This window comes from Pseudophryne corroboree, chromosome 5, assembly GCF_028390025.1.
Source record: "Pseudophryne corroboree isolate aPseCor3 chromosome 5, aPseCor3.hap2, whole genome shotgun sequence".
NCBI classification, from domain to species: domain Eukaryota; kingdom Metazoa; phylum Chordata; class Amphibia; order Anura; family Myobatrachidae; genus Pseudophryne; species Pseudophryne corroboree.
In genome coordinates this window covers 768,845,392-768,989,570 of record NC_086448.1, presented here as the reverse complement: position 1 = coordinate 768,989,570, position 144,179 = coordinate 768,845,392, and the positions used below count along the sequence as shown (strand labels likewise).

The following is a 144,179-nucleotide window of genomic DNA, read 5'->3' as shown; positions in this document are numbered from 1 at the left end:
AGTGCTGTTTACTCTTTCCACTTTCGCACTCGCCTGGGGGCGGTACGGAGTATGCAGCTTACTATTAATTCCCATTAACTTACACATTGCTTGAAAGACGTCACCTGTAAAATGGGTACCCCTATCACTTTCAATGATTCTAGGGATACCATACCTGCACACAAATTCCTGCACAATTTTCTTTGCAGTAAACACAGCGGTATTTGTGGCCGCGGGAAATGCTTCAACCCAATTTGAGAACATGTCAATACAGACCAATACATACTTTAAATTTCTACAGGGTGGTAATTGTATGAAATCAATTTGTATTACCTGGAAAGGATCATCTGTAGGAGGGATATGGGATGGCTCTGTTGATATTGCTTTTCCAATATTCTTCCTCAGGCAGGTGAGACATGTCATTGCTCTTTTACCCGCATGGGAAGAAAATCCTGGGGCGCACCAATAAGCTCTTACCAACTTACACATCCCTTCTTTGCCTAGATGAGTCAGCCCATGTGCCGCTTCCGCTAGACTTGGAAGGTATGCTCTGGGTGCCACTGGCTTACCCTGTCCATCTGTCCAGAGTCCTGAGGACTCCTGGCCATATCCTTTTGACCTCCAGACTGCCTTCTCTTGTGGTGAACACAAATGTTGCATTTCACACAATTTCTGTGTGTTGACAGTATTGAATACCATCAGTTGTGTGATGTCTGTCTGTATGGGGGTACTGGCTGCTGATTTAGCAGCTTCGTCTGCTCGGCTGTTACCAAGTGATATCGGGTCTTGGCTATGCGTGTGAGCTTTACACTTGATAACAGCCACTCTGTCGGGTTCCTGTATCGCTGTTAGGAGTCTTTTGATGTGGGCTGCATGCGCTACGGGTGTGCCAGCTGCCGTCATGAAATTTCTGAGGCGCCATAAGGTCCCGAAATCATGGACTACTCTAAAGGCATACCTAGAATCCGTGTAGATATTGGCCGCTTTACCTTTAGCCAATTCGCATGCTCTGGTTAGGGCCACCAGCTCAGCAACTTGTGCTGAGTGTGGTGGGCCTAGGGGTTCCACTTCTATGATACCTTGGTCATCTACAACTGCGAATCCAGTACACAAGTCTCCGTCTGTCTGTGACAACTACCGTCAGTGTAGAAAGTAAAATCTACATCTTCCAGTGGGTTGTCACTGATGTCAGGCCTTGCCGTGAAATTTTGGGTCAAATATTCCATACAATCATGTGAGTCAGTGTCTATACTAAATCCTCCTTCGCCATCACTCTCATCCCCCACCCTTTGTGCCTGTCCAGGCACACCTGGGAGATATGTTGCAGGATTTAGTGCGCTGCATCTCCTTATGGTGATGTTTACCGGGGCCATTAGTGCTAATTCCCACCTTGTAAACCGTGCGGATGAGACGTGTCTGGTTTGGGCCGAATTCAGTAAGGCTGACACTGCATGAGGTGTATGAATTGTGAGGTTGTGTCCTAGCACTACATCTTCGCTTTTACTTACTAGCAATGCTATCGCTGCAACACTTCGCAAGCATGTGGGGAGGGATCGCGCTACCGTGTCTAGCTGAGCACTATAGTAGGCTACCGGCCTGCTGGCATCACCATGCTTCTGGGTTAAGACACCTGCCGCGCACCCAGCACTCTCTGTTCCGTACAGCTCAAAGGGTTTCCCATAATCTGGCATACCTAATGCTGGTGCCTGCGTTAGGCACTGTTTAAGTCTTTCAAATGCCATTTCAGACTCGTCTGTGTGCGAAATCCGATCTGGTTTGTTTGATGAGACCATCTCCTGCAAAGGTAGGGCTAGTATGGAAAACCCTGGGATCCAGTTACGGCAATACCCACACATTCCTAAGAATGTTCTAATCTGTTGCTGGGTTTATGGCAGAGTCATGTCATGAATTGCTTGAATTCTATCAGCGGTGAGGTGTCTCAGTCCTTGTCAGACAGTGTCCCAAATATTTTACCTTGGTCTGGCATAATTGTAACTTATCTTTGGAAACCTTGTGTCCTGTGTCTGAAAGATGAAACAGAAGCTGTTTCGTATCTCTCAAGGACGATTCGAGTGAATCAGAACACAGCAGTAAGTCATCTACATACTGTATTAATACTGATCCGCTCTCAGGTTGAAAAGACTGTAAACAATCATGCAAGGCCTGCGAGAAAATACTTGGACTGTCAATGAAACCTTGTGGTAAACGAGTCCAGGTGTACTGAACTCCTCTGTATGTGAATGCGAATAAGTATTGACTGTCAGGGTGCAGAGGTACCGAGAAGAAAGCGGAGCAGAGGTCAATTACAGTGAAAAATTTGGCAGTGGGAGGGATTTGCATAAGGATGACAGCTGGATTTGGCACTACGGGGAATTGACTCAACTATTTTGTTGATCCCCCTTAGATCCTGCACTAGTCTGTAACCCCTCCCCCCACTCTTTTTAACAGGGAAGATGGGGCTATTGGCAGTGCTGGACGTCCTTACCAGAATGCCCTGTTGTAGCAAGCGTTCTATTACAGGGTAAACTCCTAACTCCTCCTCTGGCTTCAGAGGATATTGTGGGATTTTTGGAGCTATCCTACCATCTTTTACTTGAACTACTACAGGACCTACATTTGCCATCAATCCAGTGTCTTGTCCATCCTTGGTCCAAAGTGATTCCGGTATCTGGGAAATCATTTCCTCTACCTTGGACGGACATCTATCTGTAACAGCAGTATGCGTCATTAACCTTTGTGGGGTATCTAACATATCCTGCACTTCCTGAGCGTGATTTTCAGGTATATCTAAAAACACACCTTCAGGAGTACAATATATGACACATCCCATTTTGCACAGTAAATCTCTCCCAAGTAGATTAGTCGGAGCCGATGCAGCCAGCAAAAAGGAATGCTTGGTATGCAAAGGCCCTATCGTAATCTCTGCAGGTTTGCTTAAAGGATAGTGCTGTACTACTCCTGTTACTCCCATGGCTGGAATTGTTTTACCAGTGGTTCTCATGCCCACGGTCGAATTTATCACTGACTTGGCCGCCCCCGTATCTACAAGGAAAGGTAGAGATCTACCAGCTACATCAATTGTGACCTCTGGTTCACTTCCAAGGTTCGCAATCAATTTCACTGGCTGCAAACTACAGGTGTGGCCCCACCCCTATGGTGTGTGGTGACCTCCCTGCATTGCGCTGGCAGCTATTACCTGTGGAGGGGGTAAATGGGAATTGTCAGAGACTTGCCAGTCTCTTCTTGGGGGATACCTTCTTGTTTCCCCTGCGTGTGGCTCATAACTCCGTCTCTGCGGTCCTTGATCCCAATTTCGTGTGTCATGCCGTTGTCTAGGGGTTTGATATGATTTTTGTGTATTTTTCAATCTACAGTCTCGTGCAAAATGTCCCTCTTTGTGACAGTAATAACAAGTTACCACATTTGACTTACCCACAGGGGTCTGGGGCTTATGCTGAGGTGGCCTTGTTGTAAGGGCTTGTATGCTTACTGCCATCAGCTTATCGCCCTGTGACTCCCTGTGCCTCGTGATGTTCCGATCATGATCAATAGCGGCCTCTCTCAAAGTAGCCACCGACAAACCTCGCCAACATGGTTGGGTGGTCTGTACCCTCGTCCTCAATACTTCCTTTAAACCATCCATTAACACAGAAACTGCTACTTCTCTATGATTCACATTTGTCTTAATGTCTTCTATCCCTGTATACTTAGCCATTTCCTGCAGTGCCCGATGGAAATAATCAGCAGCTATTTCTCCCTCCTTTTGTCTTATGGAGAAAATTTTGTTCCACTTGACAACAGCTGGGAAATATGCTCCTAACTGCAGGTTTATGCGTCTTACATTCTCCTGATTGTACTCATCAGTGAGGGGCATTTCTTCATCTAACCCACAATCTGTGACAAATCTCACAGAGTCAATGTTGGGGGGCAAACATGCCCTCAACACTGTTCGCCAATCTTTGTTATTGGGTTCTGAGGAGTTACCCAGTTCTCTAATGAACTTTTGATATGCAACTAGATCTTTCCTCGGATCACGGTATTCAGACATAATTGCTCTTAATTCTGTCCGGGAAAAGGGGCAGTGCATCGCAATGTTTCTGACGGGAGTGACTCCCGAAGCGTCAGTTTTCCCATTTGGGACCGCAATTACCCTGACAGGATTAAGTTCAATAACATCCCTCTGGGTTGATTCTACAATATGTGGTGTAACTGTTTCTGCGTAGTGTATTGTGCCGTACTTACCTGCCGACACGACCTCACCTGTCCCTCCACTAGGGGCCTTTACTACTCCTCTTACTGGTTGGGCTGTGCCCACTGTAGTCTCTGCTATGGTGGCTGCTAGAGAGAGTGCCGATATTGTGGTAGGTTCATCTTCCTGCTCGCAATCCTGAGGGAAGTTTAAAACAGGGTACAACTTGCATGAGTTAGTATTAGTATCGATACAATTGTCTACATTACTCTTAACATTTATACATTTATTAAGTGCACGTTTATCATATACCAGTGTGCTATTCTCTGCAGCCATTTTCTCTCCTGTTATGTATGGTGGGGGTGCGGTGGCTATCAGTTTCCTGGTAGAATTTGTACCAGCCGCTTGAGCCAATCCTCTTTGTATATCTCCTTCTTGTTGCCATAATTGTAAATAATCATAATGTCTGATCCGCTGCTTGCCAGATTTAATTAGACATATTCTTCTCCTTAAATTTTGTAACACCTCAGGACTAAAACTGCCTACTCGTGGGAACTTTTCCCCATCATGCACAGTCATTCGTTCCCACTCATTGCATAATACCTCTGCGTGTGATCCATATTTCTCACACATTATGTACCTCGCTGACCCAGCTGGGCGCGGAATATCATCAACCTGAACCTTGGTTGATCGCCCCTTACTTGAGCAACTGGCCCCCATTATTTGCAGGCGTTGCCTTCTCAGCGAAATCCTTACAAAAAAACCAAGTTCCCAGAGGTAAGGCGACGGTGAAAGTTTACCGAGTACCTTCACACACTCTCGCCCACGTCGACCAATATGCCCACACGCTGCCTTAGCGCTGGCGTACTCAACCCAGGGCCCCTGCAACCTGAACCTCTATTTACTGGGACGTGTGGGTGTGATCCGCAGAGCACTTACCCTTCCCAGTAAATATCAGTTGCTGGAGAATTCCTGAGTGATCAGCGAACCTCCCTTAAAATAAAATAAAAAAACCTACACAAATCACGTTAGAATGTACAAGTAGCGTTTATGATCCCACAGTAAATCTTAGTGGGTATCAAGATAACAAACTAATGCACACACTTACGTGCGGTACTGTCGCACTGTGTATAAATAACTATTATTTATACGCCTTACGACCAGCGGAATCGATAATTGCGGCTGCGAATTCCTTTCAGCCAGAGCGTAATGGCCTATATGGGTATTGCACCAACCCTCCCGGGGTTGTGCCTCTTGACTCGATCTCTAGCGGACTTCCTAGTCTGCTGTACCTGGACCTCCTGGTCTGTATCTACAGTAGACTTCCTAGTCTGCTGTACTTCTAATGCTCTTATTTCAATATTAACAAGGGATGCCTCCCAAGCCACCACGTGCTATCACTTTCACGGCTGTACCTCACGAGAACTCGACTTCCGGGGGTTCCAACCAAAATGAGAAACTTATATATATATATATATATACACACACACTCTTTCACCTCATATACTCTTTACTTTTTCTGTACAGAAAATTCCTTTCACTCAGGTAACACAGGCTAGTCCCAGAGGAGTTGCAACTAGAGAAGGATTAAAATTTTGGACACTGAGATTAACTTGCGCTATTATCGCGTTGCTTCCGTATCGCCTTACTAAAACAATGCTATCGTGTGATTTGTATTAAGTGGGCGTACCTGTACGCTCCGTTGCGTAATATACGCTACGTGTGTAGGCCTTTGCGTCGCGTACGCTTGTCCCGCCTTTTGTTAGGGACACGTGTACGCAGGCCAGACACGTCCGCAGTAACACAAATAACACGCTTCTATAAATGTAAACGATATTTAACTATAATCGCTTACTGCACATCACACAGTATTCCACTGTAGCAACCTTTTAATTAGGCCAGGCTATGTGTGTGCCTTACAATTACTCCCTTTAAGTATTTAATCTTGCGTTTAACTAAAATAGCAACACATTTTTCTCAGCACGTTATCAAATGCAAATGGCAAACAGGAAGGAGATATGTGAAAAATACACAAATGAAAAGTATGCAATTTGTATCAGTACAGAAATTTAAACCAGGTTTAAAATACAATAGCTTACCGTTCTTACCTTCCGGTTCCGGATTCCACCAGCATCCCTACAAACCAAGAGAATCAGACGCAGACGCTCATCTGATCAGCACTACGAGATACTACCTATTCGCCCTTTGCTGATCGATAAAGTCTGCGTGTCTTCGCCTGACTGCGGATATGAGGTGGACCGTACTAGCCCCCAATTGATAAAGCTAATTATTTATCTTGAACCTAAGCAGTATACTTATTAAAGACAACATACGCAATAGGCGCACGAGGTGCTGTAATGGTACGCACTTAGCGTAGCAGACGCTAGGCCGTGGTCGAGACGCACGAGCGGCACGTTCGCTCACGGCTTACGCTTGGTATCGAACACGCTATAGACGGCCCGAGTACCGTAATGCTACGCTAATAGCGTAGCAGACGCTGTACCGCGAGAGCGGGATACGAGCGGCGCTGACGCTCACTGATTTACACACAGACAACCTTGTAACAACACACTATAAGGGTATGCTTATACTGTAAACCTTAGTACTGTAATATTATCACAATGTAACGCTGATTAACCTTTATGAAATGAAAGCTTTTTGAGCGACTGAGACGCTCAAAAACCCTTTATACTAACTAGTGAAACACACACTCCTTGCTAAGGTTCCAACACCTTTACTGACGATATTTAGTACGTAAAAAGGGGAAAACAGATACGTTCATACACTACAGACCTGACATAAATACCTAAACACAATAACTAAGCAGAAATACAAACACTAGCAAACGATTGCAAATACAAATAAACAGAAAGATGATAAATGGCAAACACTTATAGGTTAGCTACAAAAGAACAATTGCATACATACAGAGTAACGAAATGGCCACAGAGAAAAACTTACACACGTGGGAATGAATCGCATGCGTTATCTGGAAACCAGCTCTCAGTCATCACGGGGAAAACCTTGTGGAGAGAAGTGAGGCTGGTCTGGCTATGGGGGTCTTTATATACACAACATACTGTACAATACAATGGGCCCTACAATCTCATTGTTCATTGGACACAGGAATGTCTCTCTGCACTATGACAAAAGGCATAGGTGGATTTGAACAGGTGGGCTGTGACTATTTCAAACTGCTCAGATGGGAGGTATCTTCAAGATTCCCGCCGCATGGATAATGAACCGCAAATACAGTAAATGTCCATAACCTACTCATAGACATAACTATACGCAGGAGCGAATAATCTCTCCCTAACCAGCACCGGATTGTTTCTAATAAAATACTCTTCAGTTAGGTACCAGACACCACTGTTCAACCTTTGTCAGACCCTTTGTATCGTGAAAAGAGGAATTCCCAGGTCCCTGAACCATTTACACTAAACATACTTGCAGACATTATTAAGGGGATTAATATCTACAAAACACATTATATTGGTTAAATATGTAGCGATCGAGTCGCTCGCTAGTCGCACACAAACTCTACCGTAAATGCACATCCCCACGCGCAGGCGACGTGGGAGCGTCCCTTACGCAACCTGAGGGGATGCGTACGCACGGGGGAGTGGGTGCACGAGCAGCGGGCATGTGCATTGGGGTTAGTACATGGCGATGAGAATAACGATATTTTTCGACTTTGACATACGTGTAACAGAAACATGTTGTTAGCAGCAAATATGTGTATTTTTTTCTAACCACCATGAAATACTTTGTGGTTCTTTCTTTGGCATTAATCAATGTTTCCACCTTTTTTTATGTGTGTGAATGAAACCCACAAAATGTGGGCAGTACGGATGGTGTAATGGTTAGCAATACTGCCTCACAGGTCATGGGTTCAATTCCCATCATGACCCTAACTGTGTGGAGTTTGTATATTCTCCCCGTACTTGTGTGGGTTTCCTCCCACAATCCAAAAATATACTGGTAGGTTAATTGGCTCCCAACAAATTTAACCCTAGTGTGAATGTGTGTGTGTACGTGTGATAGGGAATATAGAGTGTAAGCTCCACTGGGGCAGGGACGGATGTGATTGGCCAAATATTCTCTGTAAAGCGCAGCGGAATATGTGTGCGCTATATAAATAACTGGTAATAAATAAAATGCGTATGAAAATGATGGTAGCCAAACAAGACATACTAATCATCAAATGAGGGGAACTCTGTGTTTATTGATGTCGTTTCTGTCATCTTTCTTTTCTTAGAAAGAGATACATAATAGCACTGCTGCTGCCGCAATAGCACCGGCCATCTGATAAGTATTGTAATTGAGACACTAATTTAAGTGTCATTTTTCAGAAGCTTTACAAAATATACACGGACTAAAGCTATATAGCTTACTTATAGCCGGTACGGTCTGATTGTATCCACGCAGAGAACTTGATTGAGTTTTGTCACAGAGAGAGGTTGTCCATATTTCTTTGTATTACTATTTTATATTTTTTGCATATACTCTGTTCATTACTCTTTTATCTTAACTACTATACAATCTGAGGGACTACTCGGTTTTACTCGGTTCTCAAAACGGCATCTTATTGGCTATCCAAAACACGTGACATCCGTGAGCCAATAAGATGCCGTTTTGAGAACCGAGTAAAACCGAGTAAAACCGAATCCGCTCACCTCTAGTCTCCACTCCGTCTCTGCGCTGGTATACACACCAGAAGGGGAGGGGAGGTGCCAAACAAAAGCCGATTCATCTCTTTTTCTTTAAATCCCTCATCTCTGACCTTCGCCAGTGCACCCTCACACCCCTGGCTCCTGCTGCCGGGATCCGGATTGAAAGTCGACAGTAACTAGGTCGACAATGTCTAGGTCGACCACTATTGGTCGACAGTTACTAGGTCGACAGGGTGTCTAGGTCGACAGGGTCTTTAGGTCGACATGTTCTAGGTCGACAGGTCAAAAGGTCGACATGAGTTTTTAATGTTATTTTGGTGTCGTTTTCTTCGTAGAGTGACCGGGAACCCCAATTAGTGCACCGCGTCCTCCTCGCATGGTGCCTTCGCTCCGCTACCGCTTCGCTCAGCACAGCACAGATTACCGTTCCAATCGTAGTCCACGTGGATCGTTACGTATGAAAAGGTTCAAAAAAAGAAAAAAAATGTGAAAAATTCATGTCGACCTTTTGACCTGTCGACCTAGTTACTGTCGACCAATAGTGGTCGACCTAGTTACTGTCGACTTTCAATCCGGTTCCCGGCAGCAGGAGCCAGGGAAGGCCATATGAGCTCTGTTTCTTGTATGTAAAAAAAAAAAAAAAAGCATAAATACTACCTTAATACACAGCATTGAAGAAAAAACTGAGGCCCTTTGGGTGACCATAGAACACAGGGGAGAAGTCTATTATTCATATTGGTGTGCTATACAGGCCACCAGGTCAGGAAGAGGAACTGGACAAGAACCTATTGCAGAACATAACTAAAATAGCAATAAATGGAGAGGTAATAAGCATGGGAGACTTTAATCTTCCTGATGAAAACTGGGAGGTGTCTGTTGCTAGTTCCACTAGAAGTAGGGACATTTTAAATTCCCTTCAGGGAGCATCCCTCCACCAATTGGTGAGGGAGCCCACTTGGAAAGACACAATATTAGACCTAATACTTACAAATGGAGACAGAATATCGGACGTAAAAGTGGGTGAAAACCTGGGATCCAGTGATCATCAAGCAGTATGGTTTAGCATAAAGACAGAGACTGACTCATCCCATACAAAAACAAAGGTGTTGGATTTTAGGAAGGCTGATTTTGTAGGGATGGGAAAATGGGGTGTAGTATGGTATGCTGGTGGTCGGGCTCCCGGCAACCAGCATACCGGCGCCGGGAGCCCGACCGCCGGCATACCGTCAGTGTGGCGAGCGCAAATGTGCCCCTTGCGGGCTCGCTGTGCTCGCCACGCTGCGGGCACGGTGGCACGCGTGATTCTCCCTCCAGGGGGGTCGTGGACCCCCACGAGGGAGAATAAGTGTCGGTATGGCGGTTGTCGGGATTCCGGCGCCGGTATACTGTGCGCCGGGATCCCGACATCCGGCATACTGAAGACCACCCGGGAAAATGTGTAAGCGATTCTTTGGCAGAGTGGAGGAACTTGGAAGCAGTGCAGGAGAGGTGGGAAACATTAAAAAGTGCAATATTAAAGGCAACAGACCTTTGCATCAAAAGTGTTGGGAAAAACACAAGGAAAAGGAAGCCAGTGTGGTTTGCAAAAGAAGTAGCAAATATTGTGAAAGAAAAAAAGATGGCTTTTAGGAAATTTAAGCAGACACAAAATAATGAAGACAGAGATATATCTTGTTAGATAGAAGGAGACTAAGAAGGTAATCAGATGTGCAAAGGCACAAGCTGAGGAGAAAATTGCCTAGTCAGTAGGTAAAGGAAGCAAAACTTTTTTTTAGGTATATAAGCGAAAGGAGAAAAACAAAAGGCGGAATAATAATAATAATAATACAGAGGGGTAAATTTACTAAGAATCGTATTTTCCCGTTTGAGGTCAAAGTTCAATCACGAATGACATCGAAAGTGTAAATATGCAACTTTTTGAATTGATTACGACTAATTTACTAAGCTGCCGTATTCTGCATTTTCGGTTTTTCCGATGTCGATGTCATTCGTTTTTTTAGGCAGTGTTTTACGTGAGTGACTTGTAAAACACTGCCGACTTTAATACAATGAATCTCGGCCGGATCTGAGAGATTCGTGCAGGGCTTCATTGTGCACCTTGTAAAAAAAAAAAAAAATGTTTAAACTTAAAAAAAAAATTGCGTGGGGTCCCCCCTCCTAAGCCAAACCAGCCTCGGGCTCTTTGAGCCGGCCCTGGTTGCAAAAATATGGGAAAAAAATTGACAGGGGTTCCCCCATATTTAAGCAACCAGCACTGGGCTCTGCGCCTGGTCCTGGTTCCAAAAATACGGGGGACAAAAAGCGTAGGGGTCCCCCGTATTTTTGAAACCAGCACCGGGCTCCACTAGCTGGACAGATAATGCCACAGCCGGGGGTCACTTTTATACAGTGCCTTGCGGCCGTGGCATCAAATATCCAACTAGTCACCCCTGGCCGGGGTACCCTGGGGGAGTGGGGACCCCTTCAATCAAGGGGTCCCCCCCCCAGCCACCCAAGGGCCAGGGGTGAAGCCCGAGGCTGTCACCCCCATCCAATGGGCTGCGGATGGGGGGCTGATAGCCTTTGTTGAAAGTAATGAATATTGTTTTTAGTAGCAGTACTACAAGTCCCAGCAAGCCTCCCCCGCAAGCTGGTACTTGGAGAACCACAAGTATCAGCATGCGGCGGAAAACCGGGCCCGCTGGTACCTGTAGTACTACTACTAAAAAAATACCACAATAAAGACATTACACACACACCTTGAAAGTATAACTTTAATGCATACATACACACCACCATATACACATACTTACCTTATGTTCACACGAGGGTCGGTCCCCTTCTCCAGTATAATCCATGGTGTACCTGTTGAAAAAATCCTACTCACCAAATCCAGTGTAGAGGGCTCCTCGGATAATCCATTTGTAATCCACGTACTTGTAAAAATAAAAAAACGGGACACCCGACCACGAACTGAAAGGGGACCCATGTTTTCACATGGGACCCCTTTCCCCGAATGCCAGAAACCCCCTCTGACTGATGTCTAAGTGGGTTTCTTCAGCCAATCAGGGATCGCCACGTTGTGGCACCCTCCTGATCGGCTGTCTGCTCCTGTACTGTCTGACAGGCGGCACACGGCAGTGTTACAATGTAGCGCCTATGCGCTCCATTATAACCAATGGTGGGAACTTTGTGGTCAGCGGTGAGGTTACTTTCGGTCAACCGCTGACTACAAAGTTCCCCCCCCCCCCCCCCGTCTTCCCTGCACGCTCAGCACACATCTCTCCAGCATCGGCCCGTCTATATGGGCCTTAAGGATTTGTTTGCAAAGTTATTGACAGTCAGGGAACATTTCTGGGTGGTTACTGGGAGTGGCGGTGAAATGCAGATGTGTAGCAACTGTTTTTGAGGTGTATCTCAGGCTTCGATCCTGTACGCAGATTAAATGGCCACGGCATCTTATTTGCATCACCCATTCTGAGACCATAGACTTACTCAGCTAGTCAATGCTTCCATGATTTCTGTCCGATGCTGTATGTATACGATGGCTCCAGCGGGTGTCTCAATACAAGTTCTGGCGGCTGTTCCATTAGCAAATTTTTGCACAGCCACAGCTGTAGCAGCAAGAGCTATGAATCAAGCCCAAAAAGAGGCACATTGTCTGGACGAAGGGAATCCCCTCGGCGTTACCGTGCCAGGATGGGTGTGATAGATAGTACACATTAAAGTGCCCTCCCCAGAGGCAGAACTCTGGGAGGCAACGGAGTCATCTGCCGCTGGGCTGCTGCTCTGAAGGGGGGCACCTCTCCTCCCATTCTGTGACACCATTGAATTAAGTTAATTGATAGCTGCCGCTGTCTTTTCAGTGGCCGACTTCCTCACTGGACCCTGCACCTTACAAATCACACCCTCTTTATTATACTGAATATACACATTTTACAAGTGTCATACCCAGGATTAGAAACCACAACCTATTACACTGGAAGCAGACCCCTTACTGATGAAGCTGTTTGCTCCTGTATAGGAAATATGAGAATTTTAACTATATGAAGATACTTCTCTGACAATTACACGTAACTTCGTATAGTTAGAATTCTCATGCTTCCTCTACAGGAGCAAATAACTCCATCAGTAAAGTGTCTGCTGTCATTGTACCAGGTCATGGGTTCTAATCCTGGGTATAACTGGTAAGAAATGTGTGATTTAAAATAAAAGACAATCAAATGTATAAATACAGTATATACATTCTTTTCAGAACACTCCATATACACACACACTCACGTACACATACATACATACATACATACATACATACATATATTTATCTTGATATAGGAAATAGGGGGGCACCAATATTTATCTTGCATCTGTGACGAACTTACGCCACTGGCCCTCCCCCAATTGCAGGCTCTACTAGTATTTCTGCAGTGTAGATTAATATTGTTTGTTGACCATCAGACAATAACCAGTATGTGACAGCATTATTTGACAGAGGGGACTCTCCAATTTTAATTGAGGATGTCTCTTGAGTTAATTGAATCCAACATAGAAGACATATTCTTCATCCCTGGACTGCATAATGATTTCTACAATTCAGGGGTGTTCTGTTGTGATCACACATACTACTTAGGGAAAGTAGCTGCGAAATAGTCAGATTTACCAAACTCCATAATGCTAAGGCTCAGTAACTAGCGCCATCTTCAGATCCCTCTGTGCTTCGCCAATACTGGCGCATGCACAGCCTGATAGCCGCATAAACACATTTAGGCTCGCTGGGCCCGATCCTGGAAGCAAGTGGTAGCATCAAGCATTTAACTGGGATGGCTCTCATCACTGGAATGTCCTGGCAAGAGAACCTGCTACGTTGGAGTGTAAATTTTCATTTAGCTTTGCAAATTTAGTTGTTTTTACATAACAATCGTGTTAATGATACAAATTTGGGTGAGCGTGGCTTGCGAGGCTAAGATGGTGGATGTGTTTTCTTAGTTGTAGCTGCTCACAGCTACAACTAATGCACCAGATTAAAGATGTTCTCTCCTATTTTTATAATCCATAATCCATAATCTACAGAGGATTCATAATTTCGCTCTCTACCCACAGAGCATCCCGCTCCTTCCCCCGGCAGCGTCTAGGTCCTGTCGGCACCCCAGCCGTTCTGCCTTTCTTTTGCCGTGTCGCTCGATTGCATAGGGCATTATGGTGCCTGCCTCTGAGACCCAGCAGCTCCACATCACCTGATTTCTGCCTCCATTGTAGCCTTGGCCACATGGTCTACATGCTTGTGATTACTCCCGTGGCACCCGGTGTCATTTTCCAGATCCCTTCCGCCCAGCGTCACTACCCAGCTTGTCTTTGGGTGCACCATGCGGTCTCCAGACTCTCTCCTGCAGGAGGAGTTCCTACCTAGCATTCCTTCAGGTGCCGGTTAGCTCCCAAGATTGGAATGATGCCTCCTGCACTCCCTGATCACCATCACCTCAGGGACACAGGACTGTGCAGGAATTATTGACCTCTCAAGTGCTAGAGTTGCACCTTGTGCTTGGTGTTTTCAACTCTTGTCTGGAGCCTACCTGACAGTGACCACACACAACACCTTGGTTACTGTGCACTGCAACATAAGGATCACATCACTGGTCTCTAGACAACAGCACCGCTGTCTCCATTGACATCAAATGATTGATTATTCTACCTCTAGCTTTCACTTGCTGACCATTATCTCAGTTCTGGGGATTGGCTCTGTGATCCAAATTGCCCACATCTATTCTTTCGTACATTACTGCCCATCAAAATGGCAGCCTCTGTGTGTGATCTACATTCATTTTCCAGTGAACATCCACTTTGTATTTTGAGATCTGAAATGTCTTTGATTCACCACTAGAGGCCCTCTTTTATCATACTGCAGCTATCTACAGTATGTTATCTAGATCACCATGGTGATTCTGCTATTGGTGCTACCATTGGTGATCTTATGCCCTTTTGTTTGTAAGTTAGTTTTGTCCATCACCCAACCTTCTTCCTCCTCCTTATTTTTTTGGGGATTTTCTGAGCTCTTGATATGTGGGTCAAACTTGATCCTGACTCACTTATTGGTTTACCCCGATCATATTGGGTTCAGCTAAGGCCATCAGGCTTCTGATAATACAAGATGTACAATTGATCTCGTACATTCCATCCATGCCCAGAAGACACCTGCCTGAGTTCTCACACTTGATGCTGAAAAAGCATTTGACTATGGGGGACATGTACTAAGCAGTGATAAAAGTGGAGAAGTGAGCCAGTGGAGAAGTTGCCCATGGCAACCAATTAGCTACTCTGTATACTTTTATAGTATGTAAATTATAAATGTTACGTCAATGCTGATTGGTTGCCATGTGCAACTTCTCCACTGGCTCACTTCTCCACTTTTATCACTGCTTAGTACATGTCCCCTAAATCTCCTGACCCTTCATGTTTAGAGTACTTAGATCAGTGGGCTTCAACGGTAAATTCTGTGAGGGAACACTGTTAGCCAAAAGGGTTTACTCTTTCCTCACTTACCATCTGTAATTGCAATTGACTCAATTGCTCCCTCTCCCCTCTTATATTTGCTTAATTATTAAACCTGTAGCTGCTAAAATAGGGGTTAACCCAAATATTCATGGGATCTCTACCAGTAAACACCCATGAAATAGCCCCACTGTAAAGGCGGATGTCTTTTTGATGTCTCCAATCCAATTCACTCCTCCTTCTTCATGACACTATCAAATTATATAAAAGTTTATAAAATGAACTCCCAGAAAACTGAGGTCCTGGAGTTTCAACACTCGATTCCTTTCCTGTGACAGCGATCTAAGATTAAATAGGCACTGAAATCACCAAACCACCCATTGGCTTAATTCAGCCACAAATGTGCACAAATCGCTAAGAAGTGATTTCTGCCCATCAGTGCATGCATGTACGCGCATGCGCAAGGTCTTAAACTGCGTTCTATTCAGTAGACCTGTAGAAACGGGACATCGACGCTGCGTTTTGTGGGCGTTGACGCTCCATTTAAAGTGTGCAGCCTGGACAGCTCTGTGCTGGGTGGCCCCCCACATAATTAAGAAAAGAGTTGTAGTTTTGTGATTTTTCGCAAAACTACAACTGAAGCTGAATTAGGCCGATTATCACTAATTATATCAGGCAAATTACCCCCACTTACAGTACTGTTGCAAATTAAATCTGACCTGGATAGCTGGTCCTCTTATTATATCTGTTGGATTGGCCGGATCAATGCTGTCAAAATGAATGTCCTCTCCAGAATCTTATATATAACGTTCCTGATTCATGTCCCTCCCCATAAGTTTACATTTTTTAAACATAGTAATCAGCAATTCATGGGGAATAAAACGCCCTAGAGTTGGCCTTACGACCTGTAATCGAGGCTGACTCAATTATAGACTAAATTTGTCCCTCTCACACCCAGTCACACATCCAATCACTGTATGGAAATTTGGAATCATGCTAATCATCGTTATTGATAATCCAAACTTTCCTCTGTAGCAGCCATCGTTTGTACCATGGGAATTCTCATGAATGGGCCTGGGAAGTGGACCTGGTGGAGATATTAGAAGGAAATCAGTACTAATGCTACCTCCAGCTCGATATGTGTATGAATCAAAAAGAATGTTCTTAAACTAATACAGTATATATAAGGTATTATGTCCCAAGTAGACTTAATATAATATATCCATCCGTGTCCCGGATCTACTGGGGATCTTGGGGTCGGACGGCTCTTTCCTCCACGTATGGAAGCTCCACACTTCTGGACAGATCTAAGGAATTTAAATTCCTTAGTTAATTTTGTCATCACGTTCTCTCCCAGGTTCTCCATCCTACTAGAGTGTATGGAGAGAAGTAGTCTTCCACCTGCGCCAACCAAAGACTGCAGCTAGATTATGTTTCTGAGCTCACCTAGCCCATATACAAATAGATAAAAACAACAATGAAACAAAACCACAGCGCTGTCAATATAGATCGTGATTCTTCTTGTCTGCAGCGGCTATCCAAAAGGTAATCAAACAACCCTGGGGTATCTTCACTCCACAAAATAGAGAGGTTGAACCCAAAAAGAGGAAGACACGAGGTTAGTGGAAGACAACCGTTACCACCAGTATATGGTGGGATAAAGGTATTCTCTTTGGGCACTGACCTTAGAAAAGTGCCCTATATGCACAAAAAGGTTTCTTTTACAGGTTTGTCGCACACACCTCCTCCTCTCATATAGTTTCAACAAGGCAAAGATAACCTGTCAAGCACTGACCTTCAATGAGTGCCCTATATGCATTGAAAGGTATCTTTGTCCACCGTTTTCAACGCATTTCCTTTAGCTCCAAATGTGTAGCCAATATACGATCACCCACAATGAACTGACCTTTTAGGCTATTGACAGCGCTGTGGTTTTGTTTCATTGTTGTTTTTTTCTCCATCCTACTGATTGGGATCCTGCCATCAATCTATATTAATTCGTCACTTTACTTCCACTACCAAGGGTCAAATCGCTGGGTAATGAAGCACCTGCGCAATGCGGCTGCCGCGCCTGCGCTGTCCAGACCCGATCGCACGGCTGCGAGGAAGTGCAGCGTGCGATCGGGTACGAATGACCCCCTAAGTACCAACCAATCATCTCCTGTCTTTTTTCAAACACAGCCCATAACATGGCAGCTGGGAGATGATTAGTTGGTACTTTATCTCTCTCCAAGATTTAGTACATCTTCCCCTTTATAACTCTGCAAGCTTTGATACGGGTGTGGATCATAGGGTCGACAGTAACTAGGTTGACAGTCATTAGGTCGACCACTATTGGTGGAAAGTAACTAGGTCGACCCCTGAAATAGGTTGACTCAGTCATTAGGTCAACATTGAAAAGTTCGACATGGAAAAAGGTTGACATGAGTTTTTTTTTTTTTTAGTCTCGTTTTCTTCGTAAAGTGACTGGCAACCCCAATTAGTGCACCGTGTCCCCTCGCGGCTTCGGGCAAGGTGCCTCGCTCTGCTACCGCTGCGCTCGGCACAGGTTACTATTCCCAATTGTAGTCCACGTGGATCGTAAAAAAAAAAAAGGTGAAAAACTCCTGTCGACCTTTGTCAGGTTGACCTAGTGACCATGTCGACCTAATGCATGTTGAACAATAGGGTCGACCTAGTGAGTGTCGACATAAGTGCTGTCGACCTAAAGACCGGATACCCTTTGATACATATGCCCCATTGTTTGAAACCTGTGGCGTTGACAGTTGGGGGAGCATCATGACCCATCAGTGGCTGTATTGGGGCACAGGTGCTGCGAGATATCATGGAAGAGTCCTCCATTAGGCAGAGGGTAGCCATCTTGACCCTGTGGTATGTGATGGCCCTGCTTTAATATTTTTGTACTTCTTCAGGACCCATTCGGCCCTGAGGGGAAAAGATCGGACGGCAGGATGAATTAATAAAAGCAAGTCTGAATATTTACTGCACTGCATCCCCATATTTGGCCTCTTTACAAATAGATTCATATGCTTTTTTATTGTACTCTGTTTTGATCTGTCTATATTTCTTATACAGTATACTGTGTATTGTACTCTGTTTTGATCTGTCTATATTTCTTATACAGTATACTGTGTATTGTACTCTGTTTTGATCTGTCTATATTTCTTATACAGTATACTGTGTATTGTACTCTGTTTTGATCTGTCTATATTTCTTATACAGTATGCTGTGTATTGTACTCTGTTTTGATCTGTCTATATTTCTTATACAGTATACTGTGTATTGTACTCTGTTTTGATCTGTCTATATTTCTTATACAGTATACTGTGTATTGTACTCTGGTTTGATCTGTCTATATCTCTTATACGGGTGTGGTTCGTTTTATCGACATTGTCTAGGTCGACAATGTTTAGGTCGACCACTATAGGTCGACAGTCACTATGTCGACATGGATGGAAGGTCGGCAGGGTTTCTAGGTCGACGTGTGCTAGGTCGACAGGTCTAAAGGTCGACATGAGGATTTTTTTTTTGTGTGTCGTTTTCTTCGTAAAGTGACCGGGATCCCAAATTAGTGCACCGCGTCCCCTCGCATGGCTCGCTTCGCTCGCCATGCTTCGGGCATGGTGCCTTCGCTCCGCTACCGCTTCGCTCGGCACACTTTACCGTTCCAATCGTAGTCCACGTGGATCGTTAAGTATGAAAAAATCCCCCCCCCCCAAAAAAATGTGAAAAACTCATGTCGACCTTTAGACCTGTCGACCTAGCACATGTCGACCTAGAAACCCTGTCGACCTTCCATCCATGTCGACCTAGTGCCTGTCGACCTATAGTGGTCGACCTAAACATTGTCGACCTAGACACTGTCGATCTTCAGACCGGATCCCCTCTTAGACAGTATACTGTGTATTGTACTCTGTTTTGATCTGTCTATATCTCTTATACAGTATACTGTGTATTGTACTCTGTTTTGATCTGTCTATATCTCTTATACAGTATACTGTGTATTGTACTCTGTTTTGATCTGTCTATATCTCTTATACAGTATACTGTGTATTGTACTCTGTTTTGATCTGTCCATATCTCTTATACAGTATACTGTGTATTGTACTCTGTTTTGATCTGTCCATATCTCTTATACAGTATACTGTGTATTGTACTCTGTTTTGATCTGTCTATTTCTCTTATACAGTATACTGTGTATTGTACTCTGTTTTGATCTGTCTATATCTCTTATACAGTATACTGTGTATTGTACTCTGTTTTGATCTGTCCATATCTCTTATACAGTATACTGTGTATTGTACTCTGTTTTGATCTGTCCATATCTCTTATACAGTATACTGTGTATTGTACTCTGTTTTGATCTGTCTATATCTCTTATACAGTATACTGTGTATTGTACTCTGTTTTGATCTGTCTATATCTCTTATACAGTATACTGTGTATTGTACTCTGTTTTGATCTGTCTATAGCTCTTATACAGTATACTGTGTATTGTACTCTGTTTTGATCTGTCTATATCTCTTATACAGTATACTGTGTACTGTACTCTGTTTTGATCTGTCTATATCTCTTATACAGTATAATGTGTACTGTACTCTGTTTTGATCTGTCTATGGCCCTCATTCCGAGTTGATCGGTCGCAAGGCGAATTTAGCAGAGTTACACACGCTAAGCCGCCGCCTACTGGGAGTGAATCTTAGCTTCTTAAAATTGCGACCGATGTATTCGCAATATTGCGATTACTAACTACTTAGCAGTTTCAGAGTAGCTCCAGACTTACTCTGCCTGTGCGATCATTTCAGTGCTTGTCGTTCCTGGTTGACGTCACAAACACACCCAGCGTTCGCCCAGGCACTCCCACCGTTTCCCCGGCCACTCCTGCGTTTTTTCCGGAAACGGTAGCGTTTTCAGCCACACGCCCCTGAAACGCCGTGTTTCCGCCCAGTAACACCCATTTCCTGTCAATCACATTACGATCGCCGGAGCGAAGAAAAAGCCGTGAGTAAAAATACTATCTTCATAGTAAAGTTACTTGGCGCAGTCGCAGTGCGAACATTGCGCATGCGTACTAAGCGGATTTTCACTGCGATGCGATGAAAAATACCGAGCGAACAACTCGGAATGAGGGCCAATATCTCTTATACAGTATACTGTGTATTGGGGGTCATTCCGAGTTGTTCGCTCGCAAGCTGCTTTTAGCAGCTTTGCACACGCTAAGCCGCCGCCTACTGGGAGTGAATCTTAGCTTATCAAAATTGCGAACGAAAGATTAGCAGAGTTGCGAATAGACACTTCTTAGCAGTTTCTGAGTAGCTCCAGACTTACTCGGCATCTGCGATCAGTTCAGTCAGTTTCGTTCCTGGTTTGACGTCACAAACACACCCAGCGTTCGCCCAGACACTCCTCCGTTTCTCCAGCCACTCCCGCGTTTTTCCCAGAAACGGTAGCGTTTTTTCGCACACACCCATAAAACGGCCAGTTTCCGCCCAGAAACACCCACTTCCTGTCAATAACATTACGATCACCAGAACGAAGAAAAAACCTTGTAATGCCGTGAGTAAAATACCTAACTGCATAGCAAATTTACTTGGCGCAGTCGCACTGCGGACATTGCGAATGTGCATTAGCGACTAATCGCTCCGTTGCGCGAAAAAAATAACGAGCGAACAACTCGGAATGACCCCAATACAGTATACCGTGTATTGTACTCTGTTTTGATCTGTCTATATTTCTTATACAGTATACTGTGTATTGTACTCTGTTTTGATCTGTCTATATCTCTTATACAGTATACTGTGTATTGTACTCTGTTTTGATCTGTCTATATCTCTTATACAGTATACTGTGTATTGTACTCTGTTTTGATCTGTCTATATCTCTTATACAGTATACTGTGTATTGTACTCTGTTTTGATCTGTCTATATCTCTTATACAGTATACTGTGTATTGTACTCTGTTTTGATCTGTCTATATCTCTTATACAGTATACTGTGTATTGTACTCTGTTTTGATCTGTCTATATCTCTTATACAGTATACTGTGTATTGTACTCTATTTTGATCTGTCTATATTTCTTATACAGTATACTGTGTATTGTACTCTGTTTTGATCTGTCTATATCTCTTATACAGTATACTGTGTATTGTACTCTGTTTTGATCTGTCTATATCTCTTATACAGTATACTGTGTATTGTACTCTGTTTTGATCTGTCTATATTTCTTATACAGTATACAGTGTATTGTACTCTGTTTTGATCTGTCTATATTTCTTATACGGTATACTGTGTTCTCTCCACAGTTAACACTTCCTATTTGATTATTTTCTTTGGTTTTTCACTTGACCTATCAATTTTCACTAAAATATTTTCTCATTTGACTGAAGTCAGCCATTGTAAAATCCTTTCGTTGGTGCAGGTCCGCTCAGCTGCGGCCTGTATAGTAAACCACACTGACGGACAGTACAGACAGACACAACTGATACTATCAGACAACCTCTCTCTCACCAGTTCCTAGAGTTACCCATACTCTTTCAGTCCTGTCTTCTGTGCCTTGCATTATGCTGCTTTTATCTTATTCTTTATAGATAGGTAAAAAAAAAAGTAACTTCCAAATCTCGTTTTCCAGCTCAGTCTTTTGTAATTAGGTTATAAGCAGGATCAGCTGTGTCCCAAGCATGGTTGTCATTGTACAAAGACACAGCAATAGTTCCGAGACCCGAATTACAGTATTCCATAACATGAGTGAAATCAGCTGAAAGAGCCTATTTCCTAAACAATGAGCCTTTCTCAGCACAGCAGGTCCTGGGCCACTTGTCCGCACAAAGCATCTTTTGCGTTAAAAATGTGCGTCTTATTTGTACAGTATAAGTACACAACTGGAATCTCACAACTGTATTCCTAGTGTGCTTTGAGCACTAGGGCTCGTGACATTTGTACATCAGTACAAGTCCGAATCTGTGTAAAAAGGTTTCCAATGCGAGCGGCCACGGCTTTTCCTCACACCAAGGTCTGTGGTACTTCATCTGCGACTTTGTACGTGTGTATATTCCTGTACGGTTAAAGTATAAAGTACAGTCTCTAGTACACTGTCAGTGGCTTTTCACTGTGTCAGCAATGTGACTAAGATGTAATATTTGAAGAAAATACAGTCATGGGCCTCTTAGTCGCACCAGGTGCCTTGTGCTCTATGGCGTATAGAGACATCTGTATGCAAAGCTTTTTTTGTCTTATGATGTGTCTGTCTCCTGTTCTGCAGCACATGTGCCTAGGGTATGACAAGTCATCATCATTATGCGTTCTTGCACCTGTTGAAGGCCATTAGTATGAGTGTTCAACCAGTGACACCCGTCTCTGGTATGTGGCCTGCTGCCTGGAAAGGTGTCTGGCACATATTTAAAATGCACCCAGCTTTTTGCTTCTGGCAGCCTCTTCTGTGATGTCATGACGCCACGTGCTGCAGGGGGTGGAGGCTGGACTAGGGCTTGGAAATGACCTGCTGTGGTGCTGCCCATAGCAGGTACTAAAGAGCTGCCTCCTAACATGCGCAAACGCACATAACAGCTGGTCTGCAGGAGCTATCCTTACTTGACTATAGGTCAGAGCACCCCATACCACCCCCACTCCGCTTCTCTGGTCATAGATTTTGATACAGACAATTATAGCAATTAAAAACTGTATTGTCTTTCCTTAGCTTGTCAGTATTACTATCCCTCACTATCACAATTTAACATTATAACGATCCAACATCATCATGATCCAACACCATCATGATCTAGCACCATAATGATTCAATACAATCACGGTCCAACATCATTGTGAACCACACCATTATCCAACACCATCCTGATTTAACACCATCAAGATCCAATATTATCATGATCCAACATCATGACCCAACAACATCATGACTCAAAACCATCATAATCCCACACCATTATAACCCAACAACATCAAAACCAATTTTATCATGATCCAACATCATGATCTAACACCATCATTATTCAACACAATCATGGTCCAACATCATCATGAACCACACCATAACAATCCAACATCATCATTACCCAACACCATCAAGATCCAATATTATCATGATCCAACATCATGAACCAACAACATCATTACTCAAAACCTGTCACAACTGAGGGCCTGAGCTGACGGGAGGCAGCCTCAGTTGTAGGGGCTGAGATGTACCGGAACCTGGGAGGTTGTATCAGACCCCTGGACATGTAAGTAACATGAATAATAACTGCCCGAAGGCGTGACCACGACAACTTGGATAAAAGTCAATGATGTTTATTATGACAACTCCGCAACACAGCAGCAGTAAAAGAAAACGAAAAAGTCAGCAAAGAATAAATACAGTTCCTGGGTACTACAGGATGGCAGGAGCCACAGGGCACTGGTAGTGTGAGATAGTTCTTATGATCTTCTAGATGGAAAGTCCTTACCAGGCCCGACTGTAGCAATGGAGATAACCCAGGATTGTGCCAGCTGGTGTTCCAGGAAAAGCTGGGTTGCTGAAGATAAAACAGCTGCTGTGGATACTGGCTGGAACCAGACTGTTGTTAGCACGGAGTGGATACTGGCTGGAACCAGTTAAATAATAAATGAACTTGGGAGCGATGAAATATGAACTGAAATGTAGAACTTGAGAGCGGAGAAATAATAATACCGGTGGAGAGTGGTAAAGTGTAGAAAGGACACCGGCCCTTCAAGGGAAGCTGTACTCTGCTGGAAGCTGAGCTGGAAGCAGGCAATGTTGTAGCTGGAAACAGATGAATCCACAATGGATTGGAGAGTCAGGCTACACCGCAGGTGGAATGCTGGTGCGGGTCTCTATGGTGGAAGTCTTGAGACAGGAGCTGGAACCTGGAAGACAATCACAGGAGAGAGACAAACAGGAACTAGGTTTGACAACCAAAGCACTGACGCCTTCCTTGCTCAGGCACAGTGTATTTATACCTGCAGCAAGGAAGGGATTGGCTAGGCAATTATGCAGATTATCAATACTGAGAACAGATTGGTGGAAAGGATCAGCTGACAGAATCCAAGATGGCTGCGCCCATGCAGACACTTGGAGGGAAGTTTGGTTTGTAATCCATGTGGTAATGAAAACAGTAATGGCGGCGCCGGCCACCGGAGACAGGAGGCGCCAGGCTGACAGATGCACATCCAACCACGCGGACACAGCGGAGGCCGCGGCTGACGTAATCGCCACTCAGACACTCTGCATGCAGAAGTTCAGGGACGGCGGCGGAGGCCGCGGGAGACGCCATGCCAGGTGTAATATGGCGTTTACTGTGACAGCGTCCCAGAGTGACAGGAGAGGATACAGGAATGTACACATCAGGATAACAGATGGGATCCGGTCCTGGAGCGCTGAGCCAGCCTTAGGAGGCATCTGATGGGTAAGAAATGGCGTCCAGATACCCGGATCGTGACAGCACCCCCCCCTTTAGGAGTGGCCCGGGACACTTCTTTGGCTTTTGAGGAAACTTGGAATGGAATCTCCGGACCAAGGCAGGAGCATGGACATCAGAAGCATTGGTCCATGAACGTTCCTCAGGACCATAACCCTTCCAGTCAATAAGATATTGTAGTTGACCGTAACGGTGACGTGAGTCCAGGATCTTGGCCACTTCATACTCAACGCCTCGTTGAGTTTGGACTTTCGGAGTTGGAGGAAGTGAGGAATGAAACCGATTCAAGATCAGCGGTTTCAACAGGGAAACATGGAATGTCCTGGGTATTTTTAAGAAGGGAGGCAACTGGAGTCTGTAAGCAACAGGATTGATGACTTGTTCAATCTTGAAAGGACCGATATAGCGAGGTGCAAACTTCATACTGGGAACTCTTAACCTCAAATTCTTCGTGGATAACCATACCCGATCACCCACCTTGAGAGCAGGAACTGCTCGACGCTTCTTATCCGCAAACTTCTTGTACCTGAACGATGCCTTGAGCAGAGCTGATCGTACGCTCTTCCAGATATTGGCAAACTGATGCAAGGTGATATCCACTGCGGGAACAGAAGTTGCTGGAAGCGGTTGGAACTCAGGGACTTTAGGGTGGAATCCAAAGTTAGTGAAGAATGGTGTTGAAGCAGATGAAGAATGATACTGGTTGTTATGACAGAACTCGGCCCAGGGAAGTAATTGAACCCAGTCATCTTGAGAGGAGGACACATAGATGCGGAGGAAGGCCTCCAAGTCCTGATTCACCCTCTCGGTTTGACCATTGGTCTGAGGATGGTAAGCCGTGGAAAACTTTAGCTTGACTTGGAGGACTTGACATAAACTTTGCCAGAATTTGGCTGTGAATTGAACTCCTCGATCTGAGATAATTTCTTCAGGAAGACCGTGGAGTCGGAAGATCTCTTGTATGAATACTTGAGCCAACTTGGAAGCTGACGGAAGACCGGTGAGAGGAATGAAGTGTGCCATCTTGGTGAACCGGTCAACTACCACCCAGATGGTATTGAACTTGTTGCACATGGGTAAGTCAGTAATGAAATCCATCGACAAGTGGGTCCATGGTCGACGGGGAACGGATAGTGGAACCAGTTGCCCCGCAGGCGACTGGCGGGATACTTTATGTTGGGCACACTTTGGGCAAGATGCAATAAACTCCAAGACGTCCTTTTTCAGAGTTGGCCACCAATAGGACCTAGAGATAAACTCCAGGGTTTTTTGGATACCTGTATGTCCGGCAAAACGGGAAGCATGGGCCCAATGCATGAGCTTCTTCCTTAGCATCGGCTTCACAAAACTTTTCCCTGATGGGAGCGTAGAGTCCATCCCTACCGTGGAGAATGCCAACGGATTTATAATAGGATGCTTGTCTGAAGACTCTGACTCATTTTCTTGCTCCCATGAGCGGGAAAGGGCATCGGCCTTGCGATTCTGAGAGCCCGGACAGAACTGGAGTTTAAAGTCGAACCTGGAAAAGAAAAGTGCCCATCTGGCCTGACGAGGGTTGAGACATTGTGCGCCCTTCAGGTATAAAAGGTTCTTGTGGTCTGTAAGTATGGTGATTGAATGAGAAGCTCCCTCCAACAGATACCTCCACTCTTCTAGAGCGAGCTTGATGGCTAGCAACTCCTGGTCGCCAATGGCATAGTTGCGCTCAGCTGGGGAGAACTTCCGGGAGAAGAAACTGCAAGGGTGTAAATGGCCATCTTTAGCCCTCTGAGATAACACCGCTCCTACTCCAACGGAGGAGGCATCCACCTCTAAGATGAAAGGAGAGTCGATGTCAGGCTGTTTCAGAACAGGCGCAGAGATGAACCTTTGTTTTAAAAGATGAAATGCTTGCATGGCTTCTTCAGACCACTTGGACGGGTTAGCACCCTTCTTAGTGAAAGCAGTAATAGGCGCCACAATGGTGGAAAAGTCTCGTATAAACTTTCGGTAATAGTTGGCGAACCCTAAGAACCTCTGGACCCCTTTGAGGGTTAAGGGTACCGGCCAATTTTGGATTGCTTGTAGTTTCTCAGGATCCATCTCTAGTCCGGAACCGGACACAATGTACCCTAGAAACGGAATGGACTTGACTTCAAAGACGCATTTTTCTAATTTGCAATAGAGATGATTGACACGGAGACGGGACAGAACCTCTTTAACCCAAAAACGATGTTCCTCTAAATCGTTGGCAAAAATGAGGATATCGTCTAGATAGACCACGACATGACGGTATAGAATGTCTCTGAAGATCTCATTGACAAAATGCTGGAAGACAGCTGGAGCATTGCTCAATCCGAAGGGCATGACGAGGTACTCATAATGTCCGTCACGGGTGTTAAAGGCGGTCTTCCACTCGTCACCCTCACGGATCCGGATGAGATTGTATGCACCTCGCAAGTCCAGCTTTGTAAAGATGGTAGCTCCGCTAACTCTGTCAAAGAGCTCAGTAATCAGGGGTAAAGGATAACGGTTCTTGATGGTAATGTCGTTCAAACCTCTGTAGTCGATGCACGGCCGCAGACCACCATCTTTCTTTTTTACAAAAAAGAAGCCTGCGCCGGCTGGAGAAGAAGAAGGTCGAATGAACCCCTTTGCTAGGTTCTCTTTAATATATTCCTCCATAGAATGCGTCTCAGGCAGAGACAACGGATAAGTTCGGCCTCGAGGTGGAACCTTCCCTGGAACGAGATCAATCGGACAGTCCCATTCTCTATGAGGAGGAAGGATATCAGCAGAAGCTTTACTGAACACATCCGTGAAATCTTGATATGGAGGAGGTGGAACATCAGACGACCTGGCGGAGGATGAACAGACAGGCAATACTTTAAACAAACATGTCTCAGCACAGGAGGAACCCCATGCCAGGATTTGCGTAGTCGTCCAATCAATTGAAGGATTGTGAAGACGGAGCCATGGAAGGCCCAGGACCACAGGATGTGTGGCTCTTGGAATCACTAAAAAAGAAATAAGTTCGGAATGAAGAACTCCCACTCTCAGACGAACTGGTAGAGTCCTTAAAGAAATAACTGCATCAAAAATGTTGCTGCCATCCACGGCAGTTAAAGAAATGGACGAAGGAAGTCTCTCGGTGGGTAGGGACCACCGTTTAACATAGGCTTCGGTAATAAAGTTCCCAGCTGCTCCGGAATCAAGGAGGGCAATGACGTTCCGATAACGTTGAGCAACTTGAAGCGAGACTGGGAGATTACAATCTTGAGGAGATGGAGAGGAGATCATTACTCCTAGCCGGCCCTCTCCTTGGCGAGCTAGGATTTGGAGTTTCCCGGACGTTTGGGACAGGCATTAATGGTGTGAGACGGAGCTGCACAATAGAGACAGAGAAACTCGGAGAGGCGTCTTCGGCGCTCAGCAGGAGTTAAACGGGAACGGCCAAGTTGCATGGGCTCATCTTTAGATGGTGACAGTTGACGAGGAGGAGGAGCAGAAGATTTTGGAGCAGATGATCTTCCACGCTCAGTTGCTCTCTCTCTGAAACGTAAATCAACTTTCGTGCAGAGTGAGATTAGCTCATCTAACTTAGAAGGTAAGTCTCTGGTAGCTAACTCATCTTTAATACGCTCAGATAAGCCATGCCAGAATGCAGCATACAGGGCCTCGTCGTTCCATGCCAGTTCGGATGCCAGGATCTGGAACTGTATCAGATATTGTCCTACAGTACGTGACCCCTGGCGTAAACGGAGAATCTCGGATGAAGCTGAGGTTACCCGGCCTGGCTCGTCGAAGATGCGCCTGAATGTTGACACGAAGGCAGTGTAGGAAGATAGCAGGGTGTCGGACCTCTCCCATAACGGTGATGCCCAATCAAGGGCTGAGCCACTGAGAAGAGAAATAATGTAGGCAATTTTTGTACGGTCACTGGGAAAATTGCCAGGTTGTAGCTCAAACTGAATCTCACACTGGTTGAGAAATCCCCTGCAGAATCTTGGAGATCCGTCAAAATTTGCTGGCGTTGGAAGATGAAGACGTGGAGCAGAAATGGGTAAGGTGGGTGGGGTTATAGCTGGAGTCACTGTGGTTGACGCACCAGACGCGCCTGATCCACGGAGAGTTGTCTGAATCCCATCCAGCCGAGTAGAGAGATCCTGGAGACAGCGGATGATGTGGCCCTGTGCAGCCTCCTGATGTTCTAGTCGGGCTGCCAGTTCTTGCATCGGCCTGGCCGCTTGATCCTGGTCTCCGGCTGGATTCATTAGGTCAGTGCTTACTGTCACAACTGAGGGCCTGAGCTGACGGGAGGCAGCCTCAGTTGTAGGGGCTGAGATGTACCGGAACCTGGGAGGTTGTATCAGACCCCTGGACATGTAAGTAACATGAATAATAACTGCCCGAAGGCGTGACCACGACAACTTGGATAAAAGTCAATGATGTTTATTATGACAACTCCGCAACACAGCAGCAGTAAAAGAAAACGAAAAAGTCAGCAAAGAATAAATACAGTTCCTGGGTACTACAGGATGGCAGGAGCCACAGGGCACTGGTAGTGTGAGATAGTTCTTATGATCTTCTAGATGGAAAGTCCTTACCAGGCCCGACTGTAGCAATGGAGATAACCCAGGATTGTGCCAGCTGGTGTTCCAGGAAAAGCTGGGTTGCTGAAGATAAAACAGCTGCTGTGGATACTGGCTGGAACCAGACTGTTGTTAGCACGGAGTGGATACTGGCTGGAACCAGTTAAATAATAAATGAACTTGGGAGCGATGAAATATGAACTGAAATGTAGAACTTGAGAGCGGAGAAATAATAATACCGGTGGAGAGTGGTAAAGTGTAGAAAGGACACCGGCCCTTCAAGGGAAGCTGTACTCTGCTGGAAGCTGAGCTGGAAGCAGGCAATGTTGTAGCTGGAAACAGATGAATCCACAATGGATTGGAGAGTCAGGCTACACCGCAGGTGGAATGCTGGTGCGGGTCTCTATGGTGGAAGTCTTGAGACAGGAGCTGGAACCTGGAAGACAATCACAGGAGAGAGACAAACAGGAACTAGGTTTGACAACCAAAGCACTGACGCCTTCCTTGCTCAGGCACAGTGTATTTATACCTGCAGCAAGGAAGGGATTGGCTAGGCAATTATGCAGATTATCAATACTGAGAACAGATTGGTGGAAAGGATCAGCTGACAGAATCCAAGATGGCTGCGCCCATGCAGACACTTGGAGGGAAGTTTGGTTTGTAATCCATGTGGTAATGAAAACAGTAATGGCGGCGCCGGCCACCGGAGACAGGAGGCGCCAGGCTGACAGATGCACATCCAACCACGCGGACACAGCGGAGGCCGCGGCTGACGTAATCGCCACTCAGACACTCTGCATGCAGAAGTTCAGGGACGGCGGCGGAGGCCGCGGGAGACGCCATGCCAGGTGTAATATGGCGTTTACTGTGACAGCGTCCCAGAGTGACAGGAGAGGATACAGGAATGTACACATCAGGATAACAGATGGGATCCGGTCCTGGAGCGCTGAGCCAGCCTTAGGAGGCATCTGATGGGTAAGAAATGGCGTCCAGATACCCGGATCGTGACAGCACCCCCCCCTTTAGGAGTGGCCCAGGACACTTCTTTGGCTTTTGAGGAAACTTGGAATGGAATCTCCGGACCAAGGCAGGAGCATGGACATCAGAAGCATTGGTCCATGAACGTTCCTCAGGACCATAACCCTTCCAGTCAATAAGATATTGTAGTTGACCGTAACGGTGACGTGAGTCCAGGATCTTGGCCACTTCATACTCAACGCCTCGTTGAGTTTGGACTTTCGGAGTTGGAGGAAGTGAGGAATGAAACCGATTCAAGATCAGCGGTTTCAACAGGGAAACATGGAATGTCCTGGGTATTTTTAAGAAGGGAGGCAACTGGAGTCTGTAAGCAACAGGATTGATGACTTGTTCAATCTTGAAAGGACCGATATAGCGAGGTGCAAACTTCATACTGGGAACTCTTAACCTCAAATTCTTCGTGGATAACCATACCCGATCACCCACCTTGAGAGCAGGAACTGCTCGACGCTTCTTATCCGCAAACTTCTTGTACCTGAACGATGCCTTGAGCAGAGCTGATCGTACGCTCTTCCAGATATTGGCAAACTGATGCAAGGTGATATCCACTGCGGGAACAGAAGTTGCTGGAAGCGGTTGGAACTCAGGGACTTTAGGGTGGAATCCAAAGTTAGTGAAGAATGGTGTTGAAGCAGATGAAGAATGATACTGGTTGTTATGACAGAACTCGGCCCAGGGAAGTAATTGAACCCAGTCATCTTGAGAGGAGGACACATAGATGCGGAGGAAGGCCTCCAAGTCCTGATTCACCCTCTCGGTTTGACCATTGGTCTGAGGATGGTAAGCCGTGGAAAACTTTAGCTTGACTTGGAGGACTTGACATAAACTTTGCCAGAATTTGGCTGTGAATTGAACTCCTCGATCTGAGATAATTTCTTCAGGAAGACCGTGGAGTCGGAAGATCTCTTGTATGAATACTTGAGCCAACTTGGAAGCTGACGGAAGACCGGTGAGAGGAATGAAGTGTGCCATCTTGGTGAACCGGTCAACTACCACCCAGATGGTATTGAACTTGTTGCACATGGGTAAGTCAGTAATGAAATCCATCGACAAGTGGGTCCATGGTCGACGGGGAACGGATAGTGGAACCAGTTGCCCCGCAGGCGACTGGCGGGATACTTTATGTTGGGCACACTTTGGGCAAGATGCAATAAACTCCAAGACGTCCTTTTTCAGAGTTGGCCACCAATAGGACCTAGAGATAAACTCCAGGGTTTTTTGGATACCTGTATGTCCGGCAAAACGGGAAGCATGGGCCCAATGCATGAGCTTCTTCCTTAGCATCGGCTTCACAAAACTTTTCCCTGATGGGAGCGTAGAGTCCATCCCTACCGTGGAGAATGCCAACGGATTTATAATAGGATGCTTGTCTGAAGACTCTGACTCATTTTCTTGCTCCCATGAGCGGGAAAGGGCATCGGCCTTGCGATTCTGAGAGCCCGGACAGAACTGGAGTTTAAAGTCGAACCTGGAAAAGAAAAGTGCCCATCTGGCCTGACGAGGGTTGAGACATTGTGCGCCCTTCAGGTATAAAAGGTTCTTGTGGTCTGTAAGTATGGTGATTGAATGAGAAGCTCCCTCCAACAGATACCTCCACTCTTCTAGAGCGAGCTTGATGGCTAGCAACTCCTGGTCGCCAATGGCATAGTTGCGCTCAGCTGGGGAGAACTTCCGGGAGAAGAAACTGCAAGGGTGTAAATGGCCATCTTTAGCCCTCTGAGATAACACCGCTCCTACTCCAACGGAGGAGGCATCCACCTCTAAGATGAAAGGAGAGTCGATGTCAGGCTGTTTCAGAACAGGCGCAGAGATGAACCTTTGTTTTAAAAGATGAAATGCTTGCATGGCTTCTTCAGACCACTTGGACGGGTTAGCACCCTTCTTAGTGAAAGCAGTAATAGGCGCCACAATGGTGGAAAAGTCTCGTATAAACTTTCGGTAATAGTTGGCGAACCCTAAGAACCTCTGGACCCCTTTGAGGGTTAAGGGTACCGGCCAATTTTGGATTGCTTGTAGTTTCTCAGGATCCATCTCTAGTCCGGAACCGGACACAATGTACCCTAGAAACGGAATGGACTTGACTTCAAAGACGCATTTTTCTAATTTGCAATAGAGATGATTGACACGGAGACGGGACAGAACCTCTTTAACCCAAAAACGATGTTCCTCTAAATCGTTGGCAAAAATGAGGATATCGTCTAGATAGACCACGACATGACGGTATAGAATGTCTCTGAAGATCTCATTGACAAAATGCTGGAAGACAGCTGGAGCATTGCTCAATCCGAAGGGCATGACGAGGTACTCATAATGTCCGTCACGGGTGTTAAAGGCGGTCTTCCACTCGTCACCCTCACGGATCCGGATGAGATTGTATGCACCTCGCAAGTCCAGCTTTGTAAAGATGGTAGCTCCGCTAACTCTGTCAAAGAGCTCAGTAATCAGGGGTAAAGGATAACGGTTCTTGATGGTAATGTCGTTCAAACCTCTGTAGTCGATGCACGGCCGCAGACCACCATCTTTCTTTTTTACAAAAAAGAAGCCTGCGCCGGCTGGAGAAGAAGAAGGTCGAATGAACCCCTTTGCTAGGTTCTCTTTAATATATTCCTCCATAGAATGCGTCTCAGGCAGAGACAACGGATAAGTTCGGCCTCGAGGTGGAACCTTCCCTGGAACGAGATCAATCGGACAGTCCCATTCTCTATGAGGAGGAAGGATATCAGCAGAAGCTTTACTGAACACATCCGTGAAATCTTGATATGGAGGAGGTGGAACATCAGACGACCTGGGGGAGGAAGAACAGACAGGCAATACTTTAAACAAACATGTCTCAGCACAGGAGGAACCCCATGCCAGGATTTGCGTAGTCGTCCAATCAATTGAAGGATTGTGAAGACGGAGCCATGGAAGGCCCAGGACCACAGGATGTGTGGCTCTTGGAATCACTAAAAAAGAAATAAGTTCGGAATGAAGAACTCCCACTCTCAGACGAACTGGTAGAGTCCTTAAAGAAATAACTGCATCAAAAATGTTGCTGCCATCCACGGCAGTTAAAGAAATGGACGAAGGAAGTCTCTCGGTGGGTAGGGACCACCGTTTAACATAGGCTTCGGTAATAAAGTTCCCAGCTGCTCCGGAATCAAGGAGGGCAATGACGTTCCGATAACGTTGAGCAACTTGAAGCGAGACTGGGAGATTACAATCTTGAGGAGATGGAGAGGAGATCATTACTCCTAGCCGGCCCTCTCCTTGGCGAGCTAGGATTTGGAGTTTCCCGGACGTTTGGGACAGGCATTAATGGTGTGAGACGGAGCTGCACAATAGAGACAGAGAAACTCGGAGAGGCGTCTTCGGCGCTCAGCAGGAGTTAAACGGGAACGGCCAAGTTGCATGGGCTCATCTTTAGATGGTGACAGTTGACGAGGAGGAGGAGCAGAAGATTTTGGAGCAGATGATCTTCCACGCTCAGTTGCTCTCTCTCTGAAACGTAAATCAACTTTCGTGCAGAGTGAGATTAGCTCATCTAACTTAGAAGGTAAGTCTCTGGTAGCTAACTCATCTTTAATACGCTCAGATAAGCCATGCCAGAATGCAGCATACAGGGCCTCGTCGTTCCATGCCAGTTCGGATGCCAGGATCTGGAACTGTATCAGATATTGTCCTACAGTACGTGACCCCTGGCGTAAACGGAGAATCTCGGATGAAGCTGAGGTTACCCGGCCTGGCTCGTCGAAGATGCGCCTGAATGTTGACACGAAGGCAGTGTAGGAAGATAGCAGGGTGTCGGACCTCTCCCATAACGGTGATGCCCAATCAAGGGCTGAGCCACTGAGAAGAGAAATAATGTAGGCAATTTTTGTACGGTCACTGGGAAAATTGCCAGGTTGTAGCTCAAACTGAATCTCACACTGGTTGAGAAATCCCCTGCAGAATCTTGGAGATCCGTCAAAATTTGCTGGCGTTGGAAGATGAAGACGTGGAGCAGAAATGGGTAAGGTGGGTGGGGTTATAGCTGGAGTCACTGTGGTTGACGCACCAGACGCGCCTGATCCACGGAGAGTTGTCTGAATCCCATCCAGCCGAGTAGAGAGATCCTGGAGACAGCGGATGATGTGGCCCTGTGCAGCCTCCTGATGTTCTAGTCGGGCTGCCAGTTCTTGCATCGGCCTGGCCGCTTGATCCTGGTCTCCGGCTGGATTCATTAGGTCAGTGCTTACTGTCACAACTGAGGGCCTGAGCTGACGGGAGGCAGCCTCAGTTGTAGGGGCTGAGATGTACCGGAACCTGGGAGGTTGTATCAGACCCCTGGACATGTAAGTAACATGAATAATAACTGCCCGAAGGCGTGACCACGACAACTTGGATAAAAGTCAATGATGTTTATTATGACAACTCCGCAACACAGCAGCAGTAAAAGAAAACGAAAAAGTCAGCAAAGAATAAATACAGTTCCTGGGTACTACAGGATGGCAGGAGCCACAGGGCACTGGTAGTGTGAGATAGTTCTTATGATCTTCTAGATGGAAAGTCCTTACCAGGCCCGACTGTAGCAATGGAGATAACCCAGGATTGTGCCAGCTGGTGTTCCAGGAAAAGCTGGGTTGCTGAAGATAAAACAGCTGCTGTGGATACTGGCTGGAACCAGACTGTTGTTAGCACGGAGTGGATACTGGCTGGAACCAGTTAAATAATAAATGAACTTGGGAGCGATGAAATATGAACTGAAATGTAGAACTTGAGAGCGGAGAAATAATAATACCGGTGGAGAGTGGTAAAGTGTAGAAAGGACACCGGCCCTTCAAGGGAAGCTGTACTCTGCTGGAAGCTGAGCTGGAAGCAGGCAATGTTGTAGCTGGAAACAGATGAATCCACAATGGATTGGAGAGTCAGGCTACACCGCAGGTGGAATGCTGGTGCGGGTCTCTATGGTGGAAGTCTTGAGACAGGAGCTGGAACCTGGAAGACAATCACAGGAGAGAGACAAACAGGAACTAGGTTTGACAACCAAAGCACTGACGCCTTCCTTGCTCAGGCACAGTGTATTTATACCTGCAGCAAGGAAGGGATTGGCTAGGCAATTATGCAGATTATCAATACTGAGAACAGATTGGTGGAAATGATCAGCTGACAGAATCCAAGATGGCTGCGCCCATGCAGACACTTGGAGGGAAGTTTGGTTTGTAATCCATGTGGTAATGAAAACAGTAATGGCGGCGCCGGCCACCGGAGACAGGAGGCGCCAGGCTGACAGATGCACATCCAACCACGCGGACACAGCGGAGGCCGCGGCTGACGTAATCGCCACTCAGACACTCTGCATGCAGAAGTTCAGGGACGGCGGCGGAGGCCGCGGGAGACGCCATGCCAGGTGTAATATGGCGTTTACTGTGACAGCGTCCCAGAGTGACAGGAGAGGATACAGGAATGTACACATCAGGATAACAGATGGGATCCGGTCCTGGAGCGCTGAGCCAGCCTTAGGAGGCATCTGATGGGTAAGAAATGGCGTCCAGATACCCGGATCGTGACAAAACCATCACAATCCCACACCATTATAACCCAACCACATCAAGACCAAAAACATCATGAATGACATTGAAGGCAGCATCTGACAGCGCATGATGTAATTCTCTTTGTTGGTCAATGGGGGTAATTCCAAGTTGATCGCAGCAGGAAATTTTTTAGCAGTTGGGCAAAACCATGTGCACTGCAGGGGGGGGCAGATATAACATGTGCAGAGAAAGATAGATAGATTTGGTTGTGGTGAGTTCAATCTGCAATCTAAATTGCAGTGTAAAAATAAAGCAGCCAGTATTTACCCTGCACAGAAACAAAATAACCCACCCAAATCTAACTCTCTCTGCAAATGTTATATCTGCCTCCCCTGCAGTGCACATGGTTTTGCCCAACTGCTAAAAAATGTCCTGCTGCGATCAACTTGGAATTACCCCCATTGTGCGAAATGCATATTATATGTGCCCACTACACAATCCACTCATTTCTAGATTGTTTCTATTTAGTTTTATTTAAAAAAAAACAACAACATTTGGATATAAAATATACAAAATACAACTAAGGAGTATGGAGAGTGCCTTCAAATGAATGACATTGGAGCTGTTTATCTAAAATTGTCCTGCAATTTGTTGAAAGTCAGCTCGGAGAACGGGTTATTGGCAGATAGAACATAATGTGTCGTCATATTCTAAATGACTAAAAAGCACCTTGTCATTTTATTTATACAGTACGTATAATTCCATGTTTTTCTCAATTTCCTTCCTTTACAGGGGTAAGATTTGCTGCACCTATATAATAATAATGTGCACTTTTAGTTTTGAGAATGTTATTTTGGTAGCTCTTCAATAATGATCCTGGACACAGAGTTCCACCCTGTAGAAGCATCTCCTCTGGGGTAGTCGTTGCAGGTGCCCACCCAGACAGCTACATCCACCAGTCCGGAGCTGATTCCTTCACACAATCCCTCCACTGCAAGGAAAAGAACATATATTTGACACCAAAAGTTCATAGCCATATAAGAACATTATAATATTTCTCTTTTATAGTCTGGGAACATATTAAAACATGTTTATACAGGTACCACCCAAATTTCACTCCAAGTTTCTGCCCATGAGGAAATGTGGAGAACCTTCTTAAAGTGGACCTGTCAGAGAGTTTTGAAAAATCCAACATAAACAGTCATTGCATTTATTAATGCACATACTATTTTTGGGAAAATCAGTTATAACCCTGACTGCCCCCCTTTATCTGGTATTTTCTGCAAATATGCCTTTCAGTGCTGTAGCAAGGTGCAGTGGTGACTTGGGCCAGTAACCCCACTCCCTACCGCCAGCACACATGACATCACAGAAGAAGTATAGAACAACTGCCGAAGAAGCAGGATGCTGGAACGAGAGCTGGGGAAGCAGGAAGAGATAATGTCGTAAGGTACACCTGTTTATGTAGTGGGGTACACAAGAGGGATGGTCATCAACCATCAGTGATTCCAAATCATCAATGGTTTATGGCTGATGGTGAATATCTTTGCCATCGATGGGGGGAGAACTAGACGATTTCCTGCCATTGATGGTACAGAACCATCCCTTTTTTTTTCTCTCTCTCTACAAGATGCTGGTACACAGAGCATAGCTCCACCCCTGACACTGCAAAGCCCCACCCCCATGTTGTGATTGGCCCACAGGCCAGTCCGTGACGTACAGGGATGACCATTGCTTGGTGAAACCATTGATGGTCATCTATTTCATAGGTTGCACCATCAATGGTAAACACACCGATGGCCATCCCTACCCCACACCATGTTAAAAGGATACCTAGATGGTAGCATCTGTCACAAATCCCTTATTACAGCTCTGGTGCATTATTTTCAGGCAGCATTTTTAGAACGTATCATGATTCGCTCTTGATAGCTGGCGAATGTCCTGTTTGATGATGTCACAAAATTTACATATGTGCCACTAGTCCTGATATTTATGACTTACGGTAAAAGAGACATGTTAGTGCCTGAAATGGGGATGACTTAAGTGATGTGGACGTAGTATTTGTAAATTGGGGGTGTGGCCTCATTTGTCCCCATTTTTCATTTGGGAATGGAGCTTAGTGAGCATTGCTCCTGCCAATAAATGACATGGCCACCAACTTTAATATTCACGTTATATTTAGAGACAAGGACATACCTACCTCCCGAACTTCATGCCTGACAAAGCTGGGCAGAGGGACAGAGCACCCAAATCGGGACTGCTCGGGGGAATGTTAATGTGTAATTGTGGCTGACAGGTCCGCTTTAATGCATGATAACTTTTCAGTTGCTCTCCCGGCACTCTGTTCATTTAATTTCAAATTCAGCCCTAAGCATAAGTATTATCTCCGTATATACATTGGTACATGTATACAGTATGTAAGCCTTGATAAGATCCATCTAATATCACTCATTTTTACCCTCATGAGCAATATTGTTTAAGATGCAAAGATACACAGGATAAATAGTTTGAAATGTGCCCGTTCTCACTGTACCTGTGGAAGTGCGGTGGATATTTATTGTAGAGTTGAACTCTGCGCTGCCCTGGTCCAGATATATAATGGCCTCAATAGGGAGCGGGCCGGCGCACTCGGCTCCGTTGAAGGTGAAATACCAGCGCTGGCAGCAGGCTTGCTTACACTTCAGGCGCAGAGAGCCGCTGAACACGACCCTCAGAGCGCTGTGTGAACGCATCTTAGTGAACGTACATTCCTTAGGAGGAAAGAACAAAACACATCCTTATAAACGGCTGGGAGTGGTGGAACATTGTCATTGAATGATCTAGAGACAGTCATTATAATATAACAACTTTTTCTTGAATGTTCAGCATCCTTTAACCTTCGCCTGACGATATAATAATACTGCAACAGTCATTGATTATCACATTATAATGCTTACCCATAATACAGGTGATGGCCAACATGATATTGCTCAGGTACCTCACAAGCTGCCCTCAAGACAATTGCAGTTGTTGAAGATAATCCTGGGAGAGGAAAGCCCCTGCATCATAGTTTTGTCTTGTTACCTTGGATGGTATATACTATTATATAACACATGTAACTGTGACAGGGATTGTGGCCCTCTCAGCTCTGGGCCCCATAGCAGCTGCACTCCCTGCACCTATGATAGCTACGCTCTTGTATATAACACATGTAACTGTGACAGGGATTGTGGCCCTCTCAGCTCTGGGCCCCATAGCAGCTGTACTCTCTGCACCTATGGTTGCTACGCCCTTGTATATATCACATGTAACTGTGAAAGGGATTGTGGCCCTCTCAGCTCTGGGCCCCATAGCAGCTGCACTCCCTGCACCTATGTTAGCTACACCCTTGTATATATCACATGTAACTGTGACAGGGATTGTGGCCCTCTCAGCTCTGGGCCCCATAGCAGCTGTACTCTCTGCACCTATGGTTGCTACGCCCTTGTATATAACACATGTAACTGTGACAGGGATTGTGGCCCTCTCAGCTCTGGGCCCCATAGCAGCTGCACTCCCTGCACCTATGTTAGCTACACCCTTGTATATATCACATGTAACTGTGACAGGGATTGTGGCCCTCTCAGCTCTGGGCCCCATAGCAGCTGCACTCCCTGCACCTATGTTAGCTACACCCTAGTATATATCACATGTAACTGTGACAGGGATTGTGGCCCTCTCAGCTGTGGTGCCCATAGCAGCTGAAAACTGCAGCTTTCTGAGGTTTGCTGCAATTGCCATTTGCATCTAAGTGGTCCACTGCGGAATTCGGAGAGCTGTTCTTTGCATAATTAGTCACGCATATGACATTAATATACTGTATGTGACGGGATGTATCGCATTGTAAAGGCAAGACATGATATTCCTTCAGGATAACTGGCATTATCATTCTCCAGACCAAACTGTCCATCTGTTGTTGACCTACTGTATTACTTGCATGCCCTGGAATCCAGATCTGCTGGGACTTGTAGTTACACAGCACCCTGAAAACTATATTTCGCTTATCTCTGTACCAGCACTATGGCTCTGGAAAGTGAATCAGGCGTGATGGGAATCCTGTGATGGGTGACGTTTTACTGGGTGGTCTTCTGTATGCCGGCGGTCGGGCTCCCGGCGCTCAGTATACCGGCGCCGGGAGCCCGACAGCCGGCATACCGACACTTATTTTCCCTCGTGGGGGTCCACGACCCCCATAGAGGGAGAATAAAATAGTGTAGCGCAGCGAGCCCGCAAGGGGCTCATTTGCGCTCGCCACGCTGTTGGTAAGCCGGCGGTCGGGCTCCCATCGCCGGGATGCTGGTCGCCGGGAGCCCGACCGCCGGCCAGCCGTAGTGAACCCGTTTTACTAGTTATGTGTCTGAAAATTTGAATTTACCTGTATTTCTTCCCTAAATCTCACAACCCGCTACAAATGGATTTTATTTCTACAAAAAAATAAATATGTTTTTGTAATACATTACTGGCTGTCCCCCAAAACAAGCTGTGTGAGGTGTCCCTCCTATAGGCCCGTCCCAGGCAAGAACATATACTGAAAGGCAATACGTTTTGGTCTAATAGGAAGGGTGGATTATGAGGGACATAAACCTTCACACAACACTGACATTTTTTAGCTAATAAGTGTTGAGGTCTTAGGTTGCGACATTCATTTGCAGCCATCACATTGGGATGACTGTTGCTTTGTAGCCTGCGGCAGCTGAGTGTGGCTCGGTTTTCATTCTCACCATGAGTCATGGAGAAAAGCAGATACACTATCCCTGTACGTTATCTGACCTGTCAAAGCAATGTAGTCCCAGCGCTCGCACAATGTCTCTGCTTGTTATATGTATTGAACAACTATATTATACTTACATCTGAAACCTAAATACTGTAATATGAGTCGTCTCTTTCCACGTAGACATTTGCTTAATGAAAAACATGGGGGTGGGGCGTGGGTTATATCTATATGGCTTGCGTGTTTTGCTCAACAAACTTCCTATGGGTATTTTAAAAGCAGAATACTCTCCTTAAATTGAAAATTTTAAATCTCCATAACCACTGTAATATATGATTTATAACTGTAAAGTATGCACTTTATTTAAACTATATATATATAGTGGTGGGTATATAAGGTGTGCGATAGGCTGTCTGCACACATATCACTCGTTGCTGTCATGGGTAAAAGGGGTGATTTATCCGAGTTGCAGAAAGGGATGATTATCGGCTTCCGGGCCAAGGGTGGCGGTAGTTCTGAAACAGCGCAGTTTGTGAACTGTTCGCGTGCTGCTGTGGTGAAGATGTATCGTGACTGGACAAATTGCACCATTGCGGATAACCGACGTGGAAACTGCGGAGCACCACGTGCCATTGTTGTGAGAGGTGAATGTCGTCTACGAATGTGCGTAAGGGCCGACCGACAAGCTACAGTAGAGCAGCTCACGTAATGAATCTTGGGGCTACCAGACGTGTGTCTAAAGCGACAGTTCAGCGAACCCTGCTGCGTAGAGTGCTCCGAAGCAAATGGATGGTCACTGCACCTACGCTAACAAAGGTGTATTGGTGGAAAAGGCTTCAGTTTGCACGGCTGTATCGGAATTGGACCTCCACTGATTAGCCAAGGCTGCTTGCCTTCTCCGATGAGTCACTTTTTCTGCTTCATTGAATGGATGGACGTTGGCGTGTCAAGCGAGAAATATCGGATAACAAACACTCTACAATGATCGTTGTGTTCACTCTATGGATCCTTCGCCACACACCCTCCAGCAGCTGTGGGATGCACTGCAGTCACAATGGCTCAAGATACCTGCGCCAACCTACCAGCACCTTGAGCTACTCCCAGCCCATCTAGCTGTTGTCCATGCTGCACACGGTGGTTACTCTGGCTTAGTGCTGTTTCTTGTGGCGGGCGAGGCATGCTGTCGCACTGGGCGCCTGCCACGGAATTTTAGCTTGATCCTGATGCTCCCCCTCCGCCCCGTCATTAGTATTCCGTCAGGAGGTGGAGTTTCATGTTGTGACGTCACAACGCAACGTGTCATTTCACGAAACTCCTCCCCCGAGCAGAGTACTAAGGAGGGGGAGCATCAGGAGTAACTGGCGGGCAGGAGGAGGAGGGAGTTTCGGGCTGGCGGGCACTGTACACACTCCTGACAACGAGCACTACACAGCCCTGGCAGCTAGCATTACACAGCCCTGACAACTAGCATTACACAGCTCTGAGCCCTGATAACAAGCATTACCCTGGCAACTAGCATTACACACCCCTGGCAACGATCATGATACCTGCCCCAGAGCATGAAACCCCTGGCAACCTGCATGGATCCCAGAGCATGAAACCCCTGGCAACCTGCATGGATCCCAGAGCATTAAACCCCTGGCAACTAGTATGGATCCCAGAGCATGAAACCCCTGGCAACCAGCATGACACCCAGCATGTGAAACCCTTGGCAACAAGCAGGCAATTTAAAAGTAATCAGAAGCTTTACTGTAGGGCATAATGTATCAAGTGCATTGCGGTGTGTGGCATAATATGGTGCAGGGGGCATTACTGTGTGGGTCTTTTTTTTTCCCTGTGGTGACCGTGATCTGTTGGTGCAGGGTCAAAAACTGGGGTGTAAGGTAGTCTTTTCAGACAAGACCACGCCCATTTTAGAAAGAGCGCAGCCATTTAAGCGAGGCCACACACCCTTGCTGGGCACGCACATTTTTTTTTTAAATATCTGTGGAGGAGGGGTGTGTGTGTGTGTTTGTGTGTGTGTGTGACATTTTTTAAATGTCAACAGGGAGGGGGAGGTGCATTTTTAAATCTCGCACTGGGAGCCAAATTGGCTAGAAACAGCCCTGCCCTGCTGGTGGTCATATTAATGTGATTCAGCCGTGTCTCTCTCTCTCTCTCGGCCAGCATACCGCACCTCCAGCAATCTCGGACCGTATTACATACGCCTCTTTATATCATTAAAGCCTTGTCATGGCAGTTACACAATAAGAGTGGGGGGGGGAAAAAATCAAAAACAGATAAAAAAAAAAACAATTGTAAAAATATAATCGATACATTGAAAAAGTTCACAATTGAAGGAAAAGTTTTACTTAAGTAATAAAACATTTTTTCATCGGTTTTCTTCCAGAGATGGTGATATTTCAAGAAGAATTGTTGTGTTACTGTACAGGCATCACCACAGTGCTTGTTAAACAGTAGATTGCAGGACTCTATTATCTGAAACCTTCTTTGTTCTAGAGAATAGGACAGACCAGCAGTCATATCATAACCATGTCTTGTAAATGATTGCTGCTTTAAAAAAATGTCCAAGATCGGACAGTATCCCGCACATCCGGCAATCTTGGACGCTACTACATCTCACCTGATATCAGTAGCCCCGCCCCCAGCCGCGCTGCTAGTGTACATGTCACCTGTGCACAGTCCCACCTGCTGGGCAGGTGGAGCCTCACTATCAGTGCAGGGTAGTGATGGGGAAATATTGGGATATATACGATATCCCGGCGTATGGGATCCCGAAGTAGAGAATTCCGACAGGGGTCGGTTAAGTATGTATACCCTTCCCCCCTAACCTGCCCTTCCTGCAGCCTATCCCAAATCCCCTCTCCCGCAGCCTAACCCTAACCCATAATGTACACTATACAAATATCTGTCCAAACTGTGGATATATGGCGGATCAGCCAGATACTGTAATTGCATAATGTACACCCAGAATTACTGGGATTGTTTATATAAAACAATACTCATTAATTACATTAATAGCACATAATTACATCATTAACAGAGGAAGCTGATAGCTATACCATGTATATAAATTACTATATAAAGCACAACAGATTATTCTTTTTATCATCAGGAAAATCATGTTATCCCAGCATTCATAGCTGTAACACATTGTGGAATGGATTCATGTTTTCTCTAACGTCCTAGTGGATGCTGGGAACTCCGTAAGGACCATGGGGAATAGCGGGCTCCGAAGGAGGCTGGGCACTCTAGAAAGATTTATGACTACCTGGTGTGCACTGGCTCCTCCCACTATGACCCTCCTCCAAGCCTCAGTTAGATCTTGTGCCCGGCCGAGGTTGGATGCACACTAGGGGCTCTCCTGAGCCCTTAGAAAGAAAGTATAGATTTAGGTTTTTTATTTTCAGTGAGACCTGCTGGCAACAGGCTCACTGCAGCGAGGGACTAAGGGGAGAAGAAGCGAACTCGCCTGCTTGCAGCCGGATTGGGCTTCTTAGGCTACTGGACACCATTAGCTCCAGAGGGATCGACCGCAGGCCCAGTCCTTGGTGTTCGGTCCCGGAGCCGCGCCGCCGTCCCCCTTACAGAGCCAGAAGCAAGAAGAGGTCCGGAAAAACGGCGGCAGAAGACATCAGTCTTCACCAAGGTAGCGCACAGCACTGCAGCTGTGCGCCATTGCTCCTCATGCACACCACACACTCCGGTCACTGAGGGTGCAGGGCGCTGGGGGGGGGGGCGCCCTGAGCAGCAATATAAACACCTTGGCTGGCAAAAATACATCACATATAACCCCCAGGGCTATATGGATGTATATTAACCCCTGCCAGATTCCATAAAAATGCGGGAGAAAAGTCCGCGAAAAAGGGGCGGAGCCTATCTCCTCAGCACACTGGCGCCATTTTTCCCTCACAGCTCCGTTGGAGGGAAGCTCCCTGGCTCTCCCCTGCAGTCTACACTACAGAACAGGGTTAAAACAGAGAGGGGGAGCACTAAATTTAGGCGCAGTATAAATTATATAAAAGCAGCTATAGGGGACATAACTCAGTTAGTCCCTGCATTATATAGCGCTCTGGTGTGTGCTGGCATACTCTCACTCTGTCCCCCCAAAGGGCTTTTGTGGGTCCTGTCCTCATTGGAGCATTCCTTGTGTGTGTGCGGTGTGTCGGTACGGCTGTGTCGACATGTTTGATGAGGAGACTTATGTGGAGGCGGAGCAGATGCCGATAAATGAGATGTCGCCCCTGTGGGCCGACACCAGAGTGGATGGATAGGTGGAAGGTATTAACCGACAAAAGGCTGGATGACGTAACAGCTATGGGACAGCCGGCTTCTCAGCCCGCGCCTGCCCAGACGTCTCAAAGGCCATCAACGCTCCCTCAGATGGCAGACACAGATGTCGACACGGAGTCTGACTCCAGTGTCGACGAGGTTGAGACATATACACAATCCACTAGGAACATCCGTTACATGATCCCGGCAATATAAAATGTGTTACACATTTCTGACATTAACCCAAGTACCACTAAAAACAAAGGGTTTTATGTGTGGGGAGAAAAAGCAGGCAGTGTTTTGTTCCCCCATCAAATGAGTGAATGAAGTGTGAAAAAGCGTGGGTTTCCCCGATAAGAAACTGGTAATTTCTAACAAGTTACTGATGGCGTACCCTTTCCCGCCAGAGGATAAGTTACGCTGGGAGATATCCCCTAGGGTGGATAAGGCGCTCACACGTTTGTCAAGGTGGCACTGCCGTCTTAGGATACGGCCACTTTGAAGGTACCTGCTGATAAATAGCAGGAGGCTATCCTGAAGTCTGTAATTACACACTCAGGTACTAGACTGAGACCTGCAGACTGCTGCAGCGTGGTCTGTACCCCTTTCAAACAGGGATACTATTTTGCGAACATAAGACGTCGTCTTATATAGGAGGGATGCACAGAGGAATATTTTGCCGGTTGGCATCCTGAATTATTGCAATGTCCATTCTGTCAGGAGGGTATTGGAGACCCGAGACTGGACAGGTGATGCTGACTTTAAAAGGCACATAGAGCCTTATAAGGGTGAGGAATTGGTTGGGGATGGTCTCTGGGACCTCGTATCCACAGCAACAGCTGGGATGAAAATATTTTACCTCAGGTTTCCTCACAGCCTAAGAAACGCACTGTATTATCAGGTACAGTCCTTTCGGCTTCAAAAAAGCAGGCGGGTCAAACGAGGGAAGAGGGAAAAAGCTGCATCAGCAGCCAGTTCCCAGAATCAAAATTCTTCCCCTGCTTCCTCTGAGTCCACCGCATGACGCGGGGGCTCCACAGGCGTAGCCAGGTACGGTGGGGGGCCGCCTCAAAAATTTCAGCGATCAGTGGGCTCGCTCACAGGTGGATCCCTGGATCCTTCAAGTAGTATCTCAGGGGTACAAGCTGGAAGTCGAGGCGTCTCCCCCCCGCCGTTTACTCAAATCTGCCTTGCCGACAACTCCCTCAGGCAGGGAGGCTGTGCTAGAGGCAATTCACAAGCTGTATTCCCAGCAGGTGATAGTCAAGGTGCCCCTACTTCAACAAGGACGGGGTTACTATTCCACACTGTTTGTGGTACCGAAACCAGCCGGTTCGGTGAGACCCATTTTAAAATGGAAATCCTTGAACACTTACATAACAAAGTTCAAGATGGAATCGCTCAGGGCGGTTATTGCAAGCCTGGACGAGGGGGATTACATGGTATCCCTGGACATCAAGGATGCTTACCTGCATGTCCCTATTTACCTTCCTCACCAGGAGTACCTCAGATTGTGGTACAGGATTGCCATTACCAATTCCAGACACTACCGTTTGGACTGTCCACGGCACCGAGGGTGTTTACCAAGGTAATGGCAGAAATGATGATACTCCTTCAAAAAAAAAAGGGAGTTTTTATTTATCCCATACTTGGACGATCTCCTTATAAAGGCAAGGTCCAGGGAGCAGTTACTGGTCGGAGTAGCACTATCTTAGGAGGTGTTACAACAGCATGGCTGGATTCTGAACATTCCAAAGTCACAGCTGGTTCCTTCCACTCGCTTACTGTTCCTGGGGATGATTTTGGACACAGAACAGAAAAAAGTGTTTCTCCCGCAGGAGAAAGCCAAGGAGCTGTCATCTCTAGTCAGAGACCTCCTAAAACCAAAAAGGGTATCGGTGCATCGTTGCACACGAGTCCTGGGAAAAATGGTGGCTTCATACGAAGCAATTCCATTCGGCAGGTTCCATGCGAGGACCTTCCAGTGAGACCTCTTAGATAAGTGGTCGGGATCGCATCTTCAAATGCATCAAATGATAACCCTGTCTCCAAGGACCAGGGTGTCTCTACTGTGGTGGATGCAGGGTGCTCATCTTCTAGAGGGCCGCAGTTTCGGCATACAGGACTGGGTCCTGGTGACCACGGATGCCAGCCTTCAAGGCTGGGGAGCAGTCACACAGGGAAGAAACTTCCAGGGCCTATGGTCAAGTCAGGAGACTTCCCTACGTATAAATTCTGGAACTGAGGGCCATTTACAATGCCCTAAGTCAGGCAAGACCCCTGCTTCAAAACCAGCCGGTACTGATACAGTCAGACAACATCACGGCAGTCGCCCATGTGACCCGACAGGGCGGCACAAGAAGCAGGATGGCAATGGCAGAAGCCACAAGGATTCTCCGATGGGCGGAAAATCACGTACTAGCACTGTCAGCAGTGTTCATTCCGGGAGTGGACAACTGGGGAGCAGACTTCCTCAGCAGACACGACCTACACCCGGGAGAGTGGGGACTTCATCCAGAAGTCTTCCTGCTGTTGGTAAACCGTTGGGAAAGGCCACAGGTGGACATGATGGCGTCCCGCCTCAACAAAAAGCTAAAGAGATATTGCGCCAGGTCAAGGGACCCTCAGGCGATAGCTGTGGACGCTCTAGTGACACCGTGGGTGTACCAGTCGGTTTATGTGTTCCCTACTCTGCCTCTCATACCAAAGGTACTGAGAATAATAAGATGGCGAGGAGTAAGAACGATACTCGTGGTTCCGGATTGGCCAAGAAGGGCTTGGTACCCGGAACTTCAGGAAATTATATCAGAGGACCCATGGCCTCTGCCGCTCAGACAGGACCTGCTTCAGCAGGGGCCCTGTCTGTTCCAAGACTTACCGCGGCTGCGTTTGACGGCATGGCGATTGAGCGCCGGATCCTGAAGGAAAAGGGTATTCCGGAAGAAGTCATTCCTGCGCTTATTAAAGCCAGGAAAGATGTTACGGCAAAGCATTATCACCGCATTTGGCGTAAATATGTTGCATGGTGCGAGGCCAAAAAGGCCCCAACAGAGGAATTTCCACTAGGTCGATTTCTACATTTCCTGCAAGCAGGAGTGAATATGGGCCTGAGTCTAGGCTCCATTAAAGTACAGATCTCGGCTCTGTCGATTTTCTTTCAAAAAGAATTAGCTTCAGTACCTGAAGTTCAGACATTGTGAAAGGAGTGCTGCATATTCAGCCCCCATTTGTGCCTCCTGTGGCACCTGGGGATCTCAACGTGGTGTTGAGTTTTCTTAAAATCACATTGGTTTGAGCCACTAAAAACCGTGGATCTAAAATATCTCACGAGGAAAGTGGTCATGTTATTGGCCTTGGCTTCAGCCAGGCGAGTGTCAGAATTGGCGGCTTTATCATGTAAAAGCCCTTATCTGATTTTCCATATGGATAGGGCAGAATTGAGGACTCGTCCCCAATTTCTTCCTAGGTGGTGTCAGCGTTTCACCTGAACCAGCCTATTGTGGTGCCGGCGGCTACTAGTGAATTGGAGGACTCCAAGTTGCTAGACGTTGTCAGGGCCCTGAAAATATATGTTTCCAGGACGGCTGGAGTCAGAAACTCTGACTCGCTGTTTATCCTGTATGCACCCAACAAGCTGGGTGCTCCTGCTTCTAAGCAGTCTATTGCTCGCTGGATTTGTAGTACAATTCAGCTTGCACATTCTGTGGCAGGCATACCACAGCCAAAATCTGTAATTGCCCATTCCACAAGGAAGGTGGGCTCATCTTGGGCGACTGCCCGAGGGGTCTCGGCTTTACAACTTTGCCGAGCAGCTACTTGGTCAGGGGCAAACACGTTTGCAAAATTCTACAAATTTGATACCCTGGCTGAGGAGGACCTGGAGTTCTCTCATTCGGTGCTACAGAGTCATCCGCACTCTCCCGCCCGTTTGGGAGCTTTGGTATAATCCCCATGGTCCTTACGGAGTTCCCAGCATCCACTAGGACGTTAGAGAAAATAAGAATTTACTCACCGGTAATTCTATTTCTCGTAGTCCGTAGTGGATGCTGGGCGCCCATCCCAAGTGCGGATTGTCTGCAATACTTGTAAATAGTTATTGTTAACTAAAGGGTTATTGTTGAGCCATCTGTTGAGAGGCTCAGTTGTTTTCATACTGTCAAACTGGATATAGTATCACGAGTTGTACGGTGTGATTGGTGTGGCTGGTAAGAGTCTTACCCGGGATTCTAAATCCTTCCTTATTATGTCTGCTCGTCCGGGCACAGTGTCCTAACTGAGGCTTGGAGGAGGGTCATAGTGGGAGGAGCCAGTGCACACCAGGTAGTCATAAATCTTTCTAGAGTACCCAGCCTCCTTCGGAGCCCGCTATTCCCCATGGTCCTTACGGAGTTCCCAGCATCCACTACGGACTACGAGAAATAGAATTACCGGTGAGTAAATTCTTATTTTTGCCCAGATATGACTAGATACTGTATTGTTTAATTTGGTCACTGAATCAATATTTATTTAAAAGAATTTTTTTCCTAACTATGTATTAAATGAGATTAAATAAATGTGCATTTTATAAACAAATTACTGTATTATTGCCAACTAACCTATTTCATGTTCATTAAGCACTTTACAACAGGAAATCGCATAGGATAATTATAGCTAAACAATCTACTGCACTTACTATGTGTAGGGCCCGTAACAGCTGTTTCTAATTATAGGGAAATGTTTTGGCCATATGTGTGCTATCTGTAGATGAGGCAATTGCTTGGTGGGTTACTAAGTGTTATATATGTTGTTCCGCTTTCAGATTATGCTTTTTTTTTTTAGAATTTCATAACAACTTTAGATTGCAGTGCCACTCCTTTTTTTAAAAAAAACAAGATTTTACTTACCGGTAAATCTATTTCTCGAGGTCCGTAGTGGATGCTGGGGACTCCGTAAGGACCATGGAGAGAGACGGGCTCCGCAGGAGACATGGGCACTTTAAGAAAGAATTTAGATTCTGGTGTGCTCTGGCTCCTCCCTCTATGTCCCTCCTCCAGACCTCAGTTAGAGAAACTGTGCCCGGAAGAGCTGACAGTACAAGGATTTTGGTAATCCAGGGCAAGATACATACCAGCCACACCAATCACACCGTATAACTTGTGATAAACTTAACTTACCCAGTCAACAGTATGAACAACAACAGAGCATCAGTTCAACCCTGATGCAACCATAACATAGCCCTTATTGCAGCAATAACTATATACAAGTAAAGCAAAAGAAGTCCGCACTTGGGACGGGCGCCCAGCATCCACTACGGACTACGAGAAATAGATTTACCGGTAAGTAAAATCTTATTTTCTCTAACGTCCTAGTGGATGCTGGGGACTCCGTAAGGACCATGGGGATTATACCAAAGCTCCCAAAACGGGCGGGAGAGTGCGGATGACTCTGCAGCACCGATTGAGCAACAATAGGTCCTCATCAGCCAGGGTATCAAATTTGTAGAACTCTGCAAAAGTGTTTGAACCTGACCAAGTATCAGCTCGGCATAGTTGTAATGCCGAGACCCCTCGGGCAGCCGCCCAAGAAGAGCCCACGTTCCTAGTGGAATGGGCTTTAACTGATTTTGGCAGCGGCAATCCAGCCGCAGAATGAGCCTGCTGAATCGTGTTACAGATCCAGCGAGCAATAGTTTGCTTTGAAGCAGAAGCACCCAGCTTGTTGGATGCATACAGGATAAACCGCGACTCCGTTTTCCTGACTCTAGCCGTTCTGGCTACATAAACCTTGAAAGCCCTGACCACATCCAGTAACCCGGAATCCTCCAAGTCACGAGTAGCCACAGGCACTGTGACTTGGAGATGACACCCCTTTTGGCAGAAATTGTGGACGGGTCCGCAATTCTGCTCTATCCATATGGAAAACCAGATAGGGGCTTTTATATGACAAAGCCGCTAATTCTGACACACGCCTAGCCGAAGCCAAGGCTAATAGCATGACCACCTTCCACATGAGATTTTTAACTCCACCGTTTTAAGTGGTTCAAACCAGTGTGATTTCAGGAAACTTAACACCACGTTAAGATCCCAAGGTGCCACTGGAGGCACAAAAGGAGGCTGAATATGCAGCACTCCCTTTACAAACATCTGAACTTCTGGTAGAGAAGCCGACTCTTTTTGAAAGAAAATGGATATGGACGAAATCTGGACCTTAATGGAGCCCAATTTCAGGCCCAAATTCACTCCCGACTGTAGGAAGTGGAGGAAACGGCCCAGCTGGAATTCCTCTATAGGAGCATTCCTGGCCTCACACCAAGAAACATATATTTTCGCCATATACGGTGATAATGTTTAGATGTTACGTCCTTCCTAGCCTTTATCAGCGTAGGAATGACCTCGTCCGGAACGCCCTTTTCTGCTAGGATCCGGCGTTCAAGCGCCATGCCATCAAACGCTGCCGTGGTAAGTCTTGGAACAGACAGGGCCCCTGTTGTAACAGGTCCTGTCTTAGAGGAAGAGGCCACGGGTCCTCTGTGAGCATTTCTTGCAGATCTGGATACCAGGTCCTTCGTGGCCAATCTGGAACAATGAGGATTGTTCTCACTCCTCTTACTTATTAGCCTCAGCACCTTGGTATGAGAGGAAGAGGAGGAAATACATAGACCGACTGGAACACCCACGGTGTCACCAGGGCGTCTACCGCTATTGCTTGAGGGTCTCTTGACCTGGCGCAATACCTCTGTAGTTTTTTGTTGAGGCGGGATGCCATCATGTCCACCTGTGGCAGTTCCCACCGATATGTGATCTGTGTGAAGACTTCCTGATGAAGTCCCCACTCTCCCAGGTGGAGGTCGTGTCTGCTGAGGAAGTCTGCTTCCCAGTTGTCCACTCCCGGGATGAACACTGCTGACAGAGCGCTTACGTGATTCTCCGCCCAGCGAAGAATTCTGGTGGCTTCTGCTATCACCACTCTGCTCCTTGTGCCGCCTTGGCGGTTCACATGAGCCACTGCGGTGATGTTGTCTGACTGAATCAGAACCGGTTGGTCGCGAAGCAAGTGCTCTGCTTGACGTAGGGCGCTGTATACGGCCCTTAGTTCTAGGATGTTGATGTGAAGGCAAGTCTCCTGACTTGACCACAGACCTTGGAAATTTCTTCCCTGTGTGACTGCTCCCCACCCTCGGAGGCTAGCGTCCGTGGTCACCAGGACCCAGTCCTGAATTCCGAATCTGCGTCCCTCTAGAAGGTGAGAACTCTGCAGCCACCACAGGAGTGACACCCTGTCCCTGGGGGACAGGGTGATTAACCAATGCATCTGAAGATGTGATCCGGACCACTTGTCCAGTAAGTCCCATTGGAAGGTCCTCGCAAGGAACCTGCCGAAGGGAAATGGCCTTGTATGATGCCACCATCCTTCCCAGGACTCGAGTGCAGTGATGCACTGACACCTGTTTTGGTTTTAATAGATTCCTGACCAGTGTCATGAGCTCCTGAGCTCTCTCTATCGGGAGATAAACCCTTTTCTGGTCTGTGTCTAGGATCATGCCTAGGAGAGGCAGATGAGCTGTAGGAACCAACTGCGACTTTGGAATATATAGAATCCAGCCGTGTTGCCGTTACACTTCCAGAGAAATTGATACGCTGTTCAGCAACTGCTCTCTTGATCTCGCTTCTATGAGGAGATCGTCCAAGTACGGGATAATTGTGACACCTTGTTTCCGCAGGAGCACCATCATTTCCGCCATTACCTTGGTGAATATTCTCAGGGCCGTGGAGAGACCAAAGGCAACGTCTGAAATTGGTAATGACAATCCTGTACCGCAATTCTGAGGTACGCCTGATGAGGTGGATAAATGGGGACATGAAGGTATGCATCCTTTATGTCCAGAGACACCATAAAATCTCCCCCTTTCAGGCTTGCGATGACCGCTCTTAGCAATTCCATCTTGAACTTGAACCTTTTCAGGTATATGTTCAGGGATTTTAAATTCAATATGGGTCTGACCGAACCGTCCGGTTTCGGGACTACAACATGGTCGAATAACAACCCCCTCCTTGTTGAAGGAGGGGAACCTTGACCACCACCTGTTGAAGATACAATATGTGAATTGCAGTTAACACTATTTCCCTCTCGTGGGGGGAAGCCGGCAGGGCCGTCGGTGAGGGGGCATCTCCTCAAAGTCCAGCTTGTATCCCTGAGACACAATCTCTATTGCCCAGGGATCCAACAGGGAGTGAACCCACTTGTGGCTGAACTTACGAAGACGTGCCCCCACCGTGCCTAGCTTCGACTGTGGAGCCCCAGCGACATGCGGTGGATTTTGTAGAGGCCAGGGAGGACTTCTGTTCCTGGGAACTAGCTGTGTTGTGCAGCTTCTTTTCTCTGCCCCTGCCTCTGGCAAGAAATGACGCACCTCGGACTTTCTTGTTTCTTTGTGTTTGAAAGGCTGCATTTGATAATGTCGTGATTTCCTAGGCTGTGCAGGAATATAAGGCAACATATCAGAATTACCAGCTATAACTGTGGAGACCAGGTCCGAGATCCCTTCTCCACACAATCCTCAGCCTTCCATATGCCTCTTAAGTCGGCATCATCTATCCATTGCATATTCTACAGGACACGTCAAGCAGAAATCGACATAGCGTTGACTCTAGAACCCAGTAGACTAATGTCTCTTTGGGCATGTTTTATATAAATATATCTCTTAAGACAGCATCTTTAATATATATATCTCTATATATACATATATATATATATATATACATACTAGGGTCTCAATCTCTGCTGATAAGGTACCTGTCCACGCTGCTACAGTGCTATAAACCCATGCCGACACAATCGCCGGTCTGAGTAGTGTACCAGAATGTGCACGCTATCTGCAGGATCCCTGAGGATAGCTGTTAAGTCAGGGCTACCTTTTGGGCAAACGTGACACCCTAGGGGAAGAATCCCATCGTATCCTGGCCCTAGTAGGGAAAGGATACTCCCTGAGAATTCTTTGTGGGAAACTGCAGTCTCTTGTCTGGAGATTCCCGCTCTTTTTCCTCATGAGAGGAGGGAAATTTACCTCAGCTTTCTTCCCCTTAAACATGTGTACCCTTGTGTCAGGGACAGATGAGTCATCAGTGATATGCAAATCATCTTTTATTACAATAATCATATATTGAATACTTTTCTGCCATTTTGGCTGTAACTTTGCATTATCGTAGTCGACACTGGAGTCAGACTCCGTGTCGATATCAGTGTCTATTATTTTGGATAGTGATCATTGAGAGACTCTGAAGGTCTCTGCGACATAGGGACAGACATGGGTAGATTCCCCGTCTGTTCTCTAATCTTTTGTGCAATAAATTCACCTTAGCACTTAATTTCACATATCCAAACAGGTGTCGGCATTGTCGACGGAGACACCCTCACACACACATTTTCTCCATATTCTCCTTAGGGGAGCCTTTTACCTCAGACATGTCGACACACACGTATCGACACGCCACACACTCAGGGAATGCTCATCTGAAGACAATTCCCCCATAAGGCCCTTTGGAGAGACAGAGAGAGAGAGTATGCCAGCACACACCCCAGCGCTATTAACCCAGGAATAACACAGTAACTTAATATTAACCCAGTAGCTGCTGTTTATATTGATTTTTGCACCTAATTATGTGCCCCCCCCCTCTCTTTTTACCCTCTTCTACCGTGTAACTGCAGGGGAGAGGCTGGGGAGCTTCCTCTCAGCGGTGCTGTGGAGAAAAAACATGGCGCTGGTGAGTGCTGAGGAAGAAGCCCCGCCCCCTCGACGGCGGACTTTTGTCCCGCTTTAATGTACAATTTTTTGGCGGGGGCTCATACATATATACAGTGCCCAACTGTATATATGCAAACTTTTGCCAAAGAGGTCTCTAATTGCTGCCCAGGGCGCCCCCCCCCCCCTGCGCCCTGCACCCTTACAGTGACCGGAGTATGTTGGTGTAGTGTGGGAGCAATGGCGCACAGCTGCAGTGCTGTGCGCTACCTCAGTGAAGACTGGAGTCTTCTGCCGCTGATTTCGAAGTCTTCTTGCTTCTTTCACCCAGCTTCTGTCTTCCGGCTCTGCGAGGGGGACGGCGGCGCGGCTCCGGGATCGGACGACGAGGGTGAGATCCTGTGTACGATCCCTCTGGAGCTAATGGTGTCCAGTAGCCTAAGAAGCAGGACCTATCTGCAGAGAGTAGGGCTGCTTCTCTCCCCTCAGTCCCACGATGCAGGGAGTCTGTTGCCAGCAGAGCTCCCTGAAAATAAAAAAACCTAACAAAATACTTTCTTACAGCAAGCTCAGGAGAGCTCACTGAACAGCACCCAGCTCGTCCGGGCACAGATTCAAAACTGGAGGAGGGACATAGAGGGAGGAGCCAGAGCACACCAGAATCTAAATTCTTTCTTAAAGTGCCCATGTCTCCTGTGGAGCCCGTCTATCCCCATGGTCCTTACGGAGTCCCCAGCATCCACTAGGACGTTAGAGAAAATAGGATTTTGATAACCTACCGGTAAATACTTTTCTCCTAGTCCGTAGAGGCTGCTAGGGACGACATCAAGACCATGGGGTATAGACGGGATCCGCAGGAGACATGGGCACTCTAAAGACTTTTCATTGGGTGTGAACTGGCTCCTCCCTCTATGTCCTCCTCCAGACCTTAGTTGTAAGAACTGTGCCCAGGAAGACTGATATTTCGAGGAAAGGAATTACTTAACTAGTGGTGAGATATCTACCAACTCACACCCTCAACCATGCCGCACACATGACATTCAACATAACACACGCCAACAGGCATGAACCAATTGCAGCAACATGCTGAAACCAATATAACACAACTTGTGTAACTCTAATAACTAAACTGCAGGTAAAGGGGGTAATTCCAAGTTGATCGCAGCAGGAATTTTGTTAGCAGTTGGGCAAAACCATGTGCACTGCAGGGGAGGCAGATTTAACATGTGCAGAGAGAGTTAGATTTGGGTGTGGTGTGTTCAATCTGCAATCTAAATTGCAGTGTAAAAATAAAGCAGCCAGTATTTACCCTGCACAGAAACAAAATAACCCACCCAAATCTAAATCTTTCTGCACAAGTTATATCTGCCTCCCCTGCTGTGCACATGGTTTTGCCCAACTGCTCACAAAATTCCTGCTGCGATCAACTTGGAATTATCCCCATAGTACGCACTGGGACGGGCGCCCAGCATCCTCTATGGACTAGGAGAAAAGGATTTACCGGTAGGTTATCAAAATCCTATTTTATCATACGTCCTAGAGAATGCTAGGGACGACATCAAGACCATGGGGTCTATACCAAAGCTCCAGTACGGGCGGGAGAGTGCGGATGACCCTGCAGCACCGAGTGACCAAACGCTAGGTCCTCATCGGCCAAGGTGTCAAACTTGTAGAACTTAGCAAATGTGTTTGACCCTGACCAAGTAGCTGCTCGGCAAAGTTGTAATGCCGAGACCCCCCGGGCAGCCGCCCAGGATGAGCCCACCTTCCTAGTGGAGTGGGCCTTTACCGACGTCGGTAACGGTAATCCAGCGTAGTATGAGCTTGCTGAATCGTATTTTCTAATCCAACGTGCAATAGTCTGCTTGGAAGCAGGACAGCCAATCTTGTTGTGATCATACAGGACAAATAGAGTCTCTTTTTTCCGTATACGAGCCGTTCTAGCAACATAGATTTTCAAAGCTCTAACCAAATCTAGAGATTTTGAATCAGTGAATGTGTCAGTAACTACTGGCACTACAATAGGTTGGTTTATCTGGAAAGATGAAACCACCTTCGGAAGGTGCAGGGCTCTGGCAGTGCTCCTCTTGTTCCTCCTTGCACAAAGGCGGAGGTAGCGGTCCTGCTGCTGGGTTGTTGCCCTCCTATGGCCTCCTTCACGTCTCCTGATGTACTGGCCTGTCTCCTGGTAGCGCCTCCATGCTCTGGACACTACGCTGACAGACACAGCAAACCTTCTTGCCACAGCTCGCATTGATGTGCCATCCTGGATGAGCTGCACTACCTGAGCCACTTGTGTGGGTTGTAGACTTTGTCTCATGCTACCACTAGAGTGAAAGCTCCGCCAGCTTTCAAAAGTGACCAAAACATCAGCCAGAAAGCATAGGAGCTGAGAAGTGGTCTGTGGTCTGTGGTCACCACCTGCAGAACAAATCCTTTATTGGGGGTGTCTTGCTAATTGCCTATAATTTCCACCTGTTGTCTATTCCATTTGCACAACAGCATGTGAAATTGATTGTCAATCAGTGTTGCTTCCTAAGTGGACAGTTTGATTTCTCAGAAGTGTGATTGACTTGGAGTTACATTGTGTTGTTTAAGTGTTCCCTTTATTTTTTTGAGCAGTGTATTTTCTCCAAATACGGTGGTAATGTTTCAACGTTACTCCCTTTCTGGCCGGAATAAGGGTGGGGATGACCTCCTCGGGAATACCCTTCCTGGTTAGGATACGGCACTCAACAGCCATGCCGTCAAACGTAGTCGCGGTAAGTCGTGGTACACACACGGCCCCTGCTGCAGCAGGTCCTCTCGAGGAGGAAGAGGCTGAGGATCATCTATGAGTAACTGCTGAAGATCTGGGTACCAAGCCCTTCTTGGCCAGTCTGGGGAAATGAGGATTGCTCGTACCCTTGTTTTTCTTATGATCCTGAGTACTTTTGGGATCAGCGGAAGTGGAGGGAAGACATACACTGATGGAAACACCCACTGGGTCACCAGTGCATCCACTGCTACTGCTTGAGGGTCTCTCGACCTGGAACAGTATCTCCAAAGCTTCTTGTTGAGACGAGACGCCATCATGTCTATTTGAGGAACTCCCCAAAGACTTGTCACCTCTGCGAAGACTTCTTGGTGGAGGCCCCACTCTCCTGGATGGAGATCGTGTCTGCTGAGGAAGTCTGCTTCCCAGTTGTCTACTCCCGGAATGAATATTGCCGACAGAGCTTGTAGATGTTTTTCTGCCCAGCTGAGGATTTTTGTCGCCTCTGCCATTGCCGCTCTGCTTTTTGTTCCGCCCTGCCTGTTTATGTATGCGACTGCTGTTACATTGTCCGCCTGGATCTGCATGGGACGGTCTTGAAGAAGATGTACCGCTTGTTGAAGGCCGTTGTAAATGGCTCTTAGCTCCAGAACGTTTATGTGAAGGCAGGCTTCCTGTTGTGACCAACGTCCCTGGAAGTTTTCTCCCTGAGAGACTGCTCCCCAGCCTCGGAGACTTGCATCCGTGGTTACCAGAACCCAGTCCTGAATCCCGAACCTGCGTCCCTCTAGTAGGTGAGAGCTGTGTAACCACCACAGGAGCGAAATCCTGTTTTTTGACGACAGGATTATCTTTCTGTGCATGTGTAGGTGTGACCCCGACCACTTGTCCAACAGGTCCCACTGGAATACTCTGGCATGGAACCTGCCAAACTGTATGGCCTCGTAGGCCGCCACCATCTTCCCCAACATCCGAATGCACTGATGGATCGACAGACTTGGTGGTTTCAATATCTGTTTTACCATTTTTGGGATTTCCAGAGCCTTTTCCAGTGGAAGAAATACTCTCTGAACTTCTGTGTCCAGAATCATCCTGAGGAAAGACAACCTTGTTGTCGGGTTGCCAACTGTGACTTTGGGTAATTTATGATCCACCCGTGTTGTTGGAGTATTGACAGAGAGAGTGATATGTTTTGTAACAACTGCTCCCTGGATCTCGCCTTTATCAGGAGGTCGTCCAGATAAGGAGAATCATCATCTCCGCCATCACCTTGGTGAATACCCTCGGCGCCGTGGAGAGCCCGAAAGGTAACGTCTGAAGAGTCTGAGACGTGCCCCCACCCGAGCGGCCTCCCGCAAGGGAACTCCAGCGTCATGCTGGGGATTTGGCAGAAGTAGGGGTAGACTTCTGCTCTTGGGAACCTGGAGCCGCTGTGGGCTTCTTTCCCCTTCCCCTACCTGCAAAGAAGGGGGAACCTCTCGTCTTTTTGTATCTATTGGGCCGAAAGGACTGCATTTGCAGGTGATAGGTCTTTTTTGCCGGTGCAGGTGCAGAGGGCAAAAATGGCGACTTACCTGCGGTAGCCGCCGAGATTAACGCATCCAGGCCATCGCCAAATAAGGCCTCACCTTTATATGGGACAGCCTCCATGTTTCTTTTGGAATCTGCATCCGCGTTCCACTGGCGAATCCACAACGCCCGCCTAGCCGATACTGCCATGGTAGCGGCCTGTGAACTCAAGAGTCCAATATCCTTCATTGCTTCCAGCATGTAGGCGACAGAGTCCTTGATATTCCCTAACTTAAGGAGTATCTCATCTTTATCAATCGTGTCAATCTCTGATGACATGCTTTCTGATCATTTTTCAATAGCGCGACTCACCCATGCGCAGGCAATAGTGGGCCTAATCAGTGTACCATTGGTAACATAAATGGATTTCAATGTCGTTTCCATTTTGCGGTCTGCCAGCTCTTAAAGAGAAGACATGCCAGGAGCAGGGAGAATTACCTTCTTTGTCAACCTGGAGAGTGCACTGTCTAACACAGGGGGTGACTCACACTTTTTCCTGTCCTCAGCCGGGAAAGGGTAAGCTATGTGAATCCTTTTGGGAATACGAAATCTTTTATCAGGATTCACCCACATCCCTTCAAACAGAGCATGTAGTTCGTGTGAAGGGGGTAACGTGACTTTGGACTTCTTTTCCTTACATAAATACGCCTTCTCCTGAGGTACAGGAGTGGTGTCTGCAACCTCCAACACGTCCCTTATAGCCACAATCATATATTGTATATTTTTTGCCAATTTATGATCTATCTCTCTGGATTCACTATTGTCGACAGAAGAATCAGAATCCGTGTCGGTATCAGTGTTTACAACGTTTGCAAATGGTCTCTTATATGACCCAGAGGGGCCGCCCGCATAAGGAATAACAGCATCCTGAAAAATCACATCTTCCACAGATTTTCTCCAGCATGCAGCGTTATATTCAGATTTATCTAATCTACGGTTAATCAGATGCATACTGTCATGTAACTCTTTCACCCATGCAGGCTCTTGGTGTGCCGGTAGCTCCACCACATTACAACTCTGTGTCCCTAAAATGGCTTCCTCCGGGGAGGAACTCCCTGCCTCAGACATGCCTCACACGTGTACAGCACACCAACAGATACACTGGGACTTTTTTGGGGACAGACCCACAGTAAAATCTGTCAGAGGGACACAGGATAGGAGCAGCCAGTTCACAATCCCAGCGCCAGTATTTCCTGTGAACACAGTATGTCCACAGCCTAACAGCGCTTTTTTAAAAATAGTAATATACACTATAAAATGCACCACAATCGCTTTGTGCCCCCCCCCCCTTAATAGCACCCTGTACTTGTCAGAAGTGGAGGAGAGGACCAGCGTGTTCTCTGCAGCCTGAGGAGAGAGAGGAAATGGCACTGAGTAGTGTGCTGGCTGCCTGAGGAAGAAGCTCCGCCCCCGCAATGGTGCATCCTTACACTCATACAAACACTGTAATATTTATACTGGCGGGGGTAGGGCTGTGCCAGCGGCAACTTATGCCCCCTTTTAGCCAGTTTTAAGGTATTTTTCTTGCTGCCCAGGGCGCCCCCCCCCCGCGCCCTGCACCCTGTAGTGCCTGTGTGTGTGAGCAGCAATGGCGCGCTGCGCTCCTGCCAGCCGCGCCGCACCTCAGCCGTCACTTACTTGATAGAAGATCATTCTTCTTATACTCACCTGTCTGACTTCTGGCTCTGTGAGGGGGGTGACGGCGTGCTGTGGGAGTGAGCATCTGGACACGGCTAGCGTTCAGTTCCCCTCAGGAGCTAATGGTGTCCTGACAGCCAGAAGCAGAGCCATGAAACTCTGAGGAAGTTGGTTCTGCTTCTGCCCCCTCAGTCCCACGAAGCAGGGAGTCTGATGCCAGTAGATCTCCCTGAAAATAAAAAACCTAACATAAGTCTTTTCAGAGAAACTCAGTAGAGCTCCTCAGAGTGCATCCAGTCGACCTGGACACATTTCTAAAACTGAGGTCTGGAGGAGGGGCATAGAGGGAGGAGCCAGTTCACACCCAATGAAAAGTCTTTAGAGTGCCCATGTCTCCTGCGGATCCCGTCTATACTAGAGATGAGCGCCTGAAATTTTTCGGGTTTTGTGTTTTGGTTTTGGGTTCGGTTCCGCGGCCGTGTTTTGGGTTCGACCGCGTTTTGGCAAAACCTCACCGAATTTTTTTTGTCGGATTCGGGTGTTTTTTTAAAAAAACACTAAAAAACAGCTTAAATCATAGAATTTGGGGGTCATTTTGATCCCATATTATTATTAACGTCAAAAACCATAATTTCCACTCATTTTCAGTCTATTCTGAATACCTCACACCTCACAATATTATTTTTAGTCCTAAAATTTGCACCAAGGTCGCTGGATGACTAAGCTAAGCGACACTAGTGGCCGACACAAACACCTGGCCCATCTAGGAGTGGCACTGCAGTGTCACGCAGGATGTCCCTTCCAAAAAACCCTCCCCAATCAGCACATGACGCAAAGAAAAAAAGAGGCGCAATGAGGTAGCTGACTGTGTGAGTAAGATAAGCGACCCTAGTGGCCGACACAAACACCGGGCCCATTTAGGAGTGGCACTGCAGTGTCACGCAGGATGTCCCTTCCAAAAAACCCTCCCCAATCAGCACATGACGCAAAGAAAAAAAGAGGCGCAATGAGGTAGCTGACTGTGTGAGTAAGATTAGCGACCCTAGTGGCCGACACAAACACCGGGCCCATTTAGGAGTGGCACTGCAGTGTCACGCAGGATGTCCCTTCCAAAAAACCCTCCCCAATCAGCACATGACGCAAAGAAAAAAAGAGGCGCAATGAGGTAGCTGACTGTGTGAGTAAGATTAGCGACCCTAGTGGCCGACACAAACACCGGGCCCATTTAGGAGTGGCACTGCAGTGTCACGCAGGATGTCCCTTCCAAAAAACCCTCCCCAATCAGCACATGACGCAAAGAAAAAAAGAGGCGCAATGAGGTAGATGTCTGTGTGAGTAAGATTAGCGACCCTAGTGGCCGACACAAACACCGGGCCCATTTAGGAGTGGCACTGCAGTGTCACGCAGGATGTCCCTTCCAAAAAACCCTCCCCAATCAGCACATGACGCAAAGAAAAAAAGAGGCGCAATGAGGTAGCTGACTGTGTGAGTAAGATTAGCGACCCTAGTGGCCGACACAAACACCGGGCCCATCTAGGAGTGGCACTGCAGTGTCACGCAGGATGTCCCTTCCAAAAAACCCTCCCCAATCAGCACATGACGCAAAGAAAAAAAGAGGCGCAATGAGGTAGCTGACTGTGTGAGTAAGATAAGCGACCCTAGTGGCCGACACAAACACCGGGCCCATTTAGGAGTGGCACTGCAGTGTCACGCAGGATGTCCCTTCCAAAAAACCCTCCCCAATCAGCACATGACGCAAAGAAAAAAAGAGGCGCAATGAGGTAGCTGACTGTGTGAGTAAGATTAGCGACCCTAGTGGCCGACACAAACACCGGGCCCATTTAGGAGTGGCACTGCAGTGTCACGCAGGATGTCCCTTCCAAAAAACCCTCCCCAATCAGCACATGACGCAAAGAAAAAAAGAGGCGCAATGAGGTAGCTGACTGTGTGAGTAAGATTAGCGACCCTAGTGGCCGACACAAACACCGGGCCCATCTAGGAGTGGCACTGCAGTGTCACGCAGGATGTCCCTTCCAAAAAACCCTCCCCAATCAGCACATGACGCAAAGAAAAAAAGAGGCGCAATGAGGTAGCTGACTGTGTGAGTAAGATTAGCGACCCTAGTGGCCGACACAAACACCGGGCCCATTTAGGAGTGGCACTGCAGTGTCACGCAGGATGTCCCTTCCAAAAAACCCTCCCCAATCAGCACATGACGCAAAGAAAAAAAGAGGCGCAATGAGGTAGCTGACTGTGTGAGTAAGATTAGCGACCCTAGTGGCCGACACAAACACCGGGCCCATTTAGGAGTGGCACTGCAGTGTCACGCAGGATGTCCCTTCCAAAAAACCCTCCCCAAACAGCACATGACGCAAAGAAAAATAAAAGAAAAAAGAGGTGCAAGATGGAATTGTCCTTGGGCCCTCCCACCCACCCTTATGTTGTATAAACAAAACAGGACATGCACACTTTAACCAACCCATCATTTCAGTGACAGGGTCTGCCACACGACTGTGACTGATATGACGGGTTGGTTTGGACCCCCCCCCAAAAAAGAAGCAATTAATCTCTCCTTGCACAAACTGGCTCTACAGAGGCAAGATGTCCACCTCATCATCACCCTCCGATATATCACCGTGTACATCCCCCTCCTCACAGATTATCAATTCGTCCCCACTGGAATCCACCATCTCAGCTCCCTGTGTACTTTGTGGAGGCAATTGCTGCTGGTCAATGTCTCCGCGGAGGAATTGATTATAATTCATTTTAATGAACATCATCTTCTCCACATTTTCTGGATGTAACCTCGTACGCCGATTGCTGACAAGGTGAGCGGCGGCACTAAACACTCTTTCGGAGTACACACTTGTGGGAGGGCAACTTAGGTAGAATAAAGCCAGTTTGTGCAATGGCCTCCAAATTGCCTCTTTTTCCTGCCAGTATAAGTATGGACTGTGTGACGTGCCTACTTGGATGCGGTCACTCATATAATCCTCCACCATTCTTTCAATGGTGAGAGAATCATATGCAGTGACAGTAGACGACATGTCCGTAATCGTTGTCAGGTCCTTCAGTCCGGACCAGATGTCAGCATCAGCAGTCGCTCCAGACTGCCCTGCATCACCGCCAGCGGGTGGGCTCGGAATTCTGAGCCTTTTCCTCGCACCCCCAGTTGCGGGAGAATGTGAAGGAGGAGATGTTGACAGGTCGCGTTCCGCTTGACTTGACAATTTTCTCACCAGCAGGTCTTTCAACCCCAGCAGACTTGTGTCTGCCGGAAAGAGAGATCCAAGGTAGGCTTTAAATCTAGGATCGAGCACGGTGGCCAAAATGTAGTGCTCTGATTTCAACAGATTGACCACCCGTGAATCCTTGTTAAGCGAATTAAGGGCTCCATCCACAAGTCCCACATGCCTAGCGGAATCGCTCCGTGTTAGCTCCTCCTTCAATGTCTCCAGCTTCTTCTGCAAAAGCCTGATGAGGGGAATGACCTGACTCAGGCTGGCAGTGTCTGAACTGACTTCACGTGTGGCAAGTTCAAAGGGCATCAGAACCTTGCACAACGTTGAAATCATTCTCCACTGCGCTTGAGACAGGTGCATTCCACCTCCTATATCGTGCTCAATTGTATAGGCTTGAATGGCCTTTTGCTGCTCCTCCAACCTCTGAAGCATATAGAGGGTTGAATTCCACCTCGTTACCACTTCTTGCTTCAGATGATGGCAGGGCAGGTTCAGTAGTTTTTGGTGGTGCTCCAGTCTTCTGTATGTGGTGCCTGTACGCCGAAAGTGTCCCGCAATTTTTCTGGCCACCGACAGCATCTCTTGCACGCCCCTGTCGTTTTTTAAATAATTCTGCACCACCAAATTCAAGGTATGTGCAAAACATGGGACGTGCTGGAATTTGCCCATATTTAATGCACACACAATATTGCTGGCGTTGTCCGATGCCACAAATCCACAGGAGAGTCCAATTGGGGTAAGCCATTCCGCGATGATCTTCCTCAGTTGCCGTAAGAGGTTTTCAGCTGTGTGCGTATTCTGGAAACCGGTGATACAAAGCGTAGCCTGCCTAGGAAAGAGTTGGCGTTTGCGAGATGCTGCTACTGGTGCCGCCGCTGCTGTTCTTGCGGCGGGAGTCCATACATCTACCCAGTGGGCTGTCACAGTCATATAGTCCTGACCCTGCCCTGCTCCACTTGTCCACATGTCCGTGGTTAAGTGGACATTGGGTACAGCTGCATTTTTTAGGACACTGGTGACTCTTTTTCTGAGGTCTGTGTAAATTTTCGGTATCGCCTGCCTAGAGAAATGGAACCTAGATGGTATTTGGTACCGGGGACACAGTACCTCCAACAAGTCTCTAGTTGGCTCTGCAGTAATGATGGATACCGGAACCACGGTTCTCACCACCCAGGATGCCAAGGCCTCAGTTATCCGCTTTGCAGTAGGATGACTGCTGTGATATTTCATCTTCCTCGCAAAGGACTGTTGGACAGTCAATTGCTTGGTGGAAGTAGTAAAAGTGGTCTTACGACTTCCCCTCTGGGATGACCATCGACTCCCAGCAGCAACAACAGCAGCGCCAGCAGCAGTAGGCGTTACACGCAAGGATGCATCGGAGGAATCCCAGGCAGGAGAGGAATCGTCAGAATTGCCAGTGACATGGCCTGCAGGACTATTGGCATTCCTGGGGAAGGAGGAAATTGACACTGAGGGAGTTGGTGGGGTGGTTTGCGTGAGCTTGGTTACAAGAGGAAGGGATTTACTGGTCAGTGGACTGCTTCCGCTGTCACCCAAAGTTTTTGAACTTGTCACTGTCTTATTATGAATGCGCTGCAGGTGACGTATAAGGGAGGATGTTCCGAGGTGGTTAACGTCCTTACCCCTACTTATTACAGCTTGACAAAGGGAACACACGGCTTGACACCTGTTGTCCGCATTTCTGTTGAAATACCTCCACACCGAAGAGCTGATTTTTTTGGTATTTTCACCTGGCATGTCAACGGCCATATTCCTCCCACCGACAACAGGTGTCTCCCCGGGTGCCTGACTTAAACAAACCACCTCACCATCAGAATCCTCCTGGTCAATTTCCTCCCCAGCGCCAGCAACACCCATATCCTCCTCATCCTGGTGTACTTCAACACTGACATCTTCAATCTGACTATCAGGAACTGGACTGCGGGTGCTCCTTCCAGCACTTGCAGGGGGCGTGCAAATGGTGGAAGGCGCATGCTCTTCACGTCCAGTGTTGGGAAGGTCAGGCATCGCAACCGACACAATTGGACTCTCCTTGTGGATTTGGGATTTCGAAGAATGCACAGTTCTTTGCTGTGCTTTTGCCAGCTTGAGTCTTTTCATTTTTCTAGCGAGAGGCTGAGTGCTTCCATCCTCATGTGAAGCTGAACCACTAGCCATGAACATAGGCCATGGCCTCAGCCGTTCCTTGCCACTCCGTGTGGTAAATGGCATATTGGCAAGTTTACGCTTCTCCTCCGACAATTTTATTTTAGGTTTTGGAGTCCTTTTTTTACTGATATTTGGTGTTTTGGATTTGACATGCTCTGTACTATGACATTGGGCATCGGCCTTGGCAGACGACGTTGCTGGCATTTCATCGTCTCGGCCATGACTAGTGGCAGCAGCTTCAGCACGAGGTGGAAGTGGATCTTGATCTTTCCCTAATTTTGGAACCTCAACATTTTTGTTCTCCATATTTTAATAGGCACAACTAAAAGGCACCTCAGGTAAACAATGGAGATGGATGGATACTAGTATACAATTATGGACGGACTGCCGAGTGCCGACACAGAGGTAGCCACAGCCGTGAACTACCGTACTGTACTGTGTCTGCTGCTAATATAGACTGGTTGATAAAGAGATGTCGTAGTATGTATGTATGAAGAAGAAAGAAAAAAAAACCACGGTTAGGTGGTATACAATTATGGACGGACTGCCGAGTGCCGACACAGAGGTAGCCACAGCCGTGAACTACCGTACTGTACTGTGTCTGCTGCTAATATAGACTGGTTGATAAAGAGATGTCGTAGTATGTATGTATGAAGAAGAAAGAAAAAAAAACCACGGGTAGGTGGTATACAATTATGGACGGACTGCCGAGTGCCGACACAGAGGTAGCCACAGCCGTGAACTACCGTACTGTACTGTGTCTGCTGCTAATATAGACTGGTTGATAAAGAGATGTCGTAGTATGTATGTATAAAGAAGAAAGAAAAAAAAACCACGGTTAGGTGGTATACAATTATGGACGGACTGCCGAGTGCCGACACAGAGGTAGCCACAGCCGTGAACTACCGTACTGTACTGTGTCTGCTGCTAATATAGACTGGTTGATAAAGAGATGTAGTAGTATGTATGTATAAAGAAGAAAGAAAAAAAAACCACGGGTAGGTGGTATACAATTATGGACGGACTGCTGAGTGCCGACACAGAGGTAGCCACAGCCGTGAACTACCGTACTGTACTGTGTCTGCTGCTAATATAGACTGGTTGATAAAGAGATGTCGTAGTATGTATGTATAAAGAAGAAAGAAAAAAAAACCACGGTTAGGTGGTATACAATTATGGACGGACTGCCGAGTGCCGACACAGAGGTAGCCACAGCCGTGAACTACCGTACTGTACTGTGTCTGCTGCTAATATAGACTGGTTGATAAAGAGATGTCGTAGTATGTATGTATGAAGAAGAAAGAAAAAAAAACCACGGTTAGGTGGTATACAATTATGGACGGACTGCCGAGTGCCGACACAGAGGTAGCCACAGCCGTGAACTACCGTACTGTACTGTGTCTGCTGCTAATATAGACTGGTTGATAAAGAGATGTCGTAGTATGTATGTATGTATAAAGAAGAAAGAAAAAAAAACCACGGTTAGGTGGTATACAATTATGGACGGACTGCCGAGTGCCGACACAGAGGTAGCCACAGCCATGAACTACCGTACTGTACTGTGTCTGCTGCTAATATAGACTGGTTGATAAAGAGATGTAGTAGTATGTATGTATAAAGAAGAAAGAAAAAAAAAAACACGGGTAGGTGGTATACAATTATGGATGGACTGCCGAGTGCCGACACAGAGGTAGCTACAGCCGTGAACTACCGTACTGTGTCTGCTGCGACTGGATGATAAATAATGATATAAAAAATATATATATATCACTACTGCAGCCGGACAGGTATATATATTATATAATGACGGACCTGCTGGACACTGTCTGTCAGCAGAATGAGTTTTTTATAGAATAAAAAAAAAAACACCACACAAGTGAAGTCACACGACGAGTGTTTAACTTTTTCAGGCAATCACAATATAGTATACTACTAACTATACTGGTGGTCAGTGTGGTCAGGTCACTGGTCAGTCACACTGGCAGTGGCACTCCTGCAGCAAAAGTGTGCACTGTTTAATTTTAATATAATATGTACTCCTGGCTCCTGCTATAACCTATAACTGGCACTGCAGTGCTCCCCAGTCTCCCCCACAATTATAAGCTGTGTGAGCTGAGCACAGTCAGATATATAATATATACATAGATGATGCAGCACACTGGGCTGAGCAGTGCACACAGATATGGTATGTGACTGTCTTGTACTCCTGGCTCCTGCTATAACCTATAACTGGCACTGCAGTGCTCCCCAGTCTCCCCCACAATTATAAGCTGTGTGAGCTGAGCACAGTCAGATATATAATATATACATAGATGATGCAGGCATGCAGCACACTGGGCTGAGCAGTGCACACAGATATGGTATGTGACTGAGTCACTGTGTGTACCGTTTTTTTCAGGCAGAGAACGGATATATTAAATAAAACAACTGCACTGCTGGTGGTCACTGTGGTCAGTCACTAAACTCTGCACTCTCTTCTACAGTATCAGCCTCAGGTCTCTCTCTCTCTCCTAATCTAAATGGAGAGGACGCCAGCCACGTCCTCTCCCTATCAATCTCAATGCACGTGTGAAAATGGCGGCGACGCGCGGCTCCTTATATAGAATCCGAGTCTCGCGAGAATCCGACAGCGTCATGATGACGTTCGGGGCGCGCTCGGGTTAACCGAGCAAGGCGGGAAGATCCGAGTCGCTCGGACCCGTGAAAAAAAACATGAAGTTCGTGCGGGTTCGGATTCAGAGAAACCGAACCCGCTCATCTCTAGTCTATACCCCATGGTCTTGATGTCGTCCCCAGCATCCTCTAGGACGTATGAGAAATAATTTTAATAATGTCATTATTATTAGTGATAATTGGGGGAGTTTTGTCAGACCTTCGCGGGCAGTGCGGATGGTGTAATGGTTAGCATTACTGCCTCACAGCACTGCGGACATGGTTTCCATTCCCACCATGGATCTAACTGTGTGGAGTTTGTATATTCTCCCTGTACTTGCCTGGGTTTCCTCTGGGTACTCTTGTTTCCTACCACAATCCAAAAACATACTGGTACGTTAATTGGATCCCCAAAAAATTAACCCTAGCATGAATGTGTGTGTGTATATGTGATAGGGAATATCAGGGCCGGTGCTAGGGTATTCGGCGCCTCCCTACAAACTATAAATTTGCGCCCTCCCTTAACTTATAAAGGGACAGCACACACGGCAGGCATACGCTGCAAAAAGAGGGTGTGGTCTCACAAAGAAGGGACCTGGCCTCATACTATTACCTTCAATTCAAATTATGCCACAGTAGCACAATCTTATTCACATTACACTGCACGTAGTCCCCATGATTCATATTACACCACATAGTAGCACAATCTTATTCACATTACACTGCACGTAGTCCCCATGATTCATATTACACCACATAGTAGTGTCTTAGAAACGTTGCACCATACAGTAATATCCCTTAGATATATTACACCACACAGTAGTAACTCTTATACACAATTTCCACAGTAGTGCCCCTTATACACAATACCTTAATAGCAGTGCAGGTCCTACTCTATTGCTCAAAATAATCAGGGGTGCACTCAAAGGTCCAGGGATAGGACCAGAACATCGATGTGAACATATGCTATTTTATTGATGTGATATGAATAAAACACATTAAGAAGACTGGTGAGTTCAGGTGGTCTTCAGTATGCCGGCCGATGGGATCCCGGCACTCAGTATACCGGCGCCAGAATCCTGACACCCGGCATACCGACAATTATTCTCCCTCTTGGGGGTCCATGACCCCCCTGGAGGCAGAATAAATAGTGTGGCACGCGTAGCGCACCACCGTGCCCGCAGTGTGGCGAGCGCAGCGAGCCAGCAAGGGACTCATTTGCGCTCGCCCAGCTGCCGTTATGCCAACGGTCGGGATCCTGGCGCCGGTATGCTGGCTGCCGGGATCCCGGCCGCCGGCATAACATACTACACCCGTGAGTTCACCCCTGATTTTGTAGTTTTGTATTTAAAGGGATATATGTGGATGTATTGCTCCATGGGAAGCTACCCCAGCCACTTCCACTTAAGGCGAAAGTGTGGATCATTTTGTGTGTGTATATATATATATATATATATATATATATATACATATATAAAAAACACACCCACCCCTATCTGTTTTCCCTCCCCTCTTTCCTCTTCTTACTCCCACTACTTTGGGAGTTGCACGGAGGGTGAGGGAGGGACGCTGGGGGAGAGTTAGATGGAGGGTGAAGGCAGGGATGCTGAGGGGGAGTTAAAGAGAGGGTGAGGGCAGGGACCCTGGGGGGGGGGAGGGGGGAGTTAGATGGAGGGTGAAGGCAGGGATGCTGAGGGGGAGTTAAAGGGAGGGTGAGGGCAGGGACACTGGGGGGGGGGGGGGGAGTTAGATGGAGGGTGAAGGCAGGGATGCTGAGGGGGAGTTAAAGGGAGGGTGAGGGCAGGGACACTGGGGGGGGGAGTTAGGGGGAGGGTGAAGGCAGGTATGGTGGGGAGAGGGGGTAGTTAGGGGAGGGTGAAGGCAGGCACGCTGGGGAGAGGGGGTAGTTAGGGGAGGGTGAAGGCAGGTACGCTGGGGAGAGGGGGTAGTTAGGGGAAGGGTGAAGGCAGGGACGCTGGGGAGAGGGGGTAGTTAGGGGAGGGTGAAGGCAGGCACACTGGGGAGAGGGGGTAGTTAGGGGAAGGGTGAAGGCAGGCATGCTGGGGAGAGGGGGTAGTTAGGGGAGAGTGAAGGCAGGGATGGTGGGGAGAGGGGGTAGTTAGGGGAAGGTGAAGGCAGGCACGCTGGGGAGAAGGGGTAGTTAGGGGAAGGGTGAAGGCAGGGACGCTGGGGAGAGGGGGTAGTTAGGGGGAGGGTGAAGGCAGGGACGCTGGGGGAAGTTAGGGGGAGGGTGAAGGCAGGGATGGTGGGGAGAGGGGGTAGTTAGGGGAAGGGTGAAGGCAGGCACGCTGGGGAGAGGGGGTAGTTAGGGGAGGGTGAAGGCAGGCACGCTGGGGAGAGGGGGTAGTTAGGGGAGGGTGAAGGCAGGCACGCTGGGGAGAGGGGGTAGTTAGGGGAGGGTGAAGGCAGGCACGCTGGGGAGAGGGGGTAGTTAGGGGAAGGGTGAAGGCAGGCACGCTGGGGAGAGGGGGTAGTTAGGGGAGAGTGAAGGCAGCTATGGTGGGGAGAGGGGGTAGTTAGGGGAAGGTGAAGGCAGGCACGCTGGGGAGAGGGGGTAGTTAGGGGAAGGGTGAAGGCAGGGACGCTGGGGAGAGGGGGTAGTTAGGGGGAGCATGAAGGCAGGGACGCTGGGGGAAGTTAGGGGGAGGGTGAAGGCAGGGATGGTGGGGAGAGGGGGTAGTTAGGGGAAGGGTGAAGGCAGGCACGCTGGGGAGAGGGGGTAGTTAGGGGAGGGTGAAGGCAGGCACCCTGGGGAGAGGGGGTAGTTAGGGGAGGGTGAAGGCAGGCACGCTGGGGAGAGGGGGTAGTTAGGGAAGGGTGAAGGCAGGGACGCTGGGGAGAGGGGGTAGTTAGGGGAGGGTGAAGGCAGGCACGCTGGGGAGAGGGGGTAGTTAGGGGAAGGGTGAAGGCAGGCACGCTGGGGAGAGGGGGTAGTTAGGGGAGAGTGAAGGCAGGGATGGTGGGGAGAGGGGGTAGTTAGGGGAAGGTGAAGGCAGGCACGCTGGGGAGAGGGGGTAGTTAGGGGAAGGGTGAAGGCAGGGACGCTGGGGAGAGGGGGTAGTTAGGGGGAGGGTGAAGGCAGGGACGCTGGGGGAAGTTAGGGGGAGGGTGAAGGCAGGGACGCTGGGGGGGGAGTTAGGGGAAAGGTGAAAGCAGGGACACTGAAGGAGAGTTAGAGGGAGGGTGAGGTCGTGTGAAGTAAGACATACAGAACTTCTCCTGACATATGCTTTCTGTAGTGTGTTCGTGTGTAACATAAAAAAATATAGATTTATTAGAATAAAATAATGCAGCTAAATCAAACTTCATATGTAGAGTACATGCTATGCAACGAGTGTCCGTGACTGTCACTTACAGTACATGATATTGGTTGAAGCAGAGCCTCCTCGCTTCTTCCGGGACAAGCAGCTCTTGGCTCTCTGATGCCTCCTCACGGGCTCCGCCACCCATGTGTGCTTCTTTAAATCCACGGGTAGCTGCGGCGTCACGTGATGATGTCACGCCAGGAGCAAAGCCTAACCCTCCCCCTGTAATGACTCACCGGGGAGGGGAGGAGCGCAATAACCAGGAGCATCTAGCTCCTGGTTTAAAAAAGCACACTTGGGAGGCGCAGCCCGGAACGGGACTCGGACTTGCTAGTTTAATCTGGGCGGGCGGCAACAGCGGATGCTAATTATATTTAAAAACGTATGGTAAGGTATATGGATAATGGGTGGTCCGCTGCACACTTGGACCACCCCTTTGTTTTGCCAGGCACAATCAGTAAGGAGACAGAGGGGGAGAGGCGGGACCTTCATGCTGCCGACGCCGCTGCTGCATGTCAGTCATATCACTACAGGCATAGTCTGCGGCAACCAACAGTACTAACAGTGCACACAATAGAATAGCTCAGCAAGGTAACAGAGTGGGGAGAGCGCCTCTCCTGCCCGGCGCCTACCTGCTTTGCGAACTTTGCTGGACTTGGGGAAAATATACTGTGAGCTTCAATGGGGAATGGACTGATGTGAATGGGCAAATATTCTAAGTATTAATATTCTGCGGAATATGTGTGTGCTATATAAATAACTGGTAAATAAATAAAGAAGACAAGTGTAAGTGTTGCCTGCAGCAACCAACCAGATTCTAACTATCATTTCTCTGACGTCCTAGTGGATGCTGGGAACTCCGTAAGGACCATGGGGAATAGCGGGCTCCGAAGGAGACTGGGCACTCTAAGAAACAATTAGGACTACCTGGTGTGCACTGGCTCCTCCCTCTATGCCCCTCCTCCAGACCTCAGTTAGAATCTGTGCCCGGCTCGAGCTGGTTGCACACTAGGGGCTCTCCTGAGCTTCTAGTAAAGAAAGTGTTTATTAGGTTTTTTATTTTCAGTGAGATCTGCTGGCAACAGACTCACTGCAACGAGGGACTTAGGGGAGAGAAGCGAACCTACCTGCTTTCAGCTAGCTTGGGCTTCTAGGCTACTGGACACCATTAGCTCCAGAGGGATCGAACACAGGCCCAGCCTCGGTCGTCCGGTCCCGGAGCCGCGCCGCCGTCCCCCTTGCAGAGCCAGAAGCATGAAGATCTTCCCGGAAATCGGCGGCTGAAGACTCCGGTCTACATAAAGGTAGCGCACAGCACTGCAGCTGTGCGCCATTGCTCCCTGTGCACACCACATACTCCGGTCACTGATGGGTGCAGGGCGCTGGGGGGGGAAGGGCGCCCTGGGCAGCAATTAGAGTACCTTAAAGTGGCTAATCACACATAATATAGCCTAAGAAGCTATATATGTGTAAAATACCCCTGCCACATTATTATTATAAAAGCGGGAGAAGTCCGCCGAAAAAGGGGCGGGGCTATCTCCCTCAGCACACTGGCGCCATTTCCTCTCGCAGCTCCGCTGGAAGGACGCTCCCCAGGCTCTCCCCTGCAGTTTCCAGGCTCAATAGGGTAAAAAAGAGAGGGGGACACTAAATTTAGGCGCAAATACTATATATATAGCGGCTATAGGGTAAATCACTTGTGTAGTGTAACTCCCTGCATTATATAGCGCTGTGGTGTGTGCTGGCATACTCTCTCTCTGTCTCCCCAAAGGACTTTGTGGGGTCCTGTCCTCAGTCAGAGCATTCCCTGTGTGTGTGCGGTGTGTCGGTACGGCTGTGTCGACGTGTTTGATGAGGAGGCTTATGTGGAGGCGGAGCAAGTGCCGATAAATGTGATGTCACCCCCTGCGGGGTCGACACCTGAGTGGATGGATATGTGGAAGGAATTACGCGACAGTGTCAACTCCTTACATAAAAGGTTTGACGACATAGCAGATGTGGGACAGCCGGCTTCTCAGCCCGTGCCTGCCCAGGCGTCTCAAAAGCCATCAGGGGCTCAAAAACTACCACTAACACAGATGTCGACACGGATACTGACTCCAGTGTCGACGACGACGAGACTAGTGTACATTCCAACAGAGCCACCCGTTACATGATTACGGCAATGAAAAATGTGTTGCACATTTCTGACATTAACCCAGGTACCACAAAAAAGGGTATTATGTTTGGGGAGAAAAAGCAACCAGTGGTTTTTTTCCCCCCATCTGATGAGTTGAATGAAGTGTGTGAAGAAGCGTGGGCTTCCCCCGATAAGAAATTAGTGATTTCTAAAAAGTTGCTAATGGCGTACCCTTTCCCGCCAGAGGACAGGATACGTTGGGAGACATCCCCTAGGGTGGATAAAGCGCTCACACGCTTGTCAAAGAAGGTGGCACTACCGTCTCAGGATACGGCCGCCTTAAAGGAGCCTGCGGATAGAAAGCAGGAGGCTATCCTGAAGTCTGTATATACACACTCAGGTATTATACTGAGACCGGCTATTGCTTCAGCATGGATGTGCAGTGCTGCTGCTGCGTGGTCAGATTCCCTGTCTGATAACATTGATACCCTCGACAGGGACACTATATTGCTAACCATAGAGCATATTAAAGACGCAGTCTTATACATGAGAGATGCACAGAGGGATATTTGCCGGCTGGCATCTAGAATTAATGCAATGTCCATTTCTGCCAGGAGAGGATTGTGGACTCGGCAGTGGACAGGTGATGCAGATTCTAAAAGGCACATGGAGGTTTTGCCTTACAAAGGTGAGGAATTGTTTGGGGACGGTCTCTCGGACCTCGTTTCCACAGCAACAGCTGGGAAGTCGACATTTTTACCCCATGTTCCCTCACAGCCAAAGAAAGCACCGTATTATCAGGTACAGTCCTTTCGGCCCCAGAAAGGCAAGCGGGTTAAAGGCGCGTCCTTTCTGCCCAGAGGCAGAGGTAGAGGGAAAAAGCTGCACCATACAGCCACTTCCCAAGAACAAAAGTCCTCTCCCGCTTCCTCTAAGTCCACCGCATGACGCTGGGGCTCCACAGGCGGAGCCAGGTGCGGTGGGGGCCCGTCTCCGGAACTTCAGCGACCAGTGGGCTCGCTCACGGGTGGATCCCTGGATTCTACAAGTGGTATCTCAGGGGTTCAAGCTGGAATTCGAGACGTCTCCCCCTCGCCGTTTCCTCAAATCAGCCTTGCCAACAGCTCCCCCAGACAGGGAGGCAGTGCTGGAGGCAATTCACAAGCTGTATTCTCAGCAGGTGATAATCAAGGTACCCCTCCTTCAACAAGGACGGGGTTACTATTCCACAATGTTTGTGGTACTGAAACCGGACGGTTCGGTGAGACCCATTTTAAATTTGAAATCCTTGAACACTTATATAAGAAGGTTCAAGTTCAAAATGGAATCGCTCAGGGCGGTTATTGCAAGCCTGGACGAAGGGGATTACATGGTATCACTGGACATCAAGGATGCTTACCTGCATGTCCCCATTTACCCTCCTCACCAGGAGTACCTCAGATTTGTGGTACAGGACTGTCATTACCAATTCCAGACGTTGCCGTTTGGTCTGTCCACGGCACCGAGAGTATTTACCAAGGTAATGGCCGAAATGATGATACTCCTTCGGAAAAAGGGAGTTTTAATTATCAAATACTTGGACGATCTCCTTATAAAGGCGAGGTCCAGGGAGCAGTTGTTGGTCGGCGTAGCACTATCTCGGGAAGTGCTACAACAGCACGGCTGGATTCTGAATATTCCAAAGTCGCAGCTGGTTCCTACAACGCGCCTACTGTTCCTGGGGATGGTTCTGGACACAGACCAGAAAAAAGTGTTTCTCCCGGAGGAGAAAGCCAAGGAGTTGTCATCTCTAGTCAGAGACCTCCTGAAACCAAAACAGGTGTCGGTGCATCACTGCACGCGAGTCCTGGGAAAGATGGTAGCTTCCTACGAAGCAATTCCATTTGTCAGGTTCCATGCAAGGATCTTTCAGTGGGGTCTGTTGACAAGTGGTCCGGATCGCATCTTCAGATGCATCGGCTGATAACCCTGTCTCCAAGGACCAGGGTGTCTCTGCTGTGGTGGCTGCAGAGTGCTCATCTTCTAGAGGGCCGCAGATTTGGCATACAGGACTGGGTCCTGGTGACCACGGATGCCAGCCTTCGAGGCTGGGGGGCAGTCACACAGGGAAGAAACTTCCAAGGACTATGGTCAAGCCAGGAGACTTCCCTACACATAAATATTCTGGAACTAAGGGCCATTTACAATGCCCTAAGTCAGGCAAGACCCCTGCTTCAACACCAGCCGGTGCTGATCCAGTCAGACAACATCACGGCGGTAGCCCATGTAAACCAACAGGGCGGCACAAGAAGCAGGTTGGCGATGGCAGAAGCCACAAGGATTCTCCGATGGGCGGAAAATCACGTGATAGCACTGTCAGCAGTGTTCATTCCGGGAGTGGACAACTGGGAAGCAGACTTCCTCAGCAGACACGACCTCCACCCGGGAGAGTGGGGACTTCATCCAGAAGTCTTCAAAAAGATTGTAAACCGTTGGGAAAGGCCACAGGTGGACATGATGGCGTCCCGCCTCAACAAAAAACTAAAAAGATATTGCGCCAGGTCAAGGGACCCTCAGGCGATAGCTGTGGACGCTCTAGTGACACCGTGGGTGTACCAGTCGGTTTATGTGTTCCCTCCTCTGCCTCTCATACCCAAGGTACTGAGAATAATAAGAAGGAGAGGAGTAAGAACTATACTCGTGGTTCCGGATTGGCCAAGAAGAGTTTGGTACCCAGAACTTCAAGAAATGATCTCAGAGGACCCATGGCCTCTGCCGCTCAGACAGGACCTGCTGCAGCAGGGGCCCTGTCTGTTCCAAGACTTACCGCGGCTGCGTTTGACGGCATGGCGGTTGAACACCGGATCCTAAAAGAAAAGGGCATTCCGGAGGAAGTCATTCCTACACTGATTAAAGCTAGGAAAGATGTGACCGCAAAACATTATCACCGCATATGGCGGAAATATGTTGCTTGGTGTGAGGCCAGGAAGGCCCCAAAGGAGGAATTTCAGCTAGGTCGATTTCTGCACTTCCTACAGTCAGGGGTGACTATGGGCCTAAAATTGGGTTCCATTAAGGTCCAGATTTCGGCTCTGTCGATTTTCTTCCAAAAAGAACTGGCTTCACTGCCTGAAGTTCAGACTTTTGTAAAGGGAGTGCTGCATATTCAGCCCCCTTTTGTGCCCCCAGTGGCACCTTGGGATCTCAACGTGGTGTTGGATTTCCTAGAGTCGCATTGGTTTGAGCCACTTAAAACCGTGGAGATAAAGTTTCTCACGTGTAAGGTGGTCATGCTGTTGGCCTTGGCGTCGGCCAGGCGTGTATCAGAATTGGCGGCTTTGTCATGTAAAAGCCCTTATCTGATTTTTCATATGGATAGGGCGGAATTGAGGACTCGTTCCCAATTCCTTCCTAAGGTGGTATCAGCTTTTCATGTGAACCAACCTATTGTGGTGCCTGCGGCTACTCGGGACTTGGAGGATTCCAAGTTGCTGGACGTAGTCAGGGCCCTGAAAATATATGTTTCCAGGACGGCTAGAGTCAGAAAAACTGACTCGCTATTTATCCTGTATGCACCCAACAAGCTGGGTGCTCCTGCTTCAAAGCAGACTATTGCTCGCTGGATCTGTAGCACGATTCAACTTGCACATTCGGCGGCTGGACTGCCGCAGCCTACATCTGTAAAAGCCCATTCCACGAGGAAGGTGGGCTCTTCTTGGGCGGCTGCCCGAGGGGTCTCGGCTTTACAACTTTGCCGAGCTGCTACTTGGTCGGGTTCAAACACGTTTGCAAAATTCTACAAGTTTGATACCCGGGCTGAGGAGGACCTTGAGTTTGCTCATTCGGTGCTGCAGAGTCATCCGCACTCTCCCGCCCGTTTGGGAGCTTTGGTATAATCCCCATGGTCCTTACGGAGTTCCCAGCATCCACTAGGACGTCAGAGAAAATAAGAATTTACTCACCGGTAATTCTATTTCTCGTAGTCCGTAGTGGATGCTGGGCGCCCATCCCAAGTGCTTACTTGTATATAGTTATTGCCTAACTAAAGGGTTATTGTTTGGAGCCATCTATTCGAGAGGCTCAGTTGTTGTTCATACTGTTCACTGGGTATAGTATCACGAGTTGTACGGTGTGATTGGTGTGGCTGGTATGAGTCTTACCCGGGATTCCAAATCCTTTCCTTATTGTGTCAGCTCTTCCGGGCACAGTTTCCCTAACTGAGGTCTGGAGGAGGGGCATAGAGGGAGGAGCCAGTGCACACCAGGTAGTCCTAATTCTTTCTTAGAGTGCCCAGTCTCCTTCGGAGCCCGCTATTCCCCATGGTCCTTACGGAGTTCCCAGCATCCACTACGGACTATGAGAAATAGAATTACCGGTGAGTAAATTCTTATTTTATCTAGTACAATCTAAAAATGATAACTAGAATCTAATTGGTTCCAAAGAACAACGCCTCCACTTGTCCTCTTTAGGTGTTTTGATACATCTCCCCCACAGTCTTTCATAAAAGGCACCTATACATCAGCAACATATTGCCGTAATGTCTCGATCCCCTTAAGGTCGGGTTGGGGAATTGGGAATATTAAACATATTTCAAAGTGTCGATTCCCTGGCAAATGTGGCATTTTTAAAATTAAGAATTTCCCTGACGGATCGCCAGTTATCAGTGGCTGCTGGTATTGAACGGGTGAGGAATCAGGGAAACAGACTTTAGATGTATGGAGGCTTTAAGCTAGAATCCAGACCTATTGTATATGGCAGTGCTGCAGCTGATTGGCCAGATAAATCACATGATTGTGCAATATCTATTAACTCACCCAAGCACAATGTAAAATGAATGTACCTTAAGTCCATGGCAGGAGTTATACTGTAAGGCCAACTGTCTGCCTTTCACACACTTTTAGATTCCTAATTTCCATATGGGAAAAGGATTACAGTGGTACAGGAAATGCCCAAATAAATTTGGAATTTGGGTGCTTACTATGGTAATCCTGCATAATTTTAGCAAGGAGTGGTGGGCCAGACGGAGACGAGAAAACACTTACTGCGATTTTCCCCAGGTCTATGCCATAGTTGAGGGCACTCCAGGCACATTGCTTGAAGTTTGGTGTCCAGGATTCTTCCAGACTCTCCCTCATACATTCTCCTTTTTCTCCTTTTCCTCCATCACGTCCGGGAATTCCAGGTGTACCTGGGATTCCATTCACTCCCGGAGTTCCGTCCCGTCCAGGAAGACCCATACTGCCTTGCGAGCATAAGCCATTGTACTGCGGAAATACAGAGAAGTATGACTAGCCATATACAGTACTGTCATAATAAACATGCTCATGTTACAACGCAACAACATACCTCCTAATAGTTACTATGGCGGTGAGACTGTCCCAACTGGCTGACCCTGAAAGAGGCGTGGCCACAATATTATTGCCTTGATGTAGGCATATATTTTTATGGTTGCAGGAAGTAACACAGGGGCTTATTTGTGTTTCAATTTTGCTTTCAGAAATGGGGAATGGTATGTGGCTCTCATGCTATTGATTGTGGGACTGGCGTGATTCTGTATACAGGAAAGCAATACACGCCTCTGTTGTCCGGACCGCGCCCCTTAAGCGGAGCGTCGATGCCCACAAAACACGGCATTGATGCCCCATTCCCGCCCCCCTCCAGGTCTTAAACTGCGTTCCAGTATAGGACCTTGCACATGCGTGTACCAGTGTACGCACATGCGCATATGTGCAGAAATCGCTTCATAACGATTTTTGCACATCAGCGACAGGGTCTGAATTAGGCCCGACTCTAATCCACCTGTGCATAATGAAAGTCCTTTTAGCACTGCGCTGCTCTGACACATATAAAAGCCACTGGATGCTATCCACTAACATTTCTCAAAGGGCTTAATCTGCACTAAAAGAACAGTCAGGCATCGGCTTTTGTCTGTTTAGTGCAAGACACAACGAAAACCGTCAGTTTGGTTGTTATGGTTTTAATGCTTATCTGTAGATTTCAGCATTTCTGCACTAGATTTGGGGTCAGCTTAATACACTAGCCACCAGAATTGGGGGTCTGCTTAATACACTAGCTAGCTACCAGATTTTGGGTCTGCTTAATACACTAGCCACCAGAATTGGGGTTTGCTTAATACACTAGCCCCCAGAATTGGGGTCTGCTTAATACACTAGCCACCAGAATTGGGATCTGCTTGCTACACTAGCCACCAGAATTGGGGGTCTGCTTAAAACACTAGTCACCATAATTTGAGGTCTGATTGCCACACTAGCCACCAGAATTGGGATCTGCTTACTTAACTAGCCATTGTAATTGCAGGTCTGCTTACTACAGAAGCCACCAGAATTGGGATCTGCTTACTTTACTAGCCACCAGAATTGGGAGTCTGCTTACTACACTAGCCACCAGAATTGGGATCTGCTTACTTTACTAGCCACCAGAATTGGGAGTCTGCTTACTACACTAGCCACCAGAATTGGTATCTGCTTCACTAGCCATTAGAATTGGGGGTCACCTTACTACACTAGCTACCAGAATTGGGCATTCTGCATTTTATATTAATCATCAGTATTTGGCATGTTTTCTACACTTGTTACAATGATTGGAGGTCTTCTGACTATCTGACTACAATAGCCATCAGAGCTGTGCGTATTCTTTTAACACTATCTACCCTTGCCACCAGGATTGAGAGGCTAATTTTTATACTTGCCTCTAGGACTGGGTTTAGTTTATGTCTACTATAGCTGCTAAATTTGGGCAGCTACTTTCAACACTATCTACTAAGATTGGACTTGGTCTGTTTTCTACATTAGTCTCCAGGATTTGTGATGTGTTTTGTAGACTAGCCACTAAGAATTGGGCATATATAGAGGCATATTGAAGCAACTGTTTCTATTGTACCCATATGTAGCTGGGTTCCGGTATGAATGGTCGACAGTCATTAGGTCGACCACTATTGGTCGACATTGGCATGGTCGACATGGAAAATAGGTTGACACATGAAATGTCGACATGAGTTTTTTTAACTTTTTTGGTGTCGTTTTTTTGCGTAAAGTGACGGGGAACCCCAGTTAGTGCACCGCGTCCCCTCGCATGGCTCGCGCTTTGGGCAAGGTGCCTCACTCTGCTGCCACTGCGCTCGGCACAGATTACCGTTCCCAATCGTAGTCCACGTGGATCGTAAAGTATGGAAAAGTTCCACAAAATAATTTTTTTTTTAAAACTCGTCGACCTTTTCATATGTCAACTTTTCATGTGTCGACCATTTCATATGTCGACCATGTGTCCTTGTCGACCATGTCAATGTCGACCAATAGTGGTCGACCTAATGACTGTCGACCATCCAAACGGATACCATGTAGCTGCCCCTCTCCTGTAAACTGCAAACCTGCAAGAGCAGAATCCTCTTCACCTATGCACAATTCCTTTACACCATCATCTACTTGTATTGTTTCTTTCTACTGGCACTGTGGGCATCGTGTGTCGATCTATAAGGGTAATAACAAAACTTCAAAATTGCATTGGTTCCACTTTGTGCATTGTTTTCTGTACTCCTTCCTGTGTATTGAAATTCAGTATAAATTACTGAATAAAATAAAAAGTTTTCAATGCTAGAGCATACTTGCCTACTCTCCCGGAATGGCCGGGAGGCTCCCGAAAATCGGGTGACCCTCCCGGCCCCACGGAAGAGCAGGCAAGTCTCCCGGTTTTTCAAGTTCCCCCTGCCCGGCCACCCACTTTGAGAGTAAAGTGGGCGGTCCGGACAGTAGATGACGCGATTCTTGTTGAATCGCGTCATCATAGTCACGCCCCCTGCTGTAAAATGCCGGTTATCGCGGCATTACAGAGCGGGGGGCGTGGTTTAAACGTGTAAATCTATAACCCCACCCTGATTCCGCCTCCTCCTCTCCTGCTCCCCGTCCCGTTCCGCCTCCTCCCCGCCCTCTCCTCTCGACATTGCCCAGCCCAGCCCCTCCACTGAGCCGTCCTGGCAGCTCTCTCCCGGAGAGAGCTGCCAGAAGGTAGGTAAGTATGTGCTAGAGGTGTGCTTACAATGGGCCTAATTGGGGGAATGACGAGGACAGGATCTCAGTTGGAGATGATTTCATGCAGGTGATCTAATGCTGCATCCTATTATTAACGCAAGCAGGAGGCGTCTACTTGCATCAGGTGCTTCCTGCTGCAGTAACATAATAGGGGTCTATTCATGAAGCAGTGAAAAGTGTGGAGAAGTGAGGCAGTGGAGAAGTTGCCCATGGCAACCAATCAGCATTGAAGTATCATTTAGAATTTGTATATTATAAAATGATACAGAGCTGATAATTGGTTGCCATGGACAACTTCTCCACTGGCTCCACTGCTTCATGAATAGACCTCTAAGTGCATTGCTGCTGCTGTCTTCCACATCTGTATCCGGTCCAATATTCAATGTGTGATGTGATAGTCAGTCTGTCCTCACAGTGCTTTAATCCTTCCAGATCTATACAAATGGTTCCAACTAAAACACAGACTCTGAACACTGAGATCATTGTGACCCCATTTCCCTTACTTTCTAGAGATTGAAGGAAACTGTTGATTTTACCCTGAAAGCGGGAGGTAGACGGAAATACCTGGGTTTGTGGATCTCAGCCTGAGCTGGAAAATGTGAGTCACTTTAGATGTGAAATGAGAAATGATGAAGTGAGCAGTATGTCTGCTAGAGGAGAGCGTGGGACCTGGAGCCGCTCTCTAAGCCAAGATGTGTATGTGTAACTGTATACACTGCCTGCTGCCAGAGGGACCTTTACTGTGTGCATTGTGCAGCCGGATAAATGTCTGCTGTGATCGGCTGCAGACGTGTCTTCTACTAGGCCAAGTCCTTTCACTACATGCAATCAGCTGGACTTTGCACTATGCCAGGGTAAACCAAGAAAGGAACCTGACCCACAGCGCAGTGATACTCAGATGATGGGCAAACATTATTTGCCCAATTTATATATAACACTGTCAGTATATATATATATATATATATATATATATATATATATATATATGTACACACACACAAATAACTCGGCACTCCACCTAAATAATCAGCTGGTTTTGGTGCCCTCACAGTACCTCAATATACAATGGCGGAGGTGCGGCACTCAATAACACTTGTAAACCTGACACCAGCGGTGTATTTCATCGATCCAATCCACAGAGGATTTTTGTCTACGGATTGAAATGCTGGACTTTCATTATATATATATATATATATATATATATATATATATCCATCCCCCTGCAGATACTAACATTCTCTCTAGTGTACTATGGTGGGATCGCAGCAGACATCTCCATTATCTGCTACAGTCGCTCCATTTCTGACAGCAGCCGCAGCCCCCATAGTTTTCTATGGGGGCTGCAAAGCTATCATATTACTAAACTTCGGGATGCAAATCATTTAGGATCTTGGCCCCGACAGGATAATGCCATCTTCAGATCCCCAAATTCTCCCGGACATTCAGGGGCATTCTCCTGGGCCTATCGCTGACACAGAGGGGCAGCAGCCAGCAGCATCACTACAGAAGGTAAGAATTACGCAGAGCCTGCTCAAGTCAAGTTAAATGATTCAACACGCCCCCTCTAGCTTGTCAGCCAATAAGGATGGGGATGGGAACAGGGGCGTATTTAGGGGTCATGCCACCCTTAGGCACATTATTGGCCACCACCACCCCCCAATCCCAATCATGTCACTGCCCCCTTTATTTCGGTGGCCAGTCCGGATGCCTCGAGACCACCAAAGCAGCCCCAACCCAATCCCACTACCAGCTCCAGGACCACAATTTGCTGCCCATTATCCTCCCGTCAGTTCCAAAATAAAATAGTAAAGAAATAAGTTGTAATGGCTAAAACAAATAATCACCTGGCTTCATCAGCCTGGTGTGGCGCCCCCAGCAAGTGCCACCCCTAGGCACATGCCTACTGGGAAATTCACCACTGGGTGAGGGAAGCCAGGGTGCATGCTGAATGAGACATACCCTTTTCAGTCAGAAAGTCAAATTCCCGGGTGAAGAAGTTCTACCTGGTAACTTGGCGATTAACACGGGTCCTTTTTCTGTGTGAAAGGGTCGACCCGGGTTGAAATCTCAAAGGACTTCGACCCAGGAATTTGTCGGAGACCCGGGAATTTAGACCCTTTCACACATACCCGCGTTGATCCGCAAATTACCGGGTAGAAATTCTTGACCAGGTAATTTGTCTGTGTGAATGGGGGCTCAAGCAGGCCCCGGCAAAACTAACCGACACTGAAATGCTGTGTAAATGCCGGGATTTTTTAATATTTCTATCTGAAAAGGGTATTAGGGGCTGATGGAGAGTTGCGCTCAAGGATAATTTACGGACAGATCTTGCTCTGTAGCCGAGCTCAAATATCTATGGGCAATTCAGAGTTGTACACAACTCATTTGCAGTTTAAGGGAAGCAACTAGGTGGTCATGGTACATTTTCAAGTAGGGTACGTTAGGTGAGGCTGGGCTATGCCAGTGCAAGAGCGCACTGATAATGAAGATGGTGATTAAAACAAGCGTATGGATAGTGTCTGTCTGGACCATACTTGCCTACTCTCCTGGAATGGCCGGGAGATTCCCGAAAATCGGGTGATGCTCCTGCCCCTCCCCAGAAAGGTAGGCAAGTGTCCCGCATCCGCCACCAGCTCCCGCAACCCCCCTTGGCCGCCCACAACAGAGCACCAGTGGGCGGTCCGAGGGGGACCCGATGACGAGATTCACGCTGAATCGCGTCATCCTAGCTCTGCCCCCCACTCTGCAGATCCTGTTTCCTCTGCACTGGATAGCGTGGGGTGGAGCACAATGATGTGTTTCATGCCATCACGCCCCAGACAGCTCCCTCACTACCGGACACGCCCCCCCTGTCCGCCGATCAGGCTGCCCCTTATTTGTAGGGCCAATGGGAGATCCTGGGGGTGGCTCCTGGGTAAGTTAGCTCTCTGGATGTGTTTTAGTAATAGCCTTTATCATGAGGCCTACTGTGACAAATTACATGGCCCTATGTGGGCACTGCTATTATATAGTGTTAGGACTGCTGACATCGGAGAAGCCTTGAAGTGGCTCAGCAGATTAAACATGTGTTTGCAAACATGTGTAAACTATTTCTCTGAATTTCTATTACCAGATAGGTTCAGGTATGGTTACAGATAATTTTTAGTGTGCTGAAGGGAAATGTAGGGGTGGTATTTGCAACCATACTCCCCCCCCCCCCCCCTCACACACCCCCTCTCTGTCTGATCGGCAAGTGTGGCCTGGACACATAGATGCGTACAGCTCTGCATACTGGGGAATATTCTCATTTCATTCCACACACAATATATGCAGGGCCACCATCAAGGGGCGACTGTCGATACAACTGTTCTGGTCCCGAACATTCGGATAGAAAGGGGAGGGCCCAGCCCACTCCCACCACCCTCTACTGCCGCATAGTGAAGGGGGCCTCCTGTCCTCCCACCGCCATTGCATCTTTCCTCAGCCCACTGCAGCAAATTGAAGGAAGTGTGTGTGTCCAGCTTCTACCGGCCGTTCCGCATGATGTCATGACGTCACCATGTAATGCCACACCACTGAAAGAGAGAGGAGCCACTGTCCCTGAGGAGCAGCATGGATAGAAGAAGAAAGAAGAAGGGTACGTTTCATTGCTGGCTGAGGCAGAAGGGAGCCCGGGACTTGATCAAAATAAGGATTTTAAAACTCCAGCAGAATGCTTTTTTATTGCTACAGCTACACAGTATATTCATGTGCAGGACAGTATACCTCTAACCGGTGTAATAGTTTTTGAAAAATACTGTTTATCTTTAGAAGGAATACTTTGGTGGTGCAGGGGCTGGTCCCTGACTAGGGGCCTAATTCAGACCTTATCGTAGCAGCAACTTTGTTAGCAGATGGCAAAACCATGCTGCACTGCAGGTGGGGCAGATGCATACTTGCCAACTTTTTGGCTGGTCTCTCCGGGAGAGAGCAGCCAGGTCGGCTCAGCAGGGGGGCAGGCTGTGACGTGCCCTGCAGAGGGGGGCGGACCAGAGGCGGAATGGGGTGTGTGGCGGAGGCGGGACGGGGGCATGGCTGCAGGATCGTGTCATGTAAGCTACTCCCCCACTGTGTAATGCCGCTATTACTGGCATTATACAGCAGGGGGCGTGGCTATGATGACACGATTCAACAAGAATCGCGTCATCGCCTGCCCGGACCGCCCACTTTACTCGCTAAGTGGGCTGCCGGGCAGGGGGGGACTCCTGAAATCGGGAGACTTGCCTGCTCTTCCGGGGGGCCGGGAGGGTCAACCGATTTTCGGGAGCCTCCGGGCCATTCCGGGAGAGTAGGCAAGTATGGGCAGATGTAACGTGCAGAGAGAGTAAGATTTGGGTGGGTTATATTGTTTCTGTGCAGGGTAAATACTGGCTGCTTTATTTTTACACTACACTTTAGATTGCAGATTGAACACATCACACCCAAATCTAAAGGGCCCTACTCACTGGCCGACCCGCCGCCGAGCTGCCTGACGGCGGATACGGCCGACGAGCGACCCGGCGGCGGGGGGGCAGTGACGGGGGGAGTGAAGTTTCTTCACTCCCCCTGTCACGCGGCTGCATTGAAGTGCAGGCAAATATGGACGAGATCGTCCATATTGGCCTGCATGCACAGCCGACGGGAGACCAGCGATGAACGAGCGCGGGGCCGCGCATCGATCATCGCTGGAGTCTCCACACTGAAAGATATGAACGAGTTCTCGTTCATTTATGAACGAGATCGTTCATATCTTTCTGAAAATCGGCCAGTGTGTAGGGCCTATAACTCTCTCCACGTTAAATCTGCCCCACCTGCAGTGCACATGGGGGGTAATTCCAAGTTGATCGCAGCAGGATTTTTGATAGCAATTGGGCAAAACCATGTGCACTGCAGGGGAGGCAGATATAACATGTGCAGAGAGAGTTAGATTTGGGTGGGGTGTGTTCAATCTGCAATCTAATTTGCAGTGTAAAAATAAAGCAGCCAGTATTTACCCTGCACAGAAACAATATAACCCACCCAAATCTAACTCTTTCTGCACATGTTATATCTGCCCCCCCCCCCCCCCCCCCCCCCTGCAGTGCACATGGTTTTGCCCAATTGCTAAAAAAAATCCTGCTGCGATCAACTTGGAATTACCCCCATGGTTTTGCCCAACTGCTAACAAATTTGCTGCTGCGATCAACTCAGAATTAGGCCCTATGTTGTCAGACCTAGGCCCCACAATTGCATCCCTGATTATATTAGTGCAATTGCGGTGACTTGTATCAGCTGCGGCTAAATGACATCATTTCAGCAGCCCAAAACTGTCACAATTTAGGCAACTGCCTGACAATTGGCATTGCAGACCCTGCGTCAGATTCATTGTCTGAGTTTTCAGGACAGGATGTATATTTTTCCCACCCAAAATCTTTAACACACAATATTTATTTATGCCTAATCTTAAACTTCTGAAGAACATAAATTAACAGAAGTTGTTATTGGTTTCTAAAACTGTTTTACTTTATTTCTGACCTATAAGCTAGGACAAGTGTGACTTTATGGCCTGAGCAAAGGTCAGATCACATTTTGCATTTTTTTCTACAAATGAATGCTAGCTGTAAATACATTAAATTTTTATAGACACATTTGCTAACACTTTATGTTTATTACTTTATTTATTAACAGCTATTTAGGTGGTAGGGCTCAGATATTATATACTGGCCTATCCACCTCACCAATGCAGCAAGATGGCTACTGGAATGTCATTCTTTCCCGCAAATCACTCAAAACCCATCAATATTACATACTGTATCGAAAAAGAGGAGGGAGGGAAATTCAGGAAACAAAGAGGGAGCTCACAAGCCAACCACGCATTATAAACCAGAAGATACTCTCTAAACTCCAGTCCCACACAGCTCTAGGGCTATCAATCTGACACCACAATACAATCTATACAATGGAGACCACAGTGTAAATATTTTACACACAACCTGGGGGTTTTTACAGGCCGTCACGCTTACATTAGCGCTCTGTTATTCTTCCAGACAATAAAAGGTAATAAAACCCATAAAACAAAACATCAATTTAAAACAATAAAGTATGATATAAGCTTTTGGAAAGTGTTTTGTTGTCGTAGGTCACTTCCTGAGAATGATATTAAATGGAAGGAATGTATAATGGCCTGTTCAGATTGCATGTGAAATTCATTGATGGCTTTCTATTGACGGTAGGTACATTTTCTCCTAATGAAAATTAAATATATTTGCTCCCTTTCTCTGGAATTCTTTACCTCTTCCCCTCAGACTCTCCACCTCTCTATAAAACTTCAAACGGGCTCTTAAGACCCACTTCTTTACCAAACCCAGCCAAATCTCATCCTAACCCTCTGTTCCATGCTCTCTATGTACCCGATCTGTATCACCCTTGTCTGTCTACCCCTTCACTTAGAATGTAAGCTCTCACAAGCAGGGCCCTCATCCCTCATGTGCTTATCATTTTCTTACTTTAATAATCCTCAACTGCCCAAATCCTGCAGTTTTTTAGCCACCTTGAAACTTATCTCTGTCGTCTACTGGTGTAGTTATGCTTAGTTACCCTGTACTTGTCCTATATTGTCTTCAACTGTAAGTCACTATTTTCTTGTTTTGATTATGTGCATATGTACTCTGTAATTGGGCGCTGCAGAGCCCTTGTGGCGCCATAATAATAGAGGACAATAATAATAATAAATAGTGATGAGCGGGTTCGGTTCCTCGGGATCCGAACCCCCCGAACTTCACCCATTTTACACGGTTCCGAGGCAGCCTCGGATCCTCCCGCCTTGCTCGGTTAACCCGAGCGCGCCCGAACGTCATCATCCCGCTGTCGGATTCTCGCGAGATTCGTATTCTATATAAGGAGCCGCGCGTCGCCGCCATTTTCACTCGTGCATTGGAGATAATAGCGAGAGGACGTGCAGCGTTCTCTCAGTTTCTGTGTTCAGTGTGCTGCAAATATCTGTGCTCAGTGTGCTGCAAATATCTGTGCTCAGTGTGCTTGCAAATATCTGTGCTCAGTGTGCTGAAAATATCTACGTTCTCTGCCTGAAAAACGCTCCATATCTGTGCTGCATTGTAGTATATAGTAGGACAGTGCAGAATTTTGCTGACCACCAGTATATATATATATATATAGCAGTACGGTACAGTAGTCCACTGCTCTACCTCTGTGTCGTCAAGTATACTATCCATCCATACCTGTGCTGCATTTTAGTTGTGCGCAGTATATATAGTAGGAGGACAGTGCAGAATTTTGCTGACCACCAGTATATATATAGCAGTACGGTACAGTAGTCCACTGCTCTGTGTCGTCAAGTATACTATGCATCCATACCTGTGCTGCATTTTAGTTGTGCACAGTATATAGTAGGAGGGGACAGTGCAGAATGTTGCTGTGACCACCAGTATATATATAGCAGTACGGTACAGCAGTCCACTGCTCTACCTCTGTGTCGTCAAGTATACTATGCATCCATACCTGTGCTGCATTTTAGTTGTGCGCAGTATATAGTAGGAGGGGACAGTGCAGAATGTTGCTGTGACCACCAGTATATATATAGCAGTACGGTACAGTAGTCCACTGCTCTACCTCTGTGTCGTCAAGTATACTATGCATCCATTCCATACCTGTGCTGCATTTTAGTTGTGCGCAGTATATAGTAGGAGGGGACAGTGCAGAATGTTGCTGTGACCACCAGTATATATATAGCAGTACGGTACAGTAGTCCACTGCTCTACCTCTGTGTCGTCAAGTATACTACAAAAGTTCAGTAAAATGACCCAAAAATCTAAATTAAAAGCATCTGATGAGAAGCGTAAACTTGCCAATATGCCATTTACGATACAGAGTGGTAAGGAACAGCTGAGGCCCTTGCCTATGTTCATGGCTAGTGGTTCAGATTCACATGAGGATGGAAGCACTCATCCTCTCGCTAGAAAACTGCAGTGCCACTCCTAGATGGGCCAGGTGTTTGTGTCGGCCACTTGTGTCGCTTAGATTAGCCACACAGCTACCTCATTGCACCTCTTTTTTTCTTTGCATCATGTGCTGTTTGGGGACTATTTTTTAAATCTGCCATCCTGTCTGACACTGCAGTGCCACTCCTAGATGGGCCAGGTGTTTGTGTCGGCCACTTGGGTCACTTAGCTTAGCCACACAGCTACCTCATTGCATCTCTTTTTTTCTTTGCATCATGTGTTGTTTGGGGACTATTTTTTAAATCTGCCATCCTGTCTGACACTGCAATGCCACTCCTAGATGGGCCAGGTGTTTGTGTCGGCTACTTGGGTCACTTAGCTTAGCCACACAGCTACCTCATTGCACCTCATTTTTTCTTTGCATCATGTGCTGTTTGGGGACTATTTTTTAAATCTGCCATCCTGTCTGACACTGCAATGCCACTCCTAGATGGGCCAGGTGTTTGTGTCGGCCACTTGGGTCACTTAGCTTAGCCACACAGCTACCTCATTGCACCTCTTTTTTTCTTTGCATCATGTGCTGTTTGGGGACTATTTTTTAAATCTGCCATCCTGTCTGACACTGCAATGCCACTCCTAGATGGGCCAGGTGTTTGTGTCGGCCACTTGGGTCACTTAGCTTAGCCACACAGCTACCTCATTGCACCTCTTTTTTTCTCTGCATCATGTGCTGTTTGGGGACTATTTTTTAAATCTGCCATCCTGTCTGACACTGCAATGCCACTCCTAGATGGGCCAGGTGTTTGTGTCGGCCACTTGGGTCACTTAGCTTAGCCACACAGCTACCTCATTGCACCTCTTTTTTTCTTTGCATCATGTGCTGTTTGGGGACTATTTTTTAAATCTGCCATCCTGTCTGACACTGCAATGCCACTCCTAGATGGGCCAGGTGTTTGTGTCGGCCACTTGGGTCGCTTAGCTTAGCCACACAGCTACCTCATTGCACCTCTTTTTTTCTTTGCATCATGTGCTGTTTGGGGACTATTTTTTAAATCTGCCATCCTGTCTGACACTGCAATGCCACTCCTAGATGGGCCAGGTGTTTGTGTCGGCCACTTGGGTCGCTTAGCTTAGCCACACAGCTACCTCATTGCACCTCTTTTTTTCTTTGCATCATGTGCTGTTTGGGGACTATTTTTTAAATCCGCCATCCTGTCTGACACTGCAATGCCACTCCTAGATGGGCCAGGTGTTTGTGTCGGCCACTTGGGTCACTTAGCTTAGCCACACAGCTACCTCATTGCACCTCTTTTTTTCTTTGCATCATGTGCTGTTTAGGGACTATTTTTTAAATCTGCCATCCTGTCTGACACTGCAATGCCACTCCTAGATGGGCCAGGTGTTTGTATCGGCCACTTGGGTCACTTAGCTTAGTCACACAGCTACCTCATTGCACCTCATTTTTTCTTTGCATCATGTGCTGTTTGGGGACTATTTTTTAAATCTGCCATCCTGTCTGACACTGGAATGCCACTCCTAGATGGGCCAGGTGTTTGTGTCGGCCACTTGGGTCACTTAGCTTAGCCACACAGCTACCTCATTGCACCTCTTTTTTTCTTTGCATCATGTGCTGTTTGGGGACTATTTTTAAAATCTGCCATCCTGTCTGACACTGCAATGCCACTCCTAGATGGGCCAGGTGTTTGTGTCGGCCACTTTGGTCACTTAGCTTAGCCACACAGCTACCTCATTGCACCTCTTTTTTTCTTTGCATCATGTGCTGTTTGGGGACTATTTTTTAAATCTGCCATCCTGTTTGACACTGCAATGCCACTCCTAGATGGGCCAGGTGTTTGTGTCGGCCACTTGGGTCACTTAGCTTAGTCACACAGCTACCTTATTGCACCTCATTTTTTCTTTGCATCATGTGCTGTTTGGGGACTATTTTTTAAATCTGCCATCCTGTCTGACACTGCAATGCCACTCCTAGATGGGCCAGGTGTTTGTGTCGGCCACTTGGGTCACTTAGCTTAGCCACACAGCTACCTCATTGCACCTCTTTTTTTCTTTGCATCATGTGCTGTTTGGGGACTATTTTTTAAATCTGCCATCCTGTCTGACACTGCAATGCCACTCCTAGATGGGCCAGGTGTTTGTGTCGGCCACTTGGGTCACTTAGCTTAGTCACACAGCTACCTCATTGCACCTCATTTTTTCTTTGCATCATGTGCTGTTTGGGGACTATTTTTTAAATCTGCCATCTTGTCTGACACTGCAATGCCACTCCTAGATGGGCCAGGTGTTTGTGTCGGCCACTTGGGTCACTTAGCTTAGCCACACAGCTACCTCATTGCACCTCTTTTTTTCTTTGCATCATGTGCTGTTTGGGGACTATTTTTTAAATCTGCCATCCTGTCTGACACTGCAATGCCACTCCTAGATGGGCCAGGTGTTTGTGTCGGCCACTTGGGTCACTTAGCTTAGCCACACAGCTACCTCATTGCACCTCTTTTTTTCTTTGTATCATGTGCTGTTTGGGGACTACTTTTTAAATCTGCCATCCTGTCTGACACTGCAGTGCCACTCCTAGGTGGGCCAGGTGTTTGTGTCGGCCACTTGGGTCGCTTAGCTTAGCCACACAGCTACCTCATTGCACCTCTTTTTTTCTTTGCATCATGTGCTGTTTGGGGACTATTTTTTAAATCTGCCATCCTGTCTGACACTGCAATGCCACTCCTAGATGGGCCAGGTGTTTGTGTCGGCCACTTGGGTCGCTTAGCTTAGCCACACAGCTACCTCATTGCACCTCTTTTTTTCTTTGCATCATGTGCTGTTTGGGGACTATTTTTTAAATCTGCCATCCTGTCTGACACTGCAATGCCACTCCTAGATGGGCCAGGTGTTTGTGTCGGCCACTTGGGTCACTTAGCTTAGTCACACAGCTACCTCATTGCACCTCATTTTTTCTTTGCATCATGTGCTGTTTGGGGACTATTTTTTAAATCTGCCATCCTGTCTGACACTGCAATGCCACTCCTAGATGGGCCAGGTGTTTGTGTCAGGCACTTGGGTCACTTAGCTTAGCCACACAGCTACCTCATTGCACCTCTTTTTTTCTTTGCATCATGTGCTGTTTGGGGACTATTTTTTAAATCTGCCATCCTGTCTGACACTGCAATGCCACTCCTAGATGGGCTAGGTGTTTGTGTCGGCCACTTGGGTCACTTAGCTTAGCCACACAGCTACCTCATTGCACCTCTTTTTTTCTTTGCATCATGTGCTGTTTAGGGACTATTTTTTAAATCTGCCATCCTGTCTGACACTGCAATGCCACTCCTAGATGGGCCAGGTGTTTGTGTCGGCCACTTGGGTCACTTAGCTTAGTCACACAGCTACCTCATTGCACCTCATTTTTTCTTTGCATCATGTGCTGTTTGGGGACTATTTTTTAAATCTGCCATCCTGTCTGACACTGGAATGCCTCTCCTAGATGGGCCAGGTGTTTGTGTCGGCCACTTGGGTCACTTAGCTTAGCCACACAGCTACCTCATTGCACCTCTTTTTTTCTTTGCATCATGTGCTGTTTGGGGACTATTTTTTAAATCTGCCATCCTGTCTGACACTGCAATGCCACTCCTAGATGGGCCAGGTGTTTGTGTCGGCCACTTTGGTCACTTAGCTTAGCCACACAGCTACCTCATTGCACCTCTTTTTTTCTTTGCATCATGTGCTGTTTGGGGACTATTTTTTAAATCTGCCATCCTGTTTGACACTGCAATGCCACTCCTAGATGGGCCAGGTGTTTGTGTCGGCCACTTGGGTCACTTAGCTTAGTCACACAGCTACCTCATTGCACCTCATTTTTTCTTTGCATCATGTGCTGTTTGGGGACTATTTTTTAAATCTGCCATCCTGTCTGACACTGCAATGCCACTCCTAGATGGGCCAGGTGTTTGTGTCGGCCACTTGGGTCACTTAGCTTAGCCACACAGCTACCTCATTGCACCTCTTTTTTTCTTTGCATCATGTGCTGTTTGGGGACTATTTTTTAAATCTGCCATCCTGTCTGACACTGCAATGCCACTCCTAGATGGGCCAGGTGTTTGTGTCGGCCACTTGGGTCACTTAGCTTAGTCACACAGCTACCTCATTGCACCTCATTTTTTCTTTGCATCATGTGCTGTTTGGGGACTATTTTTTAAATCTGCCATCCTGTCTGACACTGCAATGCCACTCCTAGATGGGCCAGGTGTTTGTGTCGGCCACTTGGGTCACTTAGCTTAGCCACACAGCTACCTCATTGCACCTCTTTTTTTCTTTGTATCATGTGCTGTTTGGGGACTACTTTTTAAATCTGCCATCCTGTCTGACACTGCAGTGCCACTCCTAGGTGGGCCAGGTGTTTGTGTCGGCCACTTGGGTCGCTTAGCTTAGCCACACAGCTACCTCATTGCACCTCTTTTTTTCTTTGCATCATGTGCTGTTTGGGGACTATTTTTTAAATCTGCCATCCTGTCTGACACTGCAATGCCACTCCTAGATGGGCCAGGTGTTTGTGTCGGCCACTTGGGTCGCTTAGCTTAGCCACACAGCTACCTCATTGCACCTCTTTTTTTCTTTGCATCATGTGCTGTTTGGGGACTATTTTTTAAATCTGCCATCCTGTCTGACACTGCAATGCCACTCCTAGATGGGCCAGGTGTTTGTGTCGGCCACTTGGGTCACTTAGCTTAGTCACACAGCTACCTCATTGCACCTCATTTTTTCTTTGCATCATGTGCTGTTTGGGGACTATTTTTTAAATCTGCCATCCTGTCTGACACTGCAATGCCACTCCTAGATGGGCCAGGTGTTTGTGTCAGGCACTTGGGTCACTTAGCTTAGCCACACAGCTACCTCATTGCACCTCTTTTTTTCTTTGCTTCATGTGCTGTTTGGGGACTATTTTTTAAATCTGCCATCCTGTCTGACACTGCAATGCCACTCCTAGATGGGCCAGGTGTTTGTGTCGGCCACTTGGGTCACTTAGCTTAGCCACACAGCTACCTCATTGCACCTCTTTTTTTCTTTGCATCATGTGCTGTTTGGGGACTATTTTTTAAATCTGCCATCCTGTCTGACACTGCAATGCCACTCCTAGATGGGCCAGGTGTTTGTGTCGGCCACTTGGGTCACTTAGCTTAGCCACACAGCTACCTCATTGCACCTCTTTTTTTCTTTGCATCATGTGCTGTTTGGGGACTACTTTTTAAATCTGCCATCCTGTCTGACACTGCAGTGCCACTCCTAGGTGGGCCAGGTGTTTGTGTCGGCCACTTGGGTCGCTTAGCTTAGCCACACAGCTACCTCATTGCACCTTTTTTCTTTACATCATGTGCTGTTTGGGGACTATTTTTTAAATCTGCCATCCTGTCTGACACTGCAATGCCACTACTAGATGGGCCAGGTGTTTGTGTCGGCCACTTGGGTCGCTTAGCTTAGCCACACAGCTACCTCATTGCACCTCTTTTTTTCTTTGCATCATGTGCTGTTTGGGGACTATTTTTTAAATCTGCCATCCTGTCTGACACTGCAATGCCACTCCTAGATGGGCCAGGTGTTTGTGTCGGCCACTTTGGTCACTTAGCTTAGCCACACAGCTACCTCATTGCACCTCATTTTTTCTTTGCATCATGTGCTGTTTGGGGACTATTTTTTAAATCTGCCATCCTGTCTGACACTGCAGTGCCACTCATAGATGGGCCAGGTGTTTGTGTCGGCCACTTGGGTCGCTTAGCTTAGTCACACAGCTACCTCATTGCACCTCTTTTTTTCTTTGCATCATGTGCTGTTTGGGGACTATTTTTTAAATCTGCCATCCTGTCTGACACTGCAGTGCCACTCCTAGATGGGCCAGGTGTTTGTGTCGGCCACTTGGGTCACTTAGCTTAGCCATCCAGCGACCTTGGTGCAAATTTTAGGACTAAAAATAATATTGTGAGGTGTTCAGAATAGACTGGAAATTAGTGGAAATTATGGTTATTGAGGTTAATAATACTATGGGATCAAAATGACCCCCAAATTCTATGATTTAAGCTGTTTTTGAGGGGTTATTGTAAAAAAAACACCCGAATCCAAAACACACCCGAATCCGACAAAAAAATTTCAGGGAGGTTTTGCCAAAAAGCGAAAAATTTCCGGTGCACATCATTAATAATAAATATATATATACAATCTTCCTCTTTCATCTATCTTGCAATTAGAAGTAGGGCCACAAGAGGGTACTGCATTTACTGAAATAGTTCTCCTCTTTTTGTTTCTGTAACTGAAAAATAAGATAAGATTATTTTAACAATTGGATATGTCTGATTGGTCTTTGACACTACCAACTCCGCTAGAGGATTACAGATTGATGTAAAAAAAACTCTCAGTCATCAATGTGATCTCACCCTTCCCCGGTTTGTGGGTTTCTTTTGAGAGGGTGGCATGGGTTCCGAGTACCTAGATGCCACTCCATGCCACCAATTCATGTGCAGGCTGCACCTACAACGTGGCTGCGGCGGCTCCTTCCTCCTCACACACAAGTCAGTGACGGTAAGAAGCTGGCCACTGGCTGCCTGTAGGGGGAGCTGCATCGGAAGCGCACAGCTCCTCTCAGGCACTACCTACAGTACGTCGAGCTCTGAGACAATGGCTGCCTTCGCAGTGACTCCGCCACAGTCAGGTGCCTCTCATATAGATTGGGGGGGGGGGGGGAGGCAGCGGCTATAATAAATTATGCCAGCCGGGTGAGGTTCATGCTTTCCCGATATATGTGTGTGTGTGTGTGTGTGTGTGTGTGTTCATGAATAGACCAGATTGAAGATATCTTGACACCAGCTGTAAATGCAATTGTTAATATATAATCATGAGAGTTTGGGCTGGACTGGCCTGCAGGTGTACAGGGAAATCCCCGGTGAGCCTCACTGCCTGAGGGACCCACCCCTCCTCTTGGGTCATTATCATAGATGAACTTGGGTGCTTGGTTTGGTTTGATAAAAAATATACCAAGATTAGCCCTCCTGCCAATCAAAGTGACCACCGCTATCCCCTCCTTTCTGAAGGGTCCTGTTCTTTGCATGTTTTCTCTAATAGTTGACCAAGTCCTTCACTGGTGGATGGCCACACCCCATTTTCGTGGCTGACCATAACCCCTAAGCTTGTGTCCCCACCACTGCTTTTCCTGGTGGGCCCTTCATACTGACAATGATGAGAGTGTTGCTGGGTTTTCAAAAGCTCTGCAAGATTGTGCTGGAACTGGGTTGGGAGCTCCTGATGCCGGGTCTTCGCCATGCCCTGATAATCATTTATTTTCAAATTTAGTATCCCTTTAAGTAGCTTTCATACTGTGCATAATAAATGTACTTGTCAGACCTTGAATCTTACTCCTTTCTTTACTCCAGTTGTGGGTCAGGCAGTGCCAAGTCAAAACTGCCAATTTTAGGTGGTTTTGTTGGGTAATGTTATCAAAAGCAAGCCCACAGTTACTTGGCATGCTGACCATGTTATGCAACAAATCTCATGGCCTAGACAGTTATTCTATGATAACATCTGGAGCCCCCTAGATACATACAGTAAGTCTCAGTGACAGGACCGCCATGAAGGGGGTACATGAGTACACTTGTCCCGGCCACCTGTACTGGCCGCCGCTGCTGCTATTCCCGCCCCGGCACCAGCAGTACTGCCCATGGCTGCCACTGATGGTATTCCCAGGGCCGGCGTGGCAGTACTGCCCGTGGCCGCCGCTGCAGCTACTCTCGACACCTGCAGTATTGCCCGCGGCCGCTGTTGTTCATATTCCCAGCACCACTGGCACTTCCCGTCGGCTGCGGGCTGATACCCGCCGCCCGCGCAGCAGTTCCAAGCAAGCTTCCAGCTTGCTGTACAATAAAGTTTATTGTACAATAAAGTTTATTGAGAGCCGGGGGAGCTGCATAATTTGTCAGTGCCGGTCCCCACAATTTCTGATGGCAGCCCTGCTCAGTGATGAGATGCAAAGGCTTACAGGCCCTATCTTGCGCCTAGATAGTCCACAGATATTAGTAACTTGTAAACAGGTAATAGACAAGTTCGGCAACAGCCAGAGGTGACGGTGCAGCGGGCAGGTAGAGAATTACAGCACGTATTGTCAGGATGAAATATTAATCCCAAATTGTCTTAAATATTTAGAGGGTGTTACCACTTAGCGTGTCTCCAAGCACTTGTTGTGCAATGTACCATGAAACGAGACGAGGATCTCCGTTCAATGACATAGCATTTTACTGTCAAAATATCCTTTGTTAGATTGGTTATACTATGTCTTTAAGGATTAGCTTCACTTTACCAGTGCCAGTCACAGTGAGCGATGGGAGCTGATGAAACACGAAATAGTTCTGTGGTGCAGTTCAATTAGCAGAATTGGCTGGTATGTCATCACAGGCTGAATCACCGGCCTGGAATGTGGCCGCTGGGAAGTGAAGAAGGAACAAGCTTAATCTACAACTTTGTTTTCCCAACAAAGTGAACATTTTGTGATGAGAGAGACCCTTATATTCTTCACATACTTCTCCAGCACAGGACACCTGTGTCACAGATGAATTGACAGCGGCCTATGGTTCTAAGGGGTCTATTTACTAAGCCTTGGATGGAAATAAAGTCAACAATGATAAAGTACCAGCCAATCAGCACCTAAATGCCACAGGCGGTTTTTGAAAACTGACAGTTAGGAGCCCATTGGCTGGTATTTTATCTCCGTCCACTTTATCTCCATCCAAGGCTTCGTAAATAGACGCCTAAGCCCCCCAGAATGTTGATGAGGTCAGTAGCAGAGCTGCTTGTATCATGGAAGATGTACTCTGTATTCTCTTTAGGGGATTTTGTGTTCTGGTGGTTTTTGTAACAATTAATAGAAATTGAATAGACAATTTGTCTTTGCTCAGTGTTTCATGGTTCAATGATTCCCGCTTCCGAAAGTCCTTTTGTTTGTTCTGTTAATTATAATATAAATGAAACTTGCTGAAACAGAGAAAGAATTTGGTAAAAAGCAAAACAGAGACCCAAAACATGGTTGTTTAAGAAAGCTCATCAAGGACAAAATGTGAGCAATAAACTGCGTGCACCTGCTGTACTGGTGCTGTAAGTAGGCGTTGGGGATAGGGAGGCCTATCCTTGGAACAGGATATGTTGGATCCTGGGATTTCGGGCCAAAAATGCTGGGATTTGACTCCCGGGATAGGAGCCTCCAGTCCCAGGATTTGCAGGATTAAGGGGCGCATGAACCTGTTTTTTATTTTGCAGGGCACTAGCAGCAGCACTTTGCAGCCTCAGCCCCAGAGATCACGCTGTGCAGACCCACGCTAGCCCACTCCTTCAGCCGTGCCCACCAGTCGCTTCAGCGTAGGGGGACACCAGATCCGCATGGTGAGTGATGACGAGGTGACACTAATGTAGTGTGTCAGTGTCATGGGCGGATTGGCCATAGGTCTCACCAGGAAGAATCCCGATAGGCTGACGTCTCCATGAGGCCCTTTTTGTGTGTTGTCATGTGGCTCCACCCCCCACATGACAGACAGCCACCGCACTCAGTACACTGCATTGTCTGCATCCATTCTGTTATTCCATCTCTGCATACAGTGACTCTGCTATCCAGTGATGCTGCCATGGTTACACTGTATGTTATACCTCTTGTGCTGCCCATATCGGGCCACTTCTACTAAATATTACAGGGCCACTTATAGTTCCCAATCCGTCTCAGACTCAACTGCAGCAAAAGACGCAAGGAAGGCCCCAACTGCGTACAATCAGGCCCTATGAGGAGTGATCCCGACCCCCTCAACAGTCCCTCCCCACCCCCTCATCAGACCATCAGGGTTGCTTTCATAAATTTTCCAGGCCGGTTTTCCATACCAATCCGCCCCTGGTCAGTGTCACTCACACCGGCGGTGCCTACCCTGCGGCCAGAGAGTAGCTGCTGCTGTTGCTGCCTAGTCTGCCAGTGCCACCGTGCCTGCGCCCAGTGAGACAGCCACACAGAAAGTGCCTGGGCCTGGTCTAGCCCTGCACTGCAGTGCCAAAACCTGTGCTGCACTACTGCTGTGGTGTGTGCCACAGTGCAACTTTGCAAGTGGAGAATTGGACTGAACCCTCATGTATGCCGGCTTCAGAGCTCGATCGCAGCGTGAGCCGATATTGGGCCTAATTCAGACCTCAAGAAAAGAAAAAGAGGCGCCCGTGACTTACAACCTAGATGAACTTCCTGATGCCGCACAATATGGAAAAATGGGGAAGCTGTCAACCCCCAAAAAATAGCAATAACAAGAAAAAAGAACCAAAACGTGCGCAAAAGGAAGAGCCAATCAAAAATTATTTAGATTAATTATTTATTATTTTTATTTTTATTAAATATTATTTATTTGCAATTATTACCAAATAAATTAATTATAAATGTATTCCTTAGAGTGACCACAATAGGATATTGAAAATAATATTAAAATGAATAAAATAACACAATCATGAAATATATACCCATCTAGTTAATTTCTCGTATATGGTTTAGTATTCCAGGAAACCAATAATGGATACAGATATATAGAACCCTGAAAAACACTGGCTGGCCAGCCTTAATTAATATTTAATAAATTGTGCACAAAAATGTATAAAAAATCAATGAAATATACAAATGGAAGATGTATTGCCTGTAGGATATCATAAAATTGCATATAAAAATAAAAATAAAAAATAAAAACTCAGAGTTCTTCCAATAACGATCTAAACTGGTAGTGGTTAGCCGTTATATATGTATCCAAAAGTCTCGTATGGCTCATTAGCTCTTAACCTCGTACGGCTGCTGATGTGAATAATAAATGTTTGAGCAAATGAATAGAAAACAGTCCCGTCCTTTTAACCAATATTATTGAAAAGTCTCGATAAAGGCACCTATCCTTAAGCAGCCGTTAGTGTGGGCAGCCAATGCCGTAGAATTATAGTCCCGTATTTTAGATGATTAATATATATAAAAAAATATATAAAATGAGATACTAAAACAAAGTCCCAAATCGCTCAAATAGCCCCTAGCCTAGTGAGGCCATAGGTGTAGGTGGCTAAAATGACGGGATAGTGTATAAATAAATGAGACCCCGTCTCACTCGTAGCAATCTCACCCGTGCCAGTGAATGCAGTAGTCGTCTCACTCGTAGCAATCTCACCCGTACCAGTGAATGCAGAAGCCGTCTCACTTGTAGCAATCTCACCCGTGCCAGTGAATGCTGTAGCCGCCCGACCGACCGGATATTCACCGGACCTCCGCCGTTTCCAATCCACAAGCCGTTCTGTGCTGCGCTGCCTGGATGCTCCTCCGACAGCGCAGCTGGGTAATCCTTGGGCTGGGATGTAATAGATGGAAATATCTGTGGCGGTTTAGGGCGGATTAGGGCTGTCTGTGATCTCCGTTCGTCTCCAAATGACAGAGAGATGGTATGTAACAGTGGATCACTCCAAAGCCGTTCAACCTAACGCGTTTCTCGACCGTAGGCACTGGTCGTTTCATCACTTCCTCTGATGAAACGACCAGTGCCTACGGTCGAGAAACGCGTTAGGTTGAACGGCTTTGGAGTGATCCACTGTTACATACCATCTCTCTGTCATTTGGAGACGAACGGAGATCACCGACAGCCCTAATCCGCCCTAAACCGCCACAGATATTTCCATCTATTACATCCCAGCCCAAGGATTACCCAGCTGCGCTGTCGGAGGAGCATCCAGGCAGCGCAGCACAGAACGGCTTGTGGATTGGAAACGGCGGAGGTCCGGTGAATATCCGGTCGGTCGGGCGGCTACAGCATTCACTGGCACGGGTGAGATTGCTACAAGTGAGACGGCTTCTGCATTCACTGGTACGGGTGAGATTGCTACGAGTGAGACGACTACTGCATTCACTGGCACGGGTGAGATTGCTACGAGTGAGACGGGGTCTCATTTATTTATACACTATCCCGTCATTTTAGCCACCTACACCTATGGCCTCACTAGGCTAGGGGCTATTTGAGCGATTTGGGACTTTGTTTTAGTATCTCATTTTATATATTTTTTTATATATATTAATCATCTAAAATACGGGACTATAATTCTACGGCATTGGCTGCCCACACTAACGGCTGCTTAAGGATAGGTGCCTTTATCGAGACTTTTCAATAATATTGGTTAAAAGGACGGGACTGTTTTCTATTCATTTGCTCAAACATTTATTATTCACATCAGCAGCCGTACGAGGTTAAGAGCTAATGAGCCATACGAGACTTTTGGATACATATATAACGGCTAACCACTACCAGTTTAGATCGTTATTGGAAGAACTCTGAGTTTTTATTTTTTATTTTTTATTTTTATTTTTATATGCAATTTTATGATATCCTACAGGCAATACATCTTCCATTTGTATATTTCATTGATTTTTGATACATTTTTGTGCACAATTTATTAAATATTAATTAAGGCTGGCCAGCCAGTGTTTTTCAGGGTTCTATATATTTGTATCCATTATTGGTTTCCTGGAATACTAAACCATATACGAGAAATTAACTAGATGGGTATATATTTCATGATTGTGTTATTTTATTAATTTTAATATTATTTTCAATATCCTATTGTGGTCACTCTAAGGAATACATTTATAATTAATTTATTTGGTAATAATTGCAAATAAATAATATTTAATAAAAATAAAAATAATAAATAATTAATCTAAATAATTTTTGATTGGCTCTTCCTTTTGCGCACGTTTTGGTTCTTTTTTCTTGTTATTGCTAATTCAGACCTGATCGCTGCTGTGCGTTTTCGCACAGCAGCCGATCAGGTCTGAACTGCGCATGCGCCAACGCCGCAGTGCACACCGGCACTTGCCAGGCAGCCGACAGCCGTCTCAGCCCTGCGATCGCCTCTGCCTGATTGACAGGCAGAGGCGTTCGCTGGGCGGGAGGAGGCGGGCCAGCGGCACTTGGTGGGGACGCGGCAGCTGCACCTGTTTCAGATGGATCTTTTACACCTCTCCTACAGTTGCTGGGTGCACATCCAGACACTTATGATGTCAGCTGCAGCTGCTGAGGTAAGACATTGGGAGGGATGGGCTTCTATATGCAGATGTGCACATGTCTAGTATACACGGGTGAATTCTTACAATAACATATAGAAGTAAGTAGGCTACAGTGGCCGCAGAGGCCCATAATAATAAGCCGGATAATGAACAAATAATTTAAGATTACATATATACATCAATGTGTTTCATTTATGTACGAGAGAAATGAAGATGAACACAATATGAACATATATTTTGTAGACGTTTTACCATTTTTAAAATAGACTGTGGAACAAACCACTAATTCAGGGTTCAGGACAATGACAAGGAACATTAAAGTATACACAGTAATCACAAGCGGCAGGAGAGCAGGAATAAGATCCGGATACGTCAGCAGTTGGATGTGTCTAGTCTGAAAACCAGAGAAAAATCTGTATGCTGAGAACGTCATTACCCTAAATGTAACATATACAGCACTGTTTATGAATGGTAATGATGTCATGCGGCTATTCTTTATATCTACAGTATGTCATGTACAATTCCGACTTCATGATTTAAATATCGCTCCTTTCCTTGCTTTGTAAAATGACTTTGTAGACTTTTACTATGTATTCATGTTTACCGTCCGGCTGATTCAGAGGTAGGGATGGCCATCGACCATCAATGATTCAAAATCATCGTTGGTTTCTGATAGAGATGTGCACCGGAATTTTTTCAGGTTTTGTGTTTTGGTTCTGGATTCGGTTCCGCGGCCGTGTTTTGGATTCAGACGCGTTTTGGCAAAACCTCCCTTAAAATTTGTTGTCGGATTCGGGTGTTTTTTTTCAAAAACCCCTCAAAACAGCTTGAATCATAAGATTTGGGGGTAATTTTGACCCTATAGTATTATTAACCTCAATAACCATAATGTCCACTCATTTCCAGTCTATTCTGAACATCTCACACCTCACAATAGTATTTTTAGTCCTAAAATTTGCACCGAAGTCGCTGTATGACTAAGCTAAGCGACCCAAGTCGGCGGCACAAACACCTGGCCCATCTAGGAGTGGCACTGCAGTGTCAGATAGGATGGCACTTAAAAAAATGGGCCCCAAACATCACATGATGCAAAGATAAATAAATACAAAAAAGAAGTGCAAGATGGAATTGTCCTTAGGCCCTCCCACCCACCCTTATGTTGTATAAACAGGACATGCACACTTTAACAAACCCATCATTTCAGCGACAGGGTCTGCCACACAACTGTGGCTGAAATGACTGGTTGGTTTGGGTCCCCACCAAAAAAAGAAGCAATCTCTCCTTGCTCAAACTGGCTCTACAGAGGCAAGATGTCGACCTCATCATCATCCTCCGATTCCTCACCCCTTTCACTGTGTACATCCACCTCCTCACAGAGTATTAATTCGTCCCCACTGGAATCCACCATCACAAGTCCCTGTGTACTTTCTGGAGGCAATTGCTGATAAATGTCTCCACGGAGGAATTGATTGTAATTCATTTTGATGAACATCATCTTCTCCACATTTTGTGGAAGTAACCTTGTACGCCGATCGCTGACAAGGTGACCGGCTGCACTAAACACTCTTTTGGTGTACACACTGGACGGGGGGCAACTTAGGTAAAATAAAGCCAGTTTGTGCAAGGGCCTCCAAATTGCCTCTTTTTCCTGCCAGTATACGTACGGACTGTCTGACGTGCCTACTTGGATGCTGTCACTCATATAATCCTCCACCATTCTTTCAATGGTGACAGAATCATATGCAGTGACAGTAGACGACATGTCAGTAATCGTTGGCAGGTCCTTCAGTCCGGACCAGATGTCAGCACTCGCTCCTGACTGCCCTGCATCACCGCCAGCGGGTGGTTTTGGAAATCTGATCCTTTTCCTGGCAGCTCCAGTAGCGGTAGAAAATAAAGGAGGAGCTGTTGGCGGGTCACGTTCCACTTGACTTGACAAGTGTCTCACCAGCAGGTCTTTGAACATCTGCAGACTTGTGTCTGCCGGAAAGAAAGATACAACATAGGCTTTAAACCTAGGATCGAGCACGGTGGCCAAAATATAGTGCTCTGATTTCAACAGATTGACCACCCGTGAATCCTGGTTAAGCGAATGAAGGGCTCCATCCACAAGTCCCACATGCCTAGCGGAATCGCTCTGTTTTAGCTCCTCCTTCAATCTCTCCAGCTGTTTCTGCAAAAGCCTGATGAGGGGAATGACCTGACTCAGGCTGGCAGTGTCTGAACTGACTTCAAGTGTGGCAAGTTCAAAGGGTTGCAGAACCTTGTACAACATTGAAATCATTCTCCACTGCGCTTGAGTCAGATGCATTCCCACTCCTTTGCCTATATCGTAGGCAGATGTATAGGCTTGAATGGCCTTTTGCTGCTCCTCCATCTTCTGAAGCATATAGAGCAGGCTTTTTCAACCAGTGTGCCGTGGCCAGTTGCAAGGTGTGTCGTGGAGCCAGAGCAGCTTCCTGCACCTTCAGAGTGAACTGTTGGCCCGGGCTCTTCTTAGAGGATCAGTCATGCTCCAGCCATGACCTATGCCTTGGTGATGCGGCGCTGTGATATCATAGGTCACGGCAGCCGCGTCTCACCACTCAGCCAGCCCGCCTGCATACACATCTTCCAGTTCCCGCCTGCATCCACAGCTTTCCATGCCCACCCACATCCACACCTGCCCGCTGCTCAGTATTCGCAGCACTCCACTGTGAACAAACTCCGCCACTGAGGGACAGGGAGGAGGACAGCTGACCGGTAGGGGCTAATATTTGTTATGATATTTCTCCTGTGGGGAGCAATAGGATTTATGGGGGGAACAATGTGAATAATTCATGTGGGAAGTAATAGGATTAATGTAGGGAGCAACATGATTTATGTGGGGAGCAATGTGATTGTTTTTTTCTGTGTAGGCCAATTTATGTGTGGATTTGTTTTTTACTGTGAGGGCCAATGTGTGTTTTTTGTTTTTTTTCTGTGGGTGAACTGATGGTGTGCCTTGGCAATTTTAAAATATTGTTTGGTGTGCCGCGAGTAAAAAAAGGTTGAAAATCACTGATATAGAGGGTTGAATTCCACCTCGTTACCACCTCTTGCTTCAGCTGATGGCGGGGCAGGCTCAGGAGTGTTTGCTGGTGCTCCAGTCTTCGGCACGCGGTGGCTGAATGCCGAAAGTGGCCGGCAATTCTTTGGGCCACCGACAGCATCTCTTGCACGCCCCTGTCGTTTTTAAAAAAAATCTACACCACCAAATTCATTGTATGTGCAAAACATGGGACATGCTGGAATTTGCCCACATGTAATGCACGCACAATATTGGTGGCGTTGTCAGATGTCACAAATCCCCAGGAGAGTCCAATTGGGGTAAGCTAATCTGCGATGATGTTCCTCAGTTTCCGTAAGAGGTTGTCAGCTGTGTGCCTCTTATGGAAAGTGGTGATACAAAGCGTAGCCTGCCTAGGAACGAGTTGGCGTTTGCGAAATGCTGCTACTGGTGCCGCCGCTGCTGTTCTTGCTGCGGGAGGCAATACATCTACCCAGTGGGCTGTCACAGTCATATAGTCCTTAGTCTGCCCTGCTCCACTTGTCCATGGGTACAACTGCATTTTTTAGGACCCTGGTGAGTCTTTTTCTGACGTCTGTGTACATTCTCGGTATCGCCTGCCTAGAGAAGAGGAACCTAGATGGCATTTGGTACCGGGGACACACTACCTCAAGAAATTCTCTAAGTCCCTGTGAACTAACGGCGGATACCGGATGCACGTCTAACACCAACACAGCTGTCAAGGCCTGAGTTATCCGCTTTGCAACAGGATGACTGCTGTGATATTTCATCTTCCTCGCAAAGGACTGTTGGACAGTCAATTGCTTACTGGAAGTAGTACAAGTGGTCTTCCGACTTCCCCTCTGGGATGATGATCGACTCCCAGCAGCAACAACAGCAGCGGCAGCAGCAGTAGGAGTTACACTCAAGGATCCATCAGAGGAAACCCAGTCAGGAGAGGACTCATCAGACTTGCCAGTGACATGGCCTGCAGGACTATTGGTGTTCCTGTCTAAGGAGGAAATTGACATGAGGGAGTTGGTGGTGTGGTTTGCACTGGGAGCTTGGGTACAAGAGGAAGAAGGGATTTAGTTGTCAGTGGACTGCTTCCGCTGTCACCCAAAGTTTTTGAACTTTTCAATGACTTCTGATGAATGCGCTCCAGGTGACGTATAAGGGAGGATGTTCCTAGGTGGTTAACGTCCTTACCCCTACTTATTACAGCTTGACAAAGGCTTGATACCTGTTGTCCGCATTTCTGTTAAAATAATTCCACACCGAAGAGGTGATTTTTTTTGTATTTTGACCAGGCATGTCAATGGCCATATTCATCCCACGGACAACAGGTATCTCCCCGGGTGCCTGACTTAAACAAACCACCTCACCATCAGAATCCTCATCGTCAATTTCCTCCTCAGCGCCAGCAACACCCATATCCTCCTCATCCTGGTGTACTTCAACAGTGACATCTTCAATTTGAAGATCAGGAACTGGACTGTGGGTGCTCCTTCCAGCACTTGCACGGGGCATGCAAATGGTGGAAGGAGCCACCTCTTCCCGTCTAGTGTTGGGAAGGTCAGGCATCGCAACTGACACAATTGGACTCTCCTTGGGGATTTGTGATTTAGAAGAACGCACAGTTCTTTGCTGTGCTCTTGCCAGCTTAACTCTTTTCATTTTTCTAGCGGGAGGATGAGTGCTTCCATCCTCATGTGAAGCTGAACCACTAGCCATGAACATAGGCCAGGGCCTCAGCCGTTCCTTGCCACTCCGTGTCGTAAATGGCATATTGGCAAGTTTACGCTTCTCCTCAGACGCTTTTAATTTAGATTTTTGGGTCATCATTTTACTGAAATTTTGCTTTTTGGATTTTACACGCTCTCTACTATGACATTGGGCATCGGCCTTGGCAGACGACGTTGATGGCATTTCATCATCTCTGCCATGACTAGTGGCAGCAGCTTCAGCACTAGGTGGAAGTGGATCTTGATCTTTCCCTATTTTACCCTCCACATTTTTGTTCTCCATTTTTTAATGTGTGGAATTATATGACAGCTGCAAGATACAGCAATGGACTACTGTACTGTACTACTATATATGCTGGTGGTCACCAAAATGCTGCACTGTACTACTGTATACTGGTCACACAACAATGCAGCACAGATATGGATACTAGAAGTGACACAGAGCTGCAAGATACAGCAATGGACTACTGTACTCTACTACTATATATACTGGTGGTCACCAAAATGCTGCACTGTACTACTGTATACTGGTCACACAACAATGCAGCACAGATATGGATACTAGAAGTGACACAGAGCTGCAAGATACAGCAATGGACTATTGTACTGTACTACTATATACTGGTGGTCACCAAAATGCTGCACTATACTACTGTATAGTATATACTGGTCACACAACAATGCAGCAGATATTGAGCACTGATCAGGATACTGTCTAGAACGGAGTCTGACACGGAGCTGCAAGATACAGCAATGGCCTACTGTACTGTACTACTATAATATACTGGTGGTCCCCACAATGCAGCACACTGAGCATAGATATTTGCAGCACACTGAGCACAGATATTGAGCTTTTCAGGCAGAGAGCGTAGCCACGTTCTCTCCGCTCAATCTCCAATGCAGAGTGAAAATGGCGGTGATGCGCGGCTCTTTATATGGAATACGAATCTCGCGAGAATCCGACAGCGGGTTGATGACGTTCGGCCTTGTTTGGGTTAACCGAGCAAGGTGGGAAGATCCGAGACTGCCTCGGACCCGTGAAAAACAGGTGAAGTTCGGGGGGTTCGGATGTCGACGAACCGAACCCGCTCATCTCTAGTTTCTGACCAATGGTAACTGCTTTTACCATCGATGGGGGAGAACCAGATGGTTTCCCGTCAGCGATGATAAAGAGCTATCAAATATTGTTTATTTTTTATTGTCCAGGGTGTCAGGTACACGGAGCATAGGTCCGCCCCCCGACACTGCAAACCATGTCCCCAGGCCCCGATTGGCCCAGCGACTCACTCAATATTAAAGTAAGGGTGACCATTGATGGTCAAAACCATCGATGGTTCCCTTATAGATGGTTTCCCACCATCGAGGTAATCCATCAATGGTAATCATCGATGGATAACCCACCAATGGCCAAACCCTGGATACATCCCTGGGAGCAGGGATGTATCCAGGGATTGGCCAGGAAGGCACTTACCAGGGGTAATGGTTGGGGGTGTGTGGAGGGGAGGGATAGCACCACCTGAGTCAGCATGCCAACCTCTAGGGGGCCCTGTCTGCTACCCAGAGGTGTCTGGATTCTAGACATTCAGAGGGAAGGAACAGAGCATCCCATGTCTAGTGCAGGATTGTAGGCCATAGTTGCCTTCCCTCCCTCATTCTGCAGTAGACTTCCTGAAATAGTAACAATTTCCCTCACTCCCTGAATAGTCCAACAATCTCTGTTACATTCTTGGGGGGGGGGGGGGGTGAAGGAAAATCGGAGATACATACATTCAAATGAGCTCATCAGTGCCATTTATCTGCATTGGTTATAAGGCACAATGGGGCAGATGTATTAACCTGGAAAAGGCACATAAGGAAGTGATAAACCAGTGATAAGTGCAAGGTGATAAACGCATGGGCCAATCAGCTCCAGTATGTAAATTGACAGGAGCTGACTGGCTGGTGCGTTATCACCTTGCACTTATCACAGGTTTATCACTTCCTTATGCCTTCTCCAGGTTAAATACATCTGCCCCAATGATCCCTATGGTTACATGCATTTTAAATAAGGTTTCTCGTGGCCATAACAGTATATGGAACCTCTTGTAAAACACAATACACAAACAAATCCTGCAAAATAACTGTGTCCTTTCTTCAACAAGTAGATCTTACTAACTTTGGATGTAAGTCCTGTTTATGACACGCCTCTCAGATGTAGCAGTACACATCCGCGCTTATACGGGTTACTTTCACATCTCCCTGAAATGCTTTTTCCAAAGTAGGTAAGTATGCTGTAGCCTCTGTATCTTAGTGGGCAGGTCCGGTGGCTGTACTCAGACAGCACAACACAAGAGGTCAGGCTCTGTCGATGATGGAAGTGACATTGGCACTGAATATTTAGAAGTGAAGAGCCCACACTGTGACACGCCAGAGGCGGCGTTCGCCGCGCTTACCCCTGCGTGCCTGCTGGTCTGTGTTGCGGCCTCCGCCTTCGGTGGGCCACGGGCTACGGCGTCTGGCTGGCGCGGCTCCCGGCGGTTCTCCAGGGCAGGGGCGCCGCCATGACACCCGGCATCACGTGGGTGGGGAGCAGGTGACGTCATCAGACTATTCCGCCAATCCAGCGGTGGCGGGAGATTCAAAGTCAGACGCCGGACAGAGCATCGGTGCCTGAGTATCGTCTTTTCCCGAAGTGGATGCCAGCGCTCTTGTTCCCGGCGAGAATCTCTGAAGTTGTACTCCAGTGTCTCCGGCACTTCCAGGTGCCAGTTCGCTGCACAGGCTCCAGCGTTCCCAGCGGCTGGTGTGTCTCTCTGCGGTCCAGTCACCAGTGCTCCTAGGAATCAGCGTGGGCTGCGGGCCCTAATCACCGTTCTCAAGTTCTGCAAATCATCAGCGACTTAAACCACTGCACTTAAGTTCTACGAATCATCAGCGTCTCAGTCACCGTTCTCAAGTTCTACAAATCATCAGCGTCTCAGTCACCGTTCTCAAGTTCTACGAATCATCAGCGTCTTAAACCACTGCACTTAAGTTTTCAAACAATCAGCGTCTCAGTCACCGTTCACAAGTTCTACAAATCATCAGCGTCTTAAACCACTGCACTTCAGCTCTTCAAATCATCAGCGTCTCAGTCACCGTTCTCAAGTTCTACAAATCATCAGCGTCCCATACCACTGCACTTTAGTCCTTCAAATCACCAGCGTCCTAATCTCCGTTCACAAGTTTTTCAAGTCATCTGTGTCTTCAACCACCGTTACAAGTTCTTCAAATCATCAGTGACTTTTAAACATCGTTCACAGTTTCTTCAGTCACCAGTATCTTTAACATTGCTCACTAACCCTTCAATGGGCCTGGACATTCCCTCATAAGTTCCCTTTATGCTATATGACTTTGAGTTGTTCTTTTCCTGCAATAAAGCTCTTCAATATTTCACCAAACCTTACTGTCAGAGTCCTGTATGAGGAAATCCTATATCAGGCCACCCCTGTTCCGGCCCAGTTGTGGTTCCTCTTCCCAACCATCGGAAGAATCCCCGAGTTCACAACACCCTCAATCTAGGTCAGTGACAGTCAGCTTGCTATCTGGGACTTTGTTACTGCTTGAACTGGACTGTGGACACCAGGGGTTATATTTACTAAAGGTCGTTTTTGTTTGTTTTTGATCGATTTTAGTTCGACGTTAAATCGATTTTAATCGATGTTGGCCTTCCAGAGTTAAAACACACACATTTACTAACATCTGAAAATTAATATAAAAAATCATCTGCTAGTAAATGTGTGTTTTAACCCTGGAAGCAAAAAACATCGATTAAAATCGTTTTAACAATGATCTAAAATCGAACAAAACAAACAAAATCTACCTTTAGTAAATATACTGCCAGGAGCTGAGCACTGGCACCACAGTGGGGGAGAGCTTCATTACTGACCTGTCTGCACTTGTATTGTTACATTGAGAAAGCTCATAACGTTCTGACTATACCCTGTATAACATCATTCAGGGGAAATAAAAAATGTAATCTGTTTTTCTAGGTGGGAGGGGCATGGCCAGGTCATAGGGGGATGTGACTAGTGTTTTAGAAGGGATACAGTTAAAATGCCTGCTGTCAGGATCCCGGCGTTCAGGAGACCGATGCCGGAATTCCGACAGCCGGTAAAATGCCAACATACTAAATCCCGGAGGCAGCCCGGTATACCCACAGTTGGGTATGGGGTTGTTTACCCCACATTACCAACCGAGTGGAAATATATGGCCTGAAGCGCAGCGACTCCATGAGGGGACTCACTGCTGGGATTCCGGCAGACGGGATTCCGCTGTCGGTATACTGACAGCCGGCATTTTGTCTGCCGGTAACTCATACCGAATCCTTTTAAAAGATTCCATCTCCCTCCATTCCAATACTGTGCATAGGACTGGTTGGTGCAGCAATGCCTTCATGTTGCTTGGAGATGATGAACTCCATAAGGTAATGTCCCCTCTTTATAGATTCTGCTTCAGGTCATACCCCCCTCTCTCTACATGCTAACTTAGGTCATGCACCCTCTCTATATTCCAACTTACGCCATGCCCCCATCTCTACACTGTAACTCAGGTCATGCCCCCTCTCTACACTGTAACTAAGGTCATGCCCCCCTCCATACACTCTTACTCAGGTCATTCCCCTCTCTCTATACTCTAACTTAGATCATGCCCCCTCTCTACACTCTAACTAAGTTCATGCCCCCCTCCATACACTCTAACTCAGGTCATAGCCCCCTCTCTACACTCTAACTAAGGTCATGCCCCCCCCCATACACTCTTACTCAGGTCATGCCCCTCTCTCTAAACTGTAACTCAGGTCATGCCCCTCTCTATACTGTAACTCAGGTCATGCCACCCTCTCTATACTCTAACTCAGTTCATGCCCCCTCTCTACACTCTAACTAAGGTCATGCCCCCCTCCATACACTCTTACTCATGTCATGCCCCTCTCTCTAAACTGTAACTTAGGTCATGCCCCTCTCTATACTGTAACTCAGGTCATGCCCCCCTCTCTATACTCTAACTCAGTTCATGCCCCCTCTCTACACTCTAACTAAGGTCATGCCCCCCTCCATACACTCTTACTCAGGTCATGCCCCTCTCTCTAAACTGTAACTTAGAGCATGCCCCCCTCTTTACACTCTTGCTCAGATCATGTCCCCTCTCTACACTCTAAAACTCAGGTCATGCCCCGTCTCTACACTCTAACCCAGGTCACGCCCCCTTCTCTAGACTCTAACTCAGGTCATAGCCCCCTCTCTACACTCTAAATAAGGTCATGCCCCCCACCCTACACTCTAACTCAGGTTATGGCCCCCCTCTCTACACTCTAACTTAGGCCATGCCCCCTATCTACACTCTAACTCAGGTCATGCCCCCCTCTCTATACTGTAACTCAGGTCATGCCCCCCTCTCTATACTCTAACTCAGTTCATGCCCCCTCTCTACACTCTAACTAAGGTCATGCCCCTGTCTCTACACTCTAAACCCAGATCATGCCCCCTTCTCTAGACTCTAACCCAAGACATACCCCTTCCTGTAACTCATGCACCCCTCTATCACAGTTTAACTTAAATGATGCCCTCCTCGCTACACTCTAACTCAGGTCATGGACCCCCTCTCTACACTCTAACTTAGGGCATGCCCCCCCTCTACAGTCTAACTCTGGACATGCCCCCTCTCTATACTCTAAATCATGTCATACCCCCCTCTCTATACTCTAACTCCGGACATGCCCCCTCTCTATACTCAAATTCAGTTTTGTCATTTGCTGTCCTACAAGGTCTCACATCTTGCCCCTCAGCCCTCCCCCTATCCTACTACACTTCTCCTGTCCACTTTCCCATACTTTTTGCCCAAAACCCCTACCCTTCCAATGTTACTGCACAGTTTCATCTTTCTCTGTTTCCCCTAAGGATTATTAAGGCCATAGTCCTACCTCCCTCTATATGTATCTTACCCTCCTTCTACATTTTAACTTTTTACAGGCAGAGTCTTCAATAATTTGTGCTATGAAGTACAAAATTATAATATGATTGATTGGGGGGGGGTCAAGTCCTTAACTTTGCCAGGGCCACCAGGAGTCAGGTACGGCGCTCGATTACAGGGCATCTATGCCCAAATATGTGTGTTGCATTACATGGGAAGTGTGCTGCATTACAGGGGATCTATGCCCAAGGATGTGTGTTGCATTACAGGGAATGTGTGTTGCATTATGGGGATGTGTGTTGTATTACAGTGGATGTGTGCTACATTAAAAGGGATGTGTGCTACATTAAAAGGGATGTGTGCTGCACAACAAGGGATGTGTGCTGTTTTATAGGGTATGTGTGCTGCATTACAGGGGAGGTGTGCTATATTACAGGGGATGTGTGCTGTATTATAGGGAATGTGTGCTGCATTACAGGGGATGTGTGCTACATTACAGGGGATGTGTGCTACATTACAGGGGATGTGTGCTGCATTACAGGGGAGGTGTGCTATATTACAGGGGATGTGTGCTGTATTATAGGGAATGTGTGCTGCATTACAGGGGATGTGTGCTGCATTACAGGGGATGTGTGCTACATTACAGGGGATGTGTGCTACATTACAGGGGATGTGTGCTGCATTACAGGGGAGGTGTGCTATATTACAGGGGATGTGTGCTGTATTATAGGGAATGTGTGCTGCATTACAGGGGGTGTGTGCTGCATTACAGGGGATGTGTGCTACATTACAGGGGATGTGTGCTACATTACAGGGGATGTGTGCTGCATTACAGGGGAGGTGTGCTATATTACAGGGGATGTGTGCTGTATTATAGGGAATGTGTGCTGCATTACAGGGGATGTGTGCTACATTACAGGGGATGTGTGCTACATTACAGGGGATGTGTGCTGCATTACAGGGGAGGTGTGCTATATTACAGGGGATGTGTGCTGTATTATAGGGAATGTGTGCTGCATTACAGGGGATGTGTGCTGCATTACAGGGGATGTGTGCTACATTACAGGGGATGTGTGCTACATTACAGGGGATGTGTGCTGCATTACAGGGGATGTGTGCTACATAACAGCATACTTGCCTACTTTTGGAAATATGTTTCAGGGAGATTCTATGCGGTATTAGAATTTGCACGGCGCGATGCTGAAGGGGCGTGTCATGCTCTACCTTTGAGCCTATTGCCGCTCAGAGAACTGTCCTGCAGTGGTACACTGGGGTCATTGCCAGCCTACACACAAACACAGGGGGCAGCGCCAGCTTACACACATATGAGGCGGTGCCAGCCTACACCCACACACAGTGGGCAGTACCAAAATACACACATATGGGCAATGCCAGCCTACACACATACACAGGGGGCAGAGCCACTACACACAAACACAGAGGGGGCAGTGCCAGTATGCACACACACACAGGGGGCAGTGCCACTACACACACACACACACACACACACACACACACACACACACACACACACACACACACACGGCAGTGCAAGGCTATACACACACAAACACAGGGGGCAGTGCCAACATACACACACAGTGGGTAGTGCAAACCTACACACACACACACACACACACACACACACACACACACACACACACACACACACACACACACACAGACACACACATGGGTCAGTGCCAGCCAGCCTACACACACACACACACACACACACACACACACACACACACACACACACACACGGGTCAGTGCCAGCTAGCCTACACACACACACACACACACACACACACACACACACACACACACACACACGGAGGGGAAGAGGGAGGGCAGTGCCAGTCTACACATACCCACAGTAATCAGTGCCAGTATATACACACTCACAAGAGTAAACCCCTATACATAGAACACTGGCATTTTACAGAAAATAGCAAACAATTCAAGTATCTTTTATATATATAATTTTTTTTCATTTTTAACAGTGTTATATATTTCAAATTCATAAGTCTAATATTTAACTCCTAAATACACGCACACTCCTACCTCTGCCTCTCCCCCGAGCTCCCAGCTGTCTCCAAACTCAATCATCCTTCAGAGTTCCGCTCCAGTCCACTCCAGGCCAGTTTCCCCATCACTCCCCCTCCCAACTGCCAGCTGCACCCAATGTTTGGAGGAGATGAGAGGGAGGGTCCGCTGCCGTCGCACCTGCCCTGCATTGCCACTGGTATATGCTCTGCAGCGACGCTGTGTGCCGTTGCCGGCCATCAAGTTCCGCCCCCGCACGTCCGGATCGCGCATGCGCGGTCTGCATTTCACGCAGGTATGGAGGATTCCGGGGGATTCAGTGGGCTCTCCGGGGCAGCGTGAGGGTGCATACACACGGTGAGATTCAGACTTATCCGATTCTCACCGTGCGACAGGGGGCCGGGTCGGGACTTAGCCAGTATCGCAAGCACATAATGAGTGTGCTTGCGATGCTGGCTATGTGCGATGTCAATCCTGACTATCTCTTCTATAGAGATAGCCAGGATTGACTTGCCTGCACAGCCTATTTTTTCTGCCGATGCCGACCACGCGGGGCCGCGCATCGGCATCGGATCGGGATCGCAAGGTGACTGTCACCTTGCGATCTGCACTATCTTTTCTTCCGATTCTGACTATATAGTCAGAATCGGAAGAAAATATCTTACCGTGTGTACACACCTTGAGACTGGCCTCTGGAACGGGAGCCTCCCGCAGAATGCGGGAGTATCGGCAAGTATGCATAACAGGGGATGTGTGCTGCATTACAGGGGATGTGTGTTGCATTACAGGGGATGTGTGTTGTATTACAGTGGATGTGTGCTACATTACAGGGGATGTGTGCTGCATTACAGGGTATGTGTGTTGTATTACAGAGGATGTGTGCTGCATTACAGTGTGTTGCATTACAGGGCATGTGTGTTGTATTACAGGGCATATGTGCTGAATTACAGGGGATGTGTGCTGCATTACAGGGGATGTGTGCTGCATTACAGGGGATGTGTGCTGCATTACAGGGGATGTGTGTTGTATTACAGAGGATGTGTGCTGCATTACAGTGTGTTGCATTACAGGGCATGTGTGTTGTATTACAGGGCATATGTGCTGAATTACAGGGGATGTGTGCTGCATTACAGGGGATGTGTGCTGCATTACAGGGGATGTGTGCTGCATTACAGGGGATGTGTGTTGTATTACAGGGGATGTGTGCTGCATTACAGGGGATGTGTGCTGCATTACAGGGTATGTGTGTTGTATTACAGGGGATGTGTGCTGCATTAAAATGTGTTGTATTACAGGGGATGTGTGCTGCATTACAGGGGATGTGTGCTGCATTACAGGGGTTGTGTGCTGTATTATAGGGAATGTGTGCTGCATTACAGGGTATGTGTGCTGCATTACAAGGTATGTGTGGTGCATTACAGGGTATGTGTGTTGAATTACAGGGGATGTGTGTTGTTTTACAGGGGATGTGTGCTGCATTTCAGGGGATGTGTGTTGTAATACAGGGGATGTGTGCTGCATTACATGGGATGTGTGTTGTAATACAGGGGATGTGTGTTGTAATACAGGGGATGTGTGCTGCATTACAGGGGATGTGTGTTGTATTACAGGGGATGTGTGCTGCATTACAGGGGATGTGTGTTGTATTACAGGGGATGTGTGCTGCATTACAGGGGATGTGTGTTGTAATACAGGGGATGTGTGCTGCATTACAGGGGATGTGTGTTGTATTACAGGGGATGTGTGCTGCATTTCAGGGGATGTGTGTTGTAATACAGGGGATGTGTGTTTTATTACAGGGGATGTGTGCTGCATTACAGGGGATGTGTGCTGCATTACAGGGGATGTGTGCTGCATTACAGGGGATGTGTGCTGCATTACAGGGGATGTGTGTTGTAATACAGGGGATGTGTGCTGCATTACAGGGGATGTGTGTTGTATTACAGGGGATGTGTGCTGCATTACAGGGGATGTGTGTTGTAATACAGGGGATGTGTGTTGTATTACAGGGGATGTGTGCTGCATTTCAGGGGATGTGTGTTGTAATACAGGGGATGTGTGCTGCATTACAGGGGATGTGTGTTGTATTACAGGGGATGTGTGTTGTATTACAGGGGATGTGTGTTGTAATACAGGGGATGTGTGTTTTATTACAGGGGATGTGTGCTGTAATACAGGGGATGTGTGTTTTATTACAGGGGATGTGTGTTGTATTACAGGGGATGTGTGTTGTAATACAGGGGATGTGTGTTTTATTACAGGGGATGTGTGCTGCATTACAGGGGATGTGTGTTGTATTACAGGGGATGTGTGCTGCATTACAGGGGATGTGTGTTGTATTACAGGGGATGTGTGTTGTATTACAGGGGATGTGTGTTGTATTACAGGGGATGTGTGCTGCATTACAGGGGATGTGTGTTGTATTACAGGGGATGTGTGTTGTATTACAGGGGATGTGTGTTGTATTACAGGGGATGTGTGTTGTAATACAGGGGATGTGTGTTTTATTACAGGGGATGTGTGCTGTAATACAGGGGATGTGTGTTTTATTACAGGGGATGTGTGTTGTATTACAGGGGATGTGTGTTGTAATACAGGGGATGTGTGTTGTAATACAGGGGATGTGTGTTGTAATACAGGGGATGTGTGCTGTAATACAGGGGATGTGTGTTGTATTACAGGGGATGTGTGTTGTAATACAGGGGATGTGTGTTTTATTACAGGGGATGTGTGCTGCATTACAGGGGATGTGTGTTGTATTACAGGGGATGTGTGCTGCATTACAGGGGATGTGTGTTGTATTACAGGGGTTATGTGCTGCATTATGAGGATCTATGTCCAAGGACATGTTTTGCATTGCAGGGGATGTGTGACAAATTGGTGTAAGGTAGAGAGACAGATGGGTTCATTTAAGCATGTTTTAATGCACAGTTACTTGTCTACTCTACCATAATGGGCCTAATTCAGACCTGATCACTGCTGTGCATTTTCGCAGGTGTACCCGGACCCCTGCGGGAGGCGGGCCACGGCGGTTGCGTGACTACACACGCAGTCGCTGCGACCAAGACAGCGATGAGTAGCTCCCTGCCAGCGCGCAGGAGCTGCGCTGGCAGGAAGCTACTCGTAAAGTACAAAAGCATAGCCGCTGTGCGATGCTTTTGTATTTGTGCGGTGGGGGGAGGGCCTGACATGCGGGGCGGACTAGCCCCGTGCTGGGCGTACCCCCGCATGTCAGAGTAAATGATCATAGCCGTGTAGCTACCATCAACTCTGAATTAGGCCCAATGTCTGGGAGACTCATCAGTCTCGAGTATAGTGGGAGGTTCGGGGCAGACCGATGATGCGATTTGTGTGGAATCTAATTGTCGTGACTCCACCCACTGCGTCACAATGCTGTTAAGTGTGGCATTGCATAGTAGGGGGGGTGTTTACTAGAGATGAGCGCCTGAAATTTTTCGGGTTTTGTGTTTTGGTTTTGGGTTCGGTTCCGCGGCCGTGTTTTGGGTTCGAACGCGTTTTGGCAAAACCTCACCGAATTTTTTTTGTCGGATTCGGGTGTGTTTTGGATTCGGGTGTTTTTTTCAAAAAACACTAAAAAACAGCTTAAATCATAGAATTTGGGGGTCATTTTGATCCCAAAGTATTATTAACCTCAAAAACCATAATTTACACTCATTTTCAGTCTATTCTGAATACCTCACACCTCACAATATTATTTTTAGTCCTAAAATTTGCACCGAGGTCGCTGTGTGAGTAAGATAAGCGACCCTAGTGGCCGACACAAACACCGGGCCCATCTAGGAGTGGCACTGCAGTGTCACGCAGGATGTCCCTTCCAAAAAACCCTCCCCAAACAGCACATGACGCAAAGAAAAAAAGAGGCGCAATGAGGTAGCTGTGTGAGTAAGATTAGCGACCCTAGTGGCCGACACAAACACCGGGCCCATCTAGGAGTGGCACTGCAGTGTCACGCAGGATGTCCCTTCCAAAAAACCCTCCCCAAACAGCACATGACGCAAAGAAAAAAAGAGGCGCAATGAGGTAGCTGTGTGAGTAAGATTAGCGACCCTAGTGGCCGACACAAACACCGGGCCCATCTAGGAGTGGCACTGCAGTGTCACGCAGGATGTCCCTTCCAAAAAACCCTCCCCAAACAGCACATGACGCAAAGAAAAAAAGAGGCGCAATGAGGTAGCTGTGTGAGTAAGATTAGCGACCCTAGTGGCCGACACAAACACCGGGCCCATCTAGGAGTGGCACTGCAGTGTCACGCAGGATGTCCCTTCCAAAAAACCCTCCCCAAACAGCACATGACGCAAAGAAAAAAAGAGGCGCAATGAGGTAGCTGACTGTGTGAGTAAGATTAGCGACCCTAGTGGCCGACACAAACACCGGGCCCATCTAGGAGTGGCACTGCAGTGTCACGCAGGATGTCCCTTCCAAAAAACCCTCCCCAATCAGCACATGATGCAAAGAAAAAGAAAAGAAAAAAGAGGTGCAAGATGGAATTGTCCTTGGGCCCTCCCACCCACCCTTATGTTGTATAAACAAAACAGGACATGCACACTTTAACCAACCCATCATTTCAGTGACAGGGTCTGCCACACGACTGTGACTGATATGACGGGTTGGTTTGGACCCCCCCCAAAAAAGAAGCAATTAATCTCTCCTTGCACAAACTGGCTCTACAGAGGCAAGATGTCCACCTCATCTTCACCCTCCGATATATCACCGTGTACATCCCCCTCCTCACAGATTATCAATTCGTCCCCACTGGAATCCACCATCTCAGCTCCCTGTGTACTTTGTGGAGGCAATTGCTGCTGGTCAATGTCTCCGCGGAGGAATTGATTATAATTCATTTTAATGAACATCATCTTCTCCACATTTTCTGGATGTAACCTCGTACGCCGATTGCTGACAAGGTGAGCGGCGGCACTAAACACTCTTTCGGAGTACACACTTGTGGGAGGGCAACTTAGGTAGAATAAAGCCAGTTTGTGCAAGGGCCTCCAAATTGCCTCTTTTTCCTGCCAGTATAAGTACGGACTGTGTGACGTGCCTACTTGGATGCGGTCACTCATATAATCCTCCACCATTCTATCAATGTTGAGAGAATCATATGCAGTGACAGTAGACGACATGTCCGTAATCGTTGTCAGGTCCTTCAGTCCGGACCAGATGTCAGCATCAGCAGTCGCTCCAGACTGCCCTGCATCACCGCCAGCGGGTGGGCTCGGAATTCTGAGCCTTTTCCTCGCACCCCCAGTTGCGGGAGAATGTGAAGGAGGAGATGTTGACAGGTCGCGTTCCGCTTGACTTGACAATTTTGTCACCAGCAGGTCTTTCAACCCCAGCAGACCTGTGTCTGCCGGAAAGAGAGATCCAAGGTAGGCTTTAAATCTAGGATCGAGCACGGTGGCCAAAATGTAGTGCTCTGATTTCAACAGATTGACCACCCGTGAATCCTTGTTAAGCGAATTAAGGGCTGCATCCACAAGTCCCACATGCCTAGCGGAATCGCTCCCTTTTAGCTCCTTCTTCAATGCCTCCAGCTTCTTCTGCAAAAGCCTGATGAGGGGAATGACCTGACTCAGGCTGGCAGTGTCTGAACTGACTTCACGTGTGGCAAGTTCAAAGGGCATCAGAACCTTGCACAACGTTGAAATCATTCTCCACTGCACTTGAGACAGGTGCATTCCACCTACTATATCGTGCTCAATTGTATAGGCTTGAATGGCCTTTTGCTGCTCCTCCAACCTCTGAAGCATATAGAGGGTTGAATTCCACCTCGTTACCACTTCTTGCTTCAGATGATGGCAGGGCAGGTTCAGTAGTTTTTGGTGGTGCTCCAGTCTTCTGTACGTGGTGCCTGTACGCCGAAAGTGTCCCGCAATTTTTCTGGCCACCGACAGCATCTCTTGCACGCCCCTGTCGTTTTTTAAAAAATTCTGCACCACCAAATTCAAGGTATGTGCAAAACATGGGACGTGCTGGAATTTGCCCATATTTAATGCACACACAATATTGCTGGCGTTGTCCGATGCCACAAATCCACAGGAGAGTCCAATTGGGGTAAGCCATTCCGCGATGATCTTCCTCAGTTGCCGTAAGAGGTTTTCAGCTGTGTGCGTATTCTGGAAAGCGGTGATACAAAGCGTAGCCTGCCTAGGAAAGAGTTGGCGTTTGCGAGATGCTGCTACTGGTGCCGCCGCTGCTGTTCTTGCGGCGGGAGTCCATACATATACCCAGTGGGCTGTCACAGTCATATAGTCCTGACCCTGCCCTGCTCCACTTGTCCACATGTCCGTGGTTAAGTGGACATTGGGTACAACTGCATTTTTTAGGACACTGGTGAGTCTTTTTCTGACGTCCGTGTACATTCTCGGTATCGCCTGCCTACAGAAGTGGAACCTAGATGGTATTTGGTAACGGGGGCACACTGCCTCAATAAATTGTCTAGTTCCCTGTGAACTAACGGCGGATACCGGACGCACGTCTAACACCAACATAGTTGTCAAGGACTCAGTTATCCGCTTTGCAGTAGGATGACTGCTGTGATATTTCATCTTCCTCGCAAAGGACTGTTGAACAGTCAATTGCTTACTGGAAGTAGTACAAGTGGGCTTACGACTTCCCCTCTGGGATGACCATCGACTCCCAGCGGCAACAACAGCAGCGCCAGCAGCAGTAGGCGTTACACGCAAGGATGCATCGGAGGAATCCCAGGCAGGAGAGGACTCGTCAGAATTGCCAGTGACATGGCCTGCAGGACTATAGGCATTCCTGGGGAAGGAGGAAATTGACACTGAGGGAGTTGGTGGGGTGGTTTGCGTGAGCTTGGTTACAAGAGGAAGGGATTTACTGGTCAGTGGACTGCTTCCGCTGTCACCCAAAGTTTTTGAACTTGTCACTGACTTATTATGAATGCGCTGCAGGTGACGTATAAGGGAGGATGTTCCGAGGTGGTTAACGTCCTTACCCCTACTTATTACAGCTTGACAAAGGGAACACACGGCTTGACACCTGTTGTCCGCATTTCTGGTGAAATACCTCCACACCGAAGAGCTGATTTTTTTGGTATTTTCACCTGGCATGTCAACGGCCATATTCCTCCCACGGACAACAGGTGTCTCCCCGGGTGCCTGACTTAAACAAACCACCTCACCATCAGAATCCTCCTGGTCAATTTCCTCCCCAGCGCCAGCAACACCCATATCCTCCTCATCCTGGTGTACTTCAACACTGACATCTTCAATCTGACTATCAGGAACTGGACTGCGGGTGCTCCTTCCAGCACTTGCAGGGGGCGTGCAAATGGTGGAAGGCGCATGCTCTTCACGTCCAGTGTTGGGAAGGTCAGGCATCGCAACCGACACAATTGGACTCTCCTTGTGGATTTGGGATTTCAAAGAACGCACAGTTCTTTGCGGTGCTTTTGCCAGCTTGAGTCTTTTCAGTTTTCTAGCGAGAGGCTGAGTGCTTCCATCCTCATGTGAAGCTGAACCACTAGCCATGAACATAGGCCAGGGCCTCAGCCGTTCCTTGCCACTCCGTGTGGTAAATGGCATATTGGCAAGTTTACGCTTCTCCTCCGACAATTTTATTTTAGGTTTTGGAGTCCTTTTTTTACTGATATTTGGTGTTTTGGTTTTGACATGCTCTGTACTATGCCATTGGGCATCGGCCTTGGCAGACGACGTTGCTGGCATTTCATCGTCTCGGCCATGACTAGTGGCAGCAGCTTCAGCACGAGGTGGAAGTGGATCTTGATCTTTCCCTAATTTTGGAACCTCAACATTTTTGTTCTCCATATTTTAATAGGCACAACTAAAAGGCACCTCAGGTAAACAATGGAGATGGATGGATTGGATACTAGTATACAATTATGGACGGGCTGCCGAGTGCCGACACAGAGGTAGCCACAGCCGTGAACTACCGCACTGTACTGTGTCTGCTGCTAATATATAGACTGGTTGATAAAGAGATAGTATACTCGTAACTAGTATGTATGTATAAAGAAAGAAAAAAAAACCACGGTTAGGTGGTATATACAATTATGGACGGGCTGCCGAGTGCCGACACAGAGGTAGCCACAGCCGTGAACTACCGCACTGTACTGTGTCTGCTGCTAATATATAGACTGGTTGATAAAGAGATAGTATACTCGTAACTAGTATGTATGTATAAAGAAAGAAAAAAAAACCACGGTTAGGTGGTATATACAATTATGGACGGGCTGCCGAGTGCCGACACAGAGGTAGCCACAGCCGTGAACTACCGCACTGTACTGTGTCTGCTGCTAATATATAGACTGGTTGATAAAGAGATAGTATACTCGTAACTAGTATGTATGTATAAAGAAAGAAAAAAAAACCACGGTTAGGTGGTATATACAATTATGGACGGGCTGCCGAGTGCCGACACAGAGGTAGCCACAGCCGTGAACTACCGCACTGTACTGTGTCTGCTGCTAATATATAGACTGGTTGATAAAGAGATAGTATACTCGTAACTAGTATGTATGTATAAAGAAAGAAAAAAAAACCACGGTTAGGTGGTATATACAATTATGGACGGGCTGCCGAGTGCCGACACAGAGGTAGCCACAGCCGTGAACTACCGCACTGTACTGTGTCTGCTGCTAATATATAGACTGGTTGATAAAGAGATAGTATACTCGTAACTAGTATGTATGTATAAAGAAAGAAAAAAAAACCATGGTTAGGTGGTATATACAATTATGGACGGGCTGCCGAGTGCCGACACAGAGGTAGCCACAGCCGTGAACTACCGCACTGTACTGTGTCTGCTGCTAATATATAGACTGGTTGATAAAGAGATAGTATACTCGTAACTAGTATGTATGTATAAAGAAAGAAAAAAAAACCACGGTTAGGTGGTATATACAATTATGGACGGGCTGCCGAGTGCCGACACAGAGGTAGCCACAGCCGTGAACTACCGCACTGTACTGTGTCTGCTGCTAATATATAGACTGGTTGATAAAGAGATAGTATACTCGTAACTAGTATGTATGTATAAAGAAAGAAAAAAAAACCACGGTTAGGTGGTATATACAATTATGGACGGGCTGCCGAGTGCCGACACAGAGGTAGCCACAGCCGTGAACTACCGCACTGTACTGTGTCTGCTGCTAATATATAGACTGGTTGATAAAGAGATAGTATACTCGTAACTAGTATGTATGTATAAAGAAAGAAAAAAAAACCACGGTTAGGTGGTATATACAATTATGGACGGGCTGCCGAGTGCCGACACAGAGGTAGCCACAGCCGTGAACTACCGCACTGTACTGTGTCTGCTGCTAATATATAGACTGGTTGATAAAGAGATAGTATACTCGTAACTAGTATGTATGTATAAAGAAAGAAAAAAAAACCACGGTTAGGTGGTATATACAATTATGGACGGGCTGCCGAGTGCCGACACAGAGGTAGCCACAGCCGTGAACTACCGCACTGTACTGTGTCTGCTGCTAATATAGACTGGTTGATAAAGAGATAGTATACTACTAATATTATATATACTGGTGGTCAGGTCACTGGTCACTAGTCACACTGGCAGTGGCACTCCTGCAGCAAAAGTGTGCACTGTTTTAATATAATATTATGTACTCCTGGCTCCTGCTATAACCTATAACTGGCACTGCAGTAGTGCTCCCCAGTCTCCCCCACAATTATAAGCTGTGTGAGCTGAGCAGTCAGACAGATATATAATATATATAGATGATGCAGCACACTGGCCTGAGCCTGAGCAGTGCACACAGATATGGTATGTGACTGACTGAGTCACTGTGTGTATCGCTTTTTTCAGGCAGAGAACGGATATATTAAATAAACTGCACTGTGTGTCTGGTGGTCACTCACTATATAATATATTATGTACTCCTGGCTCCTGCTATAACCTATAACTGGCACTGCAGTAGTGCTCCCCAGTCTCCCCCACAATTATAAGCTGTGTGAGCTGAGCAGTCAGACAGATAATCAGATATATATAATATTATATATAGATAATAGATGATGCAGCACACTGGCCTGAGCCTGAGCAGTGCACACAGATATGGTATGTGACTGAGTCACTGTGTGCTGTGTATCGCTTTTTTCAGGCAGAGAACGGATTATAAATAAAACTGGTGGTCACTATCAGCAAAACTCTGCACTGTACTGAGTACTCCTAATGCTCCCCAAAATTAGTAAATCAAGTGTCTCTCTAATCTATTCTAAACGGAGAGGACGCCAGCCACGTCCTCTCCCTATCAATCTCAATGCACGTGTGAAAATGGCGGCGACGCGCGGCTCCTTATATAGAATCCGAGTCTCGCGATAGAATCCGAGCCTCGCGAGAATCCGACAGCGTCATGATGACGTTCGGACGCGCTCGGGTTAACCGAGCAAGGCGGGAAGATCCGAGTCGCTCGGACCCGTGAAAAAAAACATGAAGTTCGTGCGGGTTCGGATTCAGAGAAACCGAACCCGCTCATCTCTAGTGTTTACATGTTTGGATCACACCATCATGCCAAACCCCTCCCCCCACTCCTCCGGAATAACCAGGGGACCGCCAGAAAGTCGGCAGCAATGACTTACAGGCTGTAGTTTATATATGTGGAACTATGTAACTGCTTTCAGGCTCATGCACAGATGGACATGAAACAATTCTATGGCACGCCGCTCAGATGGAGGAGTACAAGACCTTTTACGCACAGCGCACATACTGTAGGTCTTGCTTTCACAGTCTTCCTAAAATGCCTTTTCAAAAGAGGGCGCGTATGACTTATCTCAGAGACCTGTAGGCCAGTATTCTCTTACTGCATCCTCACACGTGAGTTTCCAGGTCTACTCCAGGGGGGCTTCCCTAGCCTGGAACTCTAGCCTCATCCCATTAGACTGTCCGCCATGTCTCCGAGATCTCACTTCCAGGTGACATTACTGCAGCTCCCCTTAGTCATACATCCTACTTTACACTCCCCACAATATTAACCCCTACAGTTCTACCTTGCTTACCCCTCGCTCATCCCACACCTAGTACCTCACTGATTACCTATTCCATCTACATTGTTAGTTCACTCCTTTGTATAGATTTATATTGCTATGTAATGTCTGGTTACCTCTTACAGGGAAGCGGTTAACATACCGTCAGTCAGGATCCTGGCGATATCACAGTACAGGTGGCGGAATCCCGACAAGCGGTCAAATGCCGGCGTCGGAATACCGGTGACACAGGCTATTCTCCCTCTGTGGGTGTCCACAATACCCAGAGAGAAAGAGAATATAACCTGTGATAAGTGCAGCGAGCCACCATGCCCGCAGCGTGATAAGCGCAGCGAGCTCGCAAGGGGCTCTCTAGCGCTAGCCCAGCTGCCGGCATACTGGTGGCCGGGATGGCGGTATATCATACTGACTTCCTTCTTACAAATAGTACAATGCCATCAATACTGCATAATAATAATAATAATAATAATAATAATAATAATAATACATAAACGTGCTTTCTGTGACTGGCCAGGAGGTGCTAGGAGATGTGCCAGAACTACTGATGAGCAGCCACCAGAGACACCGGTAGTATATACTAGCAGATCACATCTGTATCTGCTTACAGCACTTCCACTGTCCACGTATCACACACAAGTATCCGCTTCTATATGTATGAATCATGCAGTATGTGTGTACCGTCAGTGACATTTATCAATGTGAGATATACTTTGTCTCTTCCCATCTGCACACTGTACAGCTTATTGGTACCTAATGTCCCTGTCTAGTTCTCTATGGTAACGTGCTCTGTGGAGTACAATCTGAGAAAGATATACACTTTTACATTCATTTATATGGCGCCAGCATATGTTGTTGCGCTTTACAATAGTTAACTAAACAGTAATAGTAGGAGACCTGGGAGTAACAGGCAGACAGAGAGGTAAGAGGGCCCTGCTGTTAGAGGATACATTGGAAGATTTAACTCACTCTGTCTATGATGTCCAGATCTTTCTGCCGAAGTGATCTCTGCTTCACCTTCTGGTTGTCAGGCTCAGACTCGGAGCCATGGAGAAGGCACGCTGCGGACAGCAGGAGAGGAATCCAAAGTGACAACATCTCAGGTGAGCGCTGGGAGACGTTTGCAGGCTCGCCTCACAGTATAACTGTACAGCAGTGAATGAGGGGCTGCCTCTGAATGATGCAGTGTCTGCTATTACTGGAGGCCTGTGTGTTATTACATCTATGGCCGGGCAGCCTCAGGGGGGTTAGAGGAATTTTCAATTCCTGAATCTTAACTCCTCACCACTGCACACGTGCAGGAGCTCAGGGGCTACAGACCTCGCATTGTCATTTAGGACACTGGGGGATGCACAGAAGATGACTTTGAAATCTCTGGGATTCTGTTCACGGGCCACACTGTAGAGTTGCGGAATGAAGTAAAGGATGAGATGACATTCTTTCATTCATATCTACTTTTTAAAACATAATAGAACAAAGCTAATAAAAAAGCCTGATTTTGTTTCACGTTACACAATATAAAGATAATATAGCTCAGTATTTTGTTATCCTCCTAACCCTGGTGCCCCCAGAAAGAAGTGCCCTGGACACGAGGCTGTGGGTGCCATGTAGGCACTTTGGATAGAGGCAGCATATACTGTAGATTTTTTTTTTAGTTTTTCCATCACTAAACTTTTTTAAACAGGTTTGGTGATGACATATTTGGGCTGGATGCATCATCGCGTGGAGAATGCTAAAATGGAGAAAAGGTACCAGCCAATCAGCTCCTAACTGCCATGTCACAGGCCCTGTTTGAAGAATGACAGGTAGGAGCTGGTTGGCTGGTAGTTTATCACTCTCCATTTTATCACTCTCCAAGCGATGATGCAGCTAGCCCTTAGAATTTTGAGAGACAGACGGTATAGCGTTTTTAACAGATTTCGGTCCTAACCTTAACTGCAGCCTAACTATCTGCAGAAAATCCCATACTTACCTACTCTCCCGGAATGGCCAGGAGGCTCACAAAAATTAGGTGACCCTCCTGGAAGAATGGGCAAATCTGCCTAACCCAGCTGCACCCCACAACCACCCGATGTCGCAATTCACACCTGCATCTGTGTGTGTAACATATGCTCATGTGTGTCTGTGCGTGTAACATATGCTCCGGCATCTATGTAACATACGGGACGCAGTCAATTTACTTCCAATCACAATCCCAACGGTCGAAATCCCGACAGCAATTGACCGACGGTCAAAATCCCGACAAGGTCAAAATCCCGACATGGACAAAATACCGACAAGGTCAAAATACCGACATGTAAAATGCCGACAGGTCAAAATGCCGACATGATTTTTTCATTGAAACCGACTTGTTCATACTTTACCATCCCAGTGGACCTGGAGGGGGAATATAATAGTGTGCCGAGCGCAGCGAGCCATGCGAGGGGACGTGGTACGCTTATATGGTGTCCATGTTGACCTATGTTGACATACACACACAAAAAATATGAAAAACGCATGTCGGTATTTTGACCTGTTGGCATTTTACATGTTGGTATTTTGACCTTGTCGGTATTTTAAATGTCGGTATTTGCCCATGTCGGGATTTTGACCTTGTCGGGATTTTGACCGTCGGTCAATTGCTGTCGGGATTTAGACCATCGGGATTTTGATTGGAGGTATTTCATACCGATCCCGTAACATACACGTCTGCATCTGTGTAACATACACGCTTGCATCTGTGGAACATACAGTATATGCCTGCATCTGTAACATACACGCCTGCATCTGTTTAACATATGCGATTGCATCTTTGTAACATACAGTATACAGTAGCGGTTCTTGCCACGGGCAAGCAGGCTTTTTGCCGGGGCGCCGCTGTCCCCAGGGCGGCACCGCCACAGCTGCAAGAGCCGCTACTGAACCCTGATCCTCTCTCCCCTTCTGCAGCAGGCACCTTGGCTGTGTGGGCGCCCACTGCATCCGACTCCACTGACAAACACTATAGGTCATAATTGGGGATCCGGTCTGAAGGTCGACACTGTCTAGGTCGACAATGTTTAGGTCGACCACTATAGGTCGACAGTCACTAGGTCGACATGGATGGAAGGTCGACAGGGTTTCTAGGTCGACAGGTCTAAAGGTCGACATGAGTTTTTCACATATTTTTTTCTTTTTTTGAATTTTTTCATACTTAACGATCCACGTGGACTACGATTGGAACGGTAATCTGTGCCGAGCGAAGCGGTAGCGGAGCGAAGGCACCATGCCCGAAGGGTACGCGGTGCACTAATTTGGGATCCCGGTCACTCTACGAAGAAAACGACGCCAAAAAAAAAAATTAAACCTCATGTCGACCTTTAGACCTGGCGACCTAGCACATGTCGACCTAGAAACCCTGTCGACCTTCCATCCATGTCGACCTAGTGACTGTCGACCTATAGTGGTCGACCTAAACATTGTCGACCTAGATACTGTCGATTTGATGAACCACACCCCATAATTGACCTCTAGTGTCAGTGCGGCGCTGCTATGGGAGAGACGTCATGACGTCTGTCCCATAAAGAGGAGCCGGCGGCCGGAGACAGAGAGCAGCGCAGCAGCGGTCCGGAAGCAGGAGCAGGGCTGGTAAGTATTGTGTAGTTGTTTTTTTTTTTTATTGTGTGTGTTTGTACTGGCAGACCCAGCAGAGGGGGGGCGGCGGCGGTGGCGGCCAGGGCATCATGCTCACTCGCCCCCGCTACTATAGCTCTCTCTGCCCATAATAGTCCATGCCCCCTGCACGTCACCCCTGCGATCCGATCATCGCAGTCTGTGTGCTGCTGTTGTAGCAGTGCTACTACAACACCACACTGATAGTGATGATCGGATCGCCTCCCAAATCCTGGTCACCCCCTCCGCCGCTGGTCAGAGTCCGTTGTGGGTGGCTGGCCGCCCAGCCCACCCGCCGTCATTTGCTTGCGGTGTGACGTCAGCACATCACACCGCGCGCCCTCCCTCCCTTCCCGCCCAGTAGCGCAAGCAGGGGGGGATCACAAATGCTGAGCAGAGGGTTGGCATGCAGAGTGGGGGACAGACCTGACTCAGGGAAATTCCAGAGATCCCACTAAGAAGGGTCAATATCTTTCTTTCTCTCTCTCTAGGGAGTCTATCTATCTCATATTTATCTGTGTATCTATCTATCTATCTTATCTATCTATCTATCTATCTCATATCTATCTGTCTATTAATCTCATATCTATCTATTTATCTCATATCTATCTGTCTATCTCATATCTATCTATTTATCTATCTATCTCATAACTATCTATATGTCTATCTCATATCTATCTATCTATATCTCATATCTCTCTATCTATCTCTCTATCTATCTATCTATCTATAGCGGAGGACACCCACTTACCAGAGCAAGGACTCGCAGAAGACCCTTGCTGGCTTAAAGAAGATGGTGCGGAACAGCGGGGAGGATGGCGCAGATCGGGATCCTGCAGCAGGAGAGAAGATCCCCCTTCGGAGCGTAGCAGACCACACTGAAAAGGGTACATCCCCGATGCGGTGCTCTGCATTCTGGGTGGCGCAGAAGACATGGAGTGTGGGAGATGGCAGAAGCGAAGCAGCTTGGGGTGAGAAATCGCTGTAACCCTCCGCTGCTAAACTCTGCAGTTAGTCAATTAAGGGGGTAGGCTCCCCTCACCACGTGCCCCACAGGCCTTGTTAATTAAGGGGGTAGGATCCCTTCATTCTATAATGTGAATTTTGGCTCATACTGTGTGCTATAATGTGAATTTCGGCTCATACCGTGTGCTATAATGTGAATTTCGGCTCATACCGTGTGCTATAATGTGAAAGGGGCACCAGTACTAGATAGTATAAGGGGTCCTACTACACTGAAGGACACGCCCCCTTTTGAGTGACCACGCCCCCTTTTCCTTCACTTTTTCATACCCCCCCTTCAAAAACTCCACTTCGACCACTGCACCTACATCTATACATACACACCCTGACATCTTTATATACAGTGACACCTATTTGTGCAGGAGATGATGATAGTAAGGTGCATGTAGAATTGAAAAGAATGTTCCCAGTATGACCTGAAATAGCTGGCTTGTCATGTTGGCACATCCCATTTTCAGTGTCCACGCCCCCCGCCATTATTGACCTTGCCCTGGGCTCCAAAAACCCTAGTTACGCCTCTGGGGGTCACAACCACTGGGGGCACAAGTACAGGGGGCAGAACTACAGAGGGCACTACTATTGGGGGCACAACTACAGGGGACACAGCTACAGGGGCACAACTACTGGGGCACAGCTACAGGGTGCACAACTACTGGGGCAAAGCTACTGGGGGCACAACTACGGAGCATTGCTACAGGGGGCACAACTACACACAGAGCTGTCTTAACAGCAGTGTAGGCCCCTGGGCACAGCAATGCACTGGGGCCCCTACCCATCCTCCAGCGGTAGGGGTGAGGGGTGCTGTCACCGGCAGCTTTGATGTTCCGCGGGCAGTAGGGGGGTTCTGTCTTTCGCTCAGCATGTAGGACCTGGAGAAATAATTTCTGCTAAATACTCCTTTACTGCACAGATGGGGCAGAAAGGAGAACAGTAAACTGTAGAAGAGGACATTGGGCTGAATGAAGGGGACCGGTACATGACTTACAGGGTGGTAGGGGGTGTTTAATACGTAGGGGAGGGGTCGATAGTGGAGTGGGCTTAATATTCATAATTTTCTGGTGGGAGGGCAGCTTGCTTTACTGCAGATATCTCCAGTTCCTGGAAATAGATTTCTTAGCTTTAATGGGATAAAACAAATTAGAGAGTCCCACCTTTCAGGAGGTACTGGGGACTAGGGGGTCAGAGTTCTGGGACCAGAGTAATCCACCGATGATAATATAAAACTGCATACCAGGCGTGTGGAGCTGGAGCAGGGACCAGCTGCTGGAAGGCTGATATCTCTGGTTTTGGGCATAGTAGAGACAAGCTGCCAGTGTTCACCAAAGGGGAGAGTCCCAGCTTTTGGAGCATACCTTCAGAAAAGCTCTAAGTCAGACAGAACCCAAGATACCTGGCTGGGAAGAACAATTAACAGGCTTGGATGGGGACCACTGCTTTGAAGTCGGATATCTCCGGTTCCCCAGTGCCGATTTTCAAAAATCTGGTACCCCTGGAAAGAGGGGACCCTCAGCTATTGGCCTAGGGCCCTTTTACTCCTGGGGCCCTTGGGCAAGAGCCCATTGAGCCCATACGAAAAGACGGCCCTGACTACACAGGCCCATGGTTTAAGCATACAATAGGTAGAGATGAGGCCCATGGTTTAAGCATACAATAGGTAGAGATGAGTGTTGGCAGAGTATTGCAGTGCTTGATGTAGTGACGTTAGTCCACACACTTAATGAGTTAATAGCAAGCAGGTTTATTTGTAATACACACAGGTGACTTGCGTATGCTGCAATAGCAGGCAATTGGACCCTTATAACATACAGCAGGGGTGGCTAACCAGTCAGAGTCAAAGAGCCAAAAAATCTTGTTAGGTACGTCAAAGAGCCGAAGGCGAGCATGCAAAAATGGGGTGTGGCCTTGTGCCTGCTGGGCACTGCCCCTGGTATAAAATACACTGAAAAGGCCAGATCCACATAAAATAAATTTTTAAAGCCAGATCCAACATAAAATACATTGAAGAAGTCACTTCCGCATAAAATAATTGAAAAAGCCAGTACCACATAAAATATAATGAAAGACGATTCACACAGTACACTTCAGCCAGCACCCTGCTGTGTCACTCCAGTCAGCTCCCCCACTTGTCACTCCTGCTAGCACCCTCCTATGTCACTTCATCCAGCTGTCCCATGTGTCACTATTGCTAGAACCCTCGTGTCACTTCAGAACCCCCCCAACTCATGCCATTGTAGCAGCTCCTTATTACCCCTTTCACACCGTGCAAATATCCCGGTATCGACCCGGCATATTGCCGGGTCGACACGGGTTGGTGTGCGGTGTGAATGGGCCATGGTCGAATTCCTGGGTCACCTGACCCGGTAATTCAACCCGGGTTATAAGCCGTGTTATTCCTGGGTTGAATACCAGGTCAGTGGCAGCGTAAACGGGTTCCCGGGCCGAAGCGACCCGGGACCCGTATACTACTTAGGGAGAGGCGGTGCGGAGATGAGCTCATCTCCCAGCGCCGCCTCCACCCCTGGTTTTAGCCCCCCCCCCTGCAGCTATGGCAACCGACCCAGCAAATTGCAGAGTTGGGAAGCCACCTGTTAGGGTCCGATGCCGGATCCCACCCAGGAAGGACCGTTTCTAATTCCTGGGTGGGATCCTGCATTGGCGATGTGAAAGGGGCTTAAGGATCCTCTGTTTGATGGTGGGTGTTTTATCTCTAGTATCTGGCTCCCTCAGTCCACAGCCCTCGTACTGCTTCCGCAGTCTTTCTGGAGTGCAGTGGTTACCGGAACTGTTGTGGTAATGTGACTTCAAGTGTCGGGAGCCACATTTAAAGAAAGAAAGAGCCACATGCGGCTCAAGAGCCACAGGTTGGCCACCGCTGACATACAGTGTAACTCAGTGTATTGGTGGTACTTATCAGTATGCTGATGTGGCTGTGGTATGACAGCAGGGGATGACTCCGGTGGTAAGGGATGGAGGACTGCACGTCCGTGCAGTCTGACTCCTGCTGTGAGAAGTAATGCACTGCCTGGCTCTCTGTTTACTCCGGCTGCGTGGTACTTGCGGTACGCGGAGAAACGATGTAAGTCTCTCTCTCGCTCAGCTCTGTCTCATGAGCTGTGCTCTGTTCACACACACAAAGATGGAGGAGCTATGTCATAGCTCCGCCTCCCTGAGACACAGACACTTGAGGGATGAACACTAGAGGATGCGCCCATTAGAGCCTATACATGAGGAGACAGGTACAGATCGCACCATTTACTAACACTCCCCCTAGCTCAAGACTGTCTCCAGTCACATATGAAAGAACATGACATTTGATCAAACACTCAATAAAGTCATACCTGTAATCGAAAACATTGTTATAAAGCAAAAACAGTAAGAATAAATCAACATCAAACATATTCCAGTCCACATTCCTTCAAGAATGCATGTAACAGGTGTGATGACAGTCCTTTTGTCAACATGTCAGCAACATTTACTTCACTTGCAACATATTCCACACTGATGGATTTATTTTTTCACTAAGCCGCAGATGAAGTGAAGTCTTATAGCAATGTGCTTAGACCATCCATGATGCTTTGTGCTACAAGACAGATCTATTGCTCCCTTGTTATCACACCCTATGTTGATGATCTCACTGTGATAAAGAAGTCCTAACTCACATAAAGTCTCTTTTAACCAAAGTGTTTCCTTTGAAGTTTCTGTGAGCGCCATGTACGCCTCTGTTGTAGAAAGAGCAACTGCGGGTTGTTTCCAATTTGCCCAGCTGACGGCTGAGCCTACTAATGCAAACAGGTATCCAGTGTAGGAACATCTGTCGTCCTCATCTGACCCCCAGTCTGCATCACAAAATACTTTCAAGCTGGTGTCTTTTGATTTTGTAAATCTCAGCTTTAGTGAACTTGTACCTTTGAGGTACCTTAAGATTCTCTTTACTGCAATACAGTGTTGTCTCCCAGAATTATCTGCAAACTCACTTGCCCGACTCACTGCATGTGTGATGTCAGGACGTGTCCCAATACTTGTGTACATCAAACTACCAATGGCATTTTCATAAGGGATTTCTTGCATTTCCTCTATATCCCCCAGGCTGCTTGGTGACATGGCCTTGACCATCTTTACACTTTTGTCAATGGGAGTGCTTACTGGTTTTGCATCTATCATTCTATATTTAGAAATTATTGCCTGAATGTATCTTTGTTGGTCAATTGTGACAGTCCCTTCTCGGTTTTGTACAAATTTCATGCCTAATAAGTGATTTACAGGGCCTAGATCTTTCAACTTGAATCTTTGTTGTAGCTGGTGCTTCATGTCAGTGATGTGATTTTCTTGACCTGCCAGAAGTAAATAATCCACATACACAGCTATTATGAACATTTTTTCTTCTCTAGTCTTATGGTATAGGCCGTGATCAGTCTCTGACCTAACAAAATCCATTTCTACTAACATTGTATCCAACTTCACATACCATCAACGACCATTTTGCTTGAGGCCGTATAGTGACTTCTTTTCCTGTTTGGAATATATTCACATCATAGTTCAGGTGGTTCCATGTAAATTTCCTCAACTAACTCTCCATTTTGGGATTGCGGATTCAAAATCTAGCTGGTATAACAGTAGATCATGTAGTGTAGCTATAGCAATCACTAACCTTAAGGTGCTCTACCTTGCAACAGGTGAGTAGACCGCTTCGTAACCAATTCCGGACTTCTGGGTATATCCCTTGGCAACAAGGCAGGCTTTGTAATGAGCTATTGTCCCATCTGCATTCAACTTCTTGCAGAAGACCCACTTGTTTTTGATCGTTTTATGGTTACTTGGCCTATCAACTATAGTCCATGTACTGTTCTCATCCAGTGCTGACAGTTCTGTATTAATTGCTGATTTCCACTTTGTCCAATCACTGGTTGACTTTGCTTCTTGTATGTTTTGAGGTTCACAGTAAGCTATGATGCGTACTCCTCACTATTTCTTGGCTGGAACAGCTTTGTTGTTCCTCATGGAACTTCTGTTCCCTGATTTATTGTCTACTCTGACACTCTCAGATTCAGACATGCTTTCTGTTGCCTGTATATCTAGTAATACATTCTCTTCTTGCTCCACTGCCCCAGTCAGTGGCGCTGTCTCATGGAATACCACATCTCTGGATTTAAGAAGACGTTTGTTTGTAACATCCCAAAGTCTGTATCCATTGCTTTCTTCGCAGTATCCGAGCATTATACATTCTAAGGATTTTGGATCTAACTTTCTCCTTTTCTCCTTTGGTATATGTGCAAAAGCTTTGCTCCCGAAGACACGAAGATGACTGATATTTGGCTTTTCTCTGGACCATGCCTCCAGTGGCGTTTTACCTTTGACAGCCACTGTAGGTGCACGATTCTTTAGGTATACTGCAGTAGATATTGCTTCTGCCCAAAAATAATTTTACATGCCAGAATCACTTAACATAATCCATGCTCTTTCAACAATTGTGTTTGCCCGCTCACTCACGCCATTCTGTTCCTGTGTGTAGGCAATTGTTAGCTGATGCTTTATGCCATATTTTCTAAGGAATGCGGCTAAGACTTTGTTATCATACTCTCCACCGTTGTCTGATCTCAGGATCTTTAGTTTCAGACCTGTCTGAGGGGGTAATTCTGAGTTTAATCGCAGCAGGAACTTTGTTAGCAGTTGGGCAAAACCATGTGCACTGCAGGGGAGGCAGATATAACATGTGCAGAGAGAGTTAGATTTGGGTGTGGTGTGTTCAATCTGCAATCTACATTGCAGTGTAAAAATAAAGCAGCCTGTATTTACCCTGCACAGAAACAAAATAACCCACCCAAATCTAACTCTCTCTGCACATGTTATATCTGCCTCCCCTGCAGATCACATGGTTTTGCCCAACTGCTAACAAAGTTCCTGCTGCGCTCAACTCAGAATTACCCCCTGAGTCTCCACCAGGTTTTTGTATTCCACAATTTTGTTGACAACTTCACTCTTTTCTTTAATGAAGTACACGTGTGTCATTCTTGTGGCATCATCAATGAGAGTCATGAAATACCTGTAGCCACTGATCGATTCTACCTCCAAAGGACCACACACATCGATGTGCACTAGAGCTAACGGTGTCTCTGCTCTACTAACTGACTTTGGAAATGGGTTGCAAGTTTGCTTGCCTTTTATGCAACTCTCACACATGGGTCTTTCAGCGCTGCTCACAGTGATCCCTGATACCATTCCATCTAGCAGTTTCTGGACGTTGTCATATCCTAGAAGACTCAAGCATTTGAGCCACAGCTCCATTGACTGGTTTGCATCAGTAGCATACCCTCCAACTGTACCTTTTTAACAGGTACAGTGCCTTTTTTTTATGGTCTGTACCTGCCAAAAGGGGCTATGTACCGATTTTTGACTCTCCAAATTTACATTGAAAGTATAGGAAAGGGGGCGTGGCCACATCCCCTTTACCCGTGACCACGCCCCTTTCCCGAATTTGTGCCGGTTTTTATGTGTAAAATGTTGGCGGGTATGCAGTAGCCATCATTGCAGTACATTCCTCAGTGTCCAGGACATATAGTTGGTTGCACCGGGTTTCTGAAGCAATAACAGTCCTTCTTTTATTTTGCACCGTACACTTGCCCTTCTCAAATTGGACTCTGTAACCTCTGTTCTCTAGGACACTGGTAGCAATGAGATTACTTCCCAAATCTGGCACGAACAATACATCTTGGATATCTGTAACAACTGTTTCTCATCCAATTCTTAAATGCACTGTGATTGTCCCAGCTTGTGATGCACCTTATTTCCAATCCCTGTAACTGTAGTGGGTACACATGGTGCTGAAGAATTGAACCAATGCTGATTGCAACTGAAATGCCTAGTGGCCCCCGAGTCCATGTTCCAGCAATCCTTTCTGTGACTGTCTGCTACATTCAGTGCTGACTCGTTTGGCTTGTCACGCTTCTTCTGCGCACCACTGGAATTTCTCATCCTACAATCTGAAACTTTACGTCCTAGCTTGTGACATACAAAACACTTGAACTTGTTCTTTTTAGACTTTGTGCCCTTTTTGATCAAGGCAGAACCCTCAGCTATGGTCTCGACAGGAATACGTTCTTGGGACTGTAGTAGCTTGGCCCTTACAATCTCTGTTGTCAGCTTAGTATCATTTGACTCTAAGGCAATCGCCATTGCCACTTCTTCCTCATCTACCTGTGCCCCCACAGATGCCAACTGCTGAGCTATCGACGATAACTTATCAATATAATCGTTCATGTCCTTGCAGGCACTCAGTTTCGTTCCATATACAGTAGCATGCGTCTCAAACTTATCCTTCTCATCAGACCTCTGTCTTCATATGCACTTTGCATGGCTGTCCACATGTCCTTATCTGACACTTTCCCACTGATTATGGAATAGACATGCTGCTCCACAGCTAAACCTACAGTCCCGATGGATCTGTCTACATCATCTGGGTTAGGACCTGCTCCTAGGTCTATTGTGACCTTCCACAACTTTTCCCGCTTAAGCTGCATCTCCATGACAAACCTCCATGTAGCGTAGTTCTATGAACCTTTCAGCTTAGCAAAGTTCATACTGTGTCCTGTGTTATACATCTTCCCAGCGCTTTTATAAAATGTCACTTTATGTTTATCTGTGTGTTCTTTTATTCTGTGCTATTGCTCAAACACGTAGGGGTTAATCTTCAAGCACGCGGGACTGGGCCCATAACCTGTTGGCAGAGTATTGCGGTGCTTGATGTAGTGACGTTAATCCACACACTTAATGAGTTAAAAGCAAGCAGGTTTATTTGTAATACACACAGGTGACTTGGGTATGCTGCAATAGTAGGCAATTGGCCCCTTATAACATACTGTACAGTGTAACAGAGTGTATTGGTGAAACTTATCAGTATGCTGATGTGGCTGCGGTATGACAGCAGGGGATGGCTCCGGTGGTAAGGGATGGAGGACTGCATGTCTGTGCAGTCTGACTGCCACTTTGAGAAGTAGTGCACCACCCGGCTCTGTTTAGTCCGGCAGCATGGTACTTGCAGTACGCGGAGGAATGCCGTAAGTCTCTCGCTCAGCTCTCTCTCATGAGCTGCGCTCTGCTCACACACACACTAAGATGGAGGAGCTCTGTGTCATTGCTCCGCCTCCCTGAGACACAGACACTAGAGCAGGCATGTCCAAAGTCCAGCCGGGGGCCAATTGCGGCCCGTGCTGACATTTCCACTGGCCCAAAGCCTCTGCTCACATTTCCTGTCTGCTCACATTTTCACCGGCCCGCTACCTCTGTTCAGCCGGAAGCGAGCGGAGCAGTAGACGCGGGACTCCAGAGGGCGGGACGCACAGTGAGGACAGCGCAATCCAGTGGCGTCCCAGCAGTAGCTGATGGTGAGGCCCCGCGAGCGCGCATTTACCTTCCCAGGAGAGGCGGAAGGACTTTCCGGCTTTCTTGCTGTCTGGAGCGGGTAAGGGGTGTCACAACTGAGGGTTTTAGCTGACAGGAGGAAGCCTCAGTTGTAGGCGCTGAGAGGAACTTAAACCGAGGAGGTTTACTCAGACCCCTGGACATGTAAGTGTTAAAAGGAAACCCGAAGGTGTGACCATGACAACCAGGTAAAAGTAAATTAAAAGTTTATTGACAAACTCCATGTAACAACAGACAGCAAATAATAAAAATGGCAATGATAAGTAATATGATTCCTGGAGCACTCTGACCATGAAATGGTTTCACAGGACACTGGTAGGTTAAGAACAGTTGTTAAAGTCCTTAGATGGAATAACCTTACCAGGCCTGGCTGTAGTAGTGAAGATATCCAAGGAACATGCCAGTAGATGGAACAGATGAAGCTGGTAACTTGAATCAGCTGTTGTAATTGCTGGATAGAACCAGCCAGGTGGTAAGACACGGAGTGGATATAATAAGATGCTAGGGAGCGTGGAAACAGAGGAGTTGAAGGATGATTACCGGTGGTAGTGGATACTGCTGGAAGCAGATGAAATAGCTGGAAGCTGGAAACTGGATCAGCCACGGAGGACTGCAGAGTCAGGCTGCACCGCAGGATGGTAGGCAGGTGCGGGTCTCTTTAGTGGATGCTGGGGACAGGAGCTGGAACCTGGAAACACAACCACAGGAGAGAGACTGGAACAAGGTATGACAAACAAAGCGGAGGAAGGCCTCCAAGTCCTGATTCACCCTCTCGGTTTGACCATTGGTCTGAGGATGGTAAGCTGTAGAAAACTTTAACTTGACTTGGAGGGCTTGACACAAACTTCGCGAAAATTTGGCTACAAATTGTACTCCACGATCGGAGATGATCTCTTCAGGGAGACTGTGAAGTCGGAAGATCTCTTGGATAAACACTTGAGCCAACTTGGAAGCTGACGGAAGACCGGTAAGGGGTATGAAATGTGCCATCTTGGTGAACCGGTCAACTACCACCCAGATGGTATTAAACTTGTTGCATATAGGCAGATCTGTGACAAAGTCCATCGACAAATGGGTCCACGGTCGACTGGGAACAGATAATGGAACCAGTTGCCCCGCAGGCGACTGGCGGGGGACTTTGTGTTGGGCACACTTTGGGCAAGAGGCAATAAACTCCTTGACGTCCTTCTTCAGAGTTGGCCACCAGTAGGACCTAGAGATAAACTCGAGGGTTTTCTGAATGCCTGTATGTCCGGCAAAACGGGAAGCATGGGCCCAATGCATGAGCTTCTTCCTCAACACCGGCTTCACAAAACTTTTCCCTGGTGGGGGCGTAGAGTCCATCCCTACCGTGGAGAATGCCAACGGATTAATAATAGGATGCTTGTCTGAAGACTCTGACTCGTTTTCTTGCTCCCAAGAGCGGGAAAGGGCATCGGCCTTGCGATTCTGAGAGCCCGGACAGAACTGGAGCTTAAATTTGAACCTGGAAAAGAAAAGTGCCCATCTGGACTGACGAGGGTTAAGACATTGTGCGCCTTTCAGGTATAAAAGATTCTTGTGGTCGGTAAGTATCGTGATTGAATGAGAAGCTCCTTCCAACAGATATCTCCACTCCTCTAGAGCGAGCTTGATGGCTAGCAACTCCTGGTCGCCAATGGCATAGTTGCGCTCAGCTGGGGAGAACTTCCGGGAGAAGAAACTGCAAGGATGTAGATGGCCATCTTTAGCCCTCTGAGATAACACCGCTCCTACTCCAACGGAGGAGGCATCCACCTCTAAGATGAAAGGAGAGTCGGTGTCGGGCTGTTTCAGAACTGGTGCAGAGATGAAACGTTGTTTTAGAAGATGAAAAGCTTGCGTAGCTTCTTCAGACCACTTGGACGGGTTAGCACCCTTCTTGGTTAATGCAGTGATAGGCGCCACAATGGTGGAAAAGTCTTGTATGAACTTTCTGTAATAATTGGCGAACCCTAAGAACCTCTGGACCCCTTTGAGGGTTAAGGGTATCGGCCAATTCTGGATTGCTTGTAGTTTCTCAGGATCCATCTCTAGTCCGGAACCGGACACAATGTAACCTAGAAACAGAATGGATTTAACTTCAAAGACACATTTCTCCAATTTGCAATAGAGATGATTGACACGGAGACGGGACAGAACCTCCTTTACCCAGAAACGATGTTCCTCTAGATTATTGGCAAAGATGAGGATATCATCTAAATAAACCACGACATGGCGGTATAAGATGTCTCTGAAGATCTCATTCACGAAATGCTGGAAGACAGCTGGAGCATTGCTCAATCCGAAGGGCATGACGAGGTACTCATAATGTCCATCACAGGTGTTAAAGGCGGTCTTCCACTCGTCACCCTCACGGATCCGGATGAGATTGTAGGCACCCCTCAAATCCAACTTTGTAAAGATGGTTGCTCCGCTGACTCTATCGAAGAGCTCTGTAATCAAAGGTAAAGGATACCGGTTCTTGACGGTAATGTCGTTCAGACCTCTGTAATCGATGCACGGTCGCAGACCACCGTCTTTCTTCTTAACGAAGAAGAAGCCTGCGCCAGCTGGAGAAGAAGAAGGTCGGATAAAACCTTTCGCCAGGTTCTCTTTGATGTACTCCTCCATGGAGTGCGTCTCAGGCAGAGACAACGGGTAAGTTCGGCCTCGAGGTGGAACCTTCCCTGGAATGAGATCAATTGGGCAGTCCCATTCTCTATGAGGAGGAAGGATATCAGCAGAAGCTTTACTGAACACGTCCGTGTAGTCTTGATATGGAGGACTTGGAACATCAGACGACCTGGGGAAAGAAGAACAAACAGGAAGCACTTTGAACAAACAAGTCTTTGCACAGGAGGGACCCCATGCAAGTATTTGTGTAGTCGTCCAGTCAATCGACGGATTGTGGAGACGGAGCCATGGAAGGCCCAAAACCACTGGATGTGTGGCTCTTGGAATCACTAGGAAGGAAATAAATTCTGCATGAAGAACTCCCACTCTCAGACGAACTGGTAGAGTCCTTAGAGAAATAACTGCGTCAAAAATCTTGCTGACATCTACTGCAGTTAAGGAGATGGACGAAGGAAGTCTCTCGGTGGGTAGGGACCACCGTTTAGCATAAGCTTCGGTTATGAAATTCCCAGCTGCTCCGGAATCAAGGAGGGCAATGACGTTCCTGTAACGTTGAGAAATTTGAAGCGAGACTGGGAGATTACAATCATGAGGAGATGGAGAGGAGATCATTACTCCTAGCCGGCCCTCTCCTTGGCGAGCTAGGATTTGGAGTTTCCCGGACGTTTGGGACAGGCATTGATAATGTGAGACGGAGCTGCACAATAGAGACAGAGAGACGTCTTCGGCGCTCAGCGGGAGATAGACGGGAACGGCCAATTTGCATGGGCATTGGATGGAGACGGTTGACGAAGAGGAGGAGCAGAAGATTTTGGAGCAGACGATCTTCCTTGCTCGGTTGCTCTCTCTCTGAAACGTAGATCAACCTTCATGCAAAGAGAAATTAGCTCATCCAACTTAGAGGGCAAGTCTCTGGTAGCTAACTCATCCTTGATGCGTTCTGATAAGCCATGCCAGAATGCAGCATACAGGGCCTCGTTGTTCCATGCCAGTTCAGATGCCAGGATTTTGAACTGTATGAGATACTGTCCCACAGTACGTGTTCCTTGGCGTAAACGGAGAATCTCAGATGAAGCAGAGGTTACCCGGCCTGGCTCGTCGAAGATGCGCCTGAATGTTGCCACAAAGTCCGTATAGGAGGACAGCAGGGGATCAGACTTCTCCCATAAAGGTGATGCCCAGTCAAGGGCTGAACCGCTGAGAAGGGAAATGATATAGGCAATTTTAGTACGGTCACTGGGGAAATTGCCAGGCTGAAGCTCAAAGTGGATTTCGCATTGGTTAAGAAATCCCCTGCAGAACCTTGGAGATCCGTCAAATTTTGCTGGCGTTGGGAGATAAAGACGTGGAATGGAAATGGGTAAGGTGGGTGGGGTTACAGCTGGTGTCACTGTTGTGGACGCACCGGACGTGCCAGGTCCACGGAGGGTCGTTTGAATCCCGTCCAGCCGCGTAGAGAGATCCTGGAGACAGCGGATGATGTGGCCTTGTGCAGCCTCCTGATGTTCAAGTCGGGCTGCCAGTTCTTGCATCGGCCTGGCCGCTTGATCCTGGTCTCCGGCTGGATTCATATGGTCAGTGCTTACTACTGTCACAACTGAGGGTTTTAGCTGACAGGAGGAAGCCTCAGTTGTAGGGGCTGAGAGGAACTTAA

At 47.2% G+C, this 144,179-nt stretch overlaps 1 protein-coding gene across 1 annotated transcript; it reads right to left on the bottom strand.

The window, feature by feature from the left end:
* Positions 1-36,339: 36,339 nt before the first annotated feature.
* CTHRC1 (collagen triple helix repeat containing 1) lies at positions 36,340-128,006 on the bottom strand. The gene is made up of 4 exons (XM_063925062.1): positions 127,793-128,006; positions 79,044-79,265; positions 38,367-38,583; positions 36,340-36,824 (listed from the first exon to the last, which is right to left on the bottom strand). The coding sequence occupies exons 1-4, from the start codon at positions 127,919-127,921 to the stop codon at positions 36,682-36,684; spliced, it is 711 nt and encodes a 236-aa protein (XP_063781132.1). The 5' UTR covers positions 127,922-128,006; the 3' UTR covers positions 36,340-36,681.
* Positions 128,007-144,179: the final 16,173 nt, after the last annotated feature.

Bases quoted from the DNA above. Each gene is read 5' to 3' on its own strand.
- CTHRC1 (XM_063925062.1), bottom strand. From the start codon at position 127,921: ATGTTGTCACTTTGGATTCCTCTCCTGCTGTCCGCAGCGTGCCTTCTC. The intron at 79,266-127,792 runs GTGAGTTAAATC...GTATTTCCGCAG, and splicing joins ATCTGGACATCATAGACAGA to TACAATGGCTTATGCTCGCA. The intron at 38,584-79,043 runs GTAAGTGTTTTC...TTTCCTCCTAAG, and splicing joins TAGACCTGGGGAAAATCGCA to GAATGTACGTTCACTAAGAT.